This window comes from Oryctolagus cuniculus, chromosome 7 (assembly GCF_051225735.1).
Source record: "Oryctolagus cuniculus isolate XC-2025 breed Fujian yellow rabbit chromosome 7, ASM5122573v1, whole genome shotgun sequence".
Lineage (NCBI taxonomy): Eukaryota > Metazoa > Chordata > Mammalia > Lagomorpha > Leporidae > Oryctolagus > Oryctolagus cuniculus.
The window spans coordinates 76,139,769-76,275,655 of record NC_142873.1 but is presented as its reverse complement, the minus strand read 5'-3'; the positions used below and the strand labels follow the sequence as shown (position 1 = coordinate 76,275,655).

General features: G+C 41.9%; 1 protein-coding gene and 1 long non-coding RNA gene across 11 annotated transcripts; one reads left to right on the top strand and one right to left on the bottom strand.

Annotated features, from left to right (window-relative positions):
* Positions 1 to 14,320: 14,320 nt before the first annotated feature.
* On the top strand, positions 14,321 to 101,147 carry TLCD4 (TLC domain containing 4). Of its 10 annotated transcripts, none has more exons than XM_089337044.1 (7): positions 14,321 to 14,549; positions 53,325 to 53,490; positions 61,106 to 61,195; positions 63,804 to 63,862; positions 67,025 to 67,119; positions 87,716 to 87,789; positions 95,400 to 99,018. In XM_089337044.1, the coding sequence occupies exons 2-7, from the start codon at positions 53,336 to 53,338 to the stop codon at positions 95,716 to 95,718; spliced, it is 792 nt and encodes a 263-aa protein (XP_089193170.1). In that variant the 5' UTR covers positions 14,321 to 14,549; positions 53,325 to 53,335; the 3' UTR covers positions 95,719 to 99,018. The 10 variants fall into 10 exon arrangements, with proteins under 10 accessions (XP_089193170.1, XP_069934108.2, XP_089193172.1 ...); XM_070078007.2 differs by lacking the exon at positions 14,321 to 14,549 and adding an exon at positions 28,976 to 29,111; XM_089337046.1 differs by lacking the exon at positions 14,321 to 14,549 and adding an exon at positions 29,160 to 29,292.
* Positions 25,045 to 29,052, bottom strand: LOC138850596 (uncharacterized). The gene is made up of 2 exons (XR_011390565.2): positions 28,920 to 29,052; positions 25,045 to 25,369 (listed from the first exon to the last, which is right to left on the bottom strand). It is a non-coding gene; the product is annotated as an uncharacterized LOC138850596 (long non-coding RNA).
* Positions 101,148 to 135,887: the final 34,740 nt, after the last annotated feature.

Here is a 135,887-nt window from a genome sequence, read left to right as displayed (position 1 = left end):
AACATTTTACAGTAGGACGGCATAAGATAAATGAAATTTTACTTAGAGGTTAGCATTATTTTTTTCTTAGAAGTTCTGTGTAAATAATCAACAACTGTACTCCACAACAGTGAATAGGTAGTAGCTTTTGCTGTGCCTGTTAGCCAGGCTTCTGCTCAGTGTCTCCATAGCTTACATAATATCCTGTTCATCATTTATCAGCATTAGGCGGCCTATTAATTGTGAATCCCTTCTCTGTTTGTTACAAAACGGACTTGTTAATTTACTGAAAAAGTTTTTTTATATAAATCTCAGGCAACAACCATTTTCCAAAGGTAAGATGGCCTTCTCCTCCATACCAGTACTCAAGTGGGCTCTTTGCTGATATTTATTTTATATAAATGAGAAGGTAAATGAACCAAAGAAAGCCTTAACACTTTTTAATATTTGATTAATATTTGCCAGTGGAAGTGTGGAATAACTGTGTCTTAAATTAAAGCTTAGAAGAATCTAAATTTCCTTTTCTGAAAAGATATTATAAATTAAACAAAACCTTTCATGGTCAGTTTCTTCCAACAATTATCTCCTCTCTTTCCTGTGTTGAACCACTGACTCTCACTGCATCTTTACCCTTAGCTTATAAAACAAGCTCCAGTCTCTCCTATTAAAAAATAAAAGCAAAATCAATAAAAGTTCCCTCAATCAGTCTGGCTCAGCATAACTCCTTTAAACTACGCAACCCAACCGCATTAAAATGGCGATTGGGTCTCTAACCACACCTTTTATCCCTCTGCCAGAGTGCTTTCTTCTCCTGGTTTATTTTAATATTAAGGGTTGATGAATTAGGGTTTAGGTTTGATCCGATTTTGGTGTCTGAATGTGAATCCTTTGGGAAGTGGTTGGATTGGGTTAGGTTGCTAGGGTGGGTCTCCAGGATGGAATCATGATGGTTTTATAAGGAGAGAACAACACATAGAGGGTAGATAAACCATGGGCTCCCTGTGTCTCTGCTTCCTGGCTTTCTATGCACTTGTTCTACCATTGTCAGCCTCCACAAAACATCACATTAATGGGACCACCTGATCTTGATCACTGAGCCTCCAAAATGTAAGCTGAAATAAACCTTCTTCCTTCCTAAATAGTTCCTCTCAAGTATTTGTTACGAACTAATGAAAAACTGACTAATACAGCCTCACAAAGCACACATTCCCTTTACTCCCCTAATGGCCCCTCCCCACCCTTGCATTTCTTTCTTCCAAACTTCTCAGTCTGGTGACTTGTCTCCCTCCTTCAGAAATATTAACCACTTCCCATAAAAGGAGGTTTCATCCTGTGGTTTCTTCTTCCCTGACACAGGCCTCATGTTTCATCTGATTCAGTACTAAGTCATTGGGGCTTCAGCGAATAATAGGGTCAAGTCCCATGAACAATGTAGAAAGTGAATCTTCCAATGGTAGTTAAGCACACATTGCACTAAGAAGCATTTAATTTCCTCAGAGACAGCACAATATTATCTTTTCTCATGAAATGATATTTCCTTTCCTAAAGGAATTTGGATCTATATAAAAATAAAAGATTCTTGATTTCCTTTATACTTTGAAGAAATAGTAGCAACTCCAAGTAAAATACAGTAACTTTATGTCTCTTCTAATGGGAGTTTGGAATGGAAGTTGGTCACATTTCCACTTTAGTCTGCCAAATACCAGTCCTCAGAATTTATAAGTTTCACTATTGCTGACTTATATCCCTCTTTAGATTTAGTGATGCATTGCACCCTCTTTCCCAGTTGATAGTCTAATGAGGTAGAGCTTTGCCCATGCTCCACCTGTGATTAACGTGTTTCACTTCATCTCTACACCTTGCTTGGATTCCTTGACTTTCTGGGAAACAAATCATCCATCTCAAGTGGGAGGGCAATTACAATATGCGAGTGGGTGTCTGGAGGCCCCAGGGCCTTGTGTCTATAGGATAAAACCATCACATCCAAGAGAATTTCTAAATTTTGGGAAAACTTCAACAGCCTAAGATGCAGAGGACTCTTTTGTTCAAATACACATTATATTTACTGAGTAGCTAGAAATGTGGACCACCCTGGTCTTTAAGAGTGGTTCTCCCAAACCAGCCCCTAGAAATGTTACTTATGTTAGTTCACACGCAGATGGAAACAGTCATAAGTAGTTACCATCTTTGTCAGTATTCTTAAAAAGAAAGTCTACTCTTGAAGTTTTCCTTTTCGTTGTTCGTCTTAATTTCTTAATTCATTGAAATATAGCGTTTGTCATAATTCTCCAATAACCTCTGAATTTGAAAGTTCAAGCAACATGTATTATCTTGGGTCATTGGAAAAATATTTTTAAGAATTTTTATCTCATTGACTATCATTTCTCCATTTTTTTCTGATTCTCACTGTTGTTCTATCTTCATATCTTCTTGGATATTTATTTTGCTACATGCTTTCCTTAAAACAAACAAAAAATCCCCTTTATTCCTAAAATATATTTGCAATGTACTGAAAGTAATAAAATGAGCATTTGCATACCCCCACCAGTTCGATTGTTTTTTAAAAAAGATTTATTTATTTATTTGAAAGGCAGAATTACATGGAGAGAGGGAGATACAGACATCTTCCATCTGCTGGTTCACTCTCCAAATTGCCACAACAGCCAGGGCTGGGCAAGGCTGAAGCCAGGAGACTGGTACTCCATTTGGGTCTCCAGTGTGGGTGGCAGGGGCACAAGCACTTGGGTCTTCTGCCACAGGTTTCCCAGGCGCATTAGCAGGGAGCTGGATTGGAAGTGGAGCAGTCAAGGCTTGAACTAAAATTCAGAGGAGATGCTGGCATCACAGGTGGCTTAACCCACCGCACCACAGTGCCAGTCCCATGCCATATTTTTTTTTCAGACTCATTCTCTTTCCTTCTAAGAAACAAAATTCTTATTCCCTTTTGGTTCTTGTATTTCTAAGGATTTTAAACTGAGTATCTTTTTGCCTTTTGTGACAGAGTAACAGTTGCCATTGCCTGCTTTATCCTTTAGGGGCATGTCTATGACTAGCTTTGACAAACTCTGTCCAGGAATATCAGGAAGACAGTGTAGGAGAGGGAAGAACAAGACAGGAAGAACCTGGGTCCTGAGTGGCTTATGGAACAGAATTGCCTTGTCAGTCTAGGCTCCACTGTTACATGAGAGGGGCATACATTTCTATTTTCTCTATGTCCCTGAATTTTGGACTTTCTTTATAGTAGTAATTTAGCCTTTATTCTAATACAGAAATTGAGGATTTCTAACAAAATCTGAAAATATATAGCATTACCTAAGCAGTCAGACAATTGGTAATGAAGAGACAGGTCTATCATGCTGGAAAATTGGTGATCCTTATGATGTCTTGGCAAGATAGTGGGTAAGAGTTTCACCTGCTCAACATGGAAGGCTGACTCATATTTCTTCTACACCTAAAGTCTGGGAGAAGTGTTTAGAAAGAGCCAGAATACAGATATATAATAATTTCTCCTGGCTGAATTTAGCAATTTAGCAGTGTTTTTCAAGAGAGAAATGAGCTTACCTAAGAAATACTGAAGTTGCAAGCAGAAATGGAAAGAAATGAAGAATGTACAGAAAAGTGGGGCTTCACCAGGTTGGCAAATCCAACCATTTCTGTAGTCCAAACAAGAGATAAAGATGTTTAAAGTCTTTCTTAAATTCCTCCCACTTTGATTCTTCAGCCGAAGAAAGAGTCTAACCTTGCAGGGAGAGCAAAGTGTAAACTTTCCCTCTGAAAGTTGATAATTTAAGCCTTTGAAAAAGACATGAAATAGGTCCATGTAAAAGCATACCAACTGTATAAACATATGGGAGCACTGGTGCCAAACACAGAGCGCGTGACTCAAAGAAAAGCTCAGGTGGTTGAAGCTTAAATACCCATTCACAGGGGAGAGGGACGTGGGATATAGTACCTCCCTCTAAAACTATTTTGTTGGCAGATGATTGGGCCCAGAAAAGCAGAAAAGGGCCTGGGACAAAATTCTTCTCAGCTCAAGATGTGATGTTCGACTTTCGGTCTTCTTGCCATATGAGTTCACTCTTCTCTGGTGATGAAGTTTCAGTAGGAAGATTGAAAGCAATTGTGTTCCTCTGGTGGAACATCAGTCAGCTGGATAACAGAACTTTGGAGAAGGCCTCTCCTTGTGCTGGGAAGGGCTGGGGGAACCCTGAATCAGAGGTGGCGTCTTGAACACCTCAGCCTGTAGAAGTGCCAGTCCATGGCATGTCATTTTCTGAGCCCCAGCACAGCAAAGATCAGATTAAGGATATTGCCTACTTAAAGATTATCTGAAAGTAGCCACACAAAATACTGGAAAGAGGAATGAGTAGGGCATAAATACTGGATAATATGCAAGTTTAAAAGGTGGTTCCAGAGAAGAATTCTGGGTGTGGATCCTGGCTTGTATAAAGATGCTGCTCCACTCACCACTGTGTTAACATCCTGATAAACCTATCATTAGATGAAAATATCCTAAGTCAAAAATGCATTTTAGACACCTGATCTACTGAATGTCATGCTCAGCAACACAAGACCCTGTAGACTCTGGGATGTTTGTCCTCATGATTGTGTGGCTGACCAGAGCTGTGGCTCATTGCTGCTTCACAGTATTGTGAGAGAGGATCATACCACATATTTCTAGCCCTGGAAAAGGTCAAAATTCAAAGTACAATTGCTACTGAATGCATATCATTTTCATATCATTCTAAAACAAAAAGAAATTGTTAATTTGAATTGCTGGAAAGTCAGAGATCATCTGTAGACAAATAGCATACAATCCTATTTACTATTGTGTTGCTGAAGAAATCACAATTAAGACCCACAAGATCATTATTCATCTCCTGAAGCAGTCTTTAGGAAAGCATACTCTCTATCATCCACTTCAATTTTGAACTTGAGGAATAATGGGTAAGAAAGAACTTCCCAGAGGGTAAACCCAGGAACCCTGAGACTGTAGCAAAAAAGTATTCAGATGGGTTCATCAAGAAACTTCTTCCATGATTAGGGGAGAGATTTTTACTAATTGCTGAACATTTCCCATTCTTTTAAAATGGATACTTTTATTGTGGTTAATTCTATTTCTTTCCTACCCTTTCTCCATGAACACCTACCTCCTATGTGGTAGACTGCAATAAATGGTCACCAAAAGGGCATTCAGTAACTTTTTTTTATTGGTTTATAGGCCTTTGGACTATAACAAGTCATATCTGACCACTAGAGAAAAGGCTGCACTTCTCCATGGGTAGTGGACTTTGAGCTGGTTGCAGAGTTTATGGGACAATAGATGGTCTTCCTTGGAGGAGATTGAGGTATATGGGGAGAAGAGTCCACTCTGCTTTTTGAGTGCTCTGAGGGATTGACTGTGTCTCCTTATTAGTACTGACCTTCAATTATGCTGTTTCTGGGAATTCTGATCTGTTTATTCAGTAACTGATCATCTATGTGTTGACAGCTCCCAAATTTGCAGACAATATACGCATGTTGACATCAGCCAGAATTCTTTTTTTCACTCAAGACCCATATTATCCCAGATACTCAATACCTTTGTTTGGAGTTAACTCAACCACAACATGTCCAAAGCTGAAATTATTTCCTTTCTCCATAAACACCTTCCTCCTCTGTGGTAGACTGCAGTAAATGATTGCCAACTGAAATCATTCCCCTATACTCATATATAAATATGCCCCCTTTGCAATATGACTTTCCATTCTTCCCAGAAAGAGGTAGAATTCAAGTTTCCTCTCCTCATTTCTGGGTTGGACTGTGACTTAGTTTGACCAACAAAATGCAGAAGTGTTGATGTGGGAATTCTAAGCCTAGACTTTTAGACACTTTGCTTTCATACTCTTAGAAAGTTCCTATAATTATGTTAAGAAATCTGAACTGACCTCTTTGAAGATGATAGACTGTATGAAGAAAGATGTCCAACTGACATCCAGCATCAACTGCCAGCAGGACAGGCAACATAATTTGGGAAGCTCAGTGGTTTTATACTTGTACCCTAAGTATTCAGAATTTTGACATGGCAACAGAATAGCAACAAACTAAGCTCAGAGCCCTTCTAAGAGGGGGCCTAGTGCAACTGCACAGGTCATAGTCTCATAAACTGGTACTGACCTCCAGGGACCATCTTGGGTCCTCAAGTCCCCACCAAACTGCCAGTTGACTGTCAACATAAGAGTGAGTACAGGTAAAAGCAGCAGAACCTCCTAGCTAAGTCCAGTCCAAATACTGACTGACATAATTAGTAGCTAATAAACTATTGTTGTTTAAAGCCACTAAATTTTGTAATTTTGATAGGCAGCAATACACAAGTGAGATATATTATCTTGTCTTTTATCCTGGATAACTGAAGCCTAGATCATTCAACTTTGCCCTATGAAGCCTGAGGAATTCTTTAGGCTATCTACTTTCCTGTGTGTTCTCTTTTTAGTCATGTATGGGTAAGAAAAGTATTGGTGTAGACTGCTTGGGTTTAAATTCTGTCTTATTATTTATACCTCTGAATGTCCCTACTTCTTCATATTTAACAGAGAGATAACCTTATCTTTCTTATTAGAGATGAAGCGTGAATGAGAAAGCTCACAGCGTTTAGCACAGGGACTGTGCTCAGTAAACAATGGTTACCAACCTTCCTGTCCATGAGATTCAGACTGAAACTTGCAGGTATACTACAGAAGACTTCTCGAGTGATACAGGAATACTATTCAGAGACATGAAAAGCAGACATGGTCCTGGAGAAACTATAAAGTGGTATGTGGCTACAAACTGGGGCTCTGGAGGCAGACTTTCTTCCTTCACATATCAGCCCTGCCACTTGTTTTGTTTCTTTATCACTCTACTTAATTTTGTCAACTATAAATAGGAATGCAAAAGGAAATCTCTTATTATGATTATAGGATTGAAGACTAAATGATGAAGTCCTGAAGGCCCTGTATATAGAATAATCCTGCTACATGATATTTAAAATGTGAATATTGGTCAGAAAGGCAAGCCAAGATCACTTTGCCAAATATAAAACATAGACTGCAAACAGGATTGACATAGGAGGTCAGGAACCAGAGAGAGGTAGAATAGGTTACATCGGGAGATCAAGGCAGGAGTAAAGCCATTCAAGACTTTGGCACTGCATTAGAAGTCTCGCAGATGTACTATGGGATTCCAAACCCTCTCTGCAAGCCACAATGGCAAAGCAGAAAATACCTTTGGATGAGCAGGAACAGGTCGAGAAATCCCTGTTTATTTTCCACTAGTTTGTCTTTGAGAGCCCACTCCATTTTTAGATTGGTTCTTGTTTTGTTCCTTATTCATGTCAATAATCCATTTATTTGCCAATTCTTTATTAAACAATTTGGAATTCAACAGTAAGTGAAAGACTCCTCTGGTTCTCATGGAAATTCAGACTCACAGGAGATTCAGACAACCGAATTCGCAGTGTCAACATTTTGTGAAAACTTAGAGAATCAAGGAAAGCTTCCTGAAGGAAATTACCTTTCAGGTGATATGGGTTGGGGAGGGGTGGGGTTAATGTGCTTGGTACTAGAGTGGCATATTCCAAGTTAAAACAAGAGCATCTGAAAATGTATAGAATGAGAGAAATAGGAACTTCAAGAATTTAAAGTAGTTCAATATTACTTAAAATGTGACTTAGAAGACAGAAATGGCTAGGGAGGAAGACAATGGAATTACGAATGTTTACCCAATTGAGGAATTTGAACTTTGACTTGAGGACAATGTATCTGAAGGGGGGTGGCATTTAGAGAGAACCCTGACCACTTGTGGAGAACAGAAGAGGTAGGACAAAAGGGACACCACCTGCTTTAGTTAATAAAGTTTTATTGGAATACACCATACCCATTCATTTATGTATTGTCTATAGCTGTTTCCAGGCCTTAAGTATAGAGTTGGGTACCTGTAACAACTGGCCCACACAAAGTCTGAGCTATTTACCCTCTGGCTCTTTAAGAAAATATTTACCAAACTCGAGCAGACGGTAGTAACAACCTGGAATATGACAATGTGGCTAGCTATGAGGAAGGGTTGATCGAGATTTTGGAAATGCAGACCTATGGGGTGTGTCAAATTGTCCATGACTGAGGAAATGTTGACCCAGATATCAGTTAAGATCATCTGTTTTAATTTTTAACTGAATTAAGATGGAATTGAGCCCCTATCACACAACCCTTATAAAGTGCAGAACTTCCTGAAGTATTCTGTCAATTTTCCAGACATCTGATTGTAGCATTATCTAGGGTCTACACTTCTGTTTCTTCCTCTTTCTCTCCCTTCCTTCCTTCCTTCCTTCCTTCCTTCCTTCCTTCCTTCCTTCCTTTCTTCTTCTTTTTTTTTTTAAAGATTTTATTTATTTGAGAGGTAGAGTTATAGACAGAGAGAGGCAGAGACAGAAAGTCTTCCATCCACTGGTTCACTCCCCAAATGGCCCCAGTGTCTGGAGCTTGGCCCATCTGAAGCCAGGAGCCAGGAACTTCTTTCAGGTTTCCCATGTGGGTCAGGGGCCCAAAGACTTGGGCCATATTCCACTGCTTTCTCAGGAAATAGCAGAGAACAGAATTGGAAGAGGAGCAGTTGGGACTAGAACCTACCCATTTGGGTTGCCAGAGCTGCAGGTGGAGGCTTAGCCTACTATGCCTCAGCCCTGGCCTCGTGCCTCCGCTTCTGCTGTTGAGTTCAGTTTATCAGCTGTTTCTAACTCATTGGTCTGGATGTGACATTCTGTTCTTGGTTTGCATTCTTCATCTATTTGATCCAGCAGGGCAACTCGGCCCCATTCTATGATTTCTTCACTTACCACATTACCACCTCTCCTCCTGTTGTGTGTTTATTGTGGGGGTATGTTGAATTTAGGGGGAGTGGAAAGCCTATTGAAGATTCAGAGAAATTAGGAGAATTAAATACATAGGGGCAGACATTGTGGCACAGTTAACAGGGTTAAGCTTCTGTTTGGCATGGCTGCAACCCATATCAGAGTGTCTGGGATCAGATCCTGCCTCTGCTTTCAATACAGCTTCCTACTAATGCACACTAATGCAGATAGTCCAAGTACTTGGGTTCATGCTACCAATGTGGGAGATCCAGATGGAGTTCCTGGCTCCTGGCTTTGGCCTGGTTGTTGTGTTCATTTGAGGAGTGAATCATTGGATGGAAGATTCTCTCTCTCAGTTCTGTCACTCTGCCTTTCAAATAAATAAATAAAATCTTTAAAAAGAAATGCCAGTAACTTAGAATAGTACACATTTTTAAAAGTATTTTGGGTATACCATGAAGTTACTCTGCTTTCTATCTCTTTTCTCTTCTCTCTGGTCTCTCTTGATCCCAACTCCTTTCAGACCCCCAAGTTAATTTCTAATGTACAACAGTTCTTTTTGCTATCCATCTCTTATTAACCCAAGTTCCCAAGGCATACCATCTACACCTAATAATTCATCCAGATGTTTTCCTCTGAGAAGAATTCTCAGAGAATTATTTTTATTTCACTATTGCAGCAAGGTGTCTTAGAATCAGGATAGCATACTGAAGGCAGATTTGGAGCAGTCAAAGTGTAATCTGGTTCATCCTGCTGGAGTAGTTAGGAAAGGAGGTAATCCAAAATGGGGATAATGAAGTAGGGAAGCCAAGAAGATTCCCACTGGAGTAATATAAATACTTAAGGGGTGAGTATGATGCTGTAAATTAGAGAGGAGGTCAGGAATAAAGAACACAGAAAATTCACCAGAAGATCTATACTGTAGACTCTTGACTTCTAGATAATGAAAATTATAACTTAATTTTTTTGATACAAATATGTGGCTAGTTCAAAAACTTCATGGAAAGGTGGAATTAAAAAAAATAAATTTATTTTTGATGGAAAATTTTTATATCCATGCAAATTTTTTCATATTAGGCATTTTCGATGAAATTTTTGAAGACCTACTGTATGTACCATCTAATACAGAATTAACAGACAAGAAAAAATAAGAAATATTTAAGAAATGGAACCCTTGGCCGGCGCCGCGGCTCACTAGGCTAATCCTCCACCTTATGGCGCCGGCACACTGGGTTCTAGTCCCAGTAGGGGCGCCGGATTCTGTCCCGGTTGCCCCTCTTCCAGGCCAGCTCTCTGCTGTGGCCCGGGAGTGCAGTGGAGGATGGCCCAAGTGCTTGGGCCCTGCACCCCATGGGAGACCAGGAGAAGCACCTGGCTCCTGGCTTCGGATCAGCGTGGTGCGCCGGCCGCAGCGGCCATTGGAGGGTGAACCAACGGCAAAGGAAGACCTTTCTCTCTGTCTCTCTCTCTCACTGTCCACTCTGCCTGTCAAAAAAAAAAAAAAAAAAAAGAACTGGAACCCTTAACCTCACATCATTTCTGAAATCTGGTTTTCTTTATGGTTCATGGGATTATGCTGTTTTGACACAGTTCAATCAACTGTGCCTGAATCATTCAAGCATTCAAGCAGCATTGGTTTCCTTTTAAAAAAAACTCAAGCATAAAAGAATTAGTAAATGTACTTAATATGTTCTCCAAAAAAAATCAACCAGGAAAGGCTTCAATATATTGGCATCAAAATAAATAACTTAGTATGACCACCATCACATATTGAGTGCCTACTAGATGTGAATTATAATTTCAGATGCTGGAGGGTTCTTTTACTTAAGCCTTATAATAACCCTATTATTATATTCATTTTACTGACGAGAAGGCTCTGGCTCAAAGAAGTTCTCTTTCCTGGGGTCATGATAAGTGCCAATTTGTCTGATTTCAAAACTCAATATTCAGATCATTTGTCCATTTTCTATATTGGGTTGTTTATATTCTGTATATTAATCATTTGTCCAGTGAGTTGTTTGCAAATGTTTCTCCCATTCTATATGTTGTCTCTTCACTCTGATGATTGTTTACTTTGCTGGGTGGAAGCTTCTTAGTCTCCTATAATACCATTTGTCTATTTTTGCTTTTGTTGTCTATGTCTTTGGAGCCTTATCCAGACATTTTTCCCCTATACTTATGTCTTAAAGCATTTACCCTGTTTTATTCTAGCATTTCACAGTTTCAGATCTTCCATTTAAGTCTTTGTTTCATTTTGAGTTCATTTTTCCTCAGGGTGAGAGGTTTGCAGGAATGGTCAAATGTCAGGCTTCTACATGTATGAAAGAGCTGATTTTTGTATGTTGATTTTATACTCTGACACTTAACTGAATTAATTTTTCAGTTCTAATAGTCTTTGATGGAGTCTTTAGATTTTTCTATATGTATCATCATCTCAAACAAGGATAGTTTGACTTCTTCCCTTCCTTTCTGTATGCTTTTTTATTTCTTTCTTTTGCTTAATTGCCCTAGCTAAAACTTCCAGTACCATATTGAATAGCATCAAAAGAAAATGCCTCTCCTTGTGTATGCTGTCACCTGGGTGTTTGTAATAGATGGCCTTTACTATGTTGAGTTATGCTCTATATCTAATTTGTTCAGAGTTTTTATCATGAGTGGATGTTGATTTTCTGCATCTACTTATAAGAGCATATGATTGTTATCTTTCACTCTTTTGGTATGATATATTTATTATAAATATACTATATTATTTAGTATGATATAATAATATTCATTATATTTAATATGATTTATTTAAATATATTTATTTGTGTTTGTCAAGCTATTCTTGCATCCCTGGGATAAAACCAACCTGATCATGATGAATAGTCTTTTTGATGTGGTGTTGGGTTCAATATGTCAGTGCTTTGTTGATAACTTTTGCATCTATGTTCATCAGGGACATTGGTCTACAGACTTTTTTGTTGTATCCTTGTCTGGTTTTGGTATCAAGGTAAAGCGGGCCTCATATGAGTTTAGAAGGGTTTCCTTCTTTTCAGCTTTTTGGAATAGCTTGAGAAGAAGTGATTTTAATTTTTCCTTAAAAGTTTGGTAGAATTTAGCATGAAGCCATCCAGTGCTGGGCTTTTTTTGTTTAGAGATGTTTTATTAGTGATTCAATTTCATTCCTTATTGGACTGATCAGGTTTCCTATGTCTTCATGGCTCAATTTTGGTAGTTATGTGTGACCAGAAATGTGTTTATTTCTTCCAGGTTTTCAATTTTGTTGGTTTATATTTGCTCATAATGGTCCCAAATGATCCACTGTATTTCTGCGGTATCAGTTCTAATATCAGGGAGAACTTTAGTATAAATTGGTATTTAGCAAACACTGCATGATTGATTAAATGGGCACATTCATTAATAAACAAGAATTAGTCTCAAGGGACTCATAGCTAGTAATACTACACTATTAATACCGCTATTACTGCTTAGCATTTATAAATATAATTTGTTTTACTCTGCTCAAAATTCTTAAGACCCATTAGCTCATTTACTTTTCATAACAACTGTATTATATCAGTATTATCCCCATGAAAATTTTTAAAATTATGAAATCTTATCACCATTTTTTAAGATAAAGTAACTGAGGGTCAGAATAGGTAATATTCTCAGACAGTAAGAGGTATTAAAGATTCATATTTCATAGGAAACTCTGCATTTCCTCGAGGACCTTCCAGGTCATTTTATTCCCACATTTCACTTTCTTTGGACCATTTTTCAACTCTGTATAAATGTGTCTTTTTCATATTCTCTTTAAAATAGGCTACAACATTTGCTTGGTTCCCCCAGTACATGAGTTAAATACCATCTTTCACTTTTTTTTTTCTTTTTATCTGTGGCAGAGGCATGTTTTTAGCTTTTTCTGAGAACTGTCTTTTGACAGAGATATAACTGGAATGCAACTTCCATTCTTACTCCAAGGCCCAATTCTGCAGGCCAAATATCTCCAACTTCATGGTGCATTTTATTCTGGAGCTGGCTTTTCAAGCAGTGTTCTGAGTCCTACCACAAAGGACTCTGATTTAGCATAGTTTTTGTTTTATTTAAGATTCTAGTTATTCTGTTGCAGGTGACCTGAAAAGCACTGCTTTGAACAACTTTATTGTAATTCTTTCCTGATAAGAGAAATAACATACATGTATAAAGCAAGTTAAAAACTTGCTCCACTCTCAAAGGAGAAAAGAAGAGAGAAATCCCATCTGTAGGAATCTCTGGGTTTCAGGAAGAAAGTGGCACAGTTATTCAATCTAGACCTTCCTTGTCAAAGGGTTTGGCAAGGAAGATGTAAGGAAAAGATACTGTGTGTTGGCAGCATGAGCAAAGCTGTGGAGACAGGAGAATTTTGAGGGGGTGGGGTGGAGGAATGACTAGTATTTTTATTTGGCTAGACTGAATACAGAGTATGAACCATGAGACAGGAAATGTAGATTCAAGTTAAAAGGGAAGACTTTAATGCTATGTATTTACTTAATAGGCAATAATAAGTACTGTAAAGCTTTTGAAGTGAGAGGATAAAGAAGATAACCAGTAGCATGTCAAAAGAATTCTGAAGAGTTATGAAGTTAGAGAGAGAAAGAGGGAGGTTGGGAGGGAGGGAGGGAAAGAGAGAGAGAGAGAGAGAATTGATGAATGACAAGGAGGGCAAAAATGTGAAGCCACAAGGATTTGTGAGTATTTATTTGGATTCTATTTTATGGGAAACATGTAATACTAAGCAATGGGAGAAGATACTCATTAAATTATTATCCTGGTATGATTCCAGGGAGACAAGACAACAGAAGTAAAAGATAGTGTATGGACCTACACTTGATGAGTGAAAGAGGAAGAACACAGAAGGTAAATAAATGAAAGACATTTAGGGAGTAGAATTGACAGTGTATCTGGATATATAAGGCAAAGAAAAGGGGGAGGGAAATTGAATCTTCTAGGTTGGGTTATTAAAGGTGAAATGGCTCCATAAACTGAGAAAGAAGAGAATGAAGAAAAGGGAAATAATCAGTTATATATTTTATTGCATTTAATTGACCTGAGAAAATATGGTAGGATCTTTGTGATGTAGATCTGGAGCTCAACAGTCTTAGATATATTGTCTGAGTGGAGTTCTGTCAAGTGGATTGCAGAAAGGGGAAGGACAGGGTTAAGGCACAGCAGAGATACAGTCTAAACTGGGTGAAGTTATTACCTGCAGTAGGTGGAAATGAATTGAGCAAAGGTTAATTGCAAAATTTATAGCTAAGAATCAAAACAGAAAAACCCATACATTCTCAGGTTCAAAGAACTATCAAAACCCTGAGATGAAAAGGTCAAGTGCTAGGGGAATGCAGCAAGAGCTTCTTGAGAAATGAGATCAAAGGTGGTAGAACAAGTTGAAGAATGTTTTCTGCAGAACTTCTTTTAGGGGGAGTGTTGTGTTTGGAAGAATTACTTTAGGTAAGCAGTGAAACTCCAATGCATTTAAGCAACAGAAGGTACTCAGTCAACCCCTATGAAGGGAAGAAGGAATAAGTGGAGCACAGAGCAGGTGGCAGGTCTATTCCACTCCTCAACAGCCGCTTAATCTTATGCAACACTGGGGAGAACCATGGAATGCTTGGAGATGATTTTCTACAGAATCCCGAAGAAGAGCTGAATTTTGGATTCAAGGTTATGAAGCAGCAGCAGGGAGGTCGGTGAGCTGTATTTTTATATTGATTTCCTTACAGTCAAAGAATGATTGCCATTACTGTTGTAATGGTCATTACAAACCAAGGAAGACCAAATTTACAAAGCCACATCTAAATTATTTAGAAGATTGATGGTTTTGAGCTTCAGCTCTATTTGTTTGTTCATCCCCTCCTGTCCAAATCAATATAAAAAAATGTCAAATTGAGCAAACTGGTGTTTTTAGCCATTGGTTATAGTTATTTATTTTTAAACATTTCTTGTACGCACAGAAATGAGAACATATGCAGTGGTTTTCAGAGGTTCCCACGATGTTCTTACAGTGTTAAGTCTTTGTTGACTTAATCTGGTTTAAGACAAAGTGAACTGAAATTGAGTTTCTTTCATATCTAGGTTGATAGATTAGGAGGACGACTTTTCCTTTTCGTACTAGTAGAATATTGTGTGTGTATAACAGTGTTAAAAGCCGAATTTTGATAGCTTTTCAAATGTCCCCTGGTACAAGACTTTATGTACGAACCAGAGGGCTTTTCCTTTGTGGGAGTTCTAAAACGAAAGGCAGAGGCCTTTGCATCACTTGACTCCTTTTTATTAACTTTGGGTAATTGCTCAGGGTAAGAAATGAGGGCAAACATGGCATATTTTGCTCTTCTCTTTTCCAGAATGCAGATGACCATTTAAAACTCTCTCCTAGCCATAGGACTTTGAGGTGTCATAAATGAGATCCTTGACAAGCTGAAAAAAAGGGAGGATAGTACTTGGATAGCACCCACTCTACAAGGTTCATTGTAAGGTGCAAAGGTGTGTAAGACAGAAACTTGGTCACCAAACAACTTAAAATCCAGATGTGTTTAGAGATTTGACTCTCAGGATACAGTTGTGAGACAATCGTGCTTTGGAACCTATCTTACCATAATGTTACTGCCTACCTGGGTGTTAGGCTTTGGTCATTAGGCATTTGTCCAATAAAGCTGGACTTTGGATAAATGTATGATTTCATTTATTTCTAAATTCAGAAAATATTTATCATATTCTTATTGGTGTAGGCAATAGAGATTAATGAGAAGGGATGTGTGTGTGGGAACAAGACTACCGCAAAGGGGCTAGTTTGGAGGCAGTTGCTCTAATACAGACACTGAGTATAGAAATAAGTAAAGGGTGACTCTCAACTTTCTATGGTGGCTTGGTAGATCTCATGGTCATGTAGAGAGAGAGAGAACCACTGAGACAGTTATGCATCTGAAAACTGGTTGTTGCCAATACTTTAAATTCTGAAGACCTCAACTTCTACGTATAAATGTTAGGAGGTAAAGTTAATATTTTTCTGTTTTAAAATGTGTTATTAAATTTTTAATTGAAACATAATAACTGTATATATTTATGGGGCACAATTTGACATTTTAATATGTGTATACAATGTATAACATTTGGATCAGGGTAATTGGTTATATCCATCACTATAAATGATGTTTCTTATTTATATCAAAATAAATAATTCTAATATTCATCTCTAATTCATTTGAATTTGGTATATTTGTGAAATTCTTTATTTGTATTTAATTAGAAAAATAATCAATGGATTAAGTTTAATTTCCTGATCCTGATGTTTCCTGATCCTTTCTATAATATTATAGTTTCTGTTATACACAAACAGGATCAATAGTTAAAATTTTTCCTTACTCTACAATCCATTTTCCCCTCCTTTTTGGCTATTATATTATGTTAGCATTTTAGGGTACTACTTTTATTGGCATGTATTTGACAAAGTATGAGGACATTATTAACAGTATTTCCAAAGTGATTTTGAAAAATTTTTATTTACTAGAGAAATAAAGAGACATAGACATACAGAGAAAACTTATCCACTGGTTCACTTCCCAGTGCCCACTGCAGCCAGGTCTGGGTCAGGGTCACAGCCAGGAGGTTGGACACCATCCAGGATTCCCACATTGGTGGAAGGAACATAAAAATTCCTTGAGTCATCACTGACTTCCATTAGCAGGAAGCTGGAGTCAGGAGCCAAAGCCAAGAATTGAACTCAGGGACTCTGATTTGGGATGTGGGCGTCTTCTTTCTTTAAAAATTCATTTATTTATTTAGAAGTCAAGTTAGAGGGAGAGACAGGGAGAGAGAAAGAAAGATCGTCCATCTGCTGGTTCACTCTCCAAATGGCCACAATGGCCAGGGCTGGGCCAGGCCGAAGCCAGCAGTCAGGAGATTTGTTTAGGTCTCCCATGTGGGTGGCAAGGCCCTAGACACGTGGTGCTCTTTTGCTGCTTTACCCAGGCCATTAGCAGGGAGCTTGATTGGAAGTGGAGGAACAGGGACACAAACTGGGGCCCATATGCCAGTGGGGGCAGGCAGCAGCTTTTCCCAGTATACTACTGGGAATGGCCTCCGGGAATGTGGGTTTCTTAACCATTAGTTTTAACACTTGTGCCCCAAAGTGATCTCTCATCTTGTGTTTTCTACCAAGGAAAATTTTAAAATTTTATGGTTCCTGCTGGAACCATACCTTTCTTTGTAGAAAATAAGTCCCTGTAAGTAATACCTTTTTCACTAAAAACAGGTAGTCTCCTTCAAAAAATATGATTAGGGCAGGCCTTGTGGTGCAGCTGGTTAAGCCACTGCTTGGAAAATCCCCAATCGTAGCAAGGTGCTTGGGATCAAATCCTGCTGTCATTTCCAATTCAGCTTCATGTTAATTCATGTGGGAGGAAGCAAATGATGGTCCAAATGTGAGATACTAGATAGAGCTCTAGTTTCTTGATTTCTGCCCAGCTAGGCCCCTGCTATTGCAGGCTTTTGGGGTGTGAACCAGTAGATGAATGATCTCCTTCTCCCTGTTTCTCCCTCTCTCTGTCATTCTTTCAAATAAATAAATAAATCTTTAAAAATATTAGTATAGCAAAACTGTTTTGAAAAGAGATGTCCATAGGTAATTTCTCAAAACTATTACTTGCTAATGGGCAAAAATATTTTGTTTTTACTAAAATGAACAGAATACAGGCCCAAGGATCAAGAGGGAGATCTGAATACATAATACACATTTTCTATATAAATAGTAGCTATTCTTGGGGCAGGTATTTAACCTAGCAGTTAAAATGCTGGTTAAGATGCCTGCATTCCTTGTTGAGGTACTTGGTTTCATGAGCCAGCTCTGGTTCCTGATTCTAGCTTCCTGAAAATGCAAACCCTGAGAAGCTGCAAGTAATCTCTCAAGTAGTTGGGTCCCTGCCACCCACTTAAGACTCCTGGGATGGGTTCCCATCTCACAAATCCTGTCTTCAGCCTGGCCCAACCCTGACCACTACAGGAATCTGGGGAGTAAAACAGTGTACTGGAGCTCTGTGTGTATGTCTCTGTCTCTCTGCCTGTCAAATAATATTTTATTTTATTTTTTTGTTTTTTTATTTATTTTTTTATGTGCAATTATTTTTAATGAAAAATGCCAGAATAGTTCTAAGTCATCATTCTTTTTTTTCTTTTTTTATTTAGTAAATATAAATTTCCAAAGTACAGTTTATGGATTACAATGGCTCCCCCCCCCCATAATTTCCCTCCTACTCACACCCCTCCCATCTCCTGCTCCCTCTCCCATTCCATTCACATCAAGATTCATTTTCAATGATCTTTATATACAGAAGATCGATTTAGTATATATTAAGTAAAGATTTCATCAGTTTGCACCCACACAGAAGCACAAAGTGTAAAATACTGTTTCAGTATTAGTTATAGCATTACTTCACATTGGACAACACATTAAGGACAGAGATCCCACGTGAGAAGTAAGTACACAGTGACTCCTGTTGTTGACTTAACAATTTGACACTCTTGTTTATGGCGTCAGTAATCTCCCTAGGCTCTAGTCATGAGTTGCCAAGGCTATGGAAGCCTTTTGAGTTGACTGACTTCGATCTTATTCCAACAGGGTCATAGTCAAAGTGGAAGTTCTCTTCTCCCTTCAGAGAAAGGTACCTCCTTCTTTGATGGCCCCGTTCTTTCCAATGGGATCTCACTCGCAGAGATCTTTCATTTAGGTCTTCTTTTTTTTTTTTTCCAGGGTGTCTTGGCTTTCCATGCCTAAAATACTCTCATGGGCTCTTCAGCCATATCCGAATGCCTTAAGGGCTGGTTCTGAGGCCAGAGTGCTATTTAGGACAGCTGCCATTCTATGAATCTTCTGTGTATCCCGCTTCCCATGATGGATCTTTCTCTCCCTTTTTGATTCTATCAGTATTAGCAGACACTAGTCTTGTTTGTGTGATCCCTTTGACTCTTAGATCTATCAGTGTGATCAATTGTGAACTGAGATTGATCACTTGGACTAGTGAGATGGCGTTGGTACATGCCACCTTGATGGGATTGTATTGGAATCCCCTGGCACGTTTCTAACTAAAAAAAATTATTCTTGATGCTTCTGACATCTCATATAGAGCATCTAAAGCAGGGACCTGATGATGAACATGATTCACATGTATAGGGTGGTTTGATTATAGTAAGACTATTGCATGAATAGTAGCTGTAGTGACATTTTGATTGGGAAAAAATAATTTATAAGAGAGATAATGTCTTTGAATGGTAAAGAGATTCTGTAATAAAAATTACTCATTTTCTTTTGTTATATTTAGGATAGTACCTCGTCTATATGACTAGTGAAGTGGTTAATTTATATCACTACAAAAATTTATTATTTTGGAATTGAATAAATTCAGTAGAGGATGGTGGTGAAGAAGGGGATGTTTATACTAGGGAATATTTCTATATTATAAAATTGTGTTTATAAGCTCTATGAACATTACTTATGAATAGTTCATCTCATTTTATGATTTTAAAAGCATATTTGTTATTCAGAATAGGATAGGGATCATATTAATTCTAATTTTTTTCATCTCTGTGCACTGTTTCTCCAAGATGTTTCAAAATGGTAAACATACATTTTACATGTTAATAAATAACATTCCATCTAAAGTAATGTGCCTTACTAACAAGGTATTTTGGACATAGAATTTGTTTTTTAAAAAAAGATAGCTTTCATAAATGTCACTTTTTTTTAAATTAGAGTGGTTAGAATGAATCTGAAAAGAGCATAATGAGACGTGAATGCCTCAGAATTAGAGAGTAGTGTAATGTGGAATAACAATCTGTTCATAGGATGAAATTGGTTGATTTTAACTTGAATGCCTTTTATGAATGAAGGTCATTTATAATGTATAAGGGTAATTAATATATTTTAAAAACTAATTAATTAATTAATTTAAAACTATTTATTTATTTGAAAGGTAAGCTGCAGAGAGGGAGGGAGAGACAGAGGGAGACACAGATCTTCTATCCGCTGGTTCACTCCCCAGATGGCTGCAACAGCCAGATCTGGGTCAGGCTGAGCCAGGAACCAGGAATTCCATCCTAGTATCCCATGTGGGCTGCAGGGGCTCAGGTACTTGGGCCAAGCTCAGCTAACCCTTCCCAGGCACATTAGTAGGAAGCTGGATCAGAGTCTGGTATCCCAAGTAGTGGCTTATCCTGATGCATGACAACACAGGCCTCCTAATTTATTTATCTGAGAGCCAGAGAGAGAGAAAGAGAGAGAGAGAGAGAGAGCAAGAGTGAGAGCGAGAGAGAGAGCAAGAGTGAGAGCGAGAGCGAGAGAGAGCTCTCATATGCTGGTTCATTCCCCAAATTCCCACAATGGCCAAGACTTGGCAGGACCAAAGCTGGGCTCTCAAATCAGGTCTCCCAGTGAACTACCACTGTTGCTTCCCGGGGTCTACATGAGCAGGAAGCTGGAGTCAGGAGCTGGAGCTGGGAACCACACCTAGATACTCCAATAAGGGATGTGAGTACCTTAATGGACTTATTAATACTAGGCTAAATGCCTGCCCCATATATTTTATTCTGTGACATCTTTTAATACTCCTATTTTCTTTTGAGTGGCTGGTCTTTTTTTACATGATTTCTAAAAGCTTCTCATATATTAAGGAGGTTAGCCTTTTATCTGTGATTTGAATATCAAATACTTTTTTCCATTTTTAGTTTGTGCTTCTATTTTTCTTATGTTTTAGTTATATTTTGCTATGTAGTAGTTTTAAATTTTTGATTAGTAAGGTTTGTTAAACTTTTATGAGTTCTAGATTTTGAGTCACAATTAGAAAGGTCTTCCCATTCCAAGGTAAGAAGAAAATTCACCCATATTTTCTTATAGTGCATTTGTGCCTTTGTATTTTATACTTAAATCTTTAACCCATTTGGAATTTATCCTAATGTACTGTATGAGATATGTACTTAACTCTATTTTTTCCAGATGATATTCTTTTCTAAAAAATATATTTATTTATTTATTTATTTTGAAAAAGATACGGAGAGAAGGAGAGAGAGTGAACAGAGAGATAGGGCTAGGTCTTCCATCTGCTGGTTCACTCCCCAAATGGCTGCAATGGCCGAGACTGGGCCAGGCTGACGCCAGGACCCAGGAGCTTCTTCCAAGTCTCTCACATGAGTCAGGGGCCCAAGGACTTGGGCCATCTTCCACTGCTTTCCCATGTGCATTAGCAGAGAGCTGGATCAGAAGTGGAGCAGGTGGGACTCAAACCGATGCCTATATGGAATTCTGACACGGCAGGCAGAGGCTTAACTTTCTGTACCACAGCACTGGCCTCAATGATATTCACTTTTTACCAAGTCCTTCTTATGCTGCTGATTTGAACTTGTGCTTATTTGGGTCTACTTCTCGACTTCCAATCCAATTCCATTATTTTATCTATTCCTATGGAAACCACAAAGTATTTCATTAGACAGCTTCTATATTATTTTCAATATATAGAAAGTTACACCTTCCTTCTTGACCTGATTGTTCTTGCTTATTTATCTTTCCATAAAATCAGCTTCTCCTATTCCAGAACGCAGCCTTAGTATTTTCATTCTGGTTGCAATAAATTTAGAAATTAAAATTTAGGAAGAATTGACATACATTGACTTTATCCAAGAACAAGGTCTGGCTTTTCATTAGTTCAAGTCTACTTTTTGGTCCAGCAGGTATGTTTTAAAGTTTTCCTCATTTAAGTTTTGCATATTACTTATTAAATTTATTGCTAGGCACTTTTTGTTTCAATTATAAATAGGGCCTTTTATTTGGCAAGGAAATATTGTATATATACACATATATAAACATACATATTACATATAATTTTGGAAAATTTATTTTATATCCTGCTCTCAATCTTAATTTTCTATTTTACATATATATTTTCTCATTGGTTTTCTTTGATATATATATGTTTACATATGTTAATTTAAAAACTGTATGTTTCAGTAATTTTCCAGACATATGATCACATTACCCATAAATACTGACAATTTTACACTCTTTTTCTAATAGTTATTTCTTTGCTTTCTCTCTTGCTTCTAGTTCTCTTGACTGATAACTCCCAGTACCAGTTTAGATTAGTAGTGGAAGAATGGGCATCCCCTTTGTCAATGCAATCTGCTAGTGTTTTCCTATTAAATTTGAAGCTTTGAATCATCAAATTAATTTTTAGTAAGACGCTTCTATTTTGTTTCAGTTAAATAACTGATTTGGTCCAACATAAGATCTCTAAATGTTCAACAATAAAGGGTTGGTGAAGTATGTTATGGTAGATCCATTGAATAGAAAGGTCAGAGTAGTTACAAAATAATATTTTCTGTTTTAACTCATTTTGTTGTTCAAAAACCTGAAGTATATGCAAGAAATATATTAGAAAGTATATTTAATACATGATCTAAAATTTATAAGTATGTAAACTGGTGACAGGTAACATCAACTTTTAATTAATTCATAATTTTTAAAATAAATCCATGATAACATTTTGGTACAATTAAAAAACTTAGAAATTTATTAAAAGTAGAACTGTGTTCTTTCTATTCTTTTCGGATCCCTTCCTGTTTTATTTTTAATTCTTTTTGTAATACAAAAGTAATGCTTTGCTATTTAAATATCACGAAATGATCATAATGTTTATCACTTATTCTTTCTCAAATGGCACTAAAATGATGGTGTAGAAAGAGATTTGCAGGGAATGGTGCTGTGCACAGCAGTTTAAGCTACCACCTGCAATGCCGGCGTTGACTTCCAATCCAGCTCCCTGTTAATATGCCTCAAAAAGCTGCAGAAGACGGCCCAAGTCCTTGGCCCCTGCACCCATGTGGGAGACCTGAATGAAGCTCCTGGCTCCTGGCTTTAGTCTGGCCTAGCCCTGGCCATTGTGGTCATTTGAGGAATAAACGAGTGGATAGAAGATCTCTCTCTTTCTCTCTCTCTCTTCCTCTCTGTAACTCTGCCTTTCAAATACTTAAAATAGGAGCTGTCATTGTGGTGCAGTGGGTAAAGCCACTACCTGCAACACTGGCATCCCATATGGGCACCAGTTCGAAAACTGGCTGCTCTACTTCTGATGCAGTTCCCTGCTAATACACCTGGGAAAGCTGCAGAAGATGGCCCAAACACTTGGGCCTCAGCACCCAAGTGAGAGACCTGGCTTAGCCTGGCCCAGCTCAGCCATACAAAAGATCTTCCAGTGGATGGAAGATCTCTCTCCTTCTCTCTATAAACTCTGCCTTTCAAATAAATAAATACATCTTTATTAAAAAAAAGAAACAAAGAGGCTTGCAAGAAGGCCACAAGGAAAATGAGTACAATTGATTCTATTTGGTGGATTAAAAATTTTGACAACTAGCAACTCATTGAGAAAATTTACTTCATTAAACTTTTTTTTTGGCATTGTTTTCTTCCTTGTTTAAGTGTGCACAAAGTCTACAGCTTCAATAAATTACTGAATCCAGAAAGCAGATGAAGTAGTGATATTTGACTTGGCCAAGGGGAAGAGGGGCTAACTGAAGTGCTTGGATGGGAGTGGCACTTAGTGTTGCAATGCACTGTGCAAGGTGGTGACGGGGAGTAGGGTATAATGTTGAGCAAGGAGGATTGCCTCCAAGTTGTTCACTGACCTGTTGGACCCCTGGGTGCCCTTCCCACCACAGATAGACAACTGAACTGGTGTATTCCACTCTAATGGTGCCGTTAGCGATGCTATTTCTCGGTGAAGTCAAAAGTTACCTCTTTGGAGAAAATGTATTCTTTGATAAAGAGTTCCTATTAAAAAAAAAAAAAAGGAGGGGGGATTAGCCAGAAAATAGAAAAGAGCACTTGGGAATAAAAACTGTGTTTGAAATAGAAACTTGAGTAGAAAATTAGAAGATGAATTTAAGGAATTTTCCTGATCCAGGATTTTTCAATCTTGGCATTATTGACATTTGGAGCTGGAAATTCTTTGTTTGGAGGAGGCTGTTCTGTGTGTAAGATGATTGACAACATCCTTGGCCTCTATTCATTAGATGCCGGTGCAACCCCACTTCCCTGTAGTGAAAGCCAAAAATATCTCCAGATATTGCCACATGACCCTTGGGGCAGAGGAATCAACCCTGCCTCACCACTCCCTGCTTTTTGTACCTGTATCTCAGATAACACAAAAGGTAGAAGCAGACATAATAATCAGGTAAAAAGACAATAGATTTAGAGAATGATATAGATGTTTCAGTATCCTACTAAGAAGAACTCACAAAGAATGAACAAAGAAAATGGAAGGGAGGAAATTAATAGAGAAATCATAAAAATCAATTTGCAGATAAAATCAAAAGACCCCCTTAGTGTACAGCACAATTACTAACAAAAGAACCCATTCTAAGACACATCATCATGTAATTCCAGGCTAGTAGGTATAATGAAAATATTCTGGAAAGAAAAACAGACTAGATACAGAGTGGGAGCTAAAAAGGATTTAGAGGGATTGGCATTGTGGTGCAGTGGGTTAAGCTGCAGCCTTCGATGCTGGCATCCTGTATGGATACTAGTTCCAGTTCTGGCTGGTGCACTTCTGATCCAGCTCCCTGTTAATGTGCCTGGCAGCAGAAGATGACCCAAGTATTTGGGCCCTTGTACCCAGGTGGGAGACCAGAATGGATCGTCAGGCTTCTGCCTGGCCCAGTCCTGGCCATTGCAGTCATTTGACGAGTGAGCAGGTAGATGGAAGGTATCTGTCTCTATGGGCCTCTCCTTTCTTTTTCACTCTGCCTTTCAAATAAATTAGTGAATCCAAAAAAAAATTAAAAAGGAAAAAGGCATTAAATGTTTCAATAGTAACACTGGAAGAATACTTTTAAAATGTTGAGGGAAAATGATTTTTCAACCACTCTAAGTTATCAAGCAGGAATATAAACAGAATGAAGACATTTTCAGACATGCAATACTCTAAAAATTTATCCCATATACACCCCTCCTGTGTAAGCTACTGGAGTTTGTTTCAGCAAAATAAGAAAGTAAATTGAAAATCATGTGTTTGAGTGTTGGAAGATAACATTGGTGGGCATCTGAAAAAAGTCTTGATGCTTTTGGATAATATTTAGGCTAGATTTTTTTTTAAATGTAAAAAAGCAAGACTATCATTAACTCTAGGGACAAAAGAACATTTTCTTCTTTCTTTTTTAGTATTTATTTATTTATTTGAGAGGCAGAGTTATGGACAAAGAGAGGGAGAAACAGAGAAAGAGGTCTTCTATCCAGTGGTTCATTCCCCAAATGGCAGCGATGGCTGGAACTGGGCTGATCCAAAGCCAAGAATACAGAGTTTCTTCTGGGTCTCCCACGTAGGTGCAGGGGCCCAAGCACTTGGGCCATCTTCCTTTAGCAGGGAATTGGATCAGATGTAGAACAGCAGGTACTTGAACTGGCACCCACATGGAATGTCAGTGCCACAGGCAGAGGCTTAATCTACTATGCCACAGCACTGGCCCCTAGAACAGGACATATTCAAGAAGAATGTTATCATGAGACATTACTTGATTAAAAATGCATTATATTTATGTTATCACCATGATATAAACCCTAACTACTGATCTGAGTGGCTTTGTTGGAGGAAGGGTGAAGGCCAAGGGGTGGTGGCAGTGATGTGTAAAGAGCTGAATGCTGAAATGCCATGACAAGATGACAGTGAATAATGTCCAACACTGAAAATCAAGGCACATTGGCATATCATTTAGGAAATGAAGACTCCGCAGAAGAGTTGTATGTGGAACACAGGATGAAGATAGGTGAGGAAAAGTGGGGGAGGGGCTGAGAAAACTTATGGGTGGTTTTTTTTATAAGCTTGTAAATACCATGTGAATGTTCACTCATGTCTATTATTGTCATTAAAAACAAAAGCACAAAAAATAGCAATACACACACGTTACAGGAAAAAAGTCACAGAAAATCAGAAGCGATGTCCAGAATTTCACCCAGCAATATTAACTGTTGTTAATATTCCAAAATAGTTCTCTCCAGAAAAACTTTGAAAAAATATGAAAGTAGTTTTAAATATGAATAAAACCTTACAGAAAAAATGTTATTTTTAAAAATTTATTTGAAAGGCAGAGTGACAGAGATAGAGGGAGAAACCTAGAGAGAGAGAAAGAGATCTTCCTTCTATTGTTTCACTCCACATGTGAGTGCAATGGCTGGGACTGAGCCAGGCAGAAGACAGGAGCCTGAAACTCCATCTGGGTCTCCCACATTGGTGGTAGGAACCCAATGCTGGTGTCCTATTCTGCTGTGACATTAGCAGGGAGCTAGATTGGAAGCAGAGCAGCTGAAACTCCAGCTGGATTTCTGACAGGAATGCCAGGATCACAGGTGTGTGCCACAATGCCAGCTCCTGAAAATTCTTGATATCTTAACACTATCAACACAGAAAAAAGTATTTCCTTGGGATTAATCTTTTTGATAAAATCAACTTTTCTGATCAAAATGTTTGGCATCATTTGAGTTATATTTCCACCAACAGCACAGTTGAGAATTAAGGCACTTTTGAAAAATACTTTAATTATCTTGTTACTTTAGAAAGAAGCAGCTTTGGGTTTTGATTTTCAAGTAACTGGCTCTATTTAGAAGTTTAAGAATTCTTGGTATTGTGGTGGAATGGGTACAGCTGGTGCCTGTGACGCCGGCATCCCACCAGGGAACTGGTTCGTGTCCCAGTTACTTCACTTTCCATCCAGCTCCCTGCTGATGGCCTGGGAGAGCAGTGGAAGGTGGCACAGGTCCTTGGGCACCTGCACCTGTGTGGAAGACTCGGAAGAAGCTCCTGGCTTCTGGCTTCAGTCTGGCCCAGTCTTGGCTGTTGCGGCCATTTGGGGAGTGACCCAGCAGATGGAAGATCTCTGTCTCTTTCTCTCTCTTTCTTGCCCTCTCTCTCTGTAACTCTGACTTTCAAACAAATAAATAAATCATTAAGAAAGGGAAGAATTCCGAAAACAAATTCATCAGGAACATTTGTAGCTTTTGTAGTTTTTCTCTTTTTAATTGTGGATGAATATTTCTCTGAACTTTTCTTGAACTGCTTCAATGAACAAAAATATAAAAGTACAATTCAGCCTTGATACTTCATATTTAAAATGCAGATAAACTTCAAAAATATAGAATTTGAAGGAAGCATTCTTAAAAAGAGAAAAAGGGGATATTGCTAAAACAAAGTTAAGAAAAATTAAGGATTTAAATGTGAATAATGAAATGGATGTGCTTCAAGAAATTAAACGCCATTAAAGTTTTCAAAAATATAGTTTATAAACCCTTTAACCTTCCAAGATCTCTGAGTGCTAATTAAAAGTTTCAACATTCAATTACTATTTATTGAATTCCTCTCATACCTCAGACCTTTCCTTGAAATAGTCCCTTATATTCTGTTTAATTTCAGAACAATAGGGCTTACTTAGTGAGGTATTTGTAGAGAGGCCTGCTACGAAGGAATGTAGTGGGATATAGTAGAGTGTGGTGGATTTCTGAGGGGTTCCTGGCCTTGGTTACTGCTGCTGGTGGTAGAGAATTATGCCCATGAAAGATAATGACGGTGCATTTATCAGGACAGAACAGAGCAACTGCCAGCCACCAGACAAGCACAGGAGAGTGCCGTGGGAGGTAGTCCTGATGCAGAGTCCTGAGGTGAGAGCTGTGCTTTCTGGGCTGACCTCATGAATGTCCACACATGACCATCTGGCCCACAGAGTTATGAAACAGCTGTGTGTGTGGGAGGCAGCTATAGGACAAAACAAAGTTTTCAGGTACCGTGCACATTATGAAGCAACTATGATGAAACAGACTGTGGTCAAAGAGCACTGGTGTTCTGGTATGCCTGGAGAATCTTGGGAGGAAAAGGGGAACAGGCCCTTGGGGCCAGTCAGATCTCCCTCCCTGCCTGCCTGCAGGCTTCTGTTCCTGCTTATGGCAGGAATAGGGTTTGTCTTCTCCAGGTCGGTCTGAGGTCCTTTTGCCACCACGCGGGTCTTCAGAGGTAACTGTGAATCAGTATTTCTGTCTAGCAGATGAATAAATTGCACTTCTCAGAGGCATGGAGAGCTAAAGTCGGGCTGCTCTAATACACGGACAGAATTCCAGGTTCTGATTTCAGTTCTACTGCTTGCCTCTGAAAGTGGGCAGGTTGTGTGAGGGTTTCTGTGTGTGTATCCTGTGGTCCATATATGCAGCAGATATGTGTATATTTGTGTGCATGTTTTATATAAGGTCAAATATGTCAGCCCTGGATATTTATGGATATTTCTTTTTTTTTTAAGATTTATTTTATTTATTTGAAGACAGAGTTAGAGAGAGAGGTACAGCCAGAGAGAGAGAGAGGTCTTCCAGACACTGGTTCACTTCCCAATTGGCCACAATGTTCTGAGCTGAGCTGAGCTGAGCTGATCTGAAGCCAGGAGCCAGGAACTTCTTCCAGGTCTCCCACACGGGTGCCGGGGCCCAAGAACTTGGGCCATCTTCTGCTTTCCCATGCAATCAGCTGGAAGTTGGATCAGAAGTAGAGCAGTGGGGACTTGAACCCACGCACATATGGGATACCAGTGATACAGGCCAGGGCTTTAACCCACTGAGTCTCAGCGCTGGCTCGTGGATATTTCTTGCAAATAACTGTCCTGCATTATTAATGGTGGTGTTTACAAGTTATTTATTTAGAACTTATCTCTTTCCCAAAAAAAAAAAAAGCCTTGTGATTGCTCTTCGCTAATTATAATTGCCTAAAAAAAATACCTTTTCATTATTTTTATTCCATTCAATGCAAGCTGCTCCATCCAGAACCCCTGATAGCTTTTCGAGTCTGTATGTAACAGGTCGGAAGGTGTATTTCGTTTCAAACTTTATGTGCTGGGCATTTTGGGACTCAGCCAGCTCCAAAAAATTTCCAAGTCCCACTTTCACACCCCGACAGCAGAGGGTGATTTTCCGGGATTCCGGACAACGCTGCTCCAGAGAGAGAACACGCCTCTTTCACACACGCCCCCTACCCAGTATGGAACGCACCTGCAGCCCCAAACGGGAACGGGGCGGGGCTCGACTTTGGCCATGTCAGACGTGGCAGGAAAAGTCAGCAGTCGCCCTTTCATCTCGTTTCTGATGATCACACCAGGCAGTGCTTCTATACAGTATTTGGGCATTTAGAGAAGAATGTAAATTCGTGATCTAAAAAGATTTTTGGTTACGTGGCGAGCCCAGGTACTGACGGGTGCGGGGGCTGACTCTCACAGCTCTCCCCACGCGTGAGCTTGCTGAAGGAAAGTCCGGGGGCCGCACGCTGTACCCCAGGAGAGGGTAATCTTCCAGGAGTCCACCGCACACCACCTCGAGTGTTCGCGATTTCGAGCCCTTTCCGGAACTCAAGTTCCAGCACCCGAAGGTCGGCCCCGCAGCCCCGCCCACTTTGGCCGGGGGTCGGAGCCGCGCGGAGCCGGAGCCGGAGCCCGAGCCCGAGCGGCCGCGGTCCCTTTAAGGAGCCGCTCTGCGGTAACCCGAGCCCGCAGTCCGGGCGGGCGCGGCGGCCGCGGCGGTAGCTGAATCCTCAGCCACTGCTCCTCCAAGCGGCCCGGAGCCCGCGGCTTCCCTGGCTCCCGCGAGCATCTCGTGGGGGTGGTTCTGGCCGGCGCCAGCCCTCGGGCCGGGCTGGATGACCAGGCGCCTGTAACCACCCGCCGCCCTTACCCGGCCAGGCGCAGCCGCCGCCCGGGCGCGACTCGCCCGGGGACCCTGCACAGGTGACGCCTTTTGCCCAGGGGCTTGGGGAGGAGGGCGGGCTGGCTATGCCCCAAGGTTCCCCAGCGCCTCAGAGCGCAGCCCGGCTGGAAGGGGCGCCGCGGCTTCCCGCCCCCGGCCTAGCGCGGCCGAGGGCTCCCGCTCCTGGAGGCTGGGTGGGCGTCCCGCACGCGGGTGTCGGCCCGGCTCCGGGGCGGGCTCCAGCAGGTGTGCGTGGCGGGCGCAGCATCCTCCCTGCCCGGCGGGCCCCAGCTGTGCTCCCGGAGCAGGTGGTGTCCCGGGCCCGAGGCCCCCGCGTTCCACTCGCGTTTCCCGGCTGCGCGATTGAGCTGTCCTGTCTGGCAGCATCTCGCGGGTCTGAGCTCAAACGGGGTGGGTGCAAGCCTTTGGGCGTCCAGGGAGCGCATTCTTGTTAAGAGACCCGCACACCATCCGGCGCATCAAGTGGGTAAGTCCCCTTCCCCCGCGCCGCTGCCCTCTCAAACAAGTGGCTTTTATTTACCCTTGCAGTTCTCAAGTGGGTCCCATTTTTAGCTATCGAGTGCTGGAGTCTAGTGGGAAAGGGTTTGGGCGAAGAGTCAGGGAGAAATCGGTTTCTATTTCCAGCTCTACCATTGTCACCCCTGGCAAGTTTATGAAACTCAGTGCCTCCGTGTACCCCGCCATGAAATGGGCTGCGTGATGTCAGCGTTTTCCTACTGCCCCCTAAACGAGAGGACAACCTCTGTGGCAGCGTTGTGCGTTGACCAAGTTTATTTCAGAGACACTGGCTGCTCTACATTTTCTTGATGGTACATGCTGGAGTGTTGTGGCACGTTGTGGCGCGTTATGAAATTACAGAGTGATCCTTGACTCTGTAGAAGCTAATCCAGATTCCAGTTTGGGGACGGGATGGAAGAATCTGTGTGGATGTTAACGACTGACGTGCCAAGTAAGAAAACAGTGGTCATTTTCGTGAAGTCTTGTGGAGACAAATGGCCCTTGGGTGGTGGTGGTTTCAAGCCGGAGGCTGCTGTGGGAGCACCTGGTATAAATTGGAGTGCAGCTTCACTTTAGTGTAGCCAGTTACCAGACCCTTGTTCCCTTTGCAGTGTGCTGTGTATCAGGTGGAGAACTTGCTCCCCACACCTCTCCTTGTGAGTGCTTGCATTTTCCTTCAATTGTATGGGTGGCACAGAGTTAGAAACATGTACTCCTACCATCTTGGAAAATTTGAAAGAATGGCTGCAGGGACCTTGGGTTTTAGCGAATTTGTCACCCCGCTCCGTGATTCAGAAAATAGCTTTGAGAGTGTTTTGTTTTCCCTGCTCCTGCAACTCCAGAGTGGGGACCTTTCCCGTGTGATCTTGCGTGAGGTTTACCTGTCTTGGCTGGATGCCTGGGATCCAGCTGCTCAGTCAGTCATTCTTGTTTACACTATTAGCTTTCTGTTTCTGTTCATTTCCCTTTACACTCTCTTGACCCTGGTGGAAGGACTAACAGCTTTTTTGCTTCTAAAGCCACGTGCTTGGTGGTGACTGGGAATGGCCGAACCTGGGTGGGAAACTCTGAGTTTGCCGAATCTTCGTTGAGGTCTGTGGAATAGACCCTCCAGGAGCATGCAAGTCACTCTGTCATCTTCCTTTTTTTGAGATCTCCATTGGAGGAAGAGTCATTTGATTACCAGGGAAGTCTTTGGAGCTGGAGGTGAGCTGTCAGAAACCTAGCTCAGTGCTAGGCTGATTAAGAGCATTTCCTGCAAAGGTGTGGAGAGGAGACAGTATGGGTTTGGAGAAGTGGAGAGTTGGCAGGGAGGGGATGTGGGGGTCCCTTCCTGTTGCTAGATAACAAGCAAAACTGTAAGGGGAACCCTGGATCCCTGAATGGAAAAGGGGGAACAGGATGGGTTGCAAAAAGGGAGTGGAGGGCTGGCGCCATGGCTCACTAGGCTAATCCTCCGCCTGCGGCGCTGGCACACCGGGTTCTAGTCCCGGTCAGGGCGCCGGATTCTGTCCCGGTTGCTCCTCTTCCTGTCATGCTCTCTGCTGTGGCCCGGGAGTGCAGTGGAGGATGGCCCAAGTGTTTGGGCCCTGCACCCCATGGGAGACCAGGAGAAGCACCTGGCTCCTGGCTTCGGATCAGCACCGGCTGCAGCGGCCATTGGGGGGTGAACCAACGGAAAAGGAAGACCTTTCTCTCTGTCTCTCTCTCTCTCACTGTCCACTCTGCCTGTCAAAAAAAAAAAAAAAAAAAAAAAAAAAAAAAAAGGAAGAAAAGAAAGGGGGGTGGGGGAGTGGTGCAACTTCAGGGCAAATCCTGCAGTGTGGTGGTGTTGGATCAAACCTTCTCTTCCTTTCTGTCTGATTGTTCCTTGCCCCTCATGGCCAACCACAGTTGCCTTGCAGTTAACAGAGCTGCCTGCCTCCAGAGCTCCCAGGGCTTATCTTCCTCTCCCAAAGCTGGCCTCACCTTTGTTACAGGAAACCCTTCAGACCCCAATCCAAACAAACATCCCATATCCTACAGATTAAGAGCTCCTGTAAGCTCCAGGAGCTCTTGGAAGGTTAAAAAGTGAGATACTCAGTTGGCTGAGAAGAGGAGAGCCAACAGTCTACACTGAGATACAGAAAACTGTGGTTTTTCTGTTGTGGAAGATAATGAATGGATTGTGTGGGGGAGGACTGTGGGCACTTGGACAAGGGAGGGCAGGCCTGAGGCTCGCGTTGTGCTGGACAGCTTGTGCCCCTGTCCTTGAGAGAGGAGAGGATGCCACCCAGGGTGTGCAGCCACCTTCTTGCACTTTCCCCCCTTCCCTTTGGCTTGTGAGGGGAAGATAGCCTGATGGAGGCGGGGTAGCCATCTGTTCTCGAGGATGGGAAACAGACTTTAACTGATAGGGATGAGCTGTATTTACCTGGCACCGGCATCAGCCTCTGGGGTGTTACACCAGAGAACGCATTTCATGAAAGTGAGGCTAATTTTGTAAGAGAATTGACTTTTGGTGGCATTTTTTTTTTCTTGTTGGGGATGAAAGATAGCACACAAAGAAATGGAGTCCCACTGTTCTGAGGCTTGTTATTCTTGGTCAGACAGTTAGATGTGCCGATCCCAAGCCTGAGAAGGCAGGGCAAGGCAGGGCTAGCAAAGGGTGTTTCTTTGCTCAGAGCATTGGGCTGTCAAAGGAGAAGGCAGTCCTCTGGATGCCCGAGGAGGAGCTTGTGAATCAGTGCAAAACACCAAGGTTTTTTTGAAAATAGCCGATGGAGAAGACAGCTGGAAGTCTGTTCAGAGCCCGAGCCTGCATGGAGGAAAGGAGTTGCTGAACAATGGGACCAGTATCTTGGGAGAGTTTGACTAGATGAACAAAAGCTTGTCTAAAGCAGTGTTTTCAAATATTTATGGGTTACAACAGGGCGAAATGCACTTTTACACTGAGACCCAGGAAATAAGTAAGTATGTGTGTATCTAAAGCAAGTTTCTATTTCTATTCTATTTCTATTTTGTGTTCTGAAAAACTCTTAACCTATCAGTGGATCACGGTCCACTGTTTGGGATTCTTTATCTAGTGTGTGAAAAAATAGTTTGTAGAGCAGCAGGCTGGACAAGGCATTGGAGCTGCTTGTGGAGGAGGGAGGGGCATAGAATTAATTGTAAGCTGTCTTGGTGGGGACAGAATGGAGCTGTAGGAACTCATTTGGTGTCTGATGGAAGAAGGACTCACTAGATGAAAGACAGCTAGACGGGGCAGATGCAAAAAAGAAAAAAAAATCTACCCACCAGTTCTATCTACTTCAAAGTGGTTTAAGCAAAGGGGAAGTGTGGAAGCTGTGAACTTGGATTTGAAGGTTTCTGTGGAGCAGATTTTCCTTTGTAGTTCAAATGAGAAGACAAATGGATGCAGAATAAATTGGCTGGTGGATGTAGGTCACGTCCGCTTTCGTAGGCTGGACAAGGAGCAGAGGCTCATGGTGCAGAATACTCATATCTCCTCTTCCAGCTTGTAGAAATTTGAGCAGAAGTGGATGAAAAATGTTCCTTTGAAACCCCATTTGCTGATCAAACTCACTAGGAAGTTGGCCACTGGCCTTGCAGAAAATTGGGAACGTATTGGCATTCCGTTTTATAAAAGGATTAGGCTATCAAGGCTTCCTCACAACTTCTACTTCATCATCTACCATCAAACTCTGGCTTCTTGAGGAAACAGGGGAAGCAGCAGCTTGCATGTATGAGCCAATTCCAGTTGGTGCCCTGCAGCTGATCAATGGCAGAGTCTATCTCTAGGCTTTTGTTTCCTTTTCCTAACAATTAACATCTGTCTCTAACACCTAACAAGTAAAACAAAGCCTGGAGAAAAAATACACAGGTATCAGAGTTCACCCAAGGCGTTGCTTGGTTACTGCTTGCTTCTATCATTGACATTCGACCTGGTTAGAGCCTCCCTTTGACCCATCGAGGCCTTGTCTGGTTTTGTTACTTCAATGGATATTTTTTCCAGTATTTGACTTCACTCTTCCTCACCTGTCATGTGTTTATTTTCAACTCCGATTTCTCTGTTATCTCAGACCTTTGATGAGGTGAGAGATATTCCTAGGGAGCCCAATTCTGGGACTTGGAAAAATTGTCTTAGTCAAGTTAACTATTTGTTTTAATCTATTTGAGAAGCAGAAAGACAGTGACGGAGCTCTTCTGTTCTTTGGTTCACTCCCCAGATGTCTGCAACATCAAGGACTGGGAAACCAGGAACCAGAAACTCGATTCTGGTCCCCCACATGGGTGGCAGGTACCCAAAGTACTTGAGCCATCAACTACTGCCTCCCAGTAGCTGGATCAGAAGTAGGGGTGGTACTGGAAGCTGGGCACTTTGATAAGGCATGCTGGTGTCTCAAGTGCTGCTCCAAATGCCCACCCCCATCAAGTTATTTTATCTAGTTTTATTCAAATAGGCTTGAAAAACCTTTAAAAAGTGTATTTTGAAGGCATGGAAAATTTCTTCCTATTTGATATGTATTTATTTAATGGAATGGGAGGAAGAAGAAATTTTCATTGGATGAAAGATTTTGAACAGATTTGAAAGTTCCCTAAGGGGAGCCTTGCACTAAAAAAGTCTAACATTTCAGGGACATGAGTCTTTTTTTTTCTTTAAAGATTGATTTATTTATTTGAAAGTTACAGTTACACAGAGAGAGGAGAGGCAGAGAGAGAGAGAGAGGTCTTCCATCCAATGGAACTGCACCAATCTGAAGCCAGGAGTCAGGAGCTTCTTCCGGGTCACCCATGCAGGTGCAGGGGCCCAAGGACTTGGGCCATCTTCTACTGCTTTCCCAGGCCATAGCAGAGAGCTGGATCGGAAGAGGAGCAGCTGAGTCTGGAACCGGTGCCCATATGGGCAGGCCAGGGTGTAAACCTGTTGCTCCACTTCTGGCCCTGGGGACAGGGGAATCTTAAAACTAGTCTTGGCCACTTAACATGTTTTGCTCTAATATATATATGTATATATATATAAAATATTAGATGATTATTGAATTTAAATTAAATGCTTTATAATTTGTTCTGTGCTATTTCAAGGACTTTTTTTTTTTTAAAGATTTATGTATTTATTTGAAAATCAGAATTACAGAGAGAGAGAGAAGGGGAGACAGAGAGAGAGAGAGAGAGAGGTCTTCCTCTCTACATCCACTGGTTCACTCCCCAGTTGGCTGCAACAGCAGGAGCTGTGCTGATCCGAAGCCAGGAGCTTCCTCTGCATCTTCCCATGCGGGTGCAGGAGCCCGAGGACTTGGGCCATCTTCCACTGCCTTCCCAGGCCATAGCAGAGAGCTAGATCAGAAGTGGAGTAGCCAGGACTTGAACCAGCACCCATATAGGATGCCAGCACTGAAGGCGGTAGCTTTAACTGCTATGCCACAGTACTGGCCCCTCAAGGACTTTTAAAAGACTACAGCTATGTTTACATTGAGTAAGATTCCTTGCCTTTTCCTATTTTTCAAACCTGAATGGGCACTACTAAACAAATCAACTTCTTACATGCTTTTCACAAAGTGAAGGAATCCAGGACTAGGCAAAGGTACTAGTGGGGAGACCAGGAGTGGGGCCTGGAGCAGAGGCAGCCTAAATATTTTGGCCACCATCCAAGTCATGTCTCCGAACCAAGCCCTTTATGATGGTCTACATTTTGAGGGCTTGAGAATGCTTTGGAGCCTCAAGTCCCTAAGTGTTTTATTTAGTGCTTTGTTTATTACCAAAGTGAAAACAGCTCATTATAAAAGACATTACAGAGAAGCAACACTCAAGAGAATGGGGAACAAACTTGCTTCTTCTGCATTCTGTGGATCCTCCTTGCCCATGCTTGGCTCCCAAACACAGCCCAGTACCAGTTTTTGGTTTAGAGCCCTCCAGAGGTGTTTCTCCACAAATGCCAAGATGTGCCCACTCATTTACTGATGAAAAATGTGTCATTTTGCAGCCTGCCTTCCAGATCACTTTGTTCGTTTAAATGTCTGCACTATCTGACAGTCTCCCTGTTGTCAGTGTATTTAACCCTTCCCCTGTCGACAGAACCTAAGTGACTTTTGGTGCTGAAGCGTCAAACACGCTTGTACATGCATCTTTTCAGACTTGTGTTAAAGTTATGTTGAGGCTGAAAGATCAGTTCACTAGTATGCGCCTTATTTTATGAGTCAAGTAACATAGTGCTCTCAAATTCTGCTCTTTAATTCCCCAAATGTTCACTCAGCAGCAAAGGCACAGCCACGGATTCTGTGGGGGATTTCCCAGTGGGGCAGTGTGCAGCCCTTGTTTCCAAGAGCTTACTCTGTAGTAGGAGGATCAGGCATGCACACTGAGTATAGTAGGCTTAGTTTTATTTAGACCCTTCCTTGTTCCACCAAGGATTTGGGTATCTTACCAAGATGCACACAATATCATAAGATAGTAAACAGTATGGAACAGGAAAATGAGTTGGAAGGATGAGGCTAAATAGCGTGTTTTTGGAGTCTTACCCTCTTGTTGTTGGCAGCTGTGGCCCTAAGCTCTCCAGCAGCCACATGGTGCATGACAAGCATCAGGGTGTCCAGAAGAGAAACCACATCAGAGGTGCCCACCTTGTCCTAATCCCAGGAGGTGACGATGGTTTCTTCTTGGGGTTTTCATCAGGACAAGGGCCAGCATTGTCGACAACATTCCTAGTATCGTACAGTAAGACCTAGTGACTTTGTGATGCTGTTTCATATCATGTTCCTCAGTGCTAGCCAGGGGTGTCATACCTTGGCACTGCTCAGGGAAAGGTCAGTAGGATAGGAGGTGTAGGTTCATGGGTTTCATCCAGAAATAGCTGTAAGAGAACCTAAGAGGACACATGACCAGTGAAAACAGCAATGTGATATTGTTCCTGGACAATTTTCCCACAAGGTAGCACAGAACAGGCTAGTGGGATTTCTGTGAGTAAAACCCCAAGAGTACTAGCCTTTTAATTTATGAAGCCAGAAGTGGAGAGATTTTAGATAGTATTGACTTTCTAGACTTACTACAAAGGTGGAGCAAAATATTTTTCCCAAATGTAGAATAAGGAAACTCTGTACTCAGCTCATGCAGAAGTAGTGCTTGTTCACGTTGATTAACTCCAAAAATTAGAGGAAATCACAGAGTCACCATTCCAAGAGGTTCTGTGGTATCTTCCAGCTTAAGAGTTACAAGTTTGGGGCATTTTGTACTTCGTGGAGTTTGGAAAGTCTCACTTCTCATGAGCCACTGGGGTTTGAGCTTCATCAAATTCTTGTCTTAAGACCATTTCCCCAGAACCATTCTTTGTTGCCAAGTCTATGTGCCAAGCTTCAATACCCTTACGCGCCTTACCTTGATTGAATTAAGCATGAGGTGTGTAGTAAGTGTTAAACCTGAAGTTTGTGATGTGATTAAGCCACATCTGATATGTTTGGCATGGCACCTTTTGTGAAGTGGTTCAAGGAAACATGCCATGTGTTTAGATTTTTTTGCCTACCTTTCAAACCAGATACTGCATCAGTAGATAAATACCATGTTTATTGGGAAGTAGTGGGGTTGGCATCAGGCTTGGAAGATGGCAATCATGTAGGAAGAGGTCATAAGAGAAAGCATCCTCAAAAGTACCTTGGGTGGAGTTCCTCAGGTGACAAGATGAAAGGCCCTTTTTAGATAATTTAGAAAGGACTTGGCTGCCTTCTCATGTTAGCCAGCAAATTCTTGAGTCAGCTCGGAGGTGTAGACAAGCTGCAGGACACTGGGCCCGAGTGGGGCTTCAGATACAGAATATCATTTCCTCCTGTGGTTTGGGGCCATTGGAGAAATTGGTGTAACGCTTCTTGATTAGGAAAGGGCTAGTTTTAACAGCCATTCTTTATTGAGTGATGTTTCGACTTATGAGTGCTGATGAATAACAGGGCTGCTCTAAGTTCTAGTGACTTTACACAGTGATTTCTTATTTCTTGTGATCCTGTGGGTTGGCTGGCAGTTGCTATTCTGGTTGCAGCCTCACTCAAGTGGGTGCTTTCAGCTGGAGGGGCAGCTGGGCTGGGAGATTCGGATGGCTTGCTGGCGTGGCTGCTGCTTGGTGTTGAGTGCTGGCTGTCTTGACAGCTGAGCGGCCTCAGCCTCCTCCTGCCTCCTCCTCCTCCTCCTTCCTTCTTCTAATTTTAAAGATTTATTTATTTATTCGAAAAGAAGAGGTACAGAGAGGAAGAGGCACTGAGACAGAGAGAGAGAGAGAGAGAGAGAGAGGAGGATCTTCCATCCACCCACTGATTCACTTCCCAAATGGCTGCAATGGCTGCAATGGCCAGGGTTGGGCCAGGCCGAAGCCAAGAGCCAGGAGCTTCATCTGGGTCTCCCACTTGGGTGGCAGGAGCCCAAGTACTTGGGCTGTCTTCTGTTGCTTTCACAGGCCCTTAGCAGGGAGCTGGATTGGAAGTGGAACAGTCGGGACTTGAACTGGTGTCCATTTGGGGTTCTGGCACTGCAGGCAGCAGTTTTACCCACTGTACCACAGGGCCGGCCCCTTAGTTTCCTTCTTGTAACCTCTCATCCTCCAGCAGATTTACAGGCTTCCTTATGTGGTAGTCTCAGAGAAGCATCCCAAGGGAGTGACAGGTAGATGCTGTAGGTCTTAAAATTTTTTAAAATAATTTTTTTTGACAGGCAGAGTTATAGAGTTAGACAATGAGAGAGAGAGAGAGAGAGAGAGAGAGAGAGAGAGAGAGAGAAAGGTCTTCCTTCCGTGGGTTCACTCCCCAAATGGCCATTACGGCCGGCACACTGTGCTGATCCGAAGCCAGGAGCCAGGTGCTTCCCCCTGGTCTCCCATGCAGGTGCAGGGCCCAGGCACTTGGGCCATCCTCCACTGCCCTCCCGGGCCACAGCAGAGAGCTGGAATGGAAGAGGAGCAACCAGGACAGAATCCAGCACCCCAACTGGGACTAGAACCCAGGGTGCTGGCGCTACAGGCGGAGGATTAGCCAAGTGAGCCGCGGCGCCAGCCTAAAAATAATTTTAAAAATACATTTAAAAGGCAGAGCGGGAGCGGAAGAGGGAGACGGAGAGGGAGAGGGAGAAAAGAGATTGATTTTCCATCCCTTGGTTCACTCCCCAAATGCCCTCTACATCCAGAGATGAGCAAGGCTGAAGCCTGGAGCCCTTAGCTCCATCCAGGTCTCCTACGTGGGTACCAGGGACCCAAGCACTTGAACCATAACCAGTGTCTCCCAGAGTGAACATTAGCAGGAGACTGGAATCAGAAGTGGAGTCAGAACTCAATCGCAGGCACTCTGATATGGGATGAGGGCATCCCAAGCGACGCCTTAACTGCTGTGCCAAATGCCTGCCCCTGCCAGGACTTTTGAAGCGCATCTGTGCTCCAGATGTAGCCTCTCCTGTACTGAATTCAGTTTGTCGCCAGGGAGCAAGGTTGCCAGATTCATGGAGGTGGAGACATAGGCTGCTCCTTTGGATTGGAGGATCGGGGTGGCAGTGTCCTGTTGCATAGGAATTTGGGGCTATTACATGATTTCTCACAGGTGGCTGTATGTGCCAAGCACTGTGCAAGGTGTGTGTTATCTCACATGAGCCAGATAAACTTCTTGCAATTGTTCTTATCCGTGTTCTATAGAGCTTTCAGATCAGAGAGGTCAAATTCTTCTTGCCCAAGGCCACTTGATAATACTGGGGCTAGGATTTGATTCTAGGTCTCTAATAGAATGGAATTCACCTACAGAACCCAACAAGGAGGAGACATTTGCTAAGTTGTTCTTCAGCTCCTCTAACTCATTTCGTACTACCTCTTATTTCTTGTGGGGAGAAGGCAAAAAATAGAAAGAATGAGAAATAAAAGGCAGGAGGCAAAGCCCTATCTTAGCTACTTCCCTGCCATCCTAAGGACTTGCTCAGGGGTAATTGGGCTTTGGAGGTGAGAAGAATCTGCCTGCCTGTCCCACCCCCCCCCCTTTTTTTTTTTAAAGATTTATTCATTTATTTGAAAGGCAGAGGCAGAGTTAGAGAGACACACACACAGAGACAGATCTTCCATCTGTTGGTTCACTCCCCAAATGGCTGCAATGGCCAGAGCTGGGCTGGTCCAAACCTAGGAGCCAGGAATGGCTTCTTGGGTTTCCAAATGGGTGCAGGGGCCCAAGCACTTGGGCTGTCCTCTGCTGCTTTCCCAGGCTTCTAGCAGGGAGCTGGATCGGAAGTGGAGCAGCTGGGACTCCAGTGCCCATGTGGGATGCTGGCACTGCAGGTAGAGGCTTTACCTGCTGTGCCACAGTGCTGCCCCCCCCCCCGCCCCGCCTCCAGTCGCCTGTCTCCTTAAGTTCGGACTTCCTAGGCAGCTTGGCAGGTGCCCCAATGGTCCCTTTAAATAAAAGAGCAAAATACATTTGGAGATAATGGTTCTTTGTCCAGCTTTTCCTTGATTTCACAGTGTTGGCAGAAAGCCAAGAGATGTTGCAAGCCAAGAAGCTCCGTCTGTGCTCCCAGCAGGATGGAAGAGCGCTGATAGGGAAATAGCACATTACAAGTCAGACAGAAGAGGCTGGCCCCAGAACTTCTTCCTTCTGCCGAGTCTCCCCTGGGTGACTCAGTGCCACCCAGCCCAGTCCCCACTGCAGCATCAGGTCCGTTCTCTGGCTTGTGTCTGGTGTTGTATTTGAAATGTTGATTTCCTTGAGGAGGAGCCAACAGATTGCATAAGCTTCCAGACCCTGCCTTTGTATGTGGGCCCACACCTTGTCAGCCTGAGCTTCCTGTGACTGGGATCTCCTGGATTAAGACGTTCTGATTTACCCCAAATGCAACAGCTGCAACAAACTCGCAAGTTTACAAGGCTAAGATGTCTTTGTAAAAGTTTTCAGTGGGGTGAGGAATAGGAAGCAGCATTTATCAGGTGGATCCTCTGTGTGCTATGTACTCCAAGAGCCTCAGGCGCTGGCCTAGGAGCTCCTGGATTGTCCAGGGGGGACTTATCCCATGGGTTGGGAGGTGAGAACCAGGGTGCAGCAGCAGGGAGAGCTCTGGAAGGGGGGCTTTTGCCTTTGCCAGCATCCTGCAGTCCCACTGCTCATGAAACATTAGAAACACGAGTCCAAGTAAGGGAGCAAGCATGACTCAGAAGAATTTTAAATAAAAGATTTTTTTTTAAGATTGACATGAAATAGATTAATTCTGCTAGATTTTATGTATTATTTAAAAGCTAGAACATATAAAAAGTTAAGGTAAATACACACTAGGAAAATCAGACTACAAGTTTTGGTTGAAATCCCTAAAATGGAAGGGAGTACTGATCAGATACTGTGGGAACCCAGCAGGGGGCGGGAATTATTTCTTCAAAGAGCAGGAATTCTCAAGGAGGGGTCAAGGAGACAGGGTTACTGGTATCAGAATCTCTTGGTGTGGACTCTGGGCTGTTTGAAAAAAATCTACATCATGAAACCCATTTCTTCCCACCCCCTTGTAGAACAAACTATAGAAAGGAAGACTACAAATCTTGACCAGTAGGAATAAAGAGAATATATACTGTGGGGTGTGTGTGTGTGTGTGTGTGTGTGTGTGTGTGTGTGGTGGGGGCGGCTCAGATGTGAAGAACACTGAATTGGAGGGATCCGAGGAAGAACCTAGAGGGCATTCAGTATGGGACGTAGGAGGATAGGCCCATGGCAGATAAAGGGAAATCTTGGATGAAAGAGATTTGTGGCAGAGATGTGAATTCGCAGTCAGAACAGTTCTGTGAGCTGTGGCGCACGGCACAGGCAGCACGCAGCCCTGGAAGCTGGCTGCTTTTTCACTGGGGTGGGTGGTGACGCTTTCAGAGCCCAGTTTGGGGAGCTGGTTTTAGTCTCCTTCCTGCTCTAGCATCCTGTGATTAAGAGTTATTACATGGAAATGTGAGGGAAACAAAGGCAAGTTAGCCTTAAATACTTTATTCTTTGCTATCAAAATAATGATTCAGGGGGCTGGCGCTGTGGCTCACTTGGTTAATCCTCTGCCTGCAGCACTGGCATCCCATGTGGTCACCGTGTTCTAGTCCTCTTCCAGTCCAGCTCTCTGCTGTGGCTCGGGAAGGCAGTGGAGGATGGCCCAAGTGCTTGGGCCCCTGCACCTGCATGGGAGACCAGGGGGAAGCATGTGACTCCTGGCCGTGACGGCCATTTGGGGGGTGAACCAATGGAAGGAAGACCTTTCTCTCTGTCTCTCTCTCCCTCACTGTAACTCTACCTGTCAAATAAAAAAAAAAAATCTTAAGAAGGACAAAGGGAAAACACTTGATCCAACTGAGCCTGCTTCTTTGTCAGGAAAAGACCTTCTGTCCCAGAGTTGTCACCTGGCCACAGCTACCTGCAAGGTGGCCCCCTCCAATAACCCTCCTCTCTTGACAAATGAGCAACCATAAAATGGTTTAACTCATGACACACACACACACACAGTGATCCAGAATGATTTCCATGGGAAGATGTCAGTTGCGAGGGTCTGTGGCAGGCAGACTAGAGCAGTTTCTCTTTAGCTTGAATTCTGTAAGGGCTGTTGAAGGAAAAAGGGTTGAAAGATGAGGAAAGGGAGAATAAAAATATGAAAGATACCCTTATTCAGAGTTCAGTGTCTTAACACTGAAAGAATCATAGAGAAGTTGTTTCAACAATCATCAGCATTTTCTTGTTAAACCTGAAGTAGCATTACCTATTTCAGAAGGAGAATGTAACTTAGCGATATTCATATGGGGGTCATAGCCTCTGTTTGTTTAGCCTTCATTTGCTTCCCATTTGTTCAATCTCAAAAACAGTAGTGTGACTGTTAGAGGGTTTGTAGATGCCGTGTTGACTATGTAGTTGGCTTCCTACCATTCTTCACACTAATGCTAATTGTTCTTGAACTTGATGCTCAGAAAAGCAAGAGGTGAAAGGTTTTCTGTACATAATTCTCCTAACTTTTTCCATGTAACTCTGAAAGCACAATCAAAAAACTGCAGCTAGCTGAAACTTGGACTTAGATGCTAGACAGTTTTACATAAATGAAAATTTGAAAGTGAGTAGTATGATAGTTACTCCTTACTAAGAGATTTTAATGTTTCTGGTCAGTTTAAACAGATCATTGCAATATATCCCATATGTGAAAATTTAAACAAAAACCAGATGGATGAGAGTGCATATTTTTTTGAAAGGACTTTTTACTTGTTTCTTTGGCTTGGCAGATAACTCATCTTCTGCAGTCATGTGTTCAATTACAAATTATTTACAGTTTACAGACAAAGACTTTCAATGCTAAAGTATTACGGCAGCTGGTGATGGTAAGTGATTCAGTAAATAAGTACTTATACAGTTGATACAGGTTTGAAAATACAGTGTAGATCATAGTTTTATGTATATATACATATACACATGAAACTTTCAAATACATATCATGTATTACAAGGAGTTTGGGATAGATAAATATAATCAGTATCATTAATAATTCTGGTATTCTTTGCTTTTGACATTTGGAGGTGAGAGTTCTTTTGGAGTTGGTATATTTTGAGATCAATGTATTGAATTCAGTATATTTTGAAGTCAGTATATTGTGTCTTCAGTTTAGAAAATTATTTTTCCATTACACTGGCAAAATGCAGGACCTGTAACTGATGAGATTCTAGCAGAATGGAAAGCAAATGTAAGAACACACACATTTATTGAGCACACACTGCATGGCGGGCACTGTGTTAGGCATGGGTCACAGTGGTGAGGGAAAAATGACCATGTTTACCACTCCCGTGAGGCACATACTCCTGGAGGAAGGGGACACTAGTTTATGTTGCAGCTGTAAAGGAGAGGGACATGGTGCCAGCAGTGTGATAACGGGGAAGTTGGCCTGGTAATGGAGCCCAGAGGAGGCGTCTCTGGGGAAGTGAGGATTGACCTGAGAGTGGAAGAAATATGAGAGCTGACTTGGAGTGCAGAGGCACGGAGGAAAGGAGGGGAACAGGGCGTGCAAAGGCCTTGTGGAGGGTGGGGACACAGCTCGTTTAAGGGGCAGGAGGAAGGCCACATTAGCTGGAGTGCAGCAAGTGAGGACAAGTACCAGGTAAGGCTGGAGAAGGTGGGGTCCGCCTCATGAGAAACCAAGGGAGGCCCTGAGTTGAGGATAGGAGACGGGGTGACAATCATGGGAGATAGTTTTTAGAAACAAGGGCCCTGGAGCCCTCCAGTTATTCTTCACAGGAAGAAGACCTGTTTGCAGATGATCCAGGAAAGTGCTGGTAGTAGCTAGAGAAAAATAGATCTTGTCAGGGGTGACTCCTGGGTCTCTGATTGTCAGATCTGGATGTGTGGTGATAAAGAACCCAGGTGAGAACCAAGTTTAGTGATCAGGTCATGAGCTTGATTTTAGGTACCTTTGAGACTGTGTAGTAAAGTTGCAGTTGGCCATATGCATGAGGAGTTCAAAGTAAGGATCTGGGATGGATAGTTAAACTTGAGGACTTAGGGCCAGCCTTGTGGCGTAGTGGGTGAAGCCGCTGCCTGCAATGCCGGCATCCCATATGAGTGCCGGTTCGAGTCCTGGCTGCTCCACTTCTGGTCCAGCTCTCTGCTGTGGCCTGGGAAGGCAGTGAAAGATGGTCCAGCTCCTTGGGCCCCTGCTCCCACATTGGGGACCCAGAGTAAGTTCCTGGCTCCGGGCTTTGGATTGGCCTGGCTCCGTCCATTGTGGCCACTTGGGGAGTGAACCAGTGGATGGAAGACTCTCTCTCTCTCTCTGTCTATGTCTCTGTCTCTGTCTCTGTCTCTCTCTCTCTCTGCCTCTGCCTCTGCCTCTCTGTGGCTTTGCCTTTCAAATAAATAAATAAATCTTAAAAAACAAATGAGGTCTTTCTGTGTATACCTGGTAATGAGGCCACAGGTATAGGTGATGTCACACTGGAAGCGAATAGAAGAAGGTCTGCAGTCTTTGAGGAATCTGTTTTGTAGCTGTGTAGAGGAAGTGTGGTATGACAGAAGCACAGGCAGTGGTTCAAGGGGAGAATGGGCAGTGGTGTCTGCAGTCAGCAGTCAGGCAAAGGCAACACGAAAGCCACATGTGGAAGTCATTGTTGACCTTAGCAATGATGGAGTGGATAAGGAACAGAGTGGGCTGAAGAACGAGGTGAGGAGTAATGACAGAGCACGGACAGATATTTCTAGGACATTGTTAAGGTGTAGAGAGAAGGAGGGAATGCAGGCATGGAGCAGGAGCCAAAGAGAAAACTATGTGGGAAGGAGGTAGGTTTGAAGAAGAGGTGAAACTGTTGATTTTTTTTTTTCAGGGAATGTGAGCCTGCTTTATTTTAAAGAGATACATTATTTGAAAGGTAGAGTGACAGAGAGAGAGAGAGAGAGAGAGAGAGAGAGAGACAGAGAGAGAGACAGAGATCCTCCATCTATCTACTGGTTTACTCCCCAAATGGCCACAATGGCGGGGGCTGCATCAGGCTGAAGCCAGAAGCTGGGAACTTCTTCCAGTTCTCTCACAGAGGAGACAAATATTCCCCAAGAGTGTCACAAGGAATGGATCCACTGTGCACAAGTTAGGCTGGCTTAGGTGGGAGGACTGATGGGTGAGATGCAGGTCGTCAGCACAGTTGATAGTGGGATTATAAGGGTTTTCATAGGTTGGCTTCTGTTTTTATGTAGGTCAGCTGAGGGCTTTCTGCTGAGTGTGAGAGTGCATGGTTGGAGGTTTGAGAACAATAGGGACAACGTGAGCATTTTACTGTGGAATGGGAAAGGATTGGGAGGGTCAAGGCAACATGGTTGGAGTGCAAGGTAGACTTAAGGGCTGTTTGATCCCTCTGTAATTTCACCAACCTCAGTCCCTTCTGGTGTATGACTTTCTCCAACAGTGCTCTGATTGTTCAGGGCTTGTTGCTGAGTAAATAGTTGGGCATATCTAGGTTTGGGGTTAAGCCAGCTCTTGGAAATGGAAAGGGATCGTAGGTTGTTAGTAAGAGTGTTAGAGAAATGACGGGCTGTAGGAGCTAAGCTGATTAAAGAGGAAAGTAAGAAAGGGCTAATGGCTTGGGAAAAATCCGAGAGGTCATTGGGCTTGAAAATGTTGCGATACTGAACAAGTTGGAAGGGACAGGGGCTCCAGTCAACAGAGGGAATACCTGAATGTTATTTTGGAGGCATAAAAATGATGGGTAAGGAACAGTAGAGATCTGTAGGTGGGGACAAAGTACCATATGACAAAGACAAAAGGACTGAGGTTTCAGGGAGCTGCTGAGCCACATACATGGACGGGAAGTTACTGAGGTGTTTCTGGGGCTTGAGAACATCTGTGAGCCGGGGTCAACATCTCTGAATGGAAGGAAGTGTGTGGGAGTTTAGAATATGATGCCAATGAGAAGAGGGTGAGGTTGGTATAACTGAATGGCAGGACCAATAAGGATATGGGTGACGAAAGGGGGTGGAAAAATGGTGGACTAAGGCCTGAAGGGGACCACGAGGAGCAAAGAGGATGTCCTGGCCATGGCCACCCTGTGACGCCAAGGTGTGCAAGGTGAGGCAGCCACTGCCTGAGAGGCTGCAGGAGAAAAGCTGTCCTCACAGTGCACACAGGACGGCCAAGGATACAGCACTACTTTCTGCCTGTGGAGCAGCAGTTCCAGGTGACCTGATGGGACGGTTCAGGGAGTGAAAGGGGTGATGGGCTGGCTCAGGTGGCTGGGGAAGAACTTTGGAGCATGACAAAAATAAGCAAGTGGAGCAAAGATCTGTGCAGTGGGTGCTGTCCATCCCAGTGTTGACTGATGAAAACAAGGATGAGTTAGGGGTCTAGTGGCCAGAGGATGGTCTGTGTCCCTTAGCTGGAGTGACGACAGGCCTAGAGGTTGCTGGAGACAGATGACCGTGGAAGCAGAAACCAGCTGGGTATGAGCCACGTGTCAAGTGTTGTTCTAAGTGCCCAAATGAGCATCTTGTCATTTATTCTGAGACAGCTGTGTCACATGACTGCTGTTGGTATTTCCATCTTGCATGTAAGAAAACTGAGGTTCAGTTAAGGCAAGTTAAGCAATGTTCCCAAAGTCACACGGATAGCCAGTGGTGAACTGAGATTCCAATGGAAGACCTCCACTGAGCCTTCCATGTGAAAATTGGTTTTTTAAAAATGTAAATGATAGACTATTGAAAAGTGAATGTAGTATGTAATACAAAATTGTTTGTTTAGATACCAAATTACGTTCAGTTCTAGATCCAGAATCTTCCTTTGAGAAAGCTCTGAAGGTGACCAGTGTCCACCCTTCTACAGACCAAGCCTCCTTATTGTTTTTGTTTTTTAAGATTTATTTATTTATTTGAAAGTCAGAGTTACACAGAGAGAGGAGAGGCAGAGAGAGAGTTCTTCCATCCAATGGTTCATTCCTCAATTGGCTGCAACGGCCAGAGCTGCATGGATCTGAAGCCAGGAGCAAGGAGCTTCCTCTGGGTCTCCCACGTGGGTGCAGGGGCCCAAGCACTTGGACCATCCTCTACTGCTTTCCCAGGCCATAGCAGAGAGCTGGATTGGAAATGGAGCAGCTGGGTCTAGAACCGGTGCCCATATGGGATGACGGCGCTTCAGGCCAGGGTGTTAACCCACTGTGCCACAGTGCCGGCCCTACTTACTGTCTTTTTAAGCTTTTCTGTGGTGGATGTTTGGACACTTCTGAATTGCTGCAAGGTTCTTCTTTAAAGTAAACTGAACTTTCCCTTCATGCTATCACCATAATTTTTGTCCACCTGTGCCATTTTGAGTAATGGCAGAGTAAGTTCCTTCCTTCCTCCATTTTTTTCCGCATGATAGTTCTTCAGATATTTCAAGAATGCTCTTAAGTTTTTTCTAAGAAATCTTGTTCCCAAACTGACATTAATCAACCCTTTAACTCTTCATGATATGATAGTTTCCAAAAATCATCATCTTGCTTACGCTAAAGGTTCTCTGATATGGGATAAATTCAAGTACAATGGGACTGATAATTTATCTTGACCCAAAGGTTTATTTCCACCCTATCTGATTATAAATGAGCCTGAGATTTTTTTCTTCATTATACATTTGTGTGTTATTGATTTATGTCACTTTTAATGTGAAAGTCTGTGTGTGTGTGTGTGTGTGTGTGTGATGCTAAGTCCTGTACTTTGCAATTACCTTTTAAAATCTTATTCTTATCCTATGTGTTATTATTTTGCCTTCGTGATTGGAATTCATTATTTCAGCTAATAAAGATAATTTTGAAATCTTTTTTTAAAAAGATTTTTATTTATTTATTTGAGAGGTAGAGTTACAGACAATGAGAGGGAGAGACAGAGAGGAAGGTCTTCCTTCCACTGGTTCACTCCCCAAATGGCCGCAACGGCTAGAGCTGCGCTGATCTGAAGCCAGGAGCCAGGAGATTCTTCCAGGTCTCCCATGTGGGTGCAGAGGCCCAAGCACTTGGGCCATCTTCTACTGCTTTCCCAGGCCATAGCAGAGAGCTGGATTGGAAGTAGAGCAGCCGGGACTAGAACTGCCGCCCATATGGGATGCCGGCACCGCAAGTGGAAGATTAACTTCCTGTGCCATGGTGCCGGCCCCTTGAAATCTTGAATTCAATATATTAACTGTTTTTCCCAGTGTTGTGTTAAATACAGATTATTTAAACATGGAAATACTTACTGAAATATGAACAAGAAGAGAAAAGCTTACAAAAACCCAAGAGACAGGTCTCATGTTGACTTGGGTCATGGGTCTGCTTCTCGTTTTTCAGCTAGCACTGGGTTTACCTAGTTTTTGTTATCCAGCCACACCTGACTGTGTTACTCCAAGGTTCAAGCCTTTGCTGGGGTCAGGTTGTCCTTCATGTGGTATTCTCTTAATCTCCCAGGATTTTCCAGCCAGGTGTTCGTGGGAGTGAGGGGAAAGGAAGGTGTCAAGGATCATGAACTGCTCTAGGTTGGAAGATGGGGAAATGATGAGCATGGCAGTGTTGGTCACTGGGACAGACAGCCACGGAGGAAGGACTTATTTGGGGTTGAGTTCAGCTTGGGCCAAGCAAGCCTACCAGAGCCAAGATGCCCATGCAGAGCCATCCAGAAGTTGCTGCTCTTCTAGAATGGTGCACCAGGGGAGGGGGCTGGAGTGGCACACAACATGAGCAGTGTTGAAGGTGTAGGGTGCAGAGAAGGTGTGGGGGGTGGGGCAGGTGGTAAACAGTGTCAAGTTGAGGGAGTTCATGCCTGATGGCCTTAATTTCCTTGGTGAAATAAAATAAACCTCATCTATTATAAGACAGTTACAGCTGGTGATCTGAGAGTAGGGACTACTTGGGCTCAAAGTAGGAAGTAGGAAAGGGAAGGGAAAAGGAATGTTAAGAAGGAGTGGGGTGTCCTTCTTGGCTCTCTGCTTCCTTGCTACCCTTAAAGGCAGACACACAAACCTTTCTGCCCTCTCTTTAGGGTTTTTTTCCTCCTAAACACTGCAGCACAATTCTTGCTTGCAAGTGATTTCAGACTGTGGAGGAATGGGGCTGTGTGCATGGATAAGTGGTGTTGATGACATCAACATATTCCCTAAGGAACCCCTGTTTATAAAGGGATAAAGAACAGGGGAAATGATAGCACTCATCTTGAGGGGAAGGTGTAGATATTTCTAAATTTGCCTGATAGAACGGAGTCTTTGGGCCTTTAGCCTCAAAGGGTCTTGTTGGGGTTTTAATGGAAGAGGTAGCTTCTTGATTCACCTTGAAAACCTCTGGATGGCTCCTGATTGTTGCTATGTTGTCTCTGCTGGGTGATTAGCCCTGGAAAAGCAGGAACATCCCCTTAGCACCCTGACCTTCCCATTCTATATGGCGATGACTGCTTTCTTTGCTTCTCTTACTGTAAGGGTTTCTCCCATTTTGCGTGTGAGCACCAGCACAGTGCCTGGCATAGTGGTAGGCAAGTAGCAGATGTTGGATAAACCCTGGTGCAGTGAATACTGCATCCGCCCTGGCTGAGCCATTTCCAGGGCCCTGTCTCCGTGAGTCCAGCTGGAAGGGATGGGCTTTCATAGCTGATGGTTGAGAGGTGCACTTGAGAGCTTTTTGTTTTCTTCCTACTAAGAAACCAAGTTCAACTACCATTTGTGTAAATCATGTTGGAGGAAGAGTATAGACATCGCTGAATTCAGCAGGTGTCTGGATGAGCTTCTTTGGGGCCCACAATTCCTGTGAATTAAGATGGACTAATTATATTGTAGAGTTCATGTCTAGACACTCGGAAATTGCTCCAGAAATATTCAGCTGCTTGTTCTTTTCTAGGACAGCCAGCTTCCCAGCCTTCTGCCAGCTACTAGCCACGTGTATGCAGGGGTGTATGAAGTAGGTCTAATGGTTTCCCACTTTTACTGTGTATCCCAGTACTTAATCATCCCCAAACTTTCAAGGGCTTTTATCAGTGTTAGCAATGAGCACCTTTTGGTTTTACCCATTGTTACCATTTTCTGGCCTGAGTCAAGCACGTGAAGTGAACTGGGGCAATTGCTTCCTACCAGAAGGCTTGATTTTCTGGGGAAATTTCTAAAAAATCTGTAGCTCAGGTCCTGGATTTGGCATGACTGATTAAGCGAGCAGCTGCTTATTAAGAAGCAAAGCTGGGAGCAGAACAATTTAATTAGGTTCTGTCTGTCAAGCCTTTAATAGAAACCAAAGCTTGAATATATGGAGCTCTTTATTTAGTTTTGAATGAAACATTTTAGCAAAGGGAGACTTTCAACATCCACCCCAAAGACTAAACTGAGAACAAGCCTGTTGAAAATATAAAATATTCATCCAGCCTAACAAAGGCTTAATAAGAAACCTAGATTTGTGAGTAATAAGTTGCTTAATGGGGAACTGTTTGAGTGCTCTTTAATGTATTAGTTAAATGAACAGTGTCAAATGGATGATGTTGTATGACATAAATAAGTTTTATGACACTTTTTCAACAAACACTCAGGGCAGAAGTGCTCATCGTAGATGCTGAGTTTTAACCGAAGTCTGTGAGCCACCATGCCCGTCCACTGCTCTGGGCCAGCGGGGAGCATCCTCACGCTTAGGATTGGGTTCTCGCTGCTTTCTGATCCCTCCCTCCATTTTCTTCAATTATCTGTCCACCTGGCCTTCACAGCTCTAGTTGCTGTCATCTTAGAAAAAAATCTTCTCCTTTACATCTCACATAGCAATCTATAATGTTTAATTTATGTCCCAAACTGACTTGTATGTAGTATTTGATTAATATTAAACTTAAAGGAATCCATTTAAACTTTTTTAATACCCAATAAACACATGTTGATTTTTTTTTAAAAAAGGAGATGAGCAATAAGGTTAATGGAGTCTCTCACAGACAAGAATTGTAATATCAATAATTTTACCAAGCACACACACTAGAAAAATAAAAGAATGAAGGGAGAATTCATTACAGACATGTGAGTTCTGTTGGAAGGGGCTGGCGGGAGACTGATTCTTGTTAGGATTCCCTGGTCGGGAGGGAGTGGAGTGGAGTTATTGCTGGGCAGTGGATGGCTGTTTTTTCTCAAGCAGATTGGCTTCATAGGTGATTTCGTCTCTTCCCATTAGGCAGCTGGAAATGGGTATTGATTCATTTTCTTTTCATCTGAGGATCAGCTCTGTCAAAGACAGAGCCGTAGAAAGACTCTATTTTCTGTATGTAAGCAAATGCTTTCATGTCTTTTTGTGGTTTGCATGTTCCAAAGATTTTTAGGGGCCCAAATTAAATAGAAGACATTTTTAGGTGTGTGTACATATAATTGTGCATAATTATTGTATGTATATTATTCTTTTTTTTTTTTTTTTTTTTTTTTTTTTTGACAGTGAGAGAGAGAGACAGAGAGAAAGGTCTTCCTTTGCCGTTGGTTCACCCTCCAATGGCCGCCGCGGCCGGCGCACCGTGCAGATCCGATGGCAGGAGCCAGGTGCTTCTCCTGGTCTCCCATGGGGTGCAGGGCCCAAGTACTTGGGCCATCCTCCACTGCACTCCCTGGCCACAGCAGAGAGCTGGCCTGGAAGAGGGGAAACTGGGACAGAATCCAGCGCCCCAACTGGGACTAGAACCCAGTGTGCCGGCGCCGCAAGGTGGAGGATTAGCCTAGTGAGCCTCGGCACCGGCCAATGTATGCATATTATTCTATCTAACTGTGCATAAGACATGAAGCTCTATTATAAAAATCTTTTTTTTTTTTTTACTATTCTTTCTTTTCTCTCTCTTTTTTTTTTTTTTTTTTTTTTCAAATGAGATTTAGAGCCATGGAGGCGTTATGGTCCAAGGATATTGCTGACTTTTTAAAAAAAGTTAAATCCTAATTTCAGCAGTAACAGTGATAAGCTCTTTTATAACACTCTGTTATCCTTCTGACATTTTTTAATTTCTTTAAAAAATTTTTAAAATTTTTATTTATTTGCTTGAAAGTCAGAGTTACAGAGTGAGAGGCTGAGACAGAGAGGGAGATCTTCTTTCCTCTGGTTCACTTGCTAGATGGCTGCAACCGCCAGAGCTGGACCAGGCCAAAACCAGGAGCCTGGACCTTCTTCTAGGTCTATCATGGGGGTGGGAGGGGCTCAAGTGCCTGAGCCATCTTCCACTGCTTTCCCAGGCACATTAGCAGATCGCTGAGTTGGAAGTGGAGCAGCCTGGACTTGCACTAACACCCATATGGGATGCCAGCATTGTAGGTGGCCTTAAATGTTTTTCTATCTCTGTACAGTTTTTATTATGTAATTTTTTGTTTTGTGATTGCAGGCAGTGTTGTGCTCTGATTTTTGGCTCAGTTAAGCAACTCTTAATAGATACAGAAACTGAGGCATGGAGAAATCAGATGATTTGTCTTAAATATAATTAAAAATATTTTGAGAGAATACTTTCAGTTATAGTACTTAAAATTTCCCAACAGTAAATTCTAAGACTTAGATAATTTTTAATGTCATGATGTTAAAAAATCTTTTGAAATTTATAACATAGAGCTCTTTAAGATAATAGGTTTCTTTTTTAAGTGCAAACATAAAATAAATGACAAACAGACATTAAAGGCACAGAAACACACATAGGGCTAAAATTTTTTTCTTTGAGTTACATTTGTGCTAAATTTAAAAAGTTACTAAAAATCCAAGTACATTATCTTTAACATGAAAAAAGCCAGGTTTATCATGGGACAGGAATTTATGGTCATTATTTTTCTGAACAGGTTGAAGAAATATGGATACCAACCACAAGTCGACCATCAGCATTGTTTGCACCAGCTTTTTCGTCTTTCAGCTTCTTTTCCACTTTGTAAGTTACTGGTTTTCAGCAAAAGTTTCTCCAGGTTTTAACAGCCTCAGCTTCGAAAAGAAGATTGAATGGAACTCAAGGTAAAGCATATGAACACGTAATGGGCTAATTTAAGAAAAACTTGTTTTGCCATAAAATTATTTAGAATATTTCAAAAACTCCTTCATTTGGACCTATCAAAACTCAAGGTCAGATGTTTCATTTGACATTAGGAATCAAAGGAAAGACAAGTAGGTAGAACTCATGCAAAAACGTTTGTGGACTCAAGAGGCTTTCATAGCCTTGGTAGCTTATGACAAGAGCCTTGGGTGATCACTGACGTCATAAATAAGAGTGTCAGTTGTTAAATCAACAACAGGAGTCACTGTGCACTTGCTCCCCATGTAGGACCTCTATCCTTAACTGAGTTAATGGTAAAACTAGTCTTCAAACAGTACTTTATGTGTCTGTGTGGCTGCAAACTGTTGAGATCTTTACTTAGTATAGAGTTTATCTTCTGTATATAAAGATAATTAAAAATGAATCTTAATGAGGAATGGGATGTGTGAGGGAGTAGGAGGTGGGACAGGAGTGGGGGTGGGAGGGTGGGTATGGGGGTAAGAACCACTATAATCTAAAAGTTGTACTATTTAATAAGTTGTACTTATTTAATAAATTTGTGTTTATTAAATAAAAGCTTTCTATAAAAAATAAATTAAAAAAAGAAAGACACTGGGAACCATCTTTCCAGGAAAACGAGGCAAGTTAAATAGACTTGAGCTGCCGGCGCCATGGCTCACTAGGCTAATCCTCCACCTGGCGGCGCCGGCACACCGGGTTCTAGTCCCGGTTGGGGTGCTGGATTCTGTCCCAGTTTCCCCTCTTCCAGGCCAGCTCTCTGCTGTGGCCAGCGAGTGCAGTGGAGGATGGCCCAAGTCCTTGGGCCCTGCACCTGCATGGCAGACTAGGAGAAGTACCTGGCTCCTGCCATCGGATCAGCGCAGTGTGCCGGCCGCAGTGCGCCAGCGCAGTGTGCGGCCATTGGAGGGTGAATCAACGGCAAAGGAAGACCTTTCTCTCTGTCTCTCTCTCACTGTCCACTCTGCCTGTCCAAAAAAAAAAAAAAAAAAAAAAAAAAAAAAAAACCGGGCTGACTATGGAAGAGTACTATTTTGCACTGTTGTCTGAAATATTTCTGATAAGAGTATATCCTTTGGGAGTGATAAGAGAAGAAATGATCTTTTGGAGTTGGTGAGTAATTTGTGTGTAGTATTGGCTGGCTTAACTAGACCAGGGCAGTTACATTCTACACACCCCAGGGACATGGCGCACAATCAGCAGTCTCCCATTAGGAGTCCTCCAGAATTTAGTCTTCTGTTATATAATTCCAAAGTACAAATTGCTCTCTTTTTTTTTTTTTTAAAAAAAAGAAAAGATTATTTATTTATTTGAAAGTCAGAGTTACAGAGAGAGGGAACGAGAGGCAGACAGAGAGAGAGAGAGAGAGAGAGGTAGGTCTTCCATCCAATGGTTCACTCTCCAATTGACTACAGCGGCTGGAGCTGAGCCTATCTGAAGCCAGGAGCCAGGAGCTTCTTCCAGGTTTCCCACACAGGTGCAGGGACCCAAGGACTTGGGCCATCTTCTACTGCTTTCCCAGCCATAGCAGAGAGCTGGATCGGAAGTGGAGCAGCTGGGTCTGGAACCGGCACCCACTTGGGATGCTGGCACTGCAGGCAGTGGCTTTACCTGCTACACCACAGCGCCAGCCCCTACAAATTGCCTCTTTTAGCAAAAGATGAGTGGAAAAAAATTAGATCTATATAGATATGTGCAGTTTGTTATCCTCACAAGGTTTCAAACACAATGTGCCTGATGACTCTGATCACTTGCTTCAGAGCACATCATGTGCCCGAACATCACAGCCATGGTCATTGTTTTTGTGGTTGTTTAGTTGAAGCTAATGCTAACTGTAGGGTACACTCTGCAAGTCTCTAAAGCTGCATGCTTTTAACTGAAATCTTTTAAAAGTCAAAGACCTCTGCCAGTGTCTTATTGAGAATAGTCATTTTTTAAAAAGATGTATTCATTTATTCACTTGCAAAGCAGAGCAACAGAGGGAGAACAACAAGGAGAGGGAGTGATAGAGAGAGAGAGATCGTGATCTTCCATCCTCTGGTTCACTCCCCAAGCAACCGTAACAACAGCCAGCTCTGGGCCAGATCATAGCCAGGAGCCAGGAACTCCACCCCTGTTTCCCACATGGGCCATCTTTTGCAGCTTTTCTGGACACATAAGCAGAAATTTGGATTCAAAGTGGGGCAGTCAGGACTTGCACAGGCATTCTAATGTGGGATCCAGGCATTACAAGTAGTGGCCCTGAGAATGGTCATATTTGACCTAAAACCTGCTGTCTATCTTGGAGCCAAATTATATGGCAGCATCCACTTTTATAACTCAGATTATGAACAAGTCTTTAGTTGTTTTCTTTTGTGCTGCCTGCTGCTATGTTAGGTTCACGATACTACAGTTTTTTTCATCCAAAAGGCAAGAATTATTTCTCCACATTTTCAAAAAATAAACTAGCACAAAAATATTATTCAAATGCAGTGTAAAAGAGATAGCATTATTTTTTTATTTTGGACAGGCAGAGTGGACAGTGAGAGAGAGAGAGAGACAGAGAGAAAGGTCTTCCTTTTGCTGTTGGTTCACCCTCCAATGGCCGCCGCGGCTGGCGCACTGCGCTGATCCGATGGCAGGAGCCAGGTACTTCTCCTGATCTCCCATGGGGTGCAGGGCCCAGGTGCTTGGGCCATCCTCCACTGCACTCCCTGGCCACAGCAGAGAGCTGGCCTGGAAGAGGGGCAACCGGGACAGAATCCGGCGCCCCGACCAGGTCTAGAACCTGGTGTGCCGGCGCCGCTAGGTGGAGGATTAGCCTATTGAGCCGTGGCACCGGCTGAGATAGCATTATTTTTAAAAACCCTTTTTAATGTGAAGATAGATGGAATGCTGAAAGCAAAGAGGGTGGGCATTATGTTCTCTGATTAAGTTTTGAGTTATTTTTATTTCCTTTTCACTTTGGTTAGGATAGGTAAAGGCATTGAATCTTAGGTAGGTGCAAGCCAGATAAAGAGTGAGATGTAAAAATAAAATGATGAAATTGAAAAATATTTCATATTATTCAGTCTTTTTTTTTTTTTTTTTTTTTTTTTTTTTTTTTTTTTGACAGGCAGAGTGGACAGTGAGAGAGAGAGACAGAGAGAGAAAGGTCTTCCTTTGCCGTTGGTTCACCCTCCAATGGCCGCCGCTGCAGCCGGCGCACCGCGCTGATCCTGGCAGGAGCCAGGAGCCAGGTGCTTTTCCTGGTCTCCCATGGGGTGCAGGGCCCAAGCACCTGGGCCATCCTCCACTGCACTCCCTGGCCACAGCAGAGAGCTGGCCTGGAAGAGGGGCAACCGGGACAGAATCCGGCGCCCCAACCGGGACTAGAACCCGGTGTGCCGGCGCCGCAAGGTGGAGGATTAGCCTATTGAGCCACGGCGCCGGCATATTATTCAGTCTTAACACTACCATTCTGTGATGCAAGAAATTGCTATCTTGGAAATTGAGTTCCTATTTGAAAAAGGAGTCTGGAATTATATAATATTTCTTTAGTTATTCAAATGGTACTTTCTCTCTTGAATGACTCGTGCTTCTGACCTCAGCTTGGTTTACACAGGACTTAAGCTGCGAGGTGGAGTGCAAAAAAGGATAAAGTTAGGCTGTTCCTGAGTGTGTGTGTGTCTTAGTATGTGGCTTCTGGCCTGGAGAAGTGCAAGTCAATACAGCACTCCACAGTTCATCTAGATCAGGAATGTCTCTGAACAATGCTTCATCTAAACCATCTAGTAGGGAAAGATCAGGAGGCTGGAAAAATACACACATGAGAGATTATAGTTAATTATAAGTGAGAAACTGCACTTGTTGCTTATTATGAAAGCATACATACAGGTATTGTGTACATTTTATAATTTAAAAATTATAATTATATCCAGTTGCTTACTAGTGGCATAGAAAGTCCTGTTGTACTGAAGTAGTACTAATTGTTAAGTCTGTTTCACAAATATATGATTAATTAAATCAGTAACCTTAAATTGCTCTTCCGGGCCGGCGCCGCGGCTCACTAGGCTAATCCTCCGCCTAGCGGCGCCGGCACACCGGGTTCTAGTCCCGGTTGGGGTGCCGGATTCTGTCCCGGTTGCCCCTCTTCCAGGCCAGCTCTCTGCTGTGGCCAGGGAGTGCAGTGGAGGATGGCCCAGGTGCTTGGGCCCTGCACCCCATGGGAGACCAGGAAAAGCACTTGGTTCCTGGCTCCTGCCATCGGATCAGCGCGGTGCGCTGGCCGCAGCGCGCCGGCCACGGCGGCCATTGGAGGGTGAACCAACAGCAAAAGGAAGACCTTTCTCTCTGTCTCTCTCTCTCACTGTCCACTCTGCCTGTCAAAAAAAAAAAAAAATTGCTCTTCCAAAAGTATCATCTCTTCATAATCTTTGACAAATATTGAAATATGTTTGGTAGCATTTTTCAAAAAATCTACTTATTTATTCGAAAGGTGGAATGACAGAGACAGAGAGGGAGTAGGGAAAAAGAGAGAGAGTGAGAGAACGAGATCTTCCATCCACTGGTTCACTTTCCACATGCCCACATGGCAGGGCTTGGCCAGGCTGAAATGAGGAGCCAGGAACTCCATCTAGGTTTCCCACTTGGTTGGCAGGGACTCAAATAGCTGAGCCATAATCACTGCTTCCCGGGCCACTAGGAAACTGGATTTGAAAGGACTAGCTGGGACTGGAACTGGCACTCCAACATGGAATGTGGGAGTTGCCAGTAGTGGCTTAACCTGCTGTGCCACAATGCCTGCCCCTTGGTAACATTTTCATATTTCCTTTTCGTGTTAAAGAACCTGCATTTTGCTTTGCCAGGAGTCTGATTTTTAAACAATAAACTGGGAAATTTTTACTAACAAGTGTCTGAAAGTATAGATTTTTATGCAGAGTAGTGCATGAGTATAGGATGCTTGCTTTTCCTGCTCATTGCAAAGGGAGCTGTTTACCTGGGCCAAGCAGCATCCAAGTTTTCTCTAAGTCTATGCCATTTCTATCATCTGAGGGCTTATAATGCTTCCCATTTATTATTTAACATTTCAGGAGAGGGGGAACTTGAGGCCTGAGTGTCAGGAATAAGAATTTTTTTTCCTACAGGGAACTTTATGATTTATGGCTACTAAACACTAAAACAGGTTAATGAAAGAGATTATGTTTTTTCCTTTTATAGAATTTTTGACTAGCAACAGAAATATGTGGGTCTGATTAAGATGTAGTGTTTTTCTGATAAAGGGTATTTATAATTCTAAGCTGCTATATGCTCAAATGGTATGAAATTTCCAGTTGTGTAAACCATATACTTTCAGTTAATTATTCACACCTCAGAATGATCCTTTGATATTACAAAGAATTCTTTGTCAATGCCTTTCATTTACTGAGGATCTCTATGCATTTTCAATATGATTTGTTTTAGCACAAAGTATCTGTGTAGGAATACATCACTTGTTAGGTCAAGTAGATTGTTTTTTTTATGTTACAGTGAAATTGTCTATCAAGCTTGATGTTGGTTGAAATATTTCAAATATTTTTAAAGATTTGGAGCATATCATAGAGAGAAATTTATCAAACACTAATAATTTGTAGAGAAAAAAACTGTGCTACTCCTTTTATCTTTTATTCTAATGAAGAGAAAAAGAAGACTGGAACTTGTAAGCTTCTCAATAAAGCTGTCAGAAATCTAAAATTTTGGGGTTAAAAAAACTTCATTGTGTGGATAAATATACACCATACAGTATAGTTCTCTATTTTAAATTTTATGTATTTATTTGAGAAGAGAGAGAGAGAAAGAGAGCACATGCAAGCAAGAGCACTCCCACCTGCTGGTTCACTCCCCAAATACCTGCAACAGCTGGGATTGGGTGAGGCTGAAGCTGGGAACCAGGAACTCACTCGGGGTCTTCCATGTAGGCAGCAGGAACTTAGTTGAAACCATCATAATTGCCTTCCAGTCAGTGTTAGCAGCCAGATGAGTCAGGAACCAGAGCTGAGCGTCAAACCCAGTTACCCTGACGTGGCATGAGGGTGTCTTAACAGCTAGACTGAACACCCACCTGGGTATAGTTCTTTTAGTGGCATATCATACAGGTTGAGTATTGGCCAAGGCATTACATTAGTAGGAGATATGTTCATTATGTTCATAGAAACTGGCTTTTTATCTTCTAAACCTTGTGCTTTCCATAAAAGAAAACACAACATGCATCTTGTGAACTTTCACTTTCACCAGTTGGGTGTTTCTTTTAAAAACAGAACTTCTGTATAAATTCATAGTCCTTAATTTTTCTAATTAGAAATGCTTGCTTGGCCGATGCTGCGGCTCACTAGGCTAATCCTCCTTTGGCGTCAGCACACCGGGTTCTAGTCCCGGTCGGGGCGCCGGATTCTGTCCTGGTTGCTCCTCTTCCAGTCCAGCTCTCTGCTGTGGCCCGGGAGTGCAGTGGAGGAGGGCCCAAGTACTTGGGCCCTGCACCCGCATGGGAGACCAGGAGAAGCACCTGGCTCCTGGCTTTGGATCAGCGCGGTGCGCTGGCCGCAGCGCACTGGCCTCAGGGGCCATTGGGGGGTGAACCAACGGAAAAGGAAGACCTTTCTCTCTCTCTCTCTCTCTCTCTCTCTCTCACTGCCCACTCTGCCTGTCAAAAAAAAAAAAAAAAAGAAATGCTTGCTTAAGAATGATAAAGGGGCCAGCGCTGAGGCATAGTAGATTCAACCTCCGTGTGTGGTGTCAGCATCCCAGCTACTCCACTTCCAATCCAGGACATTGCTAATGCACCTGGGAAAGCAGTGGAGGATGGTCCAGTGCTTCAGCCCTTGCACCCTCTTGGGAGACCCAGAAAAAACTCCTGGCTCTTGGCTTCAGATTGGCCTAGCTTCTGCTTTTGCAACCATTTTGGGGGGGGGGGGTGAACCAGCAGATGGAAGACCTCTCTGTCTGTCTCTCCCTCTCTGTAACTCTGCCTCTCAAATAAATAAATTAGTCTTTTGTTTTTTTTTTTTTTAAAAGAATGGTTAAAAATTAGTAATTGTTACCCTTATCACAAATCTGTTGCATGAATCAAGTGCAATAATGCATATGAATGTACACTTGAAACTGCAGTATCCAACGTAATCGTCATATCCTGATTCACTCTGGTTGTTTTAAGGCTGTGGAGTTTGCTAAGGCTGGTATATTTGGATGTTGTTCCCAGCTGACTGGAGCAGGAAACTCTGCCATGATGTAGTGAGCTCGGAGCAGTGTGCAGGGTGGTGGCCTTACCGGTTGCCATCTGTCTGCCCAGAGCTCTGTCTACTGCATTGAATGCTTCTGCTTTAGAACTGCTCACCAACAAGGGGCTTGCCAGTTCTCACTGGAAGTTGTAGTCCTTGACATCCTCCTTGTTATTCATTTCAAAAGTAAATTTGTGGCCTTGGCTTTCTAAATGGCAATTTTGTTTTATACTCTCAGATGTATTCCAGTGCTGTATTTAAATGCTTCAAGCTATAATTTGTCCAGAATGTTAAATGTCTTACCAGAATGAGTTAAAGCTTATTGCAAAGACTCTAAAACCTTTGTATGTATTTTGCTTTATTTCAGGATAGTATCTACATGCCATTCTTTGGTGGTTGGGATTTTTGGCCTATACATTTTCTTATTCGATGAAGCTACTCAGGCTGATCCACTTTGGTAAGCGATCTCTTTCCAAGCTAGTCAATTTGATTTATGTTTTTCTATTAATTATTAATAAGAACATCACTTTAAAACAGAAAATGCACTGATGATACATGCTTTATTAAAATGCTTGTGCTTAGATTTATTTAGTATTTATTTTGGCTTGTGTTCATATTTAAAGTGCATTAAAATGATTTATTTTATATTTGAATACAAATAGTAATGACCATTTTGCCTTAGCATTGTAATTGTTATCTAAAACAAGGAGAAATGATGATGTAACATTTATACTGCATTAGTCAGTATAGCCAAGTTATTCTAACTGCTGTTCTGAGCAAAAATGAAATGGTCAACTGGAATAATATCTACTTAAGATTTTGTTTTTGAATTTGTGGTTGACCCATAGTTTGACCTCAGAGAGATGAGATGAGAATTATAGATGACCATGAAGATTTGAAGCACTAATAACAACTATATCTGGCAGTAATATGACAGTTTGTAAGAGGATTCTTTTTGAAAGATTTAAAAGTCATTACAAGGCAGAAATTTTGCAAGGTGTATTTCCTGGCATTATATGAGAAGGTTTAGTTCAGCTTAGTTTGAGAGAAGAAGTGCATTTTGAGAAAGCTCTGCATTGAGATAGTTCTGGGCTCTGGGTGGAGGTAGAGGTTTGGTGGGGGTGGGTAGGGAAATTTAACCTTGGCTTTTGACTACCACCATCTGATTGTAAGGATATTGTTTTTCTCCATAAATAGGACATTTTTCCATTAGAGTTATACTGATATTAATAACATTTTTGTGGGGAAGATTTTTCAAAGTAAGCCAATTTAGGAAATTTAATTCTTTGACCAGATTTTTGTATCATTTACTTAAATAATTTCTAGCTTTTATTTTTTCAAAAATTCATTTTTATTTTTTAACAGGATTTTCAGCAGAACCAGTTCTTTGCAGAAGTAAATTTTAGGAAATAGATTTGATTTATTGGTCATTTTTTGCCATATCAAACATTAAGTAAATATGATTTTCAGTATTTTGTATTTTCTTTTATACCATGATTTATTCTATATCAATTTTCTGGTCATTATTTGCAAATCAGAATCTTTGAATCTTTCTATTTGTAGTTTAGCTGTTTTGAGTTTCATTTTGTGTTAATTTCACAGTTCACATTGTAAGTCGGATATAAAATTGATAATTTGGATTTGTTTCTTGGAGCAAAGAACACTAATAGAGCAAAAGGGTAGCATCTTGATATGTAAATGGGTTGAAACAGAGTGGAACTGGCCTATTCTAAGCATTTCCTAGTTGAGTGATAATAGGCAAATCCCTCTAGTTCTCAGTAGAATGATGTTGATAATATAGATTGAGCATCTCTACTCTGAAAATCCAAAATGCTCCACACTCTGTAGCTTTTTTGAGTGCTGACTTGATGCCACAAATGGAAAATTCTACACCATGAAATTTTGTTTCAGGCATCAAATTTTTTAAAATATTATTTAGAATTCAGGCTCTCTATGTAGGAAACATAAATGGATTTTGTTTGAGAGTGGGTCCTAACCCCAAGATAATGTCGTTTCACATATGCAAATATTCCAAGACCTGAAAAAAATCAAAAACCTGTAACACTTCTGGTCCCAAACATTTCCTATGAAGAATATTCAACCTGTACTATGCTGCCCCAAAATCAGAGGTGGGCTGGATGATGTGTTGAGGCAGTTGAGCCTCTGATTTAGAATAAAGAAAGCATCATCAATAACCACCACCACAAGCCAGCATCTAGAGTTCCATTAGAGTCCTCTTGCAGGACTTATAGATCTTATTATCTTTTGGTAAAGCCATTTAAGTGAAACTTTTATATAATATGTATAAGAAACTGTTTACATAGTTAGAAGTATTCTCATAGCCGACACAATTCTTTGTGCATTGACAGTTTTAAGAGGGGTTGCAGAATTGGAGAGTGAGGCATTCCTTAGGTGACATAATCTCTTTGGAGCATCAACCATAGTGGGCCCTTCGATGTCTTCCAAGCCCACTGTAAATGCCACTGGTTTGTGGGAGCTGCCTCCCAACAGGAAACAGAGCAAACCCTAGGAGGAGCCCCTGGCTCTGCAGTTCTGCAGTCTTGGGTTCAGGAAATGCATTGGGTTCTCTTGGCAGCCCTCAGGAAGTCTGTCGCTAATGTTAGGGAGGTTGACCTGGGTTGGCTTAGGGTGTTTTGGAGGATTATAGCTTTGCTGAGAGTCCAAGAGTTGCTTATTTATCGTCCAGCACACTTTGGAAACTGGCTTGGATCTCAAGTGAACTTCATGGAAGGTAGGAGCTGCCCAAGATCTCATGATGAAAACAACTCATTGTGGACAGGAGGACTAGATTGCCTTGATATGGGGGTTGGGGCTGTTGGTTCGGTTTATCCTGGGGACAGCCTATAGCTGCCAGTACCACTCCCACAGGACAGGTCTGTTCAATTGTTATTGTGTGTTTTATAGTCTAAGTTTATAACTGATAGTGTATCATTCCAGAATTTATAGAAAGTATTTTTATCACATTGAAATTTCATTAGAAGAAAAAAGCAGTAGTCTTTTATAAGCCATGTGCTTATGAAGGTGATTTTTTTTTAACATTATAGGGGTGATCCATCACTTGTGAAGGTGAATATTGCTATTGCTTCAGGCTACCTCATGTCTGGTATGTGGTATGTTATTCAGGTCTATTTTTTACCCCCAATACTCATGGAATTATACAAAGAATACACAGTCACTTGCTTTTGATTTGTTTATTTGAAAGGTAACTTTTAGGACCCATACAGATCCATAAATTACCATGATAAAGTTAGAACATGAAATATACTTTCTTGTTGCCATTCTGGTTCTTACTAAAGATGAGAGTTACCAAGTAGGGCCTCTAACAACCAAGGCATGACTTTTCTTTTTTTAAAAGATTTGTTTTATTTACCTGAAAGACAGAGATTGCAGAGAGAGTGAGAGGGAGAGACAGAGAGATCTTCCATCCACTAATTCACTTCCTAGATGGCCACAACAGCTGGAGCTGGGCCAGGCCAAAGCCAGGAACAAGGAGCTTCCTCCTTATCTCCCATGTGGATGCAGGGTTCCGAGTACTTAGGCCATCTGCTGCTTTCCCAGGTGCATTAGCAGGGAGCTGGATCAGAAGTAGAGCAGTTGAAACTCAAACCAGTGTCCATATGGGATACCTGCTATGCTACAACACTGGCCCCGACATTTGAAAAAACAAAGATTTATCTTATTTATTTGAAAGGCAGAGTAACAGAGAGAGGGGGAGACAGAGGATCTTTCATCTTTTGGCTTACTTCCCAAGTGGCTACAACAGCCAGAGCTGGGCCAGGCCACGCTAGGGCCCTGAACTCCCTCTGGGTGTCCCACTAGGGTAGCAGTGGCCCAAGCACTAGGCCATCTTCTGCTGTTTTCACAGGCATGTTAGCAGGGAGCTGGATTTGAAGTGGAGAAGCCAGAACTCAGCCTTCATATGGGATGCTGGTGTTGCAGGTAGTGGCTTGACCAGCTGTATCATGATATCAGCCCCAACACATTAATGATGATCTGTCTTTGGCTTAAAGAATCTCCACTGTAGTTACTGGAAGCTAATGAAGTTGAAGCCTTAGTAATCCTCACAAAGTTCCTTGAAGTGTGTTTCACTAGTTAAGGCTTTGTATCATTTTGGTAAAACTTACAAAAGTAAGTAAATAGATTTAGATCACTAACTCTATTACATATTCCCCTCTATTTTATTTTCCTTTATGATGACTGAGATTGGAGTGGCCTTTTTTTTTTCATGAAGCAAAGGGAAAACTGAGAATATTACTATTTTAATAGCCATCGGAAGATATGTTTTTGGATTGTCTTAATAAAACAAGAGAGAAATAACAGATCCCTGATACATTTACATAGGAAACCCTGTCTTTATTTTTAACCTTATTAAATAGATGAAAGAAAATTAAAAAATGATGGAATATGAAACAAAAGTCATAACGGTAAGTGATGAACTCAGTAGAAAATTTTCTGTCATTAAGAAGTGAGGTGTAACAACAACAAAAAATGGATTCTACCAAAACACAGTAACTCATTTAGAGGAAGATATAAACTTTGAATAGAAATAATGAGTAGGCTATTGGATAATTTGATGAACCAATTAAAAGAAGGTGAATCATGAATATATTAAAGATTTGCTAATTTGACACAAAATGTCACTGACAAGGATAACAGAATTCATAACATTCCACAGGTCCTGGTTAGTGAGTATTGTCAATTCAGAGAATAGTCACTTCCCAGGAAATCTTACATTAAAAAAAAAAAAACCCAAAAAACAAAAAAATTTGGACCAGCACTGTGACATAGCAGGTAAAGCCACCACCTGCAGTGCCAGCATTCCATGTGGGCACTGATTCCAGTCCAGGCTGCTCCACTTCTAATTCCAGCTCTCCACTATGGCCTGGGAGAGCAGTCGAAGATGGCCCAAGTCCTTGAGCACCTGCACCCACGTGGGAGACCCCAAGAAGCTTCTGGCTTCAGATGGGCCCAACTCCAGCTATTTGGGGAGTGAAACAGTGGGTGGAAGACCTCTTTCTCTCTGCCTCTGCCTCTCTGTAAATCTACCTTTCAAATAAATAAATGAATCTTAAAAAAAAAAAAACAAACAAACATGATTAAGCTGTTTCCAAATAGATATCAATCCAAAGCAATTTACCAACAAGAGTTATGAACTGAAACAAGCTTTTCTAAACCAAACTGAACGGAGAGTGAATTCTTTTTTATTCTCCTGTATTGCAAAATCATTATCATATAAATGGGTACCAAGGATCATACAGCCAAATTATGTAGGGAAGATAAATGTCTTCACAGAGGTGTATCAGGCAGTTAATTTCTAGTAATCACTATTAATTATATTACTTTTCCTGATTTGTGTGTTTGTGGTATTTGCTTTCTTTATAAAATATGTAATTTGATGCTTTTCTAAATATTCATCCCTAGTTTTTTAGTCATAATTTTTAGTTTTACAAAAGAAAGTCCTTACATTATCTAAAGTCTTATCCCACAAAACCTGAATCTTCCTCTGATCTACCTCTTTGAAAACAATGTGTTTCTATATCACTTCTTGTATAACCATTTGGTAAAGGAAATAGTTATGTTAACATTTTGAGCAGATTTTATGTTGTTAAGGTAAGCAAATTATCTTCTGAGTCATGATGTTTAGATTTAGAGCCTTTGCAGGAAATTCATGTCTTGACCTTTGTGCATATCTTTTTAATAATCCTAGTGCTTGGTGATTTTACTGTTTTGAATTAATATTTAATTAAAATTTTTAATTTAAAAAATAAATTTGTTGTATTCATGTTATAAATATGAGTTGATCATTTTGTACCTTTTATACCATCATCTTTTCTTGATTTATTTTAGTGACAAAAATCAGTAATTTAAGCTTATTTTAAACTTTGTTTTATTAAGTCGTATTGTCATTGTCTTTAACCCTGGAAACAAGTTATTTAAACTTTCAACAGATGTTACGTTGCACACTTTATCCTGGGCTCTGATGTTATGTGACACACTTTATCCTGGGTCCTGTACTGAATTCTGAAGGTATCAAAATGCCCACAACTTGGCTCTGGTCCTGGAGAAGCCACAGCAGAGGGGATTTTCAGGGACAGAGAAGCAGGTATTTTAAGATAAAGTGAGCAATCAGACCAGCTGAGGGGTGAGCCAGGTGCTGTGGCCTCAGAGTAGACCGTGATAAATTGTCAAGAGAAAGTTAAATGCACTTGAAGAACAATGCAGCTTTCTTCTCATGTAATATGGTATTTATTTTTCCTTCTTACAGATTTGTTGATCCTCATTTTATATTGGAAAATAATTGGTGACAAATTTTTTATAATCCACCATTGTGCAGCAATTTATGCATACTTCTTTGTACTGGTGAGTCCCCAAATTTCCAGTAGCCTAACAAGCAGGCAAGGATGGGATAGTGACTTCAGGCTGAAATAAACCTAGACATTTGATGCTTAATTTATAAAGACCATCTCCAATGCATTTAGGTATCACTCTCGTGATTTCTTATTTTGCTTATTAACTAAAATAATAACTTTCCATGTGTCTGTATTAGTGTTTTTATTAATAACCGAGAGATAGGCAGATAGCCCTAATTCCTTGAATTTCCACTTTAAATCTTTAGGATTGTGTAGCCATATATATATATATATATATATTTTTTTTTTTTTTTTGACAGGCAGAGTGGATAGTGAGAGAGAGAGACAGAGAGAAAGGTCTTCCTTTGTCGTTGGTTCACCCTCCAATGGCCGCCATGGCTGGCACGCTGCAGCCGGCGCACCGCGCTGATCCGATGGCAGGAGCTGGGTGCTTCTCCTGGTCTCCTGTGGGGTGCAGGGCCCAAGCACTTGGGCCATCCTCCACTGCACTCCCAGGCCATAGCAGAGAGCTGGCCTGGAAGAGGGGCAACCAGGACAGAATCCGGCGCCCCGACCGGGACTAGAACCCGGTGTGCCGGCGCCACTAGGTGGAGGATTAGCCTATTGAGCTGTGACGCCGGCCGTAGCCATAGATATTAATCCATCCTTATAGATGAATTTCCAATTTAATAGCCAGGGATGTGTATAGGTTCTTGAATAAGCAGATAAAGTATTGTTTTCCATTAATTTCCACGTGTAACTCCATGAATATTCATAATTACATTTAAGTAGGGTGGAGCAGTGGAGGAATTTTGCTTAGAGATGTCAGAGTTAATAGAGAGTTCTTGCAATAGATCTCAGGCAATAAAGCACATTAAATTCCAGGTTGGGGTTCTTCAAAAAGCATATTATGAAAAAAATCAAGAACTAAAAATATTTTTAGACTAAATCAAATTTGTTTTAATTATATTTTCCATGAACTTTTTGAAGTACCCTCATATATCTAAACTTCTTTTTCTATATGTACATTGCCAGACTCTCAACTTTATATATCCTGTGTATTTGAGTTCTCCACAATCATTATTTTTCAACCTAGATATACCATCAACTTCCAGATAGATATTTACAGGTAACAGATGTAAGTAGACTAGAAGTTTATGAATTTTATATAATAAATATAGTATGCCATTCTATATTTTCCTTATTTTAAAACTTACGTGTAAATTTCTGATTTTTTTTTATTTGTTGTCAATAAAATCCTTATATTACTGGATATTTGTGACTATGGGAGGATGTTTTAAAAAGTTAAACTAGGCTAATCCTCCACCTGTGGCGCTGGCACTCCAGGTTCTAGTCCCGGTTGGGCCGCTGGATTCTGTCCCGGTTGCCCCTCTTCCAGGCCAGCTCTCTGCTGTGGCCCGGGAGGGCAGTGGAGGATGGCCCAAGTGCCTGGGCCCTGTACCCACATGGGAGACCAGGAGGAAGCACCTGGCTCCTGGCTTCGGATCAGCGCAGTGTACCGGCTGTAGTGGCCATTTGGGGGGTGAACCAACAGAAGGAAGACCTTTCTTTCTCTCTCTCTCACTGTCTAACTCTGCCTGTCAAAAAAAAAAATCCATTTTCCTTTTAGTGACTCATGCAAAGATAGCTGGTGAGTTAAGATGATTTGGCATAATTTCTGCAAGAATCAGATATATCAAAACATCTCTCCATATCACCTATTTAAAGTCACAAATTTAAATAATTAGTATGCATATATTTAAAGCTGTGCTTCTTTTAGTGTATAAATATATGCTTATGTAACAAAAGGTGCCCATAATCACTTCATTTTTCTGAAAATACAGGTCATTTATACTGTACTTTCCTATTGTTTCTCCCTTAGTCCTTTAAAAAAACGAATAGTCTATGCATAGCTATAAAACATATATATCTGCCTTTACAGAGCTCAGAGATTTGACATACAGGCAGTTTGTTGCCTAACGAAGTTAGATCAAAGTTTCAATAGATTATAACTTAATAGTTATAAAGTATAGATGTCTGCTTTTTACAGATCTTCAGGCACTTTGTTTCCTAAGCTTTTTTGCTATAGGACAGACATGCTGCCTAATGAAGGATGTTAACTTTGGGTGCACATGCGAGTTTAATAGCATACTTAGTTTTGAAGTTTATTCTTTGACCATGAGTTGCATTCAGTGCTATAAAAATAATTTGAGCTGGTCAAAGATAATAGGTCATTTACATGCACTAAATGTGAGTGTTCTGAACTGCTGCTCTCTCTCGGCCGCTGGCATCACAGGCTTGGCAAATGGCAGTCGCATGGACTGGCAGGTTGAGTAGTTAATATGTAGGATGAACACTGTTTTTCTCTTTGGTTTTCAATAAAATGCATACTGGCATTAAGAAATTAGTGGTAGTCTTAATAACTTGGTAAATAAAGGAAATCAACCACAGCTCTTTCTCTAAAAACGGTTGCTTTTTTGATATGTCTTCCTATGTTCTTTTGTTTTAATATGAAATAAACTTATTGAATTCAAGTGAATTTATTCATAGGGAAACAAAATTTTAAAAATTAGATGAAGTAGTGAATGTTTATAGATACAATTATGTGTATTAGAGATCTTCAACTTACCCGTTGAATATAAGAAGATATTTTCTGTGCAGTGAATTCTCAGGTCATTCTGTGTGTTATTCTAATCAATATGTGTGTTATTAGTAATCAGTTTATTACTAATTTGTTTAATGTGAATGGTCGTGAAATTTTTATCGCTTATGTAACAAGAACTGGCATTTGGAAAGCACTTTAACTTGATAGTTAGGCAACTGTTTGAGCTATTTGCAGTTAAGCTTTTTTCTTAAATGACTTTGTTATTGGAACAAAATAAAATTTTAAGTGATGAAGAGAAGCAAATTACATGTAGATATTCAATTTATTCCCTACTGAAAGAAATAGTTGAAAATCAAGTTTTTTTTAATTTAAAATATTTAGGTTCTTTATAGATTATAATATCTTGGCCACTATTTTTGTACCTCTGCTATATTTGCTACAGTTCTAAAATTACTTGGCAGAGTGATTTAGAGCTTAAAGATTCTTACTCTGTCTATGTAGAGGTAAAAATCCTACAGTTTGTTTTTCTTGATATTCAGCCTGTACTCCTGGGGTAGCAGGGAAATACAGCAATCTGATCTCTTATTATAAGGGAAATACCATATTTAAGCTTTAATGCCTTATTTTAAGGCTAAGCCACCATCTGTTATATACCCTTCCTGTTCTCTTTGGTAAACTTAGGTTGTATTTGTTCCTTATGAATCACCTTCTCTTCCCAGTCAAACCATACCTTCACAAAAAGAGTTATGATGCCTTTGAAACATTTAAGCTTGAAAATCACCAAGTGTGCATCCTTTCCTAACTCTTCTGCGTATCGCACTGTCTTGAAATCGAATCATTAAGTTACTCTACTGTGATTTAGGGAGAAAATTTGGTTTTCATAGGTCTTCAGGATATTATGTACAGTATGATGCCGTAAGAGTAAGAATTTGTTTCCTGCTTAATGCTTTATCCCAGTGTCTACATTTTAAAAGCATTTTGTAAGCAAATATGTATGCAGTGTTATTGGAAATGAAAGAAATGTTTTGTCAGATTCAGTAAAGTTGTGATTTACAGTATTAGAGTAGGAGACAAGAATGTGAAAATTTTGGCCTTGTGTTTAGTCTGAGGAAGAATCTGCCTGGCAGTGCCTGAAACAAATGCTGTGGCTCACCAACATTTTATTGTTAGCAGGGTTGAAACAGAAAAGCCCTCATTTTAAAAGGATTTTAATAGAATTACCTATTCTCAATCATACACGATTCCTGTATTTCCCCTTCTTCTCCCATTAGTGTAGCCTTAAAGAATTTTAGGTAACTATGGTAACTGTTATGGCTACATTTCAAGATACCAAAATTTCAAAAATTAGCTAGGAAGGTATTAAAAATAACCACCTAATATAGCTTACTAAAGCAAGATTCAGTAGCAGGGTCTGTGTAATTTCTTCACATTTTCCAATTTGCTTTCAGTAAAACATGTTAAATATTTAATCAATGAAAAGTGTTTTTAAAACTTCAATAACATGTTAAATAATTTTTTCTAAGGAAATATTTTCAACTTTCTTATATAATAATGAATAAAAGACTATCAGAGATAAGTCTTGGAGATTGTTTAATAGAATTTCTGTAGCTGTGGGGAGCAATCCGGACTGGACTAAGTTACTCGAATTAGGACTTATTCTATGCATCTGCTCTCCCACAATATGGCGCTGGGAGAGAAGTAAACAGCTTCCGCACAGCTGCCTCCAGTTCAACCAATTAACTGTAGGACTTGCTCCTGATTGGAGAGCAGCGTACTCAGCCGAGTTGGGATTGGCGGAGGAGGACTATAAAGGAGGAGAGAGACGGCATGCACGGGGAACATCTATGGGGAACATCTAGCTGAGGGAACACCCGTGCAGCCCCCGAGAAGAGCCGGCCGGCGGTGTGCCGCTCCCCTGCGGAAGTGGGGAATGTGGCCAGGGGGAACTGCCCTTCCACGGAGGTGGAAGGGATAGTAGCCAACCCGGGAAGAACCAGCAGCAAACCCGGGGAGGGCCGAGCAGACGAAAGAACAGCGCAGGGTTCAGTGTTGCTCCTCCACGAAGAGGGGGAGCGACATAATGGTGCCGTGACTCGGATAGGAAACCTGACTCGGATAGGAAACCTAGGACGGATAGCAAACTTAGGAGGGAAGAAACGGGAAGAATTGGGAAAATATCGGAGAGACTAGCAAACAGCCTAGGGAAAAGCCGGACGAAAAAGGAGCCGGAAGAAGCTATTGAAAGCCTAGGCATAGACTCAGATACGGACTACGGGGGGAAGCTGGGAGGAATCTCTAAGGTCGAAAGCGAAAGTGAAAGCTAGAACAAACAGACTCGGACGCGGACTGTGGGGAGAGGCCAGGAGAAATGAGGGAGGAATATCGTTGGAGGAAAGCTTGGGGAAACATACCGGGTAGAGAAAAATGTTAGGGAAATTGAAGCCGCGGGGGGCAGGCCGAGGCGGAAACGAAAGCCACTTTGGGGTTCTCAAGTTAGCCCGGGAATAGGGGGCGAAAAGTTGAAACTAGAAGCTGAGACGTAAGCCAGGTTGGGATCCGTCTGATTAGCCCGGGGAGCAAAGGACGGGAAGCCAAACCGTGGGGCGGAGACGTACGCTGGGTTGAATTCGCCAGGCTAGCCCGGGGAACTTAGATTGAATCCTAGTGGCGGAGACGCAAGCTACGCTGTGTTACTCGCGGAAGCCGCCGCGTGCAGAGAGAGCACGGGGCGTGAATAGATAGGGAACGCTGGCGTAGGCCGTGGTTCAGACGCGAAAGGGTTAAGCGTGGAGACCGCGGAGCCGCGCAAAGCCGGGAAGCTGCGCAGATGAGAGAGGCGCGCGGGCTGAAGCGGCGCAGAGCCGGGAACCCGCCGGCGGGGCGAGGTGCCGGGAAGCTGCGGGGATAAGAGAAACAGAAGTTTTAGAAGTAAAGTGAGAGAAATAGGAATGCTGGAAGATAGAAGTGAAATGGGAGAGGTAGGAATGCCCGGAGATAGAGAAATAGAGAAAAATAAGGCCTCCCCTCAACATGCCAATTAGAAGGCTTGGATTCGGTCTGCCTAATCAAGTGAGGCGATGAGCACCTGCGGGCAGCTAGCAGCTTATGCGCCACAGGTCACCGAAGACAGGCACGAATTAACATCAGTAAGGCTTCCCCACAATACAACAATATTAAGCTTGGATTCGGTCTGCCTGATTTAAGGCGGTAAGCGCCAAGCAAGCAGCTCGACCAGAGTATGAGCTGCAGGTCACCGAAGATAGGCACGAACCAACACTAATAAGTTTCCCCCACAATAAGGCAATGAGAAGGCTTGGATTCGGTTTGCCTGATAGGTTTTGTAAGCCCCTGCGGGCAGAGCAGAGCATGCGCTGCAGGGCACCGAACACAGGCACGCATCAGCGCCTAAAAACCTCCTCACAATGGCGAAGAGAGGACCCGGATTCGGTTTTCCTGATTGATAGGACTTGTAAGAGCCTGTGGCAACTCTAGCAAGTAGAGCAGAGTGTGTTCCGCGGGACACCGAAGACAGGCGCGTATCAACGCTAAAAAATAAAAAGAAAGGGGGATCTGTGGGGAGCAATCCGGACTGGACTAAGTTACTCGAATTAGGACTTATTCTATGCATCTGCTCTCCCACAATATGGCGCTGGGAGAGAAGTAAACAGCTTCCGCACAGCTGCCTCCAGTTCAACCAATTAACTGTAGGACTTGCTCCTGATTGGAGAGCAGCGTACTCAGCCGAGTTGGGATTGGCGGAGGAGGACTATAAAGGAGGAGAGAGACGGCATGCACGGGGAACATCTATGGGGAACATCTAGCTGAGGGAACACCCGTGCAGCCCCCGAGAAGAGCCGGCCGGCGGTGTGCCGCTCCCCTGCGGAAGTGGGGAATGTGGCCAGGGGGAACTGCCCTTCCACGGAGGTGGAAGGGATAGTAGCCAACCCGGGAAGAACCAGCAGCAAACCCGGGGAGGGCCGAGCAGACGAAAGAACAGCGCAGGGTTCAGTGTTGCTCCTCCACGAAGAGGGGGAGCGACATGTAGCCATTTAGGAAACTATATAGAAGCACAAAGTAAGTTTATTATTCTAATTGAGGGATTGACTGTAGCAAAATTAAGTGGTCAGTTTAAGCAATATGTTATAGATTTTCATATACAGAAATATGTTATATGCTTGCATACACATGTATATACTTGTGTGTTTTCTACCTTGAAATTTGCAAGGACATTCACTTTTTAAATATTTATTTATTTATTTGAAAGCAGAGTTACAGAGAGACAGAGGCAGAGAGAGAGAGTGTGTGAGTTCTTCATCTGCTGGTTCACTCCCCAGATGGCTGCAGTGGCCAGAGCTGCGCCGATCTGAAGCCAGGAGCTTCCTCCGGGTCCCCCATGTGGGTGCAAGGGTCCAAGGACTTGGGCCATCCTCTATTGCTTTCCTAGGCCATGACAGAGAGCTGGATTGGAAATGGAGCAGCCAGAACTCCAAACAGTGCCCATATGGGATGCCGGCACTGCAGGTGGCAGCTTTTCCTGCTACACCATAGCACTGGCCCGGGAAATTCACTTTTTAATATAAAGCGTCTCAAGTGACCACTCCCACAATTTGCTAACATAAATAGTGCTCCTGTGAGAGTTCCTCAGTCTTGGTCGAACAGGAGTTTCAGTCCAGTCTACCTACCTTTCTTGTCCTGAGATTACCCTTTCATGCTCGTTTCTGAACGCTAAGTGTAGCTCTGATTGGTGTAGTGGAGTTTCCCCACAGAGACGGCTCCCTTTCTTTCTCTAAGCTTGCTTGATTTCTGAATTCTGTTTTCATTTCAGTGCCAACAAAGAAAACAGTTGATAGAGATTATCATACCTACTCTAGTCAATATTTTGCTCTTAATTAGATTTGTTTAAAGCAAATTTAAAATATGATACTACTTCTATAAGGCATCTAGAACAGTCAAATTCAAAGAGACAGGAAATAGGACAGTGGTTACCAAGGGCTAGGTGGAGAAGATCATAGGAAGCTATTATTTAATACATGTTAAGAGTTTTGTTTAGGACTGTGAAAAGGTTCTAGAGGTGAATAGTGACGGTGCATGACCACCAGTGTGGATGTACTTAATGCCACTGAGATGTATATTTTTAGTTGAAAGGAAGATAAGAGAGAGAGAGCAAGAGAGCGAGTGAGAGAGAGAAATCTTCCATCTGCTAGTTCACTCCAGATAGCTGTAACTTGCCTTAGTCAGGAGCCTGGTACTCCCTGTAGTTCTCTTGGGCTATCTTCCACTGCCTTCCCAGGCACATTAGCAGGGAGCTGGATCAGAAGTGGGACAGTGGGCCTGCACTGTGGCACAATGGATTAAGCTACTGTCTGTAGGGCCAACATCCCGTATTGGCGTGAATTGCATCCTGGATGCCCAACTTCCCATCCAGCTCCCTGCTAATGTGCCTGGGAAAGCAGCAGAGGATGGCCCAGGTGCTTGGGCCCCTGTACCCATGAGGGAGACCTGGAAGAACCTCCTGGCCCCTGGCTTCAGCCTGTTGTGGAAATTTGGGGAGTAAACCAGTGAATGGAAGATCCATCTCTCTGTCTTTCTCTCTCTCTCTAATTTTGACTTTTTTAAAAAAGTGGATCAGCTGGGACTCAAACCAGTGCTCATATGGGATGCCAGCATCACAGGTGCCAGCTTAACCTGCTGTGTCACAGTGCTGGCCATGTGATCTATATACTTAACAATTGTCAAAATAGTAAATTTTTTGTTATGTGTATTTAATTATAAACTTAAAAAGCAGTACTATCAAATGACTGAAACAAAGTTATGAAGGAGAACTAATATAGTTTGGACAATGCTTTCATTTTAAAAAAAAACTGCATACTAGACATACGTAACAGACAAAACAAACATAAAGAAGTTAATACTGATAAATGTTAAGTTTAACCATGTGCAAGAAGGGAGAAAGCTGGAAGCAGTAGATGACAACAGTTGAGTTGCATCAGTACTATCTCACATGCTGAAAATGAAAGCTGTTTTCGAATTGAGACTATTAAAGGAGGCACAGTATCCAATTCAAACACAATTTTACTTTGCCTTGTCAAACCACACCCTAGAACATCATCCTCTGAAGTTCCTAATCTCATGTACGTTGGGGCAGAAGCCATTGGGGAGAACTACCAGTTAACTGTGGAGGGGAGATTAGATTAGGCAGCTGTTGCCTTAACAGCAGACAATTAAAGAACCCAGAGATGTCAGCCTAGAAAAGACGAGAAGTTGGAGAGCATGGGGGCTTCAGAGTGTCCCTGGAAGAATGAAAGGATGAGGTGGAAGGGGGTGGAGTTATTTTGGATTAATTCAGAAATTAAGATGAGGACCAATGAGGGTAGTAAAGATAGGTAGGGGAGACTTCTCTTGTACAAAGGAAAGACATCCCCGATGTTTGGCATCTTCTAACAATGAAATGGTCTTTTAAAGTAGCTTGTCTTCCATAAGATACCTTCAAACAGATAGAGACTTTAAGTATCCTTAAAGTTCCATTCTGATTCTGAGATTCTGTGATTCAGCTGTCCTGCTGAAATGATAATTTAGTTCTTTTTTAAAAAAGATTTATTTATTTATTTGAAAGTCAGAGATACACAGAGAGAGGAGAGGCAGAGAGAGAGAGAGAATGAATGAATGAGGTCTTCCATCTGCATCTGCTGGCTCACTCCCCAATTGGCCACAACGGCGGGAGCTGTGCCAGTCTGAAGCCAGGAGCTTCCTCCGGGTCCCCCAAGCGGGTGCAGGGGCCCAAGGACTTGGGCCATCTTCTACTGCATTCCCAGGCCACAGCAGAGAGCTGGATGGGAAGTGGAATAGCCGGGTGTGGAACTGGCACTCATATGGGATGCTGGTACTGTAGGCAGTGGCTTTACCCACTAGGATAATTTAGTTCTTTTTTTTTTTTTTTTTTGACAGGCAGAGTTAGACAGTGAGAGAGAGACAGAGAGAAAGGTCTTTTTCCATTGGTTCACCCTCCAAGTGGCCGCTATGGCCGGCTCTCTGCACCGATCCAAAGCCAGGAGCCAAGAGTCTCCTCCTGGTCTCCCATGCGGGTGCAGGGCCCAAGGACCTGGGCCATCCTCCACTGCCCTCCCGGGCCACAGCAGAGAGCTGGACTGGAAGAGGAGCATCCGGGACAGAATCCGGCGCCCCAACCAGGACTAGAACCCGGAGTGCCGGCGCCACAGGCAGATGATTAGCCTAGTGAGCCGCGGCGCTGGCCAGATAATTTAGTTCTAATACTAACTAAACAATGGAAGGTAAACACTATGGTATGTTGAGTTCTTCAATAAGCCCTGAAGAAGGGGTGAAAGCAGCTGATATGTCTTTCCATTCACTTCTGGGAGAGAGAAGAGGAAATCATGAAGCCGTTGACCCAGTCTCATCTTGTCAATAGAACTTTTGGGTAAATGGAACACTGATATTGGTTGGAAGGAGGAAACCTGAATTCTAAAATGCCCTTAACAGAATGTCACTGGATGAAGACTGCCTATTTTAGAGACCCCAGGATCTATAGGCACAGGAGACTGTCCAGATTTCTGAGGGTATAACATGGCATTTCTAAGTTAAAACCTCCCTCCTATGTAAAGAACTACTTGAACTTCACTTAGTTCTGGGCCAGGTCCTAATGTTAAACACAGCAAGGAGGGACCCGGGTTGCCAACTGCCCTTGATGGTCCCAGACCTGCTTCATCTGAATTAGTGATGGCTTCTATCCATGTATCATTTAGTAAAGATTAGACCCTGTTTCACATGGATCTGATTTGGCAGTCCAATCCTGTGTCTTCACTCAAATCTTCAACTCTGTCTTGTGAGTGAATAATCAAAAACCAGAAATGATTAAAGTAGACAGTTACTAAATATGAACATGGATTTTTGTCCCCAAATCTCAATTCTTGATTAATGGTACTCTTGAAAGGTTTCCCATGAAAATATTCTAAGGCTCTATGTCAGTCTCTAGACTTAAGAAAGGTGCCCCATTACTGCTACTGCAGAATATAGTCATGTTTTTATCTGGGATTCCAATTTGAGATGCCAGAATTGATTTCCTGCCAGTTTACTGTCCTAGTGGAGCGTAGTGGGGAAGGGTGCCCATCAGTATCTAAACCAATGGCGGTGGCACAGTATTTAGCACCATACTAGTAGTAGTATGTATCTGCTAACATTGATTATCATTCTCTCCTGCCTTCTGAACCTCTGGTCCTACCGGTTCTTAGCTAGTAGACACTTAAATTTCTCATGGTAAAAAATGCAGATCCTTATAGTCACTTTCTGAAAAGGTAATTTTCTTTGATGCTATGGAAGGGATCAGACAGGCCCTGCTTTGTTTTCATAGTCACGCAGAGGCTGTGGCAAGTGTGGGTTTTGCTACAGTATGTGCAAAACCCCTTAAAAGTGCTTAGGGAGGTGGAAACAGCATATCACTTTTGAATTCTGCCTTAATTTACTAACAGTGAAGTAAAAACATTTATCATTTATTTTAAAAATTAGGGCAGATTTAAATCTAGTCTTTTAATAGCATCTATCTCACTTTTATTTCAGTAGGTTTTCTTGAATAGGAGAGAGGAGGATAAGGCAGCAAGGCATTGCACATAACCTGGAGTTTGTCTTACGCTACCTATGCCTATGGAAGGATGTGTCACACATGCTGCTGTCTCTCGGGGTGTATTGGATTAAATGGGTTGAGAGTCACTGATGTATTATATATGGGATAAAAGAATAAAGAAGTAAGATTACTGAAGTGTATTTCTGTACCTCAGTGTGGCTCACAGAAGTTTTGAATTAAGGGTAGAGGATAAGGATGGGGGTTAAGAATATGATAGAACATGTGGTTTCAATTAGAATTTTGCGTATGAATGTACTATATGTTACAAAGATGGGATCAAAACTAAAATTTAAATTTTGTTTTGCATATTGAAGTATTATGTAACAACAGATTCACTACTGTGTTAGAATCTTGTGTTAGAAAACGTAGTGGATGAGCCGGCGCTGTTGCGTAGCAGGTAGAGCCGCTGCTTGTGGTGCCAGCACCCCATATGGGCACCTGTTCACATTCTGGCTACTCCACTTCTGAACCACCTTTCTGCTGATGGCCTGGTACAGCAGCGGAAGATGGCCCCTGTGGTTGGGCCTCTGCGCCCTCACGGGAGACTTGGAGGAAGCTCCTCTTCCTGGCTTTGGATGGGCCCAGCTCCTGCCTTTGCTGTCATTTGGGGAGTGAACCAGCAGATGGAAGATCTCTCTTTCTCTCTCTGACTCTGCCCTTCAGATAAATAGATCTTCAAAACAAAAAAAGAAAAACGAAGATTAATGTGATTGTGTCAGTAGGGCACAAAGTCCAACACAAAGGTCCTCCTATTGACGAACAATATGACATTTTGATCATCAACTAGAATACTGACTGGTTGATTAAAACCCATTGACTCATGAGTTGTTAATGTGATAAAACAAAATCAGGACATTCAGGTGGGAAGTTCCTGCTTGAGGTCTCATGTCAATGCTGTTACATGGCTGTTGGGGCTGGAGTCATCTAAGGACTCAGCAGGCTTGGATGTCATAGAGGGGCTGATACACGTGGCTGGCCGTTACTGCTGGCTCTGTGCTCCGAGGGTGGGATGTTGATCAGAGCATCTATCTGTGGCCCCACAGTGTAGCTTGGGCTTCATGTGTTCTGAAAGGGAGCATTTCAAGGGGAATTATTCCAAGAGACCTAGGAGGAAGCTGCAAGGCTTCTTATAACTTCAGATGACTCAGAACACTATTTCCACTGCATTCTGTTGATCAAATGAGTCACTAAGGATAGCCTAGACTCGTGGGGAGAGAAAAAAGCCTTTACCTCTTGAAGTAAGGAACACGCACACAGAGTGAGAAAAGGAACTGATGAATTGATGGCGGCCCTTCTTAGAGACGGTCCACATCTTAACTTGTTAATGCTAAATAACATCATGCAATGATGGGTAATAATTTAGCTCTCATGCCTCTTTTTGCCTTCCCTTGTTTAGAGGTGAATGTGGTTTTGATTTTAAAGGTGATGTGTACCATGCCATCATTCAATAAATTCAAAGGAGCCAACTTCTCCAGCTTTGAAGCAGGTTGCTGGCTTCTGCTTTCCAAATGAGTACCAAATATAGTCATTGGCGTTTGTTTATAAGTATGTTGTTCAAAAAAATTAAAAATAAGTATTTTTAAATTAATTTAATTTTTTTAATTAATTAGCAAGCAACGTTCACCTCAGGGAACATGGGCCTGGCGCTCAGCTAGGCTTTACGGGTAGAATAATGAACAAAGCCCAGGCAACACAGGTTTTGCAAGAGGCTGTGTGCTCTTCACAGACAAGCAGCCAGTTGTGTGGAGACACTGGACCCAGCTGAGAGGAAGAGCTTTTTTAGAGGAATGTAGCAGGTTGTGGTGGGACCTGGTGAGGGTGATTGAAACCTTCACAAACCACAGCTTCAGAGAAGTGGGAGAGCTAGCTCCTCAAGCTTAGACACCCCCAGATTTCTCTAGGCTGGGACTGCAGTCCTCTCACATTAGTATTCAATAGGATTTCTTGGTAGTGGTAGTGGTGGTGGTGGGGCTATTAAAATACAGAATTCTGGACCCATCTCAGTATGTCTGTGATGGGGCCCCAAAATATGTGTCTCTAGCAAGTACCTGAGTGCTGCTGCTGCTGCTGCCACCACTGACTAGCAGTGAGAGAACTAGCCATTCTCTTTGGGGACAGGAGAGAGAAATGATGAGAAGGGCTGGGATGTTATGCTCATTGTTTTTTTAAAGGCTATGTTTATTTATTTATTTGAAAGTCAGAGTTAGAGAGATAAAGATCTTCATCTGCTGGTTTACTCCCCAGATAGCTGCAATGGTCCAGGATGGGTTAGGGCTGAAGCCAGGAGTCAGAAGCTTCATCCAGGTCTCCCACATGGGTAACAGGAGCCCAAGCACTTATATCGTCTTCTGTTACTTTCCCTGGCCTTTAGCAGGGAGCTGGGTGGGAAGCGGAACAGCAGAACATGAACTAGTGCCTATATAGGACGCTAGTATCACAGGCAGCAGCTTTACCCGCTATGCTACAACACCGGCCCTAATACTTAATTTTTTTCTACAAATTCAATGCAATTTTTTTTTTTTTTTTTTTACAAAGAGACAGTTTCCTCAAAGTGGAGAGTATTTGAGTAATTTGTACTTTGGCCAAAGTTGTTTAGTTGAAAGCTTGTCAGATTTGCCACTTAAAGACTGATTTGATATTCTTTGGTACTTTGGTTAATAGTTACGTTTAATTCTATGTCAATATGAAAGGAGTTGGAAGAAGTAATCTTTTTAAACTATCAAATGTCTTGGACATAGTATATTTCATGAAAGTATTTTTGTATTTTTTAAGGATTTACTTATTTGAGAGGCAGAGTTACAGAGAGGGAGAGACAGAGAGAAGTCGTTGGGTTCACTCCCCAAATGGCTGCAATGGTTGGAGCAGGGCCTAGCCAAAGCCAGGATCCAGGAGCTTCCTCTGGTTCTCCCACGTGGGTGCAGGGGCCCTAGTACTTGGGCCATCATCTACTGATTTTCCAGGCTTTTAGCAGGGAGCTGGATCAGAAGTGGAATAGCTGGGACTCAAACCAGTGCTGCGGGTGGAGGCTTAACCCACTGCACCACAGTGCGGGCTCCCTGATTTTTGTATTTTTAAAGTTAATATTAGCTGGAGATAAATTTTTAAATTTTTTTTAAAGTTTAAAGTTATTGCTACTGTATTTACTATCTTATATGACCTTGGGGTGTCTGAAATAATTTAGAGATCAAACAAGAAGTATTTTAGAGGTCAAACAAATTTCAGTAATGGTTCTCATTGTTGGAGGAACTATTTGAAGGATACAGTAAGCAATTTATCAAGGACTTTGGCTGACATTGGGAACACATGAACTCATAATGTTTTGTAGACTCTGGTCTGTCATGCTCTCTAAACACTGGACAGAGCTATAGAGTCACAGACTTAGAACAACTGACCAAAAGAAGAAGACTGTTACTAAAACACAGACTGGTAGAATCACTGTCTTTTTAATTGAGGGAGAAAGGCAATGTTATCGATGAGAGAACTTATGATTAAGAAACCAGAGCATATGTTTATTGCACATATGAATCCAATATAATGACGGATTATACTAATAAAAAGATTCTTAATATTTCTAGTGTGGCATAAGTAAGAATGGCAGTAAAATCACTCTTTTCCTCCCCCAGAGTAACCAAATAAAAAGAACAACAAGAAAATAGCTTTTTGTTTCTCTGGTCTTGTTCTGCTTGTGCATTGTTTTCAAAGTTCTCCCTTGTCCTACTTCACTTCAGGATTTAAAGGAGGAGCAAAGCAGAACATTTCAGCTTATTTTATTTGGATTATCCACAATTGAACACAATTACTTATTCTTCTAATCTCTTCTTAACTCAAATATTTTGAATGAATTGTTTTGAACAAACTCACCGAAACTTGGAACAAGTCAGCAAAAAAAAAATTTTTTTTTTTTAATTACAAAAGCACTTGTAGGGCAGGCATTGTGGTGCAGCAGTTTAAGCCACTGCCCAGGATGCCTGTGCCCCATATTGGTGGGCCTGGGATCGAGTCCAGTGCTGTGTCCCATCCAACCTCCTACTAATGCACGTCCTGGGAGGCAGCAGTGACGGCTTAAGTACTTGGGTCCTCGCCACCTGTGGAGACCCTGATTGAGTTCCTGGCTCTTAGCTTAGGCCTGGCCCAGCCCCAACTATTGCAGGCATTTGGGAAGTGAACTGGAGGATGGACGATCTCTCTCTCTCCTTCTCTTTCACTCTGCATTTCAGATAAAAATAAATTTAAAAATTTTTTAAAAGCCAGAAAGATGGCATTAAAAAAAATAAGTGCACAAAATATCCAGGAATTTGGAGTGTGAATAGTAATTTGTTTCCTCTTTAAAGTGCCTCTTTTATGCTGGGTGAGTTAGAGGTGTCAGATGTTTGTTATTTCCTCATCCTACTATTTCTTAGCTGCAAATATAATTTCTATTATGTATTAAAATCAATTTATAATAAAACAAATATGGGAGTGGCTTGCCTGTCCTGAGTGTGCCATTTTATAGGAAAAATCCTACACCCTACGAAATCACTTTCCATTATGCCAAAAAAAAATCATGGCATCCATGATTTGTGTTTCCAGTAATAGGTCATCCATTATCAAGTATGTTTTAATCATGGCCATTACCGTACATCTAGACTTTTCCAGTTAGAAGTCATGATCTGTATTGAGACAGCTAGTTTAATCTGTAACACTGTGGGTACTTATAACTCTATTTTCTAAGAGTTCAGATAATGAAAATGGTTATGGTGCTAATCCCAGAATGCCCCAGATATTATTGATACAGAAGGTTATTATTTCATATGGAAACACACACACACATATGTAATATTAGCATAGTATTATATACAGATAATCTAAAGAGTGTATACTGTAAAAGGATTTGGGGTTGGGCATTGTATGGGTCAAATTGTGCTCCTTCCAAAATTCATATTTGGAGGTGCTAACTTCCAGACCTCAGAATGTGACCTTACCTGGAAATGGAGTTGTTGCAGCAGTAGTTAGTTGCGATCGTACTGGAGGAGACTGGGCCCCTCATCCATTATAACTGGTATACTTAACAGAAAGGGCCAATTTGGACACAGACCTGCACATAGGGTGAAAACTATGCAAAGATTGGTATGAGGCTTCCAAAAGCCAAGGAGCTGTAGGAGCTAGCATAGAGCCCTGTGACACATCCTTTCCAAGAGTCTTTCGAGGGGGCATGGCCCTGTGGACACCTTGATTTTGGGTTTCCAGCCTCCAGCACTATGAGACAATAGTTTTCTGTTGTTTACACCAAGCAGTGACCACTGCCCTAGGAAACTAATGCAGGCGTGGTGGAGCACCTAGTGGGTCTGAGTCTTGCAGATGAGGGTGAGGCAGGCAAGCACATCAAAATTCATCTGTACTTTTTGAAAACAGTGAGCATTGCTTTAGCTGGGACATACCATAGGAAAATGTACACTGTCCCCTTGATTGCTCTATGAAGCTGAATGAAGTTGCATTTCCTGATTCAGGGATTGCAACTACAATATACTGTAGCTGAAAAAAAGGGAACATTATGTTATGATATGTTGGCCTCTTAGAAAATAGCGGATTCCGTCAGATCTTACCAGTGACCAGACTTTTTACAGTGTATCATGTGATATGTCAAATCACAGTAACAACAATGTTTTCCTCGTTTTTTTTTTCATACTTTGGTTTAAAAAATGGAGTTTCAACAGAATTTTGATCTCTATAAAGATTTTAAGGAAACCACAAAAAAACTTGTTGTTCCAGTACAAATTAGATTTTGTTAATCTATCTGCATATTTGGCAGACAGTGTAAATGTAAATTTGGCAAACTCCATTCAGTCTGTAAACTTCTTACCAAAGAGAATAAAAATACATTACCTTGCATACCTTATACCCAATATTGCTAAAAAAGGAATGTAATGTACTTGCTTCTCATAGATACTGGGGCTTTCATAATGAAAGTTGTTGATTACTTTTCAGTTACCCTAAACACCTACAGAAACACTTAATGAGATTTCTTAACTTTATGGAAATTGAGGAAGTGACCTACTGAGATATGTGTCCACAGGATAGCTGTCATTTATTGCTAGCCATGGAAAGATGTTAAATGTTGTTGTCCTAGGCCGGCGCTGTGGCTCACTAGGCTATTCCTCCGCCTGCGGCGCCAGCACTCCGGGTTCTAGTCCCAGTTGGGGCACCTGTTCTGTCCTGGTTGCTCCTCTTCCAGTCCAGCTCTCTGCTGTAGCCCGGGAAGGCAGTGGAGGATGGCCCAAGTGCTTGGGCCCTGCACCCGTGTGAGAGACCAGGAGGAAGCACCTGGCTCCTGGCTTTGGATCAGCGCAGCGCGCCAGCTGTAGCGGCCATTTGGGAGATGAACCAATGGAAGGAAGACATTTCTCTCTCTGTCTCTCTCTCTCACTGTCTAACTGCCTGTCAAAAAAAAAAAAAAAAAAAAGACAGGGGACTGAGACCCAGATCCTGTCCTCAGCACTGGCCCGGGGTCAGGGCCCCTTTAAAAAAAAATGTTGTTGTGCTATAAAATGGTGTTTTCAGAGTGTGGAACATAAAGAATTTCCTTATTTAATTTGGAAATAAGTTGATGAAGAGAACACAGAAAAGTATTACAGCAAAGCAAGTATCTATGTCCTATTTATTCAAAACTGTCTGATAATCTTTGAGGAGTATAGCAAACAGTGAGCTGTCTGTACCTGAGTTGTTTGCTGTGTGTCTGTTGTGACAAAAATTCATCCAATGAAAACAGTTACTCATTTTTGGAAAATAAGATGGCTTCAGAACTAACCAGAGAAAGGTAGCCACAGTAAATAGGACTTTTTTGGAATCTATCCAGTTTGGTTTGGAGAGTATAAAAACTATGGGAATTGTAGGCATGAATAGCCACCTTTATGATCAGTTTATATATCCAAATAACCTTTTAACGGATCTAACCAACAAGCCTGTAGATAGAAAGTTCATAGACATTACTGGAGAGCTGGAAACTTCGTATGATTCTAAAAGCCTTCTGTTGCTAGAAGTAAAATCTTAAATATTATATGCCCAAGCTTCTTTGTTGGAGGAGTGTTTTGCTTGAGGTCATTATATTGGACTCACACCAGGATTCAGTGTAATGTGGGATTAAGAGCTGAGCTGCATGCCAAAGTAAATTATGTGTTTGACCATAGTCACTTTGCCACTATATTAGAAGAAAGATGTTCTAAAAGCTGCAGGCAGTTTAGAGAAGTATTACTGGAAAAAGAAATAGAGTAAAAATATCCTGCTGTATTACTTGGTAGAAATGTCATTTTAAAAATAAAATATAGAAAAAAATGAAATATAGGCAATAACCTTACTTAGTCCTGTTATATTCTCTTTTAAAAGATGTATCCCATTTATTATCTTAAAAACGTGCAATAATATAGCCTACCTAATTTAAATACTTGACAGGAAAATAAAAGAGCAAAAACATAAAAACAATTATCTATTGTACAACTCTTATTCATTTGATAAGTCTCAATTTCTACTAATTGCCACTGTTAACAAGCTCTATTATTTTGTTTAAATAAAAGGATTTACTGTAGAAGAACAGTAAATTGTACAGAATGACATAATTTCAATAAATGACTATTCACATTCCTGTGTTGAAGTAGTAGAATCTGGTGCATGCATTTCTCATACACTGTTGCTTGGGATCGGCCTGGCTGTATAAGGTGCTGGCAGCCCTCCTGTGCACACCGTACTCACTGTGCTTGCTGCTTTTGTCTTTTAGGCCATCACTTCCCCCCTTCTTCCTCATCACGCGTTCTAGTATCACTAAGGACAATGAATTTGAGATTTACGAAGTTTTAGGTTGGCCTTGGAAAAGCTGATTTTTATAATCCAGTTCTGAATTCTAAATCCGTGAAATAATTTACATGAATAAGTCTGAAAATCATATTATTCTCACTTGAAAGGCAGCATGGTACATAACCAGAAGAAAAATAGTTTCTGAAGTTTGGCGTATATCTAATGTATCAGGGATGAGTATGTGCTTTTCTTTGGCATGTTGTCTTAATTCTGATATAATTTAGATGCATTGGAGTGACTCCATTTACCTAGTAGGAATTTTGAAAATATATTAAAATTCTCGGCTGAGGAGAGGTTGGGTGTTGCGAACCAGTAGGAGAAGCTGCTCTTTGCAATGCCCGTATCTCACATTGGAGTGCTTATTCCAGGGCAGGATATTTGCTTATTATCCAGATTTCTGCTGATACATCCCCTGGGAGGCACCAGATGATGCCTCAAGTGCTTGGGGCCATGCCACCCACGTAGGAGACCTAGATGGGATTCTAGCCTTCACCCTGGCCCTGCCCTGCCTGTTTCCAGCATTTGGGATTGAGCTGGTAGATGGAAGATCCCTCCCTCTTCTCTCTGTTGCCGTGCCTTTCAAATAAAAAAGTAAATAAACATTAAAAAAAATTCTTGGACTATTTAAAAGGGTACTTCAAAAGTTTTATGGAAAATGGCATTAAAGGATCTTTATTTTGGTATAAAGATTTTGAAATTCATGGATATCATGGGTCTTCCAACAGTTTATGGAAAATGTCTGTTATGAAAAAAAACCCTGCATGGATTTCAAGATTTTCTTGCACCAAAATAAACTTACCATTTAATTCCACTTTTCCACAAATTTTTTGTAGAACCCTTGTATTTTTGGTTTTCTGTTTATTTATTGATTTTGCCAAACTTTTCATATCATGACATGGGTAGAATGTACTGGAAACTGTATCTAAATTTAGAAAGGTCCTAAAGGTGTTTTTGTTCTAGGATCTTCAGTTTGACAGATTTATTTTAGACAAGGTTTGGAGTTTGTCATTTTATTTGGCAAATATGCACTTGCTCACTGGTTTATAGGAAAATACAGTTAGTAGGATAAGTATACATTTCAGATTTTTAAGGTGCTTCTGCTTAATAATGGTTATACAAATGAGTTCCTAGTAGGTGTTTAGTTGCAGTAAAACCCCTCAACCTGTGAAGTTCATACAACTTTGTGATTTTTTTTCCTACCGTAATTTGACAATGCCATTACTAATGGTTATTTACAGAATTCATTAGTTCAGGGTGAGAGAACTGCTTGAAATCTGTTTTCCTAAGTAAACAATAGCTGTATAAATGAGCGTAAATGTACAATATACTATCTTTTCAATATAGTGGAATTATAAGGACATTTCTAAATTCTCACAAAGAAGACAATCTCCTAAGAAGCTGGGCAGGAAAAGGTAGAAAGTCTGTTGGTCTGTTTGGTATTGATTGTCACGTTATGCCGAGAAGCTATGCAGTGTTCCTTCAGAACTTGGGACCTGGGAGAACGCTGTCCTGACATGCTGCTGTTCTGTGTTGACCATCCAGAGAGACGGAGTGCTGGCCTACATTGGGAATTTTCGCCTGCTCGCGGAGCTTTCCAGCCCTTTTGTGAATCAGCGGTAGGTGACTGACATCATTGGTGATTTTTAAGTTGTGCCGTTTAGTTTCAGTTTGGGGAAGCTTCTGTCACCATGACACAGTTCAAGGAAAGGGAGCCTTGGAAAGGGCAGACTAACTTACCCCAGGTCCCAGGCTGGGCCTTGACAGTGCCAGCTCCCAGCCCGGCTCTCGCTGCCGCAGGAGATGCTGTGTGACACCTGGTGTCAGGGCATTCTTTCATCTTCCGAATGTGCACTGAATCTCAGAATTCTGGAGGCTTCTTGGAAAAGAACACACACTACTCTCTTTCATGCTGGGACCAGTTCGTATTTCTGACACTATCTTTCTCCTGTCCCCGAATCGTGATATCGACATTATCTTAGTCTTCCTCATTTAGAGAAAGCATCATGTTATTTCTATTTTTTTAAATTTAACAGACTACTTTTATTTCAAGTACACAGTATATAAGTAACTAAACTAAAACTACATAATATTGATTGCCAACACTGGGGGAATTTTTAAACCATCTTAAGCATTTTTAAGAATATAGTTCAGTAGTGTTAAGTGTGCTCTCATCGTTGTGCCTTAGATCTCTAGAATCATGTCATCTTGCGAAACTGAAACTCTTATATCCATTAAATACTAACTTCCCCTCCCCCAAACCTCAACAGTCACTTTTCCATTTTCTGATTTTAGGATTTTGAATATTTTAGATACTTCATATGAATGGAATCATACAGTATCTGACTTCTGGGGACTCACTTATTTCACATAGCGTAATGTCTTCAACATTTTGATTGCTTGTACCTCTTAGCTATTGTGAATCATGCTGCAGTGAACCTGGGTCTGCAAATTATCTGTTAAAGATTCTGGTTTGAATTCTTTTGGATATGTAGGGTACTTCCAATAGCTTCTGGAAAAATATATTTTAGAAAGTGTAAGAAATTATTTATTTATTATTTATTTATTTATTTGAGAGGCAGACAAATAGAGACAGCTCGCATCTGCTTGTTCACTTCCCAAATGCCTGCAGTGCCTGGGGTCAGGCTGAAGCGGGGTAGCTGGGAACTCAATCTGGGTTGTCCATGTGGATGACAAGGACCCAACTATTTGAACCATTACCTCACAGGATAAGAATTAGGAGGGAGCTGGAGTCAAGGGCTAGAGCTAGGAATAAAGTAGTAAGTTGTTCCTCGACAGTCAGGACAAGGGCTGATCAAGTCATTGTTTCTCATGGTGTCCATTTCACTTCAACAGGTTTCCTTTTAGGTGCTCAGTTAGTTGTCACTGATCAGGGAGAACATATGATATTTGTCCCTTTGGGACTGACTTATTTTAGCATGATGTTTTCTAGATTCCTCCATTTTGTTGCAAATGACCGGATTTCATTGTTTTTTACTGCTGTATAGTATTCTATAGAGTACATATCCCAAAATTTCTTTATCTATTCTTCCGTCGATGGGCATTTAGGTTGACTCCATGTCTCAGCTATTGTGAATTGTAAACATTAAGGTGCAGACAGCTCTTTTATTTGCTAATTTAATTTCCTTTGGGTAAATTCCAAGGAGTGGGATGGCTGGGTTGTATGGTAGGGTTATATTCAGGTTTCTGAGGAATCTCCAAGCTGACTTCCATAGTGGCTTTACCAGTTTGCATTCCCACCAACAGTGGGTTAGTGTTCCTTTTCCCCACATCCTCTCCAGCATCTATTGTTGGTAGATTTCTGTATGTAAGTCATTCTAACCGGGGTGAGGTGAAACCTCATTGTGGTTTTGATTTGCATTTCCCTGATTGCTAGTGATCCTGAACATTTTTTTATGTGTCTGTTGGCCATTTGGATTTCCTCTTTTGAAAAATGTCTATTTAAGCCCTTGGCCCATGTCTTAAGTGGGTTGTTTGTTTTGTTGTTGTGGAATTTCTTGATCTCTTTGTAGGTTCTGGTTATTAATCATTTATCAGTTCCATAATTTGCAAATATTTTTTTTTCCCATTCTGTTGGTTGCCTTTTCACTTTCTTGACTGTTTCTTTTGAAGTACAGAAACTTGTCAATTTGATGTAATCCCAAGTGTTAATTCTGGCTTTGACTGCCTGTGCCTCTGGGGTCTTTTCCAAGTAATCTTTGCTTGTGCCTATATCTTGCAGGGTTTCTCCGATGTTCTCTAATAATTTGATGGTGTTGGGTCATAGGTTTAGATCTTTAATTCATGTTGAGTGGATTTTTGAGTAAGGTGTAAGGTAAGGGTCTTGCCTCATGCTTCTGCATGTGGAAATCCAGTTTTTCCAGCACCATTTGTTGAATAGACTGTCCTTGCTCCAGGAATTGGTTTTAGATCCTTGATCAAATAGAAGCTGGCTGTAGATGTTTGGACTGATTTCTGGTGTGTCTATTCTGTTCCATTGGTCTATCCATCTGTATGTCTTGAAATCTGGTATTGTGATGCCTCCAGCTTTGTTTTTGTTGTACAAGATTGCTTTAGTTATTCAAGGTCTCCTGTGCCTCCATATGAATTTCAGCATCATTTTTTCCAGATCTGAGAAGAAGGTCTTTGGTATCTTGATTGGTATTGCATTGAATCTATAAATTGCTTTTGGGAGAACGGACATTTTGATGATATTGATTCTTCCAATCCATGAACATGGAAGATGTTTCCATTTTTTGGTATCCTCTTCTATTTCTTTCTTTAATACTTTGTAACTCTCATCATAGAGATCTTTAACATCCTTGGTTAAGTTTATTCCAAGGTATTTGATTGTTTTTGTAGCTATTGTGAATGGGATTGATCTTAGAAGTTCTTCCTCAGCCAAGGCATTGCCTGTGTATACAAAGGTTGTTGATTTTTGTGCATTGATTTTATATCCTGCTACTTTGCGAAACTCTTCTATGAGTTCCAATAGTCTCTTAGTAGAGTTCTTTGGGTCCCCTAAATAAAGAATCATATCATCTGCAAAGAGGGATAGTTTGAGTTCTTCCTTCCCAATTTGTATCCCTTTAATTTCTTTTTCTTGCCTAATGGCTCTGGCTAAAACTTCCAGTGGTGAGAGTGGGCATCACTGTCTGGTACCAGATCTCAGTGGAAATGCTTCCAACTTTTCCCCATTCAATAGGATGCTGGCCGTGGGTTTTTCATAAATTGCTTTGATTGTATTGAGGAATGTTCCTTCTATACCCAATTTGCTTAGAGTGTTCATCATGAAAGGGTGTTGTATTTTATCAAACACTTTCTCTGCATCTACTGAGATAATCATATGGTTTTTCTTATCAGTTTGTTAATGTGGTGTATCACATTGATTGTTTTGCGAACATTGAACCATCCCTGCGTACCAGGGATAAATCCCACTTGGTCTGGGTGGATGATCTTTCTGATGTGTTGTTGCATTCTATTGGCCAGAATTTTACTGAGGATTTTTGCATCTATGTTCTTCAGGCCCTATCTTTCTTACATTCTACCTGAGTGCCTTGTTTTCTTAGTCTTCTTGTTTACACTTTCTCTCTGGCTTTTGAAGGTCTCTGTGATATGCTTCACGTCTCCAGCCTTACATCTTTTGAATCATTAGAATCCATTTTGTGTCCTTTTGGCTCATGTACCTGTGAGTGGTTCTCACTTTTCTTCCTTTATTCATAGTTTGCATTGCCCAACCCTGTTTGAAAATTTTACCCACCTTCAAGTCTAGGTCAAAATCCAAGAGCCAGGCAAGGCTTTAGTGCTGAAATGTCCAGTTGGCCTCTGTATCCCTGGGTTCTGCATCTATAGATTCAAGCAACTGCAGATCAAAAATATTTGAGGTGCCAGTATTGTGGCATAGCAGGTAAAGCTGCCACCTGTGACACTGGCATCCCATATGGGCACTGGTTCAAGTTTTTCCTGGAGAAAGCAGTATTAGATGGCCCACGTCCTTGGGCCCCTGCATCCACGTGGGAGACCAGAAGGAAGCTCTTGGTTCCTGCCTTCAGACCAGAGACTGGCCCAGCTCCAGCCATTGCAGCCATTTAGGGAATGAACCAGAAGATGGAAGGTTCTCTCTTTTTCTCTCTCTCTCTCTCTTTCTTTCTGTAAACTCTGCCTTTCAAATACATCAATAAATCTTTAAAAAAAAATTGAAAAAAGTTTGCATTGGTACTGAATGTGCCACAGACTTTTCTTTGTCATTATTCCCTAAGCATATATCTTTTTTTGCTATTTAATCCATTATAATTAGGGACTTTTCATCTGCCATTTTTGCTTCTCCCTGGGGGAGTTCTTTAGCTATTTCCTATTTACTCACCTTGGTGTAATGAACTGTGTATGCATCTTGGAATGATGTTGAGATTCAACATCACTTCTTATTTGCTATGAACTTGAACAGGTTACTTAATATCCTTGTATTGTAGTTCCTATATATAAAAACATATTTTAAACATTAAATTACATTTAATTATTAAATTATTTGCTTCTTCATATTATAGTGTTTTTTCCTTTCAGGTGGATTACCAAATTCAACCTGTAATGCAACACATTTCCCTCTGCATTCTTTCATGCACCAAATTACCCAGCTGTCTGCTCCCACCTGGCAGTGCATAGACACATGGGAGTCATCACTGAGTATTCCTCACTCACCTACATTTGGTCTACACCAGTTCCTACTATATCACTTTCTATCTTTCTTACCTTTTGCCACCTCTTCTCCTCCACTGTCAGTGCCCTAGTTGATCATCTCTTGCCTGTAGCTCTGCACTGTCCAGTAGAGTAACCACAAGACACATACAGGTTGAGTAGTCCTTATCTCAAACACTTAGGACAAGAGGTGTTTCAGATTTTGGAACATTTACATGTAATGAGATACCTTGGGAATGGAGAACCCAAGTCTAAGTTTTGTTTTACATACATCTTATATACACAGCCTGAAGATAATTTTATATAATATTTTTAGGGGCCTGATTTTGACTGGGACCCATCATCTGAGGTTAGTTGTGGAATTTAACACTTGTGGCAAAATGTCATTGTTCAAAAAGTGTTGGATTTTGGAGCATTTTGTATTTTCAGGTTAGGGATGCTTAAGCTGTATGCCTGTTTACTTTGAAATTGCTTAAATAAAATTTTAAAAACAAAACATTTCAAATACTTCATAGCCCCATGTGACTAGTAGCTGTACTGAATTGGGTAACATGCTTATAGAGCATTTTCATTGTTGCAGAGAGTTCTTTGGACCATGCTACGTAGAGCAGGGTGGCAAACCATAACTTTGTGAGCCGAAGCTGCTGCCTGTTTTTGTAAATAAAGTTTTATTGGAGCACGGCCATGTTCTTTTGTTTACCATAACTGCACTCACTGGTCACCGTGACAGAGAACATATGACTTCCAAAGGCTGCTGCGTTATATTCACTACCTGGCTTATTATGGAAATGTTTACTGATCCTGCTCTGAACCATCTGCCTGCAGCCCTGTTCCCCTTTCTTCTCTCTTCTGTCTACTGTCTCCCACAATGAAGGTAATGTGCAGGTTGAATGCTCGGTGCCTCCTGCTGCTTACAGGATAAAACATGATCTCTTCAGTGTGACACAGAAAACTCTCCACGGAGAACTATCTTATCTCCTTCTGCCACACTGTTCCTTAAACTCTCATCTCATGCCAGCTTGTCCATTTGCTGGCAAGGCCTCCTGTTGTCTTACTCATTATTCAAGACTCAACCCATGGAACATTTTCATTAATAAATCCCATCTCTTTCCAGGTGTGTTGGCTGCACCTTACTTGTGCTTCCCAAAAACAATATATGGTTATTAGTTCTAAAACCATTTGAGGAAATACCTAGGAATATAGTTGCTGGATTTTTTATATGAATATGTTTAGCTTTATAGCTGCTAAAATATCTCCTTATGTGCTTGTGCCAGTTTTTAATTCCCCCTGGCAATGAATGAGTGTTCCCGTTACTCCACATCCTTGTCAGTAATTGTCATTGTCAGTGTTTTGGGTTCCAACCATTTCATAGGTGTATAGCACTATCTCATTTTAATTTTTCCGCATACGATACACAGTTTGTTGAAAAAATATTCTTTCTCCATTGTGCTACCTTTTTGCCTTTGTCAAAAATCAGTTGAATATATTGTGTAGGTCTATTTCTGAGCCTTCTGTTCCATTCCACTGACTTGTCTATTTTTCACCAAAATCATGCTGTCTTGATTTCTGTAGCTTCATAGTAAGCTCTGGAGATGGGAAGTGTGAGCTCCCCAAACTTTTTTTCATTATTGTGTTGACTGTTCTAGGCCCTTTGCCTCTCACTGTAAATCCCGAGAATGTTTACCAGGTTTTTTTTTTTTCAACTTTTATTTAATAAATATAAATTTCCAAAGTACAACTTTTAAATTATAGCAGCTTCCCCCCCCCCATAACCTCCCTCCCACCCGCAACCATCCCATCTCCCACTCCCTCTCCCATCCCATCCCATTCTTTTTTTTTTTTTTTTTTTTTTTTTTTGACAGGCAGAGTTAGACAGTGAGAGAGAGACAGAGAGAAAGGTCTTCCTTCCACTGGTTCACTCTCCAAATGGCCACCATGGCCGGCACGCTGTGCCGATCCGAAGCCAGGGTCAGGTGCTTCCTCCTGGTCTCCCACACGGGTGTAGGGCCCAAGCATTTAGGCCATCCTCCACTGCCGTCCCAGGCCACAGCAGAGAGCTGGACTGGAAGAGGAGCAACCGAGACAGAATCTGGCGCCCCAACTGGGACTAGAATCCAGAGTGCCAGTGCCACAGGTGGAGGATTAGCCTAGTGAGCCGCTGCGCTGGCCTCCCATCCCATTCTTCATCAAGATTCATTTTCAATTATCTTTATATACAGATGATCAACTTAGTATATACTAAGTAAAGATTTCAACAGTTTGCACCCACAAAGACACACAAAGTATAGAGTACTGTTTGAGTGGTAGTTTTACCATTAATTCGCATAGTACAACACATTAAGGGCAGAGGTCCTACATGGGGAGCAGGTGCACAGTGACTCCCATTGTTGATTTAACATTTGACACTCTTATTTATGATGTCAGTAATCACCCGAGGCTCTTGTCATGAGCTGCCAAGGTTATGGAAGCCTCTTGAGTTCACCAACTCCAATCTTATTTAGGCAAGGTCATATTCAAAGTAGAAGTTCTCTCCTCCCTTCAGAGAAAGGTACCTCCTTCTTTGATGGCCTGTTCATTCCACTGGGATCTCACTCAGAGATCTTTCATTTAGGTCATTTTATCAGGTTTTAAAAACAGACAAGGCCGGCGCTGTGGCTCACTTGGTTAATCCTCCACCTGCAGCGCTGGCATCCCATATGGGTGCTGGGTTCTAGTCCCGGTTGCCCTTCTTCCAGTCCAGCTCTCTGCTGTGGCCCAGGAGGGCAGTGGAAGATGGCCCAAATCCTTGGGCCCCTTCACCCGCTTGGGAGACCAGGAGGAAGCACCTGGCTCCTGGCTTCGGATTGGCGTAGCTCCAGTCATAGCGGCCATTTGGAGAGTGAACCAGTGGAAGGAAGACCTTTCTCTCTGTCTCTCTCACTATCTATAACTCTACCTGTCAAAAACAAAACAAAACAAAACAAAACCGAACCAAGATGAAAATGTTTAATCCTCAGGCATGCAGAGTGAACATGATGTTTCTTTCGCTCTTTTTCAGGTGGTTCTTTGAGGTCCTGAAGTATCCTAAGTTTTCCAAAGCTAACGTCATCAATGGAATACTCATGACTCTGGTGTTCTTCTTCGTACGCATTGCCACGATACCACCTATGTATGGCTTCATGTATTCCGTGTATGGAACAGAACCCTACGAAAGACTTGGAGCATTAATACAGTTCACTTGGATCTCTACTTGTCTTGTTTTGGATGTGATGAATGTCATGTGGATGATCAAAATTTCAAAAGGCTGCATCAAAGTCATCTCTCTTATCAGACAAGAGAAAGCCAGAAATAATCTTCAGAATGGAAAACTCGACTAAAGGTGTGCTTTCTCGGGCACCTTTGTTTAGATAAGCAGTTCTTATTACTGCCCAGCCTTATCTCTGCTGATAGGATGAATTCTTGGCATGTTCTTAATGCTTCTTTATTAATATAAGTGTTATTCAGGGTTTCAGTGTCTTTTTTCTTTTTTACCTTTAGAAAAGAGAAACTAACATTTAGTTTTCATTCCAAGGTAATTTTTTTTTCTTTTCTCCTGTATTAGCATGGATAAAACCTTAAAGGTTTAAATAAAAATTATATAGTGGTGAAGCTTTTCAGAAATCTCTTAACCCATATTGGTATTTTTCTCTGTGGAAAGATAACTTGGTGTACTTGGTGTGTGTCACCAGTTTTCCTGAAAGAATGAGAATTTCTTTTAAATCTACAAATAGTTGTTAACATTTGCTTACTGCAGTCTTTTCTTACTCTGGCTGTCAACACCTATAGAGGGGTTAATTTTTAAATTGTTGACATGTCCTTTTCCTAGGCTATTTCAAGTGATACATTTTTTTTTTCATTTCAGATATGCAATCATCCATTAGTCATGAAGTATTTTACTTGGGAATATTTCATTAGTTTAGTCATGGAAAAAACTTTCTGTGTTCAAGATTTTTCAGATGTCATTTTCTTATTTATGTTTTTAGCTTCTTAAGAAATTATTGCATTTTTTTTCTTTTGTAAGGCTTAAGCCATCCATGGACCTCCTTAAAAGATGGATTTCTTCCTCTAAAAACGCATGCTGTTAGATGATGATGTAGGCTAACAGGAGGAATCATTAAGAAAAAAGCTTTAACACTGCTGTCCTTATACGCTTCCCTTGCACTCTTTCTATGAGAAGTATTTTGATTTGCAAAATCTCTCTTATGTTCAGATCTAACATCATCAGTATCAGAGTCTTATGAAGTACGTATTCATCATGCTCCTATGCCTCTTGGTGAGACCAAACTACAAAAAAGAAAAATCAGTGTTCATATTTTACTCAGAGTTTACACCCAATCTTGCTTGGCCTTTTGAGTACTTTGAATAACAGAAATAGGTAATCCAAGTATTCTTATCAAAATTATTGTCGGTATATGAAGGTAAATGGTAACTCTGGTTTGAGGTGTGTGTGTGTGTGTGTGTGTGCGTGTGTGTGTGTTTACTTTAGTTCCTGCAATCCAATAGATAACTATATATTAAGTTATTATCACCTTTATTTATTTTTCTCAAATACTTGACCTTATTGATTGTTCTTATCTAAGAAGAAAAGAAATTTAAATCGGTCACTGGTGAATACTTGAACCCAGACCAAAAGATCTGATCCATTGAGTTGCTCAGTCTGAAGGTGAGTGTTTGACTCATGTTCAGGGTTGGGTTGTGCTGTGGTGATGAAGGGAAGCTAGCCAAATCTGAGAGGACTTCAGAAGTTCACATAAACCCAATGAAAATATGTTCATTTTTGTGTAAACACTTTTGAAATCCAGTCATAGTTTTTTCATCCTCCACATTTTCCCCAAGTCTCTTGAAGCCCTCATGCATGAGGATGGCTTTGGATTTGATTTGATTGTCCAGTACAGATAGAGCCTATTAAGTTTTAGAACATTTAAAGATGGGAATTAAAATCTTAGTCAATAAATGGTAAAATGAGATTGATTGATTTGCCCTAGGTACATTTATTTTTGAAGGACTTCATTAAAGTAATGTAAAGTAGAGATATTTGTCTTGAAAGCAGATAGTGTTACATTGATAATTTGTTATTAAATTTAGTGTTGTCTCCATCAGAAGTACTTAAATACGTATTGGTTGTCTAGAGAGGGGAGGAAAGCAAGTTATTTTATCTTGTTCTTGCTCTTTTGCAAGAAAAAGGTGGATTTATAAAAAAAGGAAAACATTTATATTATAAAAGTATTTTGAAAATTCACTCCTTTAGAAAGAAATAAACCTTGAAATAAATATTTTTGACTCTTCAGATATTTCTATAGTTTTGGACACAGATTTTAAACCCACCATCAATGTTATGAAAATATACAGCTGTGATAATAGTGTCTTCATATAGCAGTTCCAGAAGTTGCTGTTTCATGTTTCAAAGTTCAGTTTGACTTTTATTGACATTACCTTTCATTGGCATAACTGCTCATTATCAAGTATATTTAGAACATCAGAGTTTTGAGCTAAGGTTTGTTATTCCCTAACTCAGCAATCCTTATGTTGGCTACATGACAGTTAATGCAACATCCAGATTTGTATCCAAAAGTAGGTTCTGTGTACTTCCTTATACAACAGACATGAAATGCAAACGCCAGCGTGACCTGCCATGCTTCTTGAAGTCAGATCTCTGAAGGAGCGACGCTTTGGTGTCTGTGATTGTCTCCTCCTAACTAAAATACAAATGAACACATGACATATCATTGTTAAATGATGCATTTTTCATTTATTAAATGACAAACTTTTTGCTAGACATTTTCGAGATTAAGTATTTTGACTACATGGATATTTAAATGATTCTATTAGGCATTCTGATACTTAGATCTATCAAAATATTTATAGAAAACAAAAGCAAATTGATATAAATTTTTAAGCAATTCTATTTTTGTACAAAAGATTAGTGACAACCTGTAATTATAAAAATGTTCTTTGAATGTGTAGTATTCTAGAAAAATAAAATTTCTTGGGAAATTTAAAAATTGAATGAAAACCAGGCATGCAAGATCACAGATCCTGCTTTAAATATTTTGGGAGAATTTAAAAATTATGGGCTTGAGCTTATAGAGTTTGCATTCTTGAGTAGGGAATCTCTTATAGGATGGTTTTCATTCACTTAAAACTCAAAAAGAGGTTATATGTGAGTACAAAGAAATTAATGCCTGCCTACTTTGTTTCGATACCTTATAGTAAGTTGGAATTAAGTTTTTATTCCTACTGTTTAATTTTGTTATTTCATGGATGAGCTCTATGTTACGAGATGTTATCATCCCTGAAGGACTCATATCTATCATAGATGGCCCAGTACAGTCTTACAGTTCTAGTTTTAGAAGCCGCCTAGTGTATAGGTGTTTGAATCAAATTCTCTTAAGTTCAGTGATCTGTTTGGCTGACATGTGTGCTCATGTGTCAGTTATTAAATTGTAGATTTTCTCTGAGGTGCGCAGGGCATCTGGAGGAAGATTCCCTGGTGTGAAGAACTGGCTGTACTGTTGGTGGCGTCATGTGTTATGCATTTGGAGAAGTGCAGGGGAAGATACTGTCGTACATGTTTCTTCTGTTGCGTCTTTCAGTAGACATGTTTCAAAAGATGCAATTAAAATAAATATTTGAACAAATTTCTGTTTCTAGGTTGCATTTGAATTGGCTTTCAGGGGTTTAGTCTGTTGGATGAAATTGCCATAATCCATATATTCCTTGACATATCCTCAAGCATACTTCATAACAGTTTATGAGTTTCTATGTGTTTTGGATTCCCTAAGAAACAAACTCGTGTAATTTTATCAGAAGAGTGGCCCTGTGTTTCTCAGCAGCTCCAGGCCAGCTCAGCAGTGAGACTCCTGTCCTCAGAGCTCCAGTGTGCACGCACCGCCCCAGCATAACCACAGCTGGCTGACAGCAGGCACACTTGGCTAACGCAAGTGAATTCTGATGCAAAACACATGTGAGGGGTGTAGGCGCCAGAAAAGCCTGCAGAACCTGGAGTTGGAGAAGACACGGAGACTGCTTTCCCCTTCAAAGCCATGATTGTCCTCCCTCGATCTCGAAATCTTCTTTCTGAATCCTTCCAGCCCTTCCATCTATCCCCTGATACCGCAGAGGCTTCATCAGCTCCGCCCCCCTCACTTTTGGCAAAACTTTTCTTTTGTGACAGCTTTTGAGACCTCCCATGCATCTGTAAGTTTTCTCATCTCTAGTGCAAAGTTGAAGTTTACAAACAGGTTCTCCCATTGGAAAAAAAGCAATGTAGTAAATTTATGTAGAGACGAGACCATAATTTATTAAGAGGCTACAGGAAGCCATTCAGGAAGCCATTTAATAATGCCCTTGCACAGCATGAAGCAAAGCTAATTATGATTTTATTAAGAAACATCTGTAACCTCTTTTTCTTAAACTGGTTTAGCAATAAGAGCTTTGTAATGTGTTTCAGCTGAGAATTTATTGTAGGCATCTACATTATGTAAACGTCCTTGGACACCTTGACCGTGGAGAGGAACTCTGGGGTGCTGGCTTGTGGCAGAGTTATTTGAGAGTCCTGATCTTTATAATAGAGCAAACTTGATTATGGTGACACTCTTTGGAAACCAGCTTACCAGCAAATGGATTACTTGGTGTTTTCCAAAGTACAACATCCAAAGACTTGACCCTCCACTTTTCTAGCCCAGACTTCAAACAACCTCTACTCACTTTGATGATAAAGAACACCTTTTTTGGAAGATATTTTGGATAGCAATGAAGAGTTGAAGGCAGCTGCTGAAGGCTGGCTTGTTTGCTTTGAAAATGTTTGCACTTGACTTTAAGCAGCAGCCGGTTTTAAGAGCAGATTCTGTACCCAAGACCAAAAACAATGAGAAATATTTCTAAATCTCGAAAGACTTACAAATACAATACCTCTGGCTGAAAACTCGTTAAACATCATCTGCATATTTTCTTTCTGTAATGAAGTGTACGTTATGGTTACTTACTACTCTTTAGTTAATGAGGCCTGAACATATAGATATAAATAAAAAGTACTATATATTTTCTGTTTCTTACTTGGTTTGTTTCTAGTATCATTATGTCTAATTTTTCCTAAGAAATTTTTTGTGTAGCTAATATTGGCTTGTAAGTAGGATAAGTTATAAGTTTCTTGGAATTAAAATGTGCAATAATGATATTAAACATAGATTTTATTTGAAAAATCTACTTGAAACCTGTAGTAAATGTGATAGTTATAGTGATATATACAGCTTTTTTTCTGAGGGTATATAACAATTGTCATAAAGAATTTTGGAAGTTTTTCAAAGTACACTTAACTTTTTGAGAACATACCTTCTAATTTATTTCTTTAAGTCAGCACAACTTTTATTTACATAGTGGAAGACTATATCATTTATAAATCAGTGTTACTGAAACTTATCAGTAATTTTGTAGCTGTTTAGTATTTATTTTGGTTTCTTATGTTTTATTTGGAAGGATAATGAATGTCTTGAGGCATTTTCATTAACATTTTCAAATGTTTGAATACTTTGTGTGACGTTTTAAAGCATATGCCAATTCTCAGCAATAATCCACATGTCATACCAGGTCGGCATATTTTGTCATGATAATTTAGTATTAATTTTTAAAATATAAGCATCCTATCAATCCATACCCCGCCCCCCCCCCCCCATGAAAACTGAAAGTTTCTTGTGCCAGAACACACTGTGTGGTACAAAACTTTGCATTTTGTGAAAAAAAGAATTAATAAAATCACAATGACCTAGTGCCCAAGTGTGCAAGGTGTGTACTTGCGTGACATGAACGAATAGATTGATGAGAGCGTTGCTTTCCTCAATCTTCCAGCAGCACCTGGATCCTAAAGGTAAGTATTCCTCAGGCTGCTTGCAGAGCTTGTTTATCCCCTTTCTCACCCTGAGGGCCCAGCCATATAGCAAACCAGGAGTTGGGAACATTTTAGTCATGCTTGCTAATGGAAGGAATGGTGCTGTCTGAACAATGGGCTCCTTTAGGTGAAGTAAAACTTTGGCAGTTAGGTTTCTGATCTCCTCCTCTTGGTGCCTGGGGCCTCTCATGTGGTCTCTAGTTTTCTGCCAAATGTCTTGGCTGGAATTCCCACCTTCTCAGATTGCCGTGGTCCTGAACTTGCATCTTGGTTGGAGAACATTCAGTGGGTCAGGAAGCACACACCAATTGCATTGAGTACGGAAGTGGTTTGGCCTCTGCAGAGTACCATGAGTCACGCTTCAGAACATGCCTAAAACGTTGTGGTGGAGGAACAGCTGAATTTCCAAATGAAAACAGCAGCCCCAGCTGTCAGGGGAGACAGGCCACAGGTGGAATAACGAGGATTCAGAACCACTTAAAGCAAGCGTAGACGAGGTCTGCCTTCCCACACGTCAGGCTATGTCAGACGTGACTCACTCCTTGTTTTCTAGTGTTTGCCAAGTCTACTGACTGCATCCCCTCCCTTTGGATGGTCCTCACACATGCACAAAATGAGTGATTTGGCCAACGTGCAACTTTTCCCCGTTCATAACAGATAATCTGACAGATGTTCCTGGTTGTGCCCCATGCTGAACTCTGTGAAGGGCTGTGCACAGCCCCTTCTGCCTGCAGAGCTGGGCTCACTGTCAGGTATGGCCGGGTGCTCTGAGGTCCTCCCTGCCGTTGCTGCGTAGCCCCTTCCTCTTCTGTCTTCCTCTCCCTGAGCTCCATTAACCACATCCAGTCTTGCCATCTTTCCAGATCATGGCTTATATTTCCAGCAGGAAATACCTGAGCAGAGCTTTCAAAGGGGACTCATAGGGAGAACTCAGGGTCATAGGGATGATGAGCTGTATTTCTGTTGAGGGTAAAGATCAAGGTTGGATAGAGATTTGGAAAGAGGGGCCGGGGGCCTGCGCTGTGGTGTAGTGGTTAAAGCCGCTGTCTGCAGTGCCAGCATCCCATATGGGAGCTGTTTCAAGTCCCAGCTGCTCCATTTCTAATCCAGCTCTCTGTTATGGCCTGGAAAAGCAGTAGAAGATGGCCCAAGTCCTTGGGCCCCTGCACCCAGAGGAAGCTCCTGGCTCCTGGCTTCGGATTGGTGCAGCTCCAGCCATTGCAGCCAACTGGGGAGTGAACCAGCAGATGGAAGATCGCTCTATCTCTCTGCCTCTCCTTCTCTCTATGTGTAACTCTGACTGTCAAATAAATAAATAAATAAATAAGGGTGTTGCAGGTAAAGCTGCTGCCAGCAGTGCCACCATCCCATAGGGGTTCTGGTTTGAGTCCCAGCTGCTCCACTTTGCATCCAGCTCTTTGCTAATGGCCTGGGAAAGTAGTGGAGAATGGGAGATGGTCCAAGTGTTTCAGCCCCTACACCCACTGGTGAGAGACCAGAGAAGAAGCTCCTGGCTCTTGGCTTTGGTCTGACCCAACCCTGGCTGTTGCAGCCATTTGGGGGAATGAACCAGCAGATGGGAGATCTCTCTCTCTGTCTCTCCCTCTCTCATGGTAACTCTGACTTTCAAATAAATAGATTAATTTAAAAATTAGGAAAGAATGACACAACAGGAAGGAGGAAAGGACTTCAGGAGTAGGAAAAAAGTGACAGGACGTCATGGATCAAAGTGAACACAATAGAATTCCCAAAGATGGTATCAGTGTAAAGGGTGTTATGAGTTTGCTATATTAAAATGAAATCTGAACATATTTGTGATACAAGGATACTTCAATAGCATCAAGGAAAATAGAATTGAAAGATAAGTTTATTTTGGTGAGTAAATATTGAAATATAGGCATAGTTTTTTTCCATAATACCCACTTCTGTGAACTTTTTGAAGATTGTACCCCCACTCCCATATGTGTCTTTGAACATGTATGTGTGTATGAACACGTATGTGTGTATGGACATATACATATGTACACACACTTAATCATTTGTAGCTGAGCAAGAGCATATTTTACCAGTGTTTTACCCACTGCCAAATCACTGTCTCCATTCCAAGGCCAGAAGGAGAAGGCTTGGTATTGTTATCTGTAAAATAATACTGGTGGTATCTGTGTCTCTGATGTTCCAACTCTCCCATCTTTTTTTTTTTTTTTAAGATTTATTTATTTATTTGAAAGGCAGAGTTACAGAGAGGCAGAGAGAGAGAGAGAGAGGTCTTCCATCCACTAGTTCACTCCCCAAATGGTTACAACAGCTGGAGCTGGGCTGATCCGAAACTGGGAGCCAAGAGCTTCTTATGGGTCTCCCACATGGATACAGGGTCCCAAGGACTTGGGCCATCTTCTACTGCTTTCTCAGGCCACAGCAGAGAGCTAGATCAGAAGTGGAGCAGCCGGGACTTGAACTGGCGTCCATGTGGGCTGCTGGCGCTGCAAGCAGTGGCTTTACCCGTTTTTCTAGAGCTCCAGCCCACAACTCTCCCATCCTATTAGAAAGCCTTTCCATTTGAAGCAAGACAGTTAGAAAGGAACAAGTGTACCTTTGGAGGTCTTGCCATATGATTTAAATGACATGTGAGGGAGAGTCTCAATGTCAAGTTAGATGAGTGAGAGTACAGATATCAGGGAAGCCTGATGCTGGCCAGGGACAAGGATGATAAATTAGTGGGCCAAGTCCTGTAAATATTGTGGAGAGAGCCAAGGGGATGGAGAAGACCTGAGCATGACTCAGGAATGAGGCTGTGGAGGTGCCGTCCATGTGTGGGGACAGAGGAGGTAGACAAGTTGGAAGAGCAGCATGCAGCCCACAGCAGGCTTCTGATGGAAAGGCACTGTGTAGAATCCAGTCTCGGAGGGAGAAAAGCTCCCCAAAAGTGCCAGCCTCTTGTGGTTTGGCTTGCTTTTCTGATTTCTGACCATGGCCTTGCCTTGACCCCTGGAGTATGTGTATCCCAAGATCCTGACGGTCACTGACCCATGCTTTCCTCACAACCCTTTTGGGTGCCCCACCCTGTTCCCGTGATGTGTGGCTGCCCATCGTGTCAGTCTGACCTGGCCAAGTCAAAGAGCATCAGAAGGTCCAGAGATCAAAGAGGCTCAACAATGAAGGCCCTTTCTGTGGCGTTCCAGCTGTGGGGCCAGGAGCTGCTGCTGTGGGCCAGGGAGACTCCATCTGGAGAGTCTAGGTGAGGTGGTCTTTAGCTGGTGAGGAAGTGGCCAAGGTCACTGACGAGCCAAGTGGAGTCTACAGTGACCTTGTCAGGTTTCTAGTTCTGGTTTATGAATTGTTGAGAGATGAAATAGATACTTTTTAAAAAATTAATGTACTTTTTTAAAAAAATCTTTTTGGGGCCAACACTGTAGTACAGTGGGTTAAAGCCCTGGTCTGCAGTGCCAGCAACCCATATGAATGCTGATTCGAGTCCCAGCTGCTCCACTTCTGATCCAGCTCTTTGCTATGGCCTGGGAAAGCAGTAGAAGATGGCCCAGGTCCTTGGGCCCCTACACCCACATAGGAAACCCAGAAGAAGCTCCTGGCTTCTGGCTTTGGATCAGCGAAGCTCTGGTCATTGTGGCCATCTGGGGAGTGAACCAGAGAATGGAAGACTCTTTCTCTCTCTCTCTCTCTCTCTCTCTCTCTGCCTCTACCTCTCTGTAACTTTGCCTTTCAAATAAATAAATCTTAAAAAAATTTCTTTTTGTTTGAAAGAGAGCGAGAGAAGGCACTACCATCTGCTAATTTCACTCCTGCAACAGCCAGGGGTGGGCCAGGCCAAAGCCAGGAGCCTGGAACTCAATCCAGGTCTCCTACATGGGTGACAAGAATCTGCATAATTGGGCCATTGCCTCTTGCCTCTTAGATTGTACATCATCGGGAGCTGGAATTGGAGGCTGAGCCAGGACTTGAACTCAAGAACTCTGATATTATATGTGAGCATTCCAGCCAGTGTGGTTAACTGCTGTGCAAAACACCCTCCATTACAGACACTCTGAATGTGCCCCTCTTGAACTACCAGCCAATCTGTTAACTGGTATCTCCAACATGCTGTCTCCCAACCCCATCACACATGCCATTGCTGTAGCACACATCTTTAATTTTTGTCACAGTCCTACTTGAAACTTCTACTACCACACTCCCAAGCCTGAATTCCTAAACAGAAATTTAAGGTTTTGAGAATGTAACGTGACCCTAGCTACTCAACCTCACGGTCCACCTGGAGGTTATTCCTGGAGGGCGCGACTGCTTATGACTTGCTCATCCAGCTCCAAGCACTTGAACTTGCTGTGCCCCAGCCTGCAGGCCTTTTCCTCTCTTACTGGTCTGTATCCGCTATCCTCAAGACCAAATATGAAGGGAAATTATTTTTTCCACTAAAAGCAGAAAAACATTCAGGTAGGGTGAACAGGAATAAAGTCATGAGATTCTTTTAACATTTCCTGGGGAGTTTCTTGTTTGTCAAGTGAGTTCTTGGGACAGCCAGGATAAATGAACTCATTCTTGATTGACACCTGCATTTTGCAACTTCCTGTGCTAAAGCTGCTGGTTTCTTTCGGCCTAGGGGCCAAAAATGTTAGTTCACCCACTCACACTGACTGGGGCAAGAAGTGGGAGTACAACCCTCCTCAGTCTTGAGCGCAGACTCTGATATTTGGAATAACATGGTGGAGAGATTTTCCAGCTGGGAGTCTGGAAGCCTGGATTCCAGTTCTGGCTTTACCACCCATGGATAACCATTTCAAGCAAGTGCTTTCACCTGGCCGGCATTTATTTTTTTCCTCTTCAATGTGAAGAGTTGAACTGGGCAAATTGAAGGCTGCCTTCTTTCTAAAACCATCATTCTATGATTATGTAATTAAGATCAAGGCTAGGGTATAGCTCAGGGTATGGCAGGCTAGGAGTATAATCTCTATTGGACAGCACCTCTAGAGTATAGGTCTCAGTTGTGTAAGGTGGCCTCATGTCGAATTTGATCATGACCGTGTGCCCTTGAATGAGGCCACTTGATTCTAACTCCCGCCTCCCTTGTAAGAGGAGACGGTATCACTTGCAATCGATGAATCTAGCCAAAAAGGCTAAGTGTATTTGCTGAGTGTTCCAACATTCTTAGGGGAAAGAGATAAAGTTGTAATGATGTACTTTCCCACTATGCTTGCAGCCAAGTTGACTTTTTATAAATATTCTCCCTTATATTAACCTTTGGAAGATACAAACATCTTAACCATAGTATCCAAATATGGAACCCATTTTCTTTGTTTTCCACAATAAATATAATCATAAGAAATGAAAATAGGTGACTAATGAAAATGTAAATAGCAAATTATTTATTCCTCTCTCACCAAAACAAAAAACAATCTGGTTTGCCAGTCTATCACTAATGGATGAATTACCTTGGTTGTCTCAGTACCAGGTAATCAAAACTTTCCATAAGATTTCTGTGTTCTTAATTGACTCCAACCTAGGCTCGGTGATTTGTGGCCTCTGTGCAGGATTGAGACTGGAATGATTTGGGATGAGTGAATTATTATGACAATGTTTATTGTCCGTGACTTGGCTGGATAACACATTAATTTATTTCCTGCAACTTGATTAGTCTTGGGCTGACTGGTGATAAAAATTATCCATAGTAAATCCATTCCAGTTTCTTTAAAATGTATATTTAACTTTACAAGAAACTAGCAGCCTATTTCTTTCTCCCTCTCTCTCTTTTTTTAAAAGATTTATTTATTTATTTGAAAGGCAGAGTTACAGTGAGAGAGAGGGAGAGACAAAGAGAGATATCTTCCATTTGTTGGTTCATACCCCAAGTGATTTTAACAGCTAGGGCTGAGTCAGGCCGAAGCCAGAAGCCAGGAACTTTATCCAGGTCTCCCACATAGGTGCAGTGGGCATAAGCACTTGGGCTACCTGCTGCTTTCCCAGCCCAAAGCAGAGAGCTGGATTGGAAATGGAGCAGCCGAGACTCAAATTGGGATGGGATGCTGGCACTACAGGTGGCAGCTTAACCTGCTATGCCAAAGTGCCACCCCGACTCCAGACTTTTATAGTTAGTAGATGGACTCTTTCAAACACTATATCATAAAGAAAATTAATGTAAGAAGCAAATTTTCATTTTCTAAGAAAAATGTGGATGATACTTTAGCACCATAATGAGCAAAATTAAATACTAATCAGAATTTATGTTCTAGAGAATGGAGTAAGAAAATAAGTGTGTCTTTTTTTATGACTACTTTAAAAAATAAGAGAAAAACTTTTTATAACTTTGGGCTGTTGTTTTTTAAAGGCATCTAAGCTGTTTATTTTTATAGTGAAGCCAGAAGAAGTCTCTACTTCATCATCCAATGTGACTTCCTAACCAACTACTTCAGTTTCTAAATATCCTCATCCTGGATCAAACCAAATGTTTACATATTCTATGCTTAACCCAGGCTGCTGAGAGACCTCCTGGAAAATTACTCATCCCCGTATATTGGAGCCAACACAAATTCAAGATCTTATTCACTCACTTAGAAACGTTTATCCATGGCCCCATTCAAGGCAGAGACTATAAACAGTGGGCAGACTGGCAGGATCCTTTCCCATTGGACACTTAGAGGTTGCAGTGGCTGGAGTATTTGATATTAGGGGTGGGGTTTTGGGGAGAAGGTGGGGTTATGAGGATGAAGTCTTCAGGAGTGGTAGTGATCCTTACAAAAAAGACCTCTGGGATTTCCCACACCCCCTCCCTCATGTGAAGATGTAGTGAGAAGATCTCCATCCATGAGAAGACAAGATTCCACCAGACAATGAGTCTGCCATGTTTTCATCTTGGGCTCCAGACTGTGACAAAATAAAATTCTATTCTTTGCAAAACCAGCTTATGTTACTTTGTGATAGTAGCTTGAACAGGCTAAGACAGAGGCAAGGAACAGGGGAGAGCATATAACATGTTGAGTAAATCCATGGCTCTGACTTTTGCCTTTGGTCTGCAGAGCCAGCATGGTTGGTGTAGGAAGTCACACACGCTACACACCACGTGCAGGGCTCTGCTCTCTCGGAGTGCACAGTCTGGCCAACAGGGATGTGCCGCAAGCAATCTGAAAAAGAAATCAACAAACAATATAGTTTAAGTAACAGGTGCCATGAAAGAAAGAGAGGGAGATTGGGGGGTGTTTTAAACATTATTTATTTATTTGAAAGGCAGTGTGACAGAGAGGTGGTGGAAGGAGAGAGAAAAAAAGAGTAAAGGAGAGAAGAGGAGAGAGGAAAGGAGAGGAGAGAATGGGAGAGGAGAAAAGAGATCTTCTTTCTGCTGGTTCCACTTCCCAGGGATGGGCCTTCCACGTCCAAGGGATGGGCCAGGCTGAAGCCAGGAACCAGGGACTCCATCCATGTCCCTTCTCCTTCTCCTTCTCCTTCTCCTTCTCCTTCTCCTTCTCCTTCTCCTTCTCCTTCTCCTTCTCCTTCTCCTTCTCCTTCTCCTTCTCCTTCTCCTTCTCCTTCTCCTTCTCCTTCTCCTTCTCCTTCTCCTTCTCCTTCTCCTTCTCCTTCTCCTTCTCCTTCTCCTTCTCCTTCTCCTTCTCCTTCTCCTTCTCCTTCTCCTTCTCCTTCTCCTTCTCCTTCTCCTTCTCCTTCTCCTTCTCCTTCTCCTTCTCCTTCTCCTTCTCCTTCTCCTCCTCCTCCTCCTCCTCCTCCTCCTCCTCCTCCTCCTCCTCCTCCTCCTCCTCCTCCTTCTCCTTCTCCTTCTTCAGATTTTTATTTATTTTTTTGAGAGGCAAAATTACAGAGATAGGGAGAGACAGAGAGAAAGTTCTTTTATCCACTGGTTCACTCGTCAAATGACTGCGACTGCCAGAGCTGGATCTGAAGCCAGGAGCCAGGCGATTCCTCTTTCATGGGTACAGGGGCCCAAGCATTGGGCCATCTTTCACTGCTTTCTCAAGCCATAAGCAGAGAGCTGGATTAGAAGAGAAGCAGCCGGGACATGAACTGGTGCCCACATGGGTTGCCGGCGCTGCATGTGGAGGCTTAGCCCACTACACCACAGTCCCAGCCTTGGAACTCAACTTCTTGAGCCATCACCTGCTGCCTCCTAGGATCACCTGAGCAGGAATCTGGATCAGAAGTGAAGTAACTGGGACTCGAATTAGGAACTCAGATATGGGATGTGGGCATCCAAGCAGTGGCTTAATCTTCTGGGCCACGATGCCCTAGGGAGAATTTTAGAAAGGCCACATTGTGCAGGTCATGCTTGCACTAAGACTGGAAGCAATCTACAAGAGCTGTGAAGAACATTCTATGCAAAGAAAACACCCAATGCAATGCCCCTTTGTGGGAAACTTTGGTGTATTCAACACAAACGAGGAGTGTGATTGGAGCATGGTTACTGAGGGGCATTAGAGAGGTGTCATCAGAGGGGTAGGCCCCAGATCATGTTGGTCTAGTAGGCCTTGGTAATGCAGTTGGTTTCTGACCATACTTAAAATGGACCCTTCAGATTTTAAGCAGTCCTTGTCAAACAATGATTCAGGCTTAAGTCTAGGCTTTCACTGTTTTTCATCAAAATCCATAGGAAGAGAGGTATGTTGTGTGGTGACTCAGCACATAAACACACATACATAAATAAGAACATCGTAAGACCATATTCTTTTTTTTTAAGATTTATTTTTATTTGAAAGGCAGAGCTACAGAGAGGCAGAGGGAGAAAGAGAGAAAGAGAGAGACAGAGGGAGAGAGAGAGAGAGAGAGGGAGAGAAGAGAGAGGAGAGAGGTCTTCCATCCACTAGTTCACTCCCCAAATGGCCGCAATAGCCAGAGCTGATCTGATCCAAAGCCAGGAGCCAGGAGCTTCTTCTGGGTCTCCCACGAGGGTGCATGGGCCCAAGCACTTGGGCCATCTTCTACTGCCTTCCCGGACCACTGTAGGGAGCTGGATCAGAAGTGGAGCAGCCGGGACTCGAACCAGTGCCCATATGCGATGCTGGCACTGCAGGTACGGGCTTTGCCTGCTACACCACAGCGCCGGCCCTGAGACCATACTCAACATGACAGATGCCCTCTCAGATTTTTCTGTTCTCTTTCACTGTTAGAGAAAAAACTGCAGATTGTCATCCACTACACTGATTTCATAACTCTTCAATGGATTACAATTCACAGCTTGTAAAACATTGATTCAGACTAAAGTGGTGACACAAGATTGGAAATAAATGGATTCCAGCTATATTTTAGAGGTAGGGTTGACAGTAGTTTTGACATACTGCTTATGCGAAGGTGAGGGGAGAAACTGGTTTAATGATGGCTTTCTATGATTTGGATTGAGCAAATAGGAGGATGGTTGGTGGTCCTGTGTCCCAAGATGGTGAAGGCCAAGAAGCAGCAGGTGTGAAGGGAGACATGGAGGGGAATTAATAAATGTTTTCTAAGTAAATTTTTCTATAGTCTTACAATGGAATGCCGCCCAGTATTGAAAATGTATGAGCTACAAATACCAGCAGTAATATGGATGAATCACTTGAATTCATATTATTGTTACTGGAAAGAAACCAGATATGAAAGAGTTAACGCCATGTGATTCTATTCATGTAAGTTTCAAAAATAGGCAAAATTAGCCCATGATGTTAAAAGTTACATTGGAGGGGGTGGAAAGCTGGGGGTGTGGGTGGCACGACAGAGACTTACGGGGTTCTGGCTCTCTTGATCTCCGTGCTGGTTAATGAGTGCATTCACTTTGTGAAAATTCATATGATTTGTACAAGCTTCTGCATGTCATTCAGCAATAAAATGGGTACTAGCAATTAAATTATGTGAATATGTGTGGTCCTGATGGTTGTTGTTATAGTACCTTGATCTAAAGAATATGAACTTTTAGAGGGAAGACAATGAGCATAGTCCCCTGCTAGGCCTTTCCGAGGTTCATTGCCAGAAAGGAGTATCTGCAAACCTCGGTGGCTTCAGAACATCAGCTTGGAAACTTCCTAAAGCATGTTTGTGACACTTGCTCTCTGTTCTACTTACTAAACTCTCCCTCCCTCAGGAAGCGATATTTCTAAGCTGGTATTTAAAAATGTTATTGGATTATGGGCAAATAATCCAGGCTGGAAAGAAAGTCTTTAGTAAGGTAAAGATAAGTGACGATTGCTTATTTATGACTGTGTAGAAGAATGAGGCTTTGTGGTGTGTTTGGGATGGTGTCTACTCGGGGCACTCTTCCTTTCCAGCAGGCTGCACAGGTGGGCAGCTAAGCCCCCAGTGTGACTCAGGAGACTCTTCCCACCAGTGTTTGCTGGGATCAGAATCATTGTACATATCTGAGGAGCTCCTTTCTAGAAAGCAAAACAACTCATCTATTAAACAGTCTTTAGCTCATATGGTTTTTTTAAAAAAAGATTTATTTATTTATTTGAAAGTCAGAGTTACACAGAGAAAGAAGGAGAGGTCTTCCATCTGCTGGTTCACTTCTCAATTGGCTACAATGGCCAGAGCTGTGCCGACCCGAAGCCAGGAGCCAGGAGACTCCTTCTGGGTCTTCCCACACGGGTGCAGGGGCCCAAGGACTTGGGCCATTTTCCACTTCTTTCCCAGGCCATAGCAGAGAGCTGGATCAAAAGTGGAGCAGCTGGGACTTGAACCGGTGCTCATATGAGATGCTGGCACTGCAGTTGGTGGCTTTACCTGCTTCGCCACAGTGCCAACCCCAATCATATGGTTTAAATAATAAACTTTAAATAGCTTATAGTATATTTTAAAAGATGTATAATTCTCACGTAACTTTTGACTTCCTGTAAACAAAAAAAGGTTACACTTCAAAGTTGAATATCTTGGAGAACTTTTTGCTCTTCAGCAAACATTAAAGGGAATTTCAATTAAATTTAAATAAGTTCTTTACCCTTCCAGGCTCAGGCTCTTTGTTTATCATGTTTTTGAGGTCGCTGGGTTGTGAGTACTTCCAACTTCTCTTATCTTCACTGAGAAAGATAAGAGCCAGGGCAGTACTGAGAATTTTCAAGGCACTCATATCAACAAGATTATTTCTGCACCAGGCTCCTTGTCAAATATTATTGTGACCTCTAGCTTTTCCTCAAGTTTACCTAAGGCTGAAGAAATTCTGGAGGGTGCTTATTATTTCATTTAGCAATGTTCATAAAGAAGCAAAACTTGTGAGGTTGAATATTCACTTAGTAAAGTTTAGTTTCCTATCAAATCAAAATGAATGAAAGTAAGTGTTCTACTTAATACTATTGGTTGGATTCTGTAATTAACACACAATTATTCTTAGGTGTTTAAATTTAACTGAAAAGTGATCTCTGTTAAATATAAGAGTGGGAATAAGAGAGGGAGGAGATGTACAATTTGGGACATGCTCAATCGGACTTGCCCCAATGGTAGAGTTAGAAATGTGCCAGGGGATTCCAATTCAATCCCATCAAGGTGGCATGTACCAGTGCCATCTCACTAGTCAAAGTGATCAATTTCCATTCACAATTGATCATAATGATAGGTCTAAGAGTCAAAGGGATCACATAAGCAAGACTAGTGTCTGCTAATACTAACTGATAGAATAAAAAAGGGAGAGAACGATCCAACATGGGGAGTAGGATACACAGCAGACTCATAGAATGGCAGATGTCCTAAACAGCACTCTGGCCTCAGAGTCAGCCCTTAAGGCATGCGGATCCGGCTGAAAAGCCCAAGAGAGTATTTTAGGCATGGAAAGCCAAGACACTCTAGCAAAAAATAAATAAATAAATAAATAAATAAATAAATAAATAAAATAAAAGGACCTAAATGAAAGATCTCTGTGAGTGAGATCCCAGTGGAAAGAACAGGCCATCAAAGAAGGAGGTACCTTTCTCTGAAGGGAGGAGAGAACTTCCACTTTGACTATGACCTTGTCTAAATAAGATCGATGTCCACAAACTCAAAAGGCTTCCATAGCCTTGGCAACTCATGACAAGAGCCTAGGGTGATTACTGACGCCATAAACAGGAGTGTTAATTTGTTAATCAACAACAGGAGTCACTGTGCACTTACTTCTCATGAACGATCTCTGTCCTTAATGTGCTGTCCAATGTGGAGTAATGCTATAGCTAGTACTCAAGCAGTATTTTACACTTTATGTTTCTGTATGGGTGCAAACTGTTGAAATCTTTACTTAATATATACTAAACTGATCTTCTGTATATAAAGAGAATTGAAAATGAATCTTGATGTGAATGGAAGGGGAGAGGGAGTGGGAGTTGGGAGGGTTGTGGGCGGGAGGGAAGTTATGGGGGAGGAAAAAGCCATTGTAATCCATAAGCTGTACTTTGGAAATCTATATTTACTAAATAAAAGTTAAAAAATAAAATAATAATGAAAGAAAAAAAGAATAAAAAAATAAAAAGAAAGTAAGTGTTCAGCTGTGGTGGAAAATATTAATAACAACAGAAACATGTTAAAAACAGAAATGAATCAAAGGAGAATAACACAGTCACCTCTGTACCTAGGGGTTGCACTTCCACAGATTTCACTAATGTTGGAATATTAATGGGGGAGATGTGTCTGCACTGTAAATGTGCAGACTTTTTGTCTTACTATTATTCTTGAAGTAACACAATATAGTGGCTATTTACATAGCCTTTATGTTGCGTTAGATATTGTATGGGAGGACTGTGCAGGTCAAAGGCAAATACTACTCTACTTCATTTTATTTAAGAGATTGAACATTTGCTGATTTTGGTGCCTATCAGGTGGTGGCAGGGGTCCTGGAACCAATTCCCCTGCAGGTAGTGAAAGATGACTGTGCATAAACCCGGCAGTACTGCCTGAGTAACTAATACAGAGAAAATATCAATTTCCTTATTTTAGGTCAAAGCTGATAGCATTTTTGCATCCAATTAAGTAATAGCAAGGATGATTTCCTATACTACTATATACATATACTTAGGTTAAAAAATTAGTTGGGAGAAATTTTGTGGCAATGATACATTAGAGAATAAACAACAAAAAGGAAAATCATGGACATCTAAAATAGTTTTCTGATCTCATTTATAAAGTTCTAAAAATGTTTATTGACTAGCATAAGAATTTTCAAGATAAGGTTCCTTCCTTCCTCCCTCCCTCCCTCCCTCCCTCCCTTCCTGCCTTCCTTCCTCCCTTCCTGCCTTCCTTGCTCCCTTCCTTTCCTTCCTCCCTTCCTTCCCTTCCTTCCCTCCCTCCCTCCTCCCTCCCTTCCTTCCTGCCTTCCTCGCTCTCCTTCCTTCCTTCCTTCCTTCCTTCCTTCCTTCCTTCCTTCCTTCCTTCCTTCCTTCCTTCCTCCCTCCTCCCTCCCTCCCTCCCTCCCTTGATCTCCTTCCTCCCTTCCTCCCTCCCTCCCTCCCTCCCTCCCTCCCTCCTTCCTTCCCTCTCAGCCTCCCTTCCTGCCTTACTCTCCTTCAGCAGAGAAGGTGTGGTCCCAGGTGCAGGCTCACAAGGTTTCTCATTGTGCATACAAAGCATCAGGATTTCCCTTGGATGCAGATTCGCACTCAGTAGGTCTGAGATTGACCCTGAGGAACTGTGTTTCTCCCATACTTCCCCGTGCCTCCACAGGAGACGCCAATGCTCTTGCCCTTTGGATCACACCTTGTTGAGCAATGACCAGAAAGAACAGTCTCTCCTCAGTGTTCAGTCTAGTCACAGCCACTTCCATGCTCTGCCTTGGATCACAGAATGTCAGTTTGTTCCTCTGATGATGCGCAGAGCCAGGTGCGAACAGGGAGTTTCTCCTGCCTCGGAAGATCTAAACAGAATTGGATCAAAACCCATTCCTCATTCTACAGCCCATGAAAATCCAGAGACTTCCCCCACAACTCACTGAGTGAACCAGGGGTGAGACTTGGTCCTTTTCCAGTTTCCATCTGCACAAAGGTGGTATGTATTTGTAGATCTTACTGAGATGGGAGAAGACAAAGAAAGGAGACCACCAGAGCAGACAGTTCTAGAAGGGACCATGGGGCTCCTTCTTGCACAGTTGGCGTCAGTATCTGGATCTTCCTGCTCTCTGAAGTCCTGTCTCCACACGGTACTATGTGCTATGAATGTGGCCTGTAAGCTCAAACTTCCCAAAGGTGATGGGGGTAGCCAGCCATGGAGCTACATCCAGACCTCTAATGTAGAACTTCATTCGGGAGAATCCTTTCTTTAGCATAAATGTTTAATAGGTAATAAAATTAAGTACTATCAAAACGCATGGTGAGATGAACAGAAGGGCTAGTGGAGAACATAGAGCAAACTTGGCTTGGTTAAGTACTGGCCATGTGCCTATGTAGAGGTCAAACAACTCATGTTCATGTGACCTCCCCTCATTCTTCTTAAAGCCACTCAGCCATGTAAGCAATGGTAGAAATGTGCTTACTATTTAATTACCAAACCATTTTACTTCTGTATAGGACAAAATACTGCCAGTGCTGTCCAGCCAAAGTCCATCAGGAAGACACTTGCAAAGGAGTGAGTTGTGTTTATGAATCTGGCAGCAAGGGAAATGCTGGGGTGTCTCAGTAAGGTGGTGTCAGACAGGTATATTACAGGACTTGGATGGGTGTTAAGTAATTTAGGGGAGCATTTAAGATATGAGAAGTTGGCTTAGGCATGGACATTGTCAAGAAATGGGGTTAATTCTATGATTGAATGTCTTAATAAATCTTATCTAGAAAAAGAGATGACTAGAGAGAGGCTAACCTGTAATTGGTAAAGAGGCAACAGTCACTCAAATTAGCCAGGACAGCAAGGTATTTGGTCATTTCTGCGGCTTAGACAAGGGTCATGTCATGGCTGTGTTCAGCTGTGATTAGGGATTGGGAATTTTGTCCTGACACACGTCAGTCATGGAGGGGCCTTGTCTGATATTGTTCTGTGAAGCTGCGGATGTTCCGCAGAATTCTGAGGCCTGGCTGATGGTGCCAGGCCAGCTCCTGGACGTCAAGGGCTGTTTTGCTCTTTCTTAAGACTGTCGCCTCTCCTTATTCGTGATTTCACTTTCTGCAGTTTCAGTTACCCATGGTCAACTGTGGTCTGGAAACAAAGCACAGTGCATCAAATTATTTTGAGAGAGAGACCACATTCACATAAATTTTATTACAGTATATTGTTAAGATTGTTTTTATTATCATTAATCTCCACTGTAACTTAAAAATTAAACTGTGTCCTAGGCATATTTGTAATGAAAAAATATGGCATATACAGAATTTGGTCACAGTTTCAGATACTCACTGAGGGTCTTAGAACATATGCCATACAAACGAGGTGCAGCTATTGTACATTTCTTAAGAAAATATCACACTAGCCTTAGTTTTTTTTTTTTCTTGGAGTAGAATAACATGGAATACTACTTGGGAAATAATTCTGTGAAATATAGGAATACAAAGGATGAGTTTAAGAATTTTTTTATGTATATGAGGGGCAGATGATGAATTTTAAGTTGTAGAGTAATGTGAGTTATTTTCGAATTATGCATGGTCAAGAGATTGAAGGGGGACAGACTGGAACGAAGGACTAAATTCTTAATCTACAACTATTCTGTGCCAGGCACTGTGCTAGACTGTGGTGCTGCAGTGGTAAATGAGATACCCTCCCTTACTGAGCCCATGGTTTAACAAAGAAGAAAAACCAGATCCAGGCATGGCATAACCAGCACTGTGGTCAGGTTAGAGAGGCCTCTAAAAGTGAAGAAAGCCTCCAGAAGAAACCAGATAGGATCTAGAAAAGGCTGATATAAGGAGAGGGGAAATGGAGAGCAGGTGTCTGTTAGAGCGAATGCCACGCCTAGGGACCTGGGCTTGAACAAAGGCAGTGCTGAAGGGTAGGTTAGATACAGTCATTGGTGGAATGGGTGCTCGTACTTCTGTCTTAGTTAATGCCATTGTTCAGAGGAGAATTGGTCTTTGTGGATGAGGGCTGTTTTGGGGGAAGAGACAATTGTTTTCATACAGGCTGGGTTTGAGGCTTCGTGGAAAAGCCGTGTGAAGTAGGAAGGCAGGTAGAGATAATGGAGCGGAGTCCAGAATTGTTTCCTGTGGACGGGTATGGGAGACACTGGATTATAGGAGCCAAGAAAAACAGAGATTAGCTAGGAATTACCCATGGGGAGCCCCTAATATTCAAAATTAGAAGTAATTTGGAGAGTTATGTTGAGTGAGAAGAACTTGTAGGATTGGCATAGCTTTTTCAAATTTGGGGAAAGTTGATTGCATCATTTTAAAAATAAATTGACTGAGTTTGCACTTGCTATATTAGCAAGGAGTTTCCACATGTTACTTCCTGAAACAGCTCTAAGAATGGCAAGTACTGATTTAACCCAGCAGTAATTAGGTAGGCCAATCCTCCTCCAGGCAGCAAGTGGAGAGAGTGGCGGAGTCTAATGCGTCCGTTGGCTTTGGTTCTCAAATCCATGGGCTATCAGCACTGATGCGGGGTCCTGCAGTTTGGAGGATGATGATGTTGGGTTGCTCTTGCTGATCTAGGCTGACTGCAGACCGCAGTGGTGCCTCAGGATGGGCCTTAGGGCAATGGCTACTTTAAATCCAGGCTTAGTCTCAGTGATTTTTCCCAAGGTACAACTGCCACAGTCGATGGACTCAGCTCACCACCTGCCGCGGTTCGGAAGTCCTTGTGCTGAGTGACACCTCTTACCTGCACTCCACTCTTGGAACCCTTGCATGTTCTCCTTGTGGCAACTCTGGTCAAGACTCCTTGATAAACCTTTCCTGGCTTAGAAAAATCATGGTGAGTGTAGTCAGGGGGGTTGGTTTTTCTCTCCAAGAAGTTCCCGAGTTTTCTATCAGGACTGAGTTCCCTCCTTTTCTTTTTTTTATCTCTTTTTTTTAAAAAAAATTTATTTATTTATTTGAAAGGTGGAATCACAGAGGCAGAGAGAGAGAGGGAAAGAGAAAGAGAAAGTCTGCAATCCAGTGGTTCACTTCCCAGTGGCCGCAATGGCCAGAGCTGCGCTGATCTGAAGCCAGGAGCCAGGAGCTTCTTCTTCCGGGTCTCCCACATGGGTGCAGGGGCCCCAGGACTTGGACCATCTTCCACTACTGTCTGAGGCACATTAGCAAGGACCTGGATTGGAAGTGGAACAGCCAGGACTTGAGCTGGTGCCCATATGGGATGCTGGTGCTGCAGGTGGCGGCCTCACCCTCTATGCCACAGCACCAGCCCCTGAGTTCCCTCCTTTTCAATGACCATCTCTGCCCACCAAGAGGAGAGCCAATTATCCCCAAAACAAAAGAGCACTCCCCTATTCCAGGACGATGAGTGAGAGCTCACCCTGTTTGCATTCTTAAGAGGGTGACTCAAATAACTCTTCTGCTGACAAAGAAGCCCGAGTTACATACATTTGAAAAAAGCAAAAATAAAACATGGTGGGGGCAACTTGATGTATCAGCAAAGGAGAAGAAAAATTGGAAGAACAGGGAGCCTGGAGCAAGGAAATTGAGAGTTTTCAAGCAGTCAGGGAACAACCCTTTCCATCCCCATGGGGTAAAATGAGATGGAGGCTGGGAAGAACCACCTGGATTTGGACTTGGAGGCCTTGCTTGGTAGACACAAGGCCTCAGTGGTTTGACAAGGGAATGGGAAGTGGAGACTGATCCACGTTCAGCTTATGAGAACCTTGGCTGTGAACGGGAAGCTAGAGGGGAACCAGTAAGGATGGCGTGGATGCCGAGGTAGGCTTCCAGGGACCTGGAAAGTGTGCTTCTGAGAATTCTAGCCTCAACCATATGACCTGCTTCTTTAGGAATTTTGAGTTAACCGAAAGCTTAATATAGCATGGTTAACAGGGACATGTCAAAATGACAAATGAATTATTTTTAAAATAAACTATCCTTTTAGAACAATTTTAGATTTGCAGAAAAACTGCAAAGAGAGAACAGAGCTTTTCAATACACCTTGCATCAAGTTTCTATAAGTAATTATATGTCACAATTAATGATACACTGATTGTAATGAACTGTTATTGACACATTATTATGAGCTCTTTTCAGATTTGTTTGTTTTTCCTTAGCTTTTACCTGAGGCCCTTTAATTGCTACAGGACCCCTTGCAGGGTACATAACATTTAGTCAAGGTTAGAAAAATGAATGACTGGGAAACCATTAGGCTGTGATGGCTCTCATGGTCTACATTCCCACATGGGTATGCAACCTAAAACCAACTCAGGGTAACTTTACCCATCAAACACTGCCAACTAATCTCTAACTAGGGACTCTAAGGCTACTGTTCCAAACTCATGTTTTCTCTCTGTTGCTTCTGTGAGCATCTTATAAAAGTTTCCCCTCTGTGTGGAACCCAAACTGCTTATGGTTTGGTGTTACCTGACTCATGAATCACTGTTTTCCCAAATAAACTTGAATAACAATTTAAGCTACCTAAGTTTATCTTTTATTATTCTTTTCTTTTTTTTTTATTTGACAGCTAGAGTTAGACAGTGAGAGAGAGAGACAGAAAGAAAGGTCTTCCCACTGTTGGTTCACCCCCTAAATGGCCGCCACGGCTGGCACTCGCCAATCTGAAGCCAGGAGCCAGGTGCTTCCTCCTGGTCTCCCATGTGGGTGCAGGGCCCAAGCACTTGGGCCATCCTTCACTGCCTTCCTGGGCCACAGCAGAGAGCTGGACTGGAAGAAGAGCAATCAGGACTAGAACCCAGTGCCCATATGGGATGCCGGTGCCACAGGCAGAGGATTAACCAAGTGAGCCATGGCGCCAGTCCCCCTAAGTTTACTTTTTAACCATCTCCTCTAGGCTGTGGCAACTTCTCAGACTTTCCTTGCTTTTGGTGACCTCGACAGCTTTGGGGAGCACTGGGTCGGTAGGTGTAGCATGTGCCTTAATTGATATCTGTCTGCTGTGCTCACGATTAGAGTGGGGTTACATGTTGTGGGGAGGGAAAGCACAGAGGCAAAGTGCCATTTTAATCACATAGCACGTCAAGGGTACATGTTATCAACATGACGCATCGCTGTTGGTGCTAACCTTCTCATGTGACTCCAGCAGTATCTGTCAGGTTTCTCCACTGTGCAGTTGCTCTCCCTACCCCGCCTGCCCTCCCATACTGTGCTCGATGGGTGGGTGTCACTATGGACAGCCCATGCTTAAGGAGTGAGGGCGAAATATCTGCAGAAATTATTCACAGTTCTTCTGCACTCCAATTTTGTTTCTTCTCCCCAGGAAAAGTGAATTTTTAGACCTAAAAATGATTTGATGACTTCATGCCTTGCTCACCATGATTAAACTGGTAGGAAAAATTTCATCCAGGAAGTTAGCTATTTGGTTCGTATCTTTCAATTCAGATGAATGTGCTGACAGTAGCAGAAGCTGAGCGCAGTGAAGAAGAACCTCACAAAAATAATATTAAAAGTGTCTTACTCACATATTTCTTTTCCTAGTCATTTCCATAGGCCAAGTCAAAAATCATTGCATAGAAATGACTTGTAACTGAGCGATTTGGATAACATGAAGCTGAAGTACTGGATCAATGTTTTCAGTTGTCACTTTTCATTTTCTGATTTCTGAATAGGTAACATGGCGAAGAAGATGAAAAGAGTTTAATAATAATTAGCCCTGAGAATGAAGAGAAATAACCGAAGGAAACAAAGTGCTGTGCACAGCTGCTCCCTCAGGGTGCCATCACTGACAACTGGGTGATCAAGGGCAAATTGCCCAACCTCCAACAGCCTCAGTTTTCTCATCCACAAACTGAGAGCAACAGCACTGTCTACATAGTAGAAATTTTGAGAACTAAATGAGATAGCTTTGAGATGCATTTGTGAACCCTAAGGTTGTGTATGTGTTGAAGCTACTAATTCCTGGGGCTGACCCTTAGCCGGGGTGAGCTGCTCTAGCTAGCATATGTATTTATGGTTAATGTTAATTAGATCGGTCAAGGTGAGAGCTGCATTAGTTGTTAAATATTTTTCAAAGACTTACTGATTTATTTATTTAAAAGACAGAGTGACAGACATAAAGGGACAGAGAGAGAGAGTGGTCTTCCATTGCTGGTTCACTCTCCAATGGTCACAATGGTTCCCGGCAGGGCCAGGCTGAAGCCAGGAGCTAGAAATTCCATCAAGGATATCCCAAATGGATGGCAGGAAGCCAAGGACTTGGGCCATCTTCCATTGCTTTCACAGGTACTGTAGCAGGGAGCTGAGTTGGAAGTGGGACAGCCAGGACTAGAACTGGTACTCAGATATGAGGTACTGATGCCAAAAGCAGTGTCTTAGCCCACTGTGCCACAATGCCAGACCTGAGTTGTTAAGTATTTTGAATACCACTGATGTAGTACTGGTAAGCTACACAGGGGCAGTTTTCTCCTGGCTCTCACGCATTGCTGGAATGAGCCCCATATCTGGGCCTCACTCTGTGTGAGTGATTAAGATTCCTGAGGATGCAGGGATGGAGAGTCAGGGATTTGTCCTGATGGATTTTGAAAGCCAACTTTCCTCTTGCAGATGTGCTGGCTATCTCCGAGTCAGCAAGTAGTAATGGTACAGCCCTTCATGGCACCCACACAGCCAGATGTTGTATTCACGCTGATTCTGTGGATGACCATCTGCTGGTATGAATACAAGGTGGTGATTATATTTGGTGATTATAGTTTTGTTCCTTTTCTTGCTTTCCACTTGTTAACATGCTATCCAAAGTAATGCATGCTTGCAGGAGATTAGGCCCCAGAATAATCTGTTGATTACGAGCCTCTTAGGCATACGTACAAACTATCAAAAATTTACAAGCCAAGGGGTATGCATTTAGCCTTGTGGATAAAACGCCCATGTCCTACATTGGAGTACCTGGGTTTGATACCCTGCTCTGGCGCCTGATCCCAGCTCCCTGATAATGCAGACCCTGAGAAGCAGTGGCTGTGGCTTACTCATGTAATTGGGTTCTTGCTGCCCAAGTGGGAGACCAGGGTTACATTCCTGGCTCCTTGTTTGGGCCCTAACCGAGTCTCACCTGTTGGTCAGCATTTGGGGGCTGAATCAGTGGATGGTTCTTTCAGTTTCTCTGCCTCACAAATAAATAAAAATTAAAAAAATTCCAAATCATATTTATTTCTGAGTAGTAACATGACATAATCAAATAAAAAAAAACCCAACAACTAGAATTTTAATGGGATGAGAGTTTTACCTAGTGGTTTTGACACCACTTGGGATACCTGTAGTCCATGTAGGAGTGACTGAGGTCATGTCCTGGCTCCACTTACCCTTCTAGCTTTCTGCCAATGAGCATCCTGGGAGGCAGCAGGGAATAACCTAAGTATTTGGGTCCTGGCCACTCATGAGGGATCCCTGGAGTGAGTTCTGAGCTGCTGGCTTTGGCCTGGCCCAGTCCTGGCTGTTGTATTTGGGGAGTAAACCAGCAAATGGAAGATCTCTGTTTGCCTTTCTCTGTCTCTCTCTGTGTGCATATCAGATAAACATGTTTTTAAAAAGAAAAAATTATAATTATTTTTAATAATGTCTCCTAAAAAATAATTGAAAGCCATTTTTGAATCAGTTCTGCTTTTGTCAGAAATAAAGATTTAAGGCTTTTGGAAGAAACAATACTATGATAGTTTTCCAACTATATTCTATATCTTGTTTTTCCAAGTCAACATTTTGTTTGAATAGTTTAGCCTTTCATTTTGAAAATTGTGTTGGTTGGCTGAGATCGAGCACACATTTTTTATAATTCTAAATCACTTATTAATGTGGTGTTTTTAAGGTATCTTTTTGAGGAAAATGAGCTATATATTATTATATTTTGGTATTAAAATTGAAATCAATAGTCCGTAAGGAAAACAAGAACATTAAGGCTCCTCATTGCCTAACTTTGAAGATCTAACTTCAACTTCAAAGATGCTTGCTGTTATTCTATGCACCATTCCAAAACACGGCAATTTTCCTGTCCCCCGTCACGTCTCCTGTAGTGTGAAAGCCATCATGAGAGAGTTATTGGAGATAAGGTTTATAACATCAATGTATTTTTGTATTTCAAGCATGGGTATTTTATAGGTTTTGAAAAAAAAAAACTGTTAGCAATGGGCAAAACTGTCTTCATTTAATTTTGTTAAGAGTACTACTTGATAATATTAAATGAATTCTGTTAAGAAAAAATATGCATGCAAGAGGTTTGTAAAAGGTTCATGGAGGGCTGGGCCTTGTGACACAGTGGGTTAAGATGTCAGGAGTGCCTGCATCCCATAACAGAGTGTCTGCAATCGAGTCCTACCTCCACTTCTGATTGCTAATATGTATCCTAGGTGGGGACAGGTAATGGCTCAAGTATTTGGATCTTTTCCATCTCTGTGAGAGACCTGGTTGGAGCTCCTGGCTCCTGGCTTCAGCCAACCCAGCCTTTACCACTGCAGTCACCTGGGGAGTAAGCTAGTAGATGGACAATTTTTTTCTGTCTTCCTCTCTCTTTCCTTCTCTCTCTCTCTCTCTCTGCCTTTCAAATATGCAAAAATAAGTAAATAAATTTTAAAGAAAAAAGTTCATGGAAAACACATATGAAAAAACGATGCGTGACTCTCAATATATTTTGCCCAAAAATGAAGTCACCTTTCAATTCCATTTTCCATGAACTTTTTGAAGTCCCCTTGTGTTATCAAAGAAATTGGGGGGTGAAATGGGCCATGAAATTCACTGAAGTTGCTCATGTGTAGTAACCCATGCAATGTCCGGGTGGTTTAAATTTATGCAGGAGCTAAGACCTTTAAAACCGGAAATGGTCACAGAAATGATTTTGCAGTGGGAGAAACTGAGTTCCGTGAGAGCTGTGCAACGTACGCTCAAACACAGGGCAGCTCAGAGGAAAATCGTGCGCTTGTTTACGCTGCTTCTCACCCAGTGCTGATCAGGCCACAGTTTAATCCCAGAGGGAATTAGGCACTTTCAGAGCTGCAAACTGTGCCGGAACCAGCCAGCTTCCTTCATTGCACAGCTTCAAGAAGCAAGCCAGGGGCTCAAATCACACTGTTAGAGGTGTGCTAGAAGGAACATTTTATTATTACTGGTAAAGTGTATACATGTATTGAAGCTGTGAATGATTATGGTAGTGCTTGCAAGAGATAAAACTCCACATCGAACCAGCTAAGGCAATAAAAGAGGATAATTTGATGTTAGGATCCTAGGGCATTTCACGTAATTGAAGGAAGAGTGGCACCACCAAGTCGAGGGTAAAGCTGGCTTCCAGAGCAACCTGAGCAGGAATGAAATGCTGCTGGGATTCTCATTCTCTCTCTCTCTCTCTACCTTCTTTTTATTAACTTTTATTTAATAAATATAAATTTCCAAAGCACAACTTTAGGATGATAGCAGCTTTTTGCCCCCCATAACCACCCTCCCACCTGTACCCCTCCCATCTCCCACTCCCTCTCCCATCCCATTTTCATCAAGATTCATTTTCAATTATCTTTATATACAGAAGATCAATTTAGAATATACTAAGTAAAGATTTCAACAGTTTGCACCCATACAGAGACACAGAGTTCGCCAACTCTGTTCTTATTTAGACAAGGCCATAGTCAAAGCGGAAGTTCTCTCCTCCCTTCAGAAAAAGGTACCTCCTTCTTTAATGGCCCATTCTTTTAATGGCCCATTCTTTCTGCTGGGATCTCACTCACAAGAGATCTTTCATTTAGTTGTTTCTTTTTTTTTATTTTTTATTTTTTTTTGCCAGAGCGTCTTGGCTTTCCATGCCTGAAATACTCTCATGGGCATTTTAGCCAGATCTGAATACCTTAAGGGCTGACTCTGAGGCCAGAGTGCTGTTTCTCTCTACGTTCTTTAAGTATTCACTTTTTTTTTTTTTTTCCTGACAAGCAGATTTAGACAGTGAGAGAGACAGAGAGAGAGAGAGAGACACGGAAAGGTCTTCCTTCTGTTCGTTCACCCCCCAAATAGCTGCAGATCCAAAGCCAGGAGCCAGGTGCTCCTTCCTGGTCTCCCATGCAGGTGCAGGGCCCAAACACTTGGGCCATCCTCCACTGCCTTCCTGGGCCACAGCAGAGAGCTGGACTGGAAGAGGAGCAACGGAGACAGAATCCGGCACCCCGACCGGGACTAGAACCCTGAGTGCTGGCGCCGCAGGCGGAGGATTAGCCTAGTGAGCCGTGGCACTGGCCTAAGTATTCACTTTTAAGTACTGAGGATGTTGAATGTAGGGGCAGGAAGAAAGCTATTGTACAAGAGCTTTGGAGATCAGACAAAACAAGGTTCAAGTTCAGTTTTGAAATTTATCTTGGACACGTTGTTTTAATGGCTCTGAAGGGATAAAAGTCATTTCAATAATGTCTTAGTCCATTTTTTTGGCTGCAAAAATGCCGCAGACTGAGTCATCTATAAAGAAAAGAAATATGTGTATTTTCTCATAGTCTGGAAGCTGGGAAGTCCAAGTGCATGGTGCTGGTGTCTGGTGAGAGCCTTGCTGTGTGAAGGGGCGGCACTCGGAGAGAGAGCATGGGTGTGCAGGAGGACAGGAGAAAGAGGGGGCTAGGGAAGACAAACACTGTCCTGCTAACTGATTCCTAACTGCAGAGGCCTTACTCTATTATAAGGACAGTGCCCCCAGGACCTAATTATCTTTTAAAGACCTACTTCCCAGTACCTTTACATTGGAAACTAAATTTCAACACAAGTTCTGGAAGGGACATTCAAGTCATAGCAGAAAACAGCTCTTTCTCTTTCTCAGGGTTTCTTGAGAGAACTACACACAATAATGTGTACCTATTAAGCCTTCAGCCTAACAGTTTAGCCTAGAGTAACTACTCAATGAGTGGTGTTGTTTTATTATACATGTAAGATATTGTTTGATAATAAGTCTTTGACTCTCCCACCATTCCTCTGGCTAAAAACTCAACATACAAAAAGCCAGCTGACAAAACCAGCATTCACGGACTGGAGGATGAGATCAGTTGTGGGATAGGCCATTGTTTTACCTACCACTGTAAAAGAAAATAAGCTGTTAATTATATCATGACTCACAGATCACTTGAAGGTTTTATTATACGGCTCTTGAGTAAGCTCTTATAGTCATTTGGACATAGATGACCAAATATCACTGTTGTGCATACATAGAAAAGGAAATATAAGAAAAATACGTCTTTAGAGCATCCAAAAACCTGTTCACATGCTGTGTTTGTTAACCACATTTCAACTGAAAGGCATTGGTGTGGGGCCGGAATTGTGCATAGCAGGTTAAGCCTCTGCTTGTGACCCAGCTGCTCCACTTCTGTTCCAGCTCCCTGCTAGTGAGCCAGGGAAAGCAGTGGAGGATGGGCCACGTCCTTGGGCCCCTGAACCCGTGTCAGACCTGTAAGAAGCTCCAGGCTCCTGGCTTTGGTCTCGTCTAGCCCTGGCCATTGCAGGCATTTGGGGAGTGAACCAGCACATGGAAGATTCTGTCTCTCTCTTTCCTACTGTCTCTCTGTAACTCTGGCTTTCAAATAAATAAAAAATAAATCTTTAAAAAAAGGCAAAGGTGTCTGTTTTTCGGACATATTATGCTTTCTTTCATTGAGGTATTGGTGGCAATGTAGTTCTAAAAAACAAAATGAAACAAAAGCTCCATGAATACCTCTGGGACTTTTTCCCAAGTTGCTAGCACTCTTTCTGTGATTCTGCGAGTTTGAGGTTTGTATATTTCATAATCTCACCACAATCAAGTCGTCAAGGAAAACAACCAAATTCATCCACACACAAGTCATATCACTTATATATTTTGTCAGCTGCTAGCTAATGGCCAATGTATGATGCCATCCATGTTTTGAGGCTTCTTGATTCAGAGATGTTAAATGTGAAGGGGCATTTGACACAGTGGTTAAGACACCACTTACAACACCTTCACTTCACACTGGAGTGGCTGGTTCAACTCTCAGCTCTGTTTCAGATTCCAGCTTCCTGCTGGGAAGGCCACAGATGTAAACTCAAGTATTTGATTCCCTGACCCTCTGTGGAAGACCTGGATTGAGTTCCTGGCTCCTGGCTTCACCTTGGCCCAGCCCTGGATATTGCAGGCATCTGGGGAATGAACCAGCAGATGGAAGATCTTTCTCTAATTGCCTGTCTTTTTGCCTTTTAAATAGAACATAAGAATAAAAGTGCTCAAAAACATGAAAAATATGCTCATCTAAGAATTGGTGTACAAATGGCCCACTTTACTTCAGCTTCCTCATTTTGTCAAAGATAAATAAATAAATATCATAAAGGTAATTGGAACAGTGAATTTTTTAAATTTATTTGACAGATAGAGTTAGATAGTGAGAAAGAGAGAGACAGAGAGAAAGGGCTTCCTTCCGTTGGTTCACTCCCCAAATGGCCGCTATGGCTGGCGCTGTGCCGATCTGAAGCCAGGAACCAGGTGCTTCTTCCCAGTCTCCCATGTGGGTGCAGGGGTCCAAGCACTTGGGCCACCCTCCACTGCTTTCCCAGGCCCCAGCAGAGAGCTGGACTGGAAGAGGAGCAACTGGGACTAGAACCCGGTGCCCAAATGGGATGCCAGCACCGCAGGCGGAGGATTAACCAAGTGAGCCATGGCGCCAGCCCCCAGAACAGTGAATTTTTTTAGTACATTAAAAATTGCTTTAATGACTGGGCTTTTGTCTGCTTATAATGAGATATACTTGAAATGATCACTTTAAGAATATATATATCTCCAGTCAATGGTGGGTTGAGCTTTCAGGCTAAAAACAATTTGCCCTGGGTGAAACAATGGCTTTCTCTGTTTCTATCAGCATTCCCCTCACAGAGACAAGTTGGTGCCATTTGAAGACATCCAAAACCTGCAGCTTCTTCTTGCCAAGATTTGTTGTTATACGTAAAAATCCAGGAATAGCAAGACTTAAAGATCTATGTAAAAGAATAAATGTCCTTCAATTTTCAAGTTAAGGGCATACCCAGCTTAAATTCAGAACAAAGGGGGCATCTTATAGAAGTATTATAACCTGCCTATCTTCTCCCATGATATACTTGTAAAAATTGAAGTTGTGATATACAGAAAATAGATTGCCCATGTTCATGTGGGCCCCTTCCTGTCAATCCTTTGCCACCTTTAACGTGACCAGGTCTTTTTTTTTTTTTAAAGATTTATTTTATTTATTTGAAAAGCAGGTTTACAGAAAGAAAGAGATCTTCCATCTGTTGCTTCGCTCTCCAAACTGCTCTAACAGTGGGCCGGGCCATGCAGAAACCAGGGGCCAGAAACTCCATCCAGTTCTCCCACGTGAGCGGTGAGAGTCCAGGCACTTGGCCCATCTTCTACTCCCTTCCAAGCCACAATAGCAGAGAATTGGATCAGAAGCGGAGCAGATGGGACTTGAACTGATGCCCTGATATGGGATGCAGGCTCTGTAGGTGGCAGCTTAACCCACTGTGCCACAATGCCAGTTTTTTAATTTGAGCCATAGGCAACATCATTTGACACATCAGAAAAATTAAAAAAAGAAATTTCTTAAGTGATCATAGATTGTATAGCAAAAAGCCTAAGAGCCTCTTAAATTCTTAATTTTGACTACTGTGGTTACACTATTATATATCACTATCCTATCTTCAAGTGACTTACTTATTTTTCAAATGATTATTATTAACCTGCGCAGTAACAAAATACAATGCCCTCATCACACATTCTGGTGGAAATATGAGGAATTTCTAGCCGAGCTGGATCAGGTACTAAGTGGGTTCCCATTTCAGCTTGGGACATAAATACCATCCCATCACATGGCTTCCTGCCTGGTAATGTCAAAGCTTTATATTATATATTCACTGTAATAATTACTTGAAAATTCATTTTCCTTGGTACACAATGTAATCAAACGAAGCTGCAAGTGTGAGTAACCATTACCAAATATGCAAAGTTAATATAAACAAGATCCCCTGAGTGAAATTTTGTGGTTTTTAAGAAGTAATACACAATATCCTTTGCCTGCTCGTACTTTCTTCATTACTCTGAACGTGAACCAAGTGAACATGTGGGTTGCAATCTCATTGCTTAACACTGACGTGGATCAGTATGTTCAAGGGATAATGAAATCTGGTTGGAATCAGAGTAGAGGTAATATGAAAAGTGAATCAGACCTATTTACTTACACATTATAACCATGCATTCATTCATTCTACATTCAAATACTTAATACCTATTATATGCTGGGCAGTGTGCTAAGAGTTGGAGATACAGAATTGCCTGGGAATACTCCTTGATCTCATGAAAGTCATACTGTACTGAGGCTATGGATGTATAAACAATTACAAAAGTGGAGTCTGAGTCAATACGTTAAGTGATGGGGAAACCAGGAGAGATCGTCTGGTCTTCAGACCTGACCCAGAAGGAGAGCTGGGATTAAGACGTGACACATCAGTAAGAGTTCCCCAGGCAAAGAGGTGGGAAAGTATCTTAGGAAAAAGGAAGAATGACTTAAGAATAAAGTCTGAAGAAATATGATCCCAGTAGTAAGAATCCTGAGTGTGCTTTCCCTAGAAGTATAGTGCTCATTTTGAAATTATCAAAGATATCAGTGAAGAAATTCCTGGCTAATCACTGTTTCAAAGACAATGAGAATCACATACATATAGTGATTCTACCTGAAACAACAGACAAAGAATTCTAGCCCAGCCTTTCATTCTCATATAGTTGTTTTTCTTTAGTCACCAAAGCAGAGAGGGAGAGAGAGAGAGAGAGAGAGAGAGAGAGAGAGACAGCGAGAGCCCAAGGTGGTATTACCAGGTGGTAGTAGTGACACAAGTGCGTTTTTATTTATTTTTTTTTCTGACTTGATTCTTCTCCCCATGAAAACAGAAGGAAAGAAAAAAGAGAAAAGTAACAGGAAAATACAAAATCACTCCCACAAAAGGACTATTGTTTTGGTCCAGACTGTGTTAGAAAGACAGGCAAAATAGGGCTTCTTTGTTCCATTGCTGGGAAACACATCACTGTCCCTGTGAAATTCCTGAAGCCACCTCATCCACTCCCATGATATCACCAGGCAGCAGGTCAGCAGAGGTGTGATCCTGTGAGGTCTGTCTTCCCCACCACACTTCACCTTCTAAGAGGTCTGTGTTGCAAGCTACAGTTTCCCTAGGACCTTGTGCAATACTTGGCACATTGCGCAACAGCTGCTTGTTGAAGAAGGAAGGCACAGATCTATCTTTCCAGCCATGTTTATTTAAACTTTCCTCTTCCTCGCCTCAATCATAACGGCCACGCCAGGCCTCTGAGGTTTTCTCTGGTGCCCTTCACTCACCTGGCTGGGCCTCATTCTTCCATCCCAGGAGAGGGTGATGTCCCTCCTGAGTTAGATCCCAAACTGTCTTATCCACTCACAGAAGGCCTTGAAACTTCACAGAATGAGTAGCATACAGTAGGTGGCAAACAACCTACTGTATCGTTGAATAAGCGATCCTATCAAGAATTTATCAACTCTGCAATGAGTCTATTTGCATCAGCAAATGTTTACCGAATCCCTTACTTGTCTGGCACTGTTTTAGATGTGGAGGATACAGAGATGAACAAGAATGATAAGGCCCCTGGTGGCACAGAAGTTTATATTCTAATGAGAAAGACAATAAGCATGTTGAACTCCACTTCCGATGTTTGACCATTGACAATTTACAATTCCTACTTGTCAGTTTCTCCTTCTGCCTCACCTCTGGGCAAGCAGGCAAGAAGACTTAGCTATCCACTCTTTTTGTATTGGTGGGGGCTGTTCAGACCATGGCAACCCCAGCAGTATGCAGGAGAACTGCAGCCCCAGCCCCACCCACAACCACAATGAACCCAAAACTATTCACTCTCCCTTCTTTCAGGCCACTTTGAACTACTCTTGCAGAAAGCCTCAGCAGATGACTTAACACACTTTTCTGGATATCCTTGTGCATGTAGCATCACTGTGGACGTCTCAACCAATTTGCTGCTGGTGGTCTAGCTATTGATCTTGCACTGGGAAGTGTCCTAATCCATTTGGGATGCTATAGAAAAATCCTCGGCCCGAGATGGATGTTGCGATGCAGCAGGTTAAACTGCTGCTAGGGACAGCCCAATCCTATACTGGAACGCCTAGGATGAAGTCCTGCTCCCCACTTCTGATCCAGCTTCCCCTTAATGCACCTGGGAGGTAGCAGATGATGGCCCAAGAAGTTGGGTTCCTATCACCCATGTGGGAAACCCAGATGGAGTTCCAAGTGCATTGTTTTGGCCTGGCCCCGTCCTGGTTCCTGGGAAGCATTTCAGGGAGTTTCTCGTGTCCCCTTATTTCTCTGCCATTTTGCCTTTCAAATAAATAAATAAAAAATACCTTGGTGTGAGTAGCTGATAAATAACAGAAACTGTTTCTCCCAGTTCTCAAGGCTGGGAAGCCTGGGATAAAGGCACTGGCAGTTTGGTGAAGGCCTGCCCCCTCATGGAGGAGACCTCACTGTGTCCTCACCTGGTGGAAGGGGGAAAAAAGCTCTCTTAGGCCTCTTCTTTTTTTTTTTAAGATTTTTCATTTATTTGACAGGTAGGGGAGTAACAGAGAGAGAGAGAGAGAATCTTCCATCTGCTGTTTCACTCCCCAAGTGGCCGCAACAGCCAAGGCTGAACTGGGCTAGAAGCCAGGAGCCAGGAGCTTCATCCAGGTCTCCCCAATGGGTGCAGTGGCACAAGCACTTGGGCCATCTTCCACTGCCTTCCCAGGTGCATTAGCAGGGAGCTGGATAGGAAGTGGAGCAACGGGGACTCAAACCAGTGCCCATAAAGGATGCTGGTACTGCAGGCTTGTGGCTTAGCCTGTTGTGCTACAGAGCCAGCCCCCATCTCAGGGCTCTTTTAAAAGGACGCTCATCCTATTCATGAAGGCTCCATCTCATGACCGAGTCATCTCCCAAAGTCCATACCTCCCAGTGCAATCACATTGGAGATTAGGTAGCAATGTATGCATTTTGGGGGACACGCATATGACAATCACAAGACACATGTAAACAAATAAACAAGGTGATTTTAAAAATGTATGAGAAAAGTAAACCAAGACTATGAGAAGAGAATAAGTAGTGGTGGTGATCAGGGGTTAGGGAGAGGCTGAGCTCTACAGAAACAGAGCAACTTAATCTCCCAACCCAAACTCAACTTGATGCAGGGGGGACTGCCAGCTATCTCCCAGGGGATTGTCTCTTTCTTTATAATAAGAAAAGAACAACAACAATACTTCCTTTCCTCCTCCATGTTTAGCGGGCTGTTTGGCATCTCAGATTGGAAATGACTTTGTCCTGTTTCTCTTAGTACCTTCGAGCAGTCATGGAACTGACTTCTAGCGGGTGGGAGGGGCTGGCTGCCTTTATCTTGCAAAGATGTAGACTTCTGGCTGGGTTTCAGGAGCAATTCCCCCACGACAGGACTGTGTGAATCAACCCTCTGCAGAGCAGAGCCACAAAGTGGCAGGAACCAGGGTCTGGACACTGTGGAGCGCCACAGCTCTGCCGGCTTCCACACTCGATTTTGCAAGAGAAAAGCATTTGCATCTCGTTAAAGCCACTGCAGTGCAGTCCTATGCTTTCTCACCTGAATTAATGTGAGTCACACAAGTATTAAACATACTGGTTTGGAACCTCTGGCTCCTCACAAGCTTTGCCAACTCGCTTCACTCTATTTAGCCCGGACTTGCTTCTTTCCCTTCTGTCCTATTTCCCCATTATTTCTGTCCTTGCTTCTTCAACTAAGCATTATGCAAAACTCAAATTTTTTATATATTCTCTACTGACTACATTGTAAGACAGCCTTTTTAAAAAAGAGCCTCTAAAACACACAAAAGCAGGGAGAATGAACTACTAAGTCCTTATGTACTCAACACTCAGCTCCACCAGTTGTTAACTGGACTCAACTTCAGCCGCACCCATCTCCCAGCCTCTTCTCACTTCCTACATGATGTTGAATCAAATCCCAGACCTCATAACTGAATGAAATTTCAGAAGCAGGTGAATATATCGTCTCTACCCTTCTAGATACAAAGCCAAATTCCTAACATCCAATTTTCTTCTTGGTAAAAATAAATAAATAAATAAATAAATATTTCAAAAAAATTATCCTTTCCCCAACCTCTCCTGATATGTTCATCTTCCTCCTCTACTCTTTTGTCTCTCTCTCTCTCCTCTTTCCCTTCCTTCCTCTTCCCTCTTTCCACTTTTTAAAGTTAATTATTCTTCTTCTTCTGTGATCCAAACTAATTTCCCCATTCATAGTTGCAGTTGCTTGATACAAATCTCTCCATTTTTAACCACAAGAATATGTTTTGTGAAAATGTCAGAACTTACCCATTTATAGTCCCTTAATGAGTTTGGAGAAAGGGATTTTTTAACAGGTCCCACAGTCCTGGACCCTACCTCAGGGAATGGAAACTGACTACACTATAATGCACAGTGGGGAGACATAATCAATGAAAAGACTCCATTCACAGTGGCAACTGGAACTAAGTTGTGCACATTATTTTAACTGGACCAAACTCTAAAACCCAATGACATTGAAGATGTATTTTTAGACCATTGATAAGGCACTGGGCTTTTACGTCAGTGGGACTGAGTCATGGGGGTGGTTTTCCAGAAAGCAGGCTGGGATGGTTTTGAAATTGCTAGTGTGCACAGGAATTGTGCACAGGCAGAGTGCATCCAACATTCAGGAGGGAAATACAGATAACTTGGACAAAATGATATGATCTCAGAGTCAGTGTCAAATTCTCATGGATTTTGCTTGCTTTTTTTCCGATATCATATTTATGACTTGTACACTGTAACAGAACAAGAAGTCCTAGACAAACAGATAGCATGGACTTGGGTACTTTGGGACACCTACTATGTTCCTCGCATCACAAACTGATTTCTTCCCTGGGAAGTTGTGGGAGGTTTGTGTACCCACCCATCTCTCCATTGCTTTCACCTATATCATGATACTGAACTTTACCTAGCAAGGGACTGTGGTAATTCTTGTACCCTCAGCCTGGTAAAGGAACTTGTAACTGCTGAATTTTGCTGGGCTTACTTGTCTAGACCGACTGGAGCCTTGAAAGGGAGCATTTTATTTCTCTAGCTCAAAACTCAGCTTGCAGGTCTGGGCCAGCAGTCAGAGAGGGCCCAAGAACACTTTGTGAAGTGAGGAAATACAGAAATCCTTTGACAGAACCGAAGCACAGCTTCTTGGAGTTCGGGTTTACTTAGGAAGTTGGCATTTATTGCCTCTTTTGGTCTCTACTCTTGGTGGTTCTTGGAAGTATTTTTATTTGCCTTGTAGATTTAATGTGATCATTTTCCTTATCACATCCCAGTGCAGTGTCAGGGTCTTTGGGGTTTTCAACACAACAATCTTCTTTTTTTCTTTTTTAATTTATTCTTTTAAGGAATACAAATTCCATAAGTACAACTTTAGGAATATAGTCATTCTTCCCACCATACCCGCCTTCCCACTCACACTCCCCTCCCCTTTCCTAGTCTCATTCTCCATTAAGATTCATTTTCAATTAACTTTGTACACAGAAGATCAGCTCTATACTAAGTGAAGATTTCAACAATTTATACACACACACACACACACACAGAGAACTAGTTTTACAGTTAACTTTCATAATACAATTCATTGAGGACAGAGGTCCTGCATGGGGAGTTAGTGCACAGTGACTCCTGTTGTTAATTTAACAATTAACACTCTTATGTATGATGTCAGTGACCACCTGAGGCTCTTGTCATGAGCTGCCTAGGCTACGGAAGCCTTTTGAGTCCACAAACTCCATCAATATTTGGACAAAGCCATAAGCAAAGTAGAAGTTCTCTCCTCTCTTTAGATGGCCACTTCCTTCTGCTGGGGTCTCATTCACAGAGATCCTTCATGCAGATCATTTTTTGCCACAGTGTCTTGGCTTTCCTTGCCTGAAATGCTCTCACAGGCTTTTCAGCCAGACCAGGAAGACTTAAGGACTGATTCTGAGGTCAGAGCAACACAACAATCTCAACCTCTCCAACTGCTGTTAATGTGCTAATGTGTTCTCCTTTCTATGTTCAAGGGGGTTTTGCCTTAGAATTTCAGGCTTATAGGGCCTATGTCATGGTGCAGCAGGTTAAGCCACCATGGAAGGTGCCACCATCCCATCTCAGCACTGGTTCCAGTCCTGTGTGCTCCACTTCTGATCCAGTTCCCTGTGAATACCTCCAGAAGAGCAACCACAGTGGAAACCTGGATAGAAGTCCTGGCTCCTGGCTTAGGCCTGCTCCGGCCCTGGCCATTGTGACCACGAGGGAATGAAGTAGAGGACGGAAGATCTATCTGTCTCTTTCTCTCTCCCTCCCTTCCTCCCTCTCTGTAACTCTGCCTTTCACATAAATAAATAAATCTTAAAAGAAAAATTTCAGGCTTAGTGTATTAAGTCTACTCACTACTCACGAGAAAGTGAGCAGTGCTGTTTATCCACAAATATTAAAGAATGGCTCCTGGGTTTTAGTTGAAGATGTAAGGTTTCAAATGATGCAGAAAAACTCCATGTAAAGTAGTGCTCTAGGCAATCGCACCCTGCTGTGTGTGTGAAGGGGGAGATGCCGGAGGAGGCCGGAGTTCACACAGCCACTACCTTTCACTGTGTAGTGTTTTCAGTAG

Excerpts from the sequence above, each read along its gene's own strand:
- TLCD4 (XM_070078006.2), top strand. The coding sequence starts at position 53,336 with ATGGATACCAACCACAAGTCGACCATCAGCATTGTTTGCACCAGCTTT. Across the intron at positions 53,491-61,105 it reads AAGATTGAATGGAACTCAAG|GATAGTATCTACATGCCATT; the intron begins GTAAAGCATATG and ends GCTTTATTTCAG. Across the intron at positions 61,196-63,803 it reads ACTCAGGCTGATCCACTTTG|GGGTGATCCATCACTTGTGA; the intron begins GTAAGCGATCTC and ends TTAACATTATAG.